This window comes from Somniosus microcephalus, chromosome 13 (genome assembly GCF_052327205.1).
Source record: "Somniosus microcephalus isolate GS21.2 chromosome 13, FLI_Smic_1.0, whole genome shotgun sequence".
In the NCBI taxonomy this organism is placed as follows: Eukaryota; Metazoa; Chordata; class Chondrichthyes; order Squaliformes; family Somniosidae; genus Somniosus; species Somniosus microcephalus.
In genome coordinates, this window is record NC_140999.1 from 2,149,851 (window position 1) to 2,293,031 (window position 143,181).

General features: G+C 52.0%; 3 protein-coding genes across 4 annotated transcripts in view; 1 reads left to right on the top strand and 2 right to left on the bottom strand.

Annotated features, from left to right (window-relative positions):
• Nucleotides 1-258: 258 nt before the first annotated feature.
• On the bottom strand, nucleotides 259-4,647 carry LOC147107962 (tubulin polyglutamylase complex subunit 1-like). The gene is made up of 2 exons (XM_086004329.1): nucleotides 4,438-4,647; nucleotides 259-2,017 (listed from the first exon to the last, which is right to left on the bottom strand). The coding sequence occupies exons 1-2, from the start codon at nucleotides 4,630-4,632 to the stop codon at nucleotides 1,448-1,450; spliced, it is 765 nt and encodes a 254-aa protein (XP_085860455.1). The 5' UTR covers nucleotides 4,633-4,647; the 3' UTR covers nucleotides 259-1,447.
• A 10,635-nt stretch (nucleotides 4,648-15,282) lies between these two features.
• shc2 (SHC (Src homology 2 domain containing) transforming protein 2) lies at nucleotides 15,283-67,833 on the bottom strand. Of its 2 annotated transcripts, none has more exons than XM_086004331.1 (13): nucleotides 67,360-67,833; nucleotides 52,528-52,598; nucleotides 42,508-42,568; nucleotides 41,397-41,516; nucleotides 34,613-34,666; nucleotides 33,442-33,493; nucleotides 32,648-32,774; nucleotides 27,167-27,335; nucleotides 22,874-22,961; nucleotides 19,053-19,229; nucleotides 17,611-17,903; nucleotides 16,849-16,985; nucleotides 15,283-15,925 (listed from the first exon to the last, which is right to left on the bottom strand). In XM_086004331.1, exons 1-12 carry the CDS (start codon nucleotides 67,831-67,833, stop codon nucleotides 16,857-16,859), a joined length of 1,815 nt encoding a protein of 604 aa, XP_085860457.1. In that variant the 3' UTR covers nucleotides 15,283-15,925; nucleotides 16,849-16,856. The 2 variants fall into 2 exon arrangements, with proteins under 2 accessions (XP_085860457.1, XP_085860458.1); XM_086004332.1 differs by lacking the exon at nucleotides 67,360-67,833 and adding an exon at nucleotides 56,385-56,628.
• Nucleotides 67,834-130,968: 63,135 nt separating this feature from the next.
• lsm4 (LSM4 homolog, U6 small nuclear RNA and mRNA degradation associated) overlaps nucleotides 130,969-143,181 on the top strand; it is a 19,775-nt gene continuing 7,562 nt past the window's right edge. Inside the window, exons 1-3 of the mRNA XM_086004333.1 lie at nucleotides 130,969-131,138; nucleotides 133,867-133,908; nucleotides 138,301-138,399. Coding sequence (XP_085860459.1) covers nucleotides 131,136-131,138; nucleotides 133,867-133,908; nucleotides 138,301-138,399 — 144 coding nt within the window. The 5' untranslated portion in view covers nucleotides 130,969-131,135. The remainder of the gene's footprint in view (nucleotides 131,139-133,866; nucleotides 133,909-138,300; nucleotides 138,400-143,181) is intronic.

The window sequence follows — 143,181 nt, forward strand, 5'->3', positions numbered from 1 at the left end:
CTCTATCCAGTGCCCCGGGTTAGGGAGGGTTCCTGGTCTCTATCCAGTGCCCCGGGTTAGGGAGGGTTCCTGGTCTCTATCCAGTGCCCCGGGTTAGGGAGGGTTCCTGGTCTCTATCCAGTGCCCCGGGTTAGGGAGAGTTCCTGGTCTCTATCCAGTGCCCCGGGTTAGGGAGGGTTCCTGGTCTCTATCCAGTGCCCCGGGTTAGGGAGAGTTCCTGGTCTCTATCCAGTGCCCCAGGTTAGGGAGGGTTCCTGGTCTCTGTCCAGTGCCCCGGGTTAGGGAGGGTTCCTGGTCTCTATCCAGTGTCCCGGGTTAGGGAGGGTTCCTGCTCCTGGTCTCTATCCAGTGCCCCGGGTTAGGGAGGGTTCCTGGTCTCTATCCAGTGCCCCGGGTTAGGGAGGGTTCCTGGTCTCTATCCAGTGCCCCGGGTTAGGGAGGGTTCCTGGTCTCTATCCAGTGTCCCGGGTTAGGGAGGGTTCCTGCTCCTGGTCTCTATCCAGTGCCCCGGGTTAGGGAGGGTTCCTGGTCTCTATCCAGTGCCCCGGGTTAGGGAGGGTTCCTGGTCTCTTATCCAGTGCCCCAGGTTAGGGAGGGTTCCTGGTCTCTATCCAGTGTCCCGGGTTAGGGAGGGTTCCTGCTCCTGGTCTCTATCCAGTGCCCCGGGTTAGGGAGGGTTCCTGGTCTCTTATCCAGTGCCCCAGGTTAGGGAGGGTTCCTGGTCTCTATCCAGTGCCCCGGGTTAGGGAGTTTGTGCAGCAGAGGATTCCCACGGTTGAATATGCTGCCGATTCTTGCTGCTTGCACTCACACAGAAAGACGGGCCACTCAGGTGCGGGTTCGGGCAGGAGCCTGGGGAACTCATCCTAAAGAATTAACAGGGAGATTGCAGAATAATAAGCTGTCAAATTGGAGACTTGGACGAGAAACTGTCACATGGGCCAAGAAGGGAAATAATGTCTAAACTGGTGCCGGGATATGAGGGGCAGGGAGAGAGTGGAGCATTAACACTGAGACTCTGACCGGAGTTCCGGCTGGTGGGGGAAGAGACACCAAGTAACACAGACAGAGCATGAACCCTGAATAAACTCTCCACCTCCCCCACCCCTGTATAAAAAGCACATTGGCAAAGCTAAACAAAGTTAAAACAGGCCGGGGGATGGGAAGGGGGCTGAGGGAGAGGGAGACACAGCCCGAGGTCAGGGACTGAGAACAGAGCCCGGGGGACAGGGCCGCCGCACAGGGACAGAGGGTGGTGGAGAGGTGGAGCTCGCCTCAGTGCAGCAAGCAGCACGGACACAGCGTGACAATGTGCTGAGTCGAGCCAGGCAATGATGAGCCAGCACCATGCAACACGGTTGAACAGGGTGAACATGCAGCAACCCAGTCAGGTCGGGTCTGGAGCGGCATGTGCTCAGGGCGTCACTGTCTCCTTATCTATATTCAGTCAACAGATGGACTTCACTTTCTGAATGAAGAGAGGAGCAGTGAGCTGGATGAACTCCTCCTGTGTCATCGACGTGGTGGATTGGTTTTTCCGGAGCCTCACCGCTTGTTCCATTGCCCGTGCGAGCTGGTCAGGGCCCAGCTTGGAGCCGGCGTCCAGGTACCCGGAGGCGCTGCCGACGCTCACCGCATCTTTCAGAGCCTCGAGCAGAGCCTGGCATACCGGCCGATCGGCCTCGCCGGACTGGGCCACCGCCTCAAACAGCCTCCTGGAAACCTTCACAAACTCCAGGTAGACGAAGCAGGTCAACACGCCGTGCCTGAAGACGCTGAAAGGAACGGCCTCGTGGTCCCAGCACTGCAGTTTGTGGACCAGCGAGCAGGACGAGAGGTCGGCTGCTCCACAGATCTGTCTCAGCAGCTCGGTGTAGGCTCGGCCTTTGAGGCCAGGTTTCTTCCTCTTGCCGGTGGGGCAGCCGAGGATCTGGAAGGCTGAAGCCATGTTCCTGCTGAAGGCCGGTCGGCTGTAGTGACAGAGCAGAAGCTGCTTCAGGGCAACCGGAACCAGCTCCTGCAGAAGGACCAAAGAAAGCCCGGTTACTGTCCCGTCAGATCCCCAACACCCCCCACAAACATAAGAAACAGGAGCAGGAGTCGGCCATTCAGCGCCTCGAGCCTGTTCTGCCATTCAATGAGATCATGGCTGATCATCGACCTCATCTCCACTTTCCTGCACTAAGAAAGAAAAACTTGCATTTCTATAGCGCCTTTCACAACCACCGCACGTCCCAAAGCGCTTTACAGCCAATGAAGTACTATTTGAAGTGCAGTCACTGTTGTATTGTGGGAAACGCAGCAGCCAATTTGCGCACAGCAAGCTCCCACAAACAGCAATGTGATAATGACCAGATCATCTGTTTTTGTTATGTTGGTTGAGGGATAAATATTGGCCAGGACACTATCCCCATATCCCTCGATTCCCTTAATATTCAAAAATCTATCAATCTCAGTCTTGAATATACTCAACGACTGAGCCTCCACAGCCCTCTGGGGTAGAGAATTCCAAAGATTCACCGCCCTCTGTGTGAAGAAATTTCATCTCATCTCAGTCCTAAATGGCGACCCCTTATTCTGAGACTGTGACTCCTGGTTCCAGACTCCCCAGCCAGGGGAAACATCCTCCCTGCATCTACCCTATCAAGCCCCGTAAGAATTTTTAATGTTTGAATCAGATCACCTCTCGTTCTTCTAAACTCTAGAGAATATTTAGACGAGCACTTGAAACGCCATAGCATACAAGGCTACGGACCAAGTGCTGGAAAATGGGATTAGAATAGACAGGGCTTCATGGCCGGCGCAGACACGATGGGCCGAAGGGCCTCTTTCTGTGATGTATAGCTCTATGACTCTATGACTAATATAGGCCTAGTCTACTCAATCTGTCCTCATAGGACAATCCCCCATCCCAGGAATCAGTCTGGTAAACCTTTGTTGCACTCCCTCTATGGCAAGTATATCCTTCCTTAGATAAGGAGACCAAAACTGTACACAATACTCCAGGTGTGGTCTCACCAGGGCCCTATATAATTGCAGTAAGACGTCTTTACTCTTATACTCAAATCCTCTTGTAATAAAGGCCAACATACCATTTGCTTGCTGTTCCTGCATGTTAACTTTCAGTGATTCGTGTACAAGGACACCCAGGTCCCTCTGAACACCAGCATTTCCCAATCTCTCACCATTTAAAATATCCTTAGGTAAGGAGACCAAAATTGTACACAATCGTCTAGGTGCCCCCTCACCAGGTGTCTCTCACCAGGTGCCCCCTCACCAGGTGTCTCTCACCAGGTGCCCCCTCACCAGGTGTCTCTCACCAGGTGCCCCCTCACCAGGTGTCTCTCACCAGGTGCCCCCTCACCAGGTGTCTCTCACCAGGTGCCCCCTCACCAGGTGCCCCCTCACCAGGTGCCCCCTCACCAGGTGTCTCTCACCAGGTGCCCCCTCACCAGGTGTCTCTCACCAGGTGCCCCCTCACCAGGTGTCTCTCACCAGGTGTCCCTTCACCAGGTGTGTCCCCTCACCAGGCGTCTCTCACCAGGTGTCCCCTCACCAGGTGTCTCTCACCAGGTGCCCCCTCACCAGGTGTCTCTCACCAGGTGTGTCCCCTCACCAGGTGCCCCTTCACCAGGTGCCCCCTCACCAGGTGTCTCTCACCAGGTGCCCCCTCACCAGGTGTCTCTCATCAGGTGTGTCCCCTCACCAGGTGTCCCTTCACCAGGTGCGTCCCCTCACCAGGTGTCTCTCACCAGGTGCCCCCTCACCAGGTGTCTCTCACCAGGTGCCCCCTCACCAGGTGTCCCTTCACCAGGTGTGTCCCCTCACCAGGTGTCTCTCACCAGGTGCCCCCTCACCAGGTGTCTCTCACCAGGTGCCCCTTCACCAGGTGTCTCTCACCAGGTGCCCCCTCACCAGGTGTCTCTCACCAGGTGCCCCTTCACCAGGTGTCTCTCACCAGGTGCCCCCTCACCAGGTGTCCCTTCACCAGGTGCCCCCTCACCAGGTGTCTCTCACCAGGTGCCCCCTCACCAGGTGTCCCTTCACCAGGTGTGTCCCCTCACCAGGTGTCTCTCACCAGGTGCCCCCTCACCAGGTGTCTCTCACCAGGTGCCCCTTCACCAGGTGTCTCTCACCAGGTGCCCCCTCACCAGGTGTCTCTCACCAGGTGTGCCCCCTCACCAGGTGTCTCTCACCAGGTGTGCCCCCTCACCAGGTGTCTCTCACCAGGTGCCCCCTCACCAGGTGTCCCTTCACCAGGTGCCCCCTCACCAGGTGTCTCTCACCAGGTGCCCCTTCACCAGGTGTCTCTCACCAGGTGCCCCCTCACCAGGTGTCTCTCACCAGGTGTGCCCCCTCACCAGGTGTCTCTCACCAGGTGCCCCTTCACCAGGTGTCTCTCACCAGGTGCCCCCTCTATATTTGTCCCTCCCCCACCTGCTGCGGCCTCGGTTTCTCCGCCGCTCCCTCGGATTCCGCCGCCAGGCTCTCGAAGTATTCGCCCAGGAAGGAGACGGGATCCTCGGGCCGGTTCTCCAGCACTTTGAGCAGCGCCTCCCGGAGAGCGAGCGACAGGCCGGGCGGGCCGGAGAGCGGGGCGCACACACCGGAAGCCGCCGCCGCCGCCGCCATCTTTGTGCGGGGCAGCACCCGGCGCCGCCTCCAAACCCGCCCCCGGAAACCCGCCCGCGCAACATTGGTTCCGGGGGTCCGCGGACCAAAGCTGCAGCGGGAAACATTCAAGGAGGAAAGATTAGGGCGTTTTATTTCAAAACCGTGTCCACAAACCTGTTTAATCTCCTTTAGCTTTTGGTTCCAAATCAATTATTTATAAAGGGTAGAGTTGGGGCGGTCAGAGTTGGGGATCTGGGCAAGGCTGGGCCCCCCATGGGATCAGACTGTCCTGCAGCTTCACCACCAGTGTCCCACCCTCGCCTCTGAGTCACAATCACACAATCACAGAAAGTTACAGCAGAGAAGGAGGCCATTCGGCCCATCGTGTCCGTGCCGGCCGACAAAGAGCTCTCCAGCCTAATCCCACTTCCCAGCTCTTGGTCCGTAGCCCTGTAGGTTCCGGCACTTCAAGTGCATATCCAAGTACTTTTTCAATGTGATGAGGGCCTCTGCCTCTCCCACCCTTTCAGTCAGTGAGTTCCAGACCCCCACCACCCTCTGGGTGAAAAAAGTTCTCCTCAACTCCCCTCTAAACCTCCGACCAATTACTTTAAATCTGTGCCCCTTGGTTATTGACCTCTCTGCTAAGGGAAATAGGTCCCTCCTATCCACTCTATCTAGGCCCCTCATAATTGTATACACCTCAATAAGGTCTCCCCTCAGCCTTCTCTGTTCCAAAGAAAACAACCCCAGCCTATCCAACCTTTCCTCATAGCTAAAATTCCCCAGCCCAGGCAACATCCTTGTAAATCTCCTCTGCACCCTCTCTAGTGCAATCACATCCTTCCTGTAATGTGGTGACCAGAACTGCACGCTAGCTGCGGCCTAACTAGTGTTTTATACAGTTCAAACATAACCTCCCTGCTCTTATATTCTATGCCTTGGCTAATAAAGGCAAGTATCCTGTATGCCTTCTTATCCACCTTATCTACCTGTCCTGCTACCTTCAGGGATCTGTGGGCATGCACTCCAAGGTCCCTCTGATCATCTGAACATCTCAATGTCCTACCATTTATTGTGTATTCCCTTGCCTTGTTACCCCCACCCCCCACCAAATGCATTACCTCACACTTCTCCAGATTGAATTCCATTTGCCACTGTTCTGCCCACCTGACCAGTCCATTGATATCTTCCTGCAGTCTGCAGCTTTCTTCTTCATTATCAACCACACGGCCAATTTTTGTATCATCTGCAAACTTCTTAATCATACTTCCTACATTCAAGTCCAAATGATTGATATATACCACAAAAAGCAAAGGACCCAGTACTGAGCCCTGCGAAACCCCACTGGAAACAGCCTTCCAGTCACAAAAACCCCCTTCGACCATTACCCTCTGTTTCCTGCCTCTGAGCCACTTTTGGATCCAACTTGTCACTTTGCCTTGGATCCCATGGGCTTTTACTTTCATGACCAGTCTGCCATATGGGACCTTATCAAAAGCCTTGCTATCATCCATATAGACTACATCAAACGCACTACCCTCATCGACCCTTCTTGTTACCTCCTCAAAAAATTCAATCAAGTTTGTCAGACACGACCTTCCCTTAACAAATCCATGCTGACTGCCCCTGATTAATCCATGTCTTTCTAAATGAAGATTTATCCTGTCCCTCAGAATTTTTTCCAATAATTTTCCTACCATTGAGGTTAGGCTAACTTGCCTGTAATTACTCGGTCTATCATTTTCTCCCTTTTTAAACAACGGTACCACGTTAGCAGTCCTCCAGTCCTCCGGCACCACACCTGTAGCCAGAGAGGATTGGAAAATGATGGTCAGAGCCTCTGCTATTTCCTCTCTTACTTCTCTTAACAGTCTGGGATACATTTCATCCGGGCCTGGGGATTTATCCACTTTCAAAGATGCTAAACCCCTTAATACTTCCTCTAATATGTCACACTCCTTCTCCCTGATTGCAATGTCTGCATCGTTCCTCTTGTTTGTAAAAACAGACGCAAAGTATTCATTGAGAACCATGCCCATGTCTTCAGCTTCCACTCACAGGTTACCTGTAAGGTCCCCAATAGGTCGAACTCTTACTTTAGTTATCCTCTTGCTCTTAATGTATTTATAAAATATCTTTGGGTTTTCCTTGATTTTACTTGCCAATATTTGTTCATGACCTCTCTTTGCTTTCCTAATTTCCTTTTTAATTTCACCCCTGCACTTTCTATACTCTTCTAGGGTTTCTGCAGTATTGAGCCCTCGGTATCTGTCATAAGCTTCCCTTTTTTTCTTTATCCTACCCTGTATGCCCCTTGACATCCAGGGAGCTCTAGATTTGTTAGTCCCACCCATTTTCTTTAAGGGGACATACTTGCTCTGAACCCTCACTATTTCCTCTTTGAATGCCTCCCACTGCTCTGACACTGATTTACCTTCAAGTTTCTGTCTCCAGTCCACTTTGGCTAAATCACCTCTCAGCTTAGTAAAATTAGCTTTTCCCCAATTGGGAACTTTTATTTTTGGTCTGTCCTTGTCCTTTTCCCTAACTACCTTAAATCTAACTGAATTATGATCACTACCACCAATATGCTCTCCCACTGATACCCTTTCCACCTGCCCAGCTTCATTCCCTAAAACTAGGTCCAGAACCGCCCCCTCTCTTGTTGGGCTTGCTACGTACTGGCTTAAAAAGCTCTCCTGAATGCATTTTAAGAATTCTGCTCCCTCTATATCTTTCACACTAATTTTATCCCAGTTAATATTAGGGAAGTTGAAATCCCCGACTATTACTGCCCTATTTTTGCACATCTCAGAAATTTGCCTAAATATTTGCTCTTCTATCTCCCTCTGACTGTTTGGGGGTCTATCGTACACTCCCAGCAGTGTGACTGCCCCTTTTTTGTTTTTCAGTTCAACCCATAGGGCCTCATTTGATCTTTCTAAGATACCATCCCTCCTCACAGCTGTAATTTTTTCTTTAATCAATATTGTGACCTGTAATGAAATCTGTTGTCTTGATCCTGTATTCGTTTTGCACTCATGTATATTACCCTCCCCCACTGTGTATAGTTTCACTTCCTCTTTCCCGACTAACCTGGGAGGTTCCAGGTCTTGGCTCTTGGCTCCGCCCCTGACTTCTCTTACATAAAGATCCCAGGATCTGTATGACTCATTCCTGTGAACCAGTCGGCGTGTTGAGATGTTGCTCTGATCTTAGTGATTAAAAGCCAACTTGTTTAAGTCTATAACTTCTAGTTTTGTGGTTATTGAAGGCCCATCAATTTTAATCACTAAAGAATACTAGGATGGATCGACTGCTAAAACCAAAGCGTCTGGACTTGGATCCACATTCTGCTGAAGCATCAAATCAATTTGGACACTGGCTCAAATGCTTCGAACTCTTCGCGGGGGCCTCATCCGCTAGCGAGGTAGATAAACTGAGTCTACTGACTACTCGCGTAAGTCATCGGATTTATTCGTTCATCCGGGACGCCACCTCTTACACGGAGGCCATCACTATCCTGAAGGCCCAATACCAGAGGCCGGTAAACGAAGTGTACGCCAGACATCTGCTGGCTACACGCAGGCAGCGACCAGAGGAATCAATGGACGATTTCTTACAGGGCCTAAAGGACCTGGTCCGGGACTGTAATTGCAAGGCCGTGACGGCCAACGCGTACTCTGATGAATTGGTCCGCGATTCCTTCATCACGGGCCTCAAATCGAATTATATCCGACAGAGACTGCTGGAGAAGGAGGTCCTGGACTTAAAAAAGGCAGTGGCCACTGCGCGATCGCTGGACGTGGCCCAGAAAAACTCTGACTCTTATTCTTCCGGCCATGCGGCCCTCACCGCCTCGTGCGCGCTGAGGGGGCCGCCATCTTGGAATCAGCCATCTTCCCCATCCAGGTCTCAGACCAGCTCTACGCCGCCGGAGTCCCCACACAGAAGTTCACCCAGGAGTCCTACTACAGCGGCAATGTCTCGAGGCCCGAAATGCTACTTCTGCGGCCAGGCCAAGCACCCCAGACAACGATGCCCAGCGAAGGACGCTACATGCTTCAAATGTAAGAAAAAGGGGCATTTTAGCAAAGTCTGCAGGGGGAATCCGATTTCCAACTCCGTCACCGCCTCGTGCGTGCCGTGCAGGCCGCCATCTTGGGATCCACCATCTTTTCCCGACTCAACGGCCGCCCAGGGCCCAACAGTGGCTTCGATCACGGTGGATCAATCCAGGCCACACCCGTTGACAAAATCCATGATGGACATACAGGTAAACGGGAATTTAACGAAATGTTTAATTGACTGTGGGAGTACCGAGAGTTTTATCCACCCTAGCCTGGTATGGCGGCACTCATTAACGGTAACCCCTACACGGAGCAGAATTGCTATGGCTGCTAAGCCCCACACTTCGGACATTTTGGGCTACTGCGTGGTAACACTGACTGTAAAAGGCACGGACTACAAGGATTTTAAACTCCTCGTGATGCCAGAACTCTGTGTTAATGTAATCTTGGGCCTGGACTTCCAGTGCCACCACGAAAGTGTCACGCTAGCATATGGCGGGTCCCAGCCGCCACTCACAGTCTGTGGCCTATCAACCTTAAAAATCAGCCTGCCCTCTTTATTCACTAATCTCGCGCCGAACTGTAGGCCCATAGCGACCAAAAGTAGACGGTACAGTCTGGAAGACAGACACTTTATCAAGGCGGAAGTGGACAGACTCCTGCGGGAAGGCATTATTGAATGCAGTACCAGCCCGTGGCGTGCCCAAGTAGTCATAGTTAAAAATAGTGAAAAGAAACGGATGGTAATTGACTACAGCCAGACTGTTAATATTTATACCCAGCTGGATGCCTACCCTTTACCCCGCATATCAGAAATGGTCAACCAGATTGCGCAATACCGAGTCTTCTCGACTATCGACCTCAAATCCACGTATCACCAGCTCCCCATTAGAACGGAGGACCGCCCATACACCGCCTTCGAGGCGAACGGGCGCCTCTACCATTTTCTCAGAGTGCCCTTCGGAGTAACAAATGGGGTCTCGGTCTTCCAATGTGAGATGGACCGCATGGTTGACGAGAATAAACTACAAGCTACCTACCCCTATCTGGACAATGTCACTATCTGCGGGCACAACCAGCAAGACCACGATCTAAATCTTGCGAGATTTTTAAAAACTGCCCTAAAGCTGAATCTAACCTACAACGAAGACAAATGTGTCTTCAACACAACCCGTCTCTGTATCCTCAGCTGTGTGGTGGAAGATGGGGTAATTGGACCGGACCCTGACCGATTACGCCCCCTAAAGGGACTGCCCCTGCCACACAATCCCAAAGCTTTAAAAAGGTGCCTGGGATTTTTTTCGTATTATGCCCAATGGGTGCCCAATTACTCTGATAAGGCCCGACCCCTCATTAAATCGACGTCCTTCCCACTATCAGCTGAAGCTCGGGAGGCTTTCACCAGTACTAAACAGGACATTGAAAGGGCTGCAGTGTGTGCAGTGGACGAATGCATTCCCTTTCAAGTCGAAAGCGATGCGTCAGACTTTGCCTTAGCTGCGACCCTCAATCAGGCTGGGAGACCTGTGGCCTTCTTCTCCCGAACCCTTCAGGGACCTGAAATCAGGCACTCTTCTGTCGAGAAGGAGGCACAGGCTATAGTGGAGGCAGTGCGGCACTGGAGACACTACCTAGCCGGCAAACGTTTCACCCTGCTCACCGACCAGCGGTCGGTGGCTTTCATGTTTAATAACAAAGGGGGAAAATCAAGAATGACAAAACACTCAGGTGGAGGATCGAACTATCCACGTTCGACTATGATATTATGTACAGGCCGGGAGCCCTTAATGAACCCCCAGACGCCCTATCGCAGGGAATGTGTGCCAGCATTCATACGGACAAATTACAGGGTCTCCACAACGACCTCTGTCACCCAGGGGTCACTCGACTATACCATTTTACAAAGTCCCGCAATCTGCCCCACTCCATCGCGGAGGTCAGGGAAATGACCAGAGCCTGCCGCATCTGTGCGGAATGCAAGCCTCATTTCTACAGGCCTGACCGTGCACACCTTATCAAAGCCACACGGCCATTCGAGTGCCTAAGTCTGGACTTCAAGGGACCCCTTCCCTCTGCCGACCGTAACGTATACTTCCTCAATATCATTGATGAATATTCCCGCTTCCCCTTCGCCATTCCCTGCCCAGACATGACCAGTGCCACGGTCATCAAGTGTCTCTGTAATCTATTCTGCATGTTTGGCATGCCGAACTACATACACAGCGATAGGGGGACGTCATTCATGAGTGACGAGCTGCGCCAGTTCTTGCTCTCGAAGTGGATAGCCACTAGCAGAACCACTAGCTACAACCCCCGGGGTAATGGGCAAGTGGAAAGGGAGAATGCTACTGTTTGGAAGGCTGTCACGTTAGCCTTAAAGTCAAAAGGCCTTCCGACTTCCCACTGGCAGGAAGTCCTACCAGACGTGCTCCACTCCATAAGGTCTCTGTTATGTACTGCCACTAACGCTACCCCTCACGAAAAGATGTTCGTTTTCCCCCGGAAATCCACCTCGGGCATATCTCTACCCGCGTGGCTGACGTCTCTGGGGACAGTACTATAGTGGAAGCACGTGAGAGGCCATAAAACGGACCCCCTTGTGGAAAAGGTACAGCTCCTCCATGCAAACCCTCAGTACGCCTATATCGAATACTCTGACGGGCGAGAGGACACTGTTTCCATAAAAGACCTCGCTCCCTCGGGGAGCGGAGAGAACGATGAGAGACTACCCGATGAAGACCTACACTACAAAGAGACAGGACGCCCAGAGGTATCAATACCCAACTTTAACCTGGAGGACACTGCAGATAACCTGGAAGACACTGCGGAGGCCCGGACAGCGGAGGAACCAGAATCCACTCCCCTAGAGGCACCCCAACCGGCTTTGCGCCGATCACTGAGAACTGCAAAACCTCCTGACAGACTCACTTATACCAACTTTTAAGAAACATCACCCCGATGGACTAAATCTAAAGAAGGGGTGAATGTAATGAAATCTGTTGTCTTGATCCTGTATTCGTTTTGCACTCATGTATATTACCCTCCCCCACTGTGTATAGTTTCACTTCCTCTTTCCCGACTAACCTGGGAGGTTCCAGGTCTTGGCTCTTGGCTCCGCCCCTGACTTCTCTTACATAAAGATGCCAGGATCTGTATGACTCATTCCTGTGAACCAGTCGGCATGTTGAGATGTTAGCTCTGATCTTAGTGATTAAAAGCCAACTTGTTCAAGTCTATAACTTCTAGTTTTGTGGTTATTGAAGGCCCATCACGACCCCCCTCCTTTTTTATCCCCTTCTCTCTCTCGTCTGAAAACCCTGTAACCAGGAATGTTGAACTGCCATACCTGCCCTTCTTTCAGCCATGTCTCAGTAATAGCTATAATATCATACTCCCACATGTCTATCTGTGCCCTCAGCTCATCTGCTTTATTCCCTAGACTCCTTGTGTTGAAGTATATACCATTTAGCACTGCCAAACTCCCTCGTTGTCTATTTCCTAGCCCTCATTTCCTCTGCCTTCCAAACTCGCTTACTAATTTTCTGCCTTCCATTTCCAGCTTTGCTTCTCACCTTTCTGAATCCACTCTCAGGTTGTGGGTTCAAGTCCCACTCCAGAGACTTGAGCACAAAATCCAGGTTGACACTCCAGTGCAGTACTGAGGGAGCGCCGCACTGTCGGAGGGGCAGTACTGAGGGAGCGCCGCACTGTTGAAGGGGCAGTACTGAGGGAGCGCTGCACTGTCGGAGGGGCAGTACTGAGGGAGCGCCGCACTGTCGGAGGGGCAGGGCTGAGGAAGCCCTGTACTGGCGGAGGGGCAGTACTGAGGGAGCGCCGCACTGTCGGAGGGGCAGTACTGAGGGAGCGCTGCACTGTCGGAGGGGCAGTACTGAGGGAGCGCCGCACTGTCGGAGGGGCAGTGCTGAGGGAGCCCTGTACTGGCGGAGGGGCAGTACTGAGGGAGCCCTGTACTGGCGGAGGGGCAGTACTGAGGGAGCGCCGCACTGTCGGAGGGGCAGTACTGAGGGAGTGCTGCACTGTCGGAGGGGCAGTACTGAGGGAGCACTGCACTGTCGGAGGGGCAGTACTGAGGGAGCGTCGCACTGTCGGAGGAGCAGTACTGAGGGAGTGCCACACTGTCAGAGGGGCAGTACTGAGGGAGCCCTGCACTGTTGGAGGGGCAGTACTGAGGGAGCATCGCACTGTCGGAGGAGCAGTACTGAGGGAGCGTCGCACTGTCGGAGGAGCAGTACTGAGGGAGTGCCACACTGTCGGAGGGTCAGTACTGAGGGAATGCCGCACTGTCGGAGGGGCAGTACCGAGGGAGCGCCGCAGTGTCGGAGGGACATTACTGAGGGAGCGCTGCACTGTCAGAGGGGCAGTACTGAGGCAGCCCTGCACTTTTGAGGGGCAGTACTGAGGGAGCGCTGCACTGTCGGAGGGGCAGTACTGAAGCAGCCCTGCACTGTCGGAGGGGCAGTACTGAGGCAGCCCTGCACTGTCGGAGGGGCCATCTTTCGGTTGAGACATTAAACTGATGCCCAGTCTGCTCTCTCAGGTGGATGTAAAAGTTCCCATGGCCCCTGTTTCAAAGAAGAGCAGCGGTGTTCTTTATCCCTCAATCAACTTTTCTGCTCATTATCACATTGCTGTGTGTGGGAGCTTGCTGTGCGCAAATTGGCTGCTGCATTTCCTACATTACAACAGTGACTACACTTCAAAAGTACTTTGTTGGCTGTAAAGCGCTTTGGGACGTCCTGAAGTAGTGAAAGGCGCTATAGAAATACAAGTTTGTGTGTCAGATATGGAGGCATGATAATTTCATCCACCAAATGGTCCTCGTGCCCCCAGTGCACGCACGCCTGCCGGGGATCTTCACCACCTGAAAGCAGCCATCCCCACGCGAGGCCTAAACTCCGTCGGGACGGCAATCACCTGCCAGGTCTTCCCCCGAGCTGCTGCTCCCCTCCCCCACCCTGCCGACGCCCCTGCAGTGCCGATACTGGCTAACTGTGGCTGGGTCAGGCACTGTCCTCTCCGACACATCCTCGTTACGTCAGTGGAGCCGGATCATGTCTATTTAAACCCGTAATTGTCAAATATTACAGAATATCTTGGCCTAGAGTGTCCGTGGAAGGGCCGAGCACTGCAGTTTAAAAAAAAATCATTCATGGGATGTGGGCGTTGCTGGCAAGGCCAGCATTTATTGCCCATCCCTAATCGCCCTCGAGAAGGTGGTGGTGAGCCGCCTTCTTGAACCGCTGCAGTCCGTGTGGTGAAGGTGCTCCCACAGTGCTGTTAGGGAGGGAGTTCCAGGAGTTTGACCCAGTGATGATGAAGGATCGGCGATATATTTCCAAGTCGGGATGGTGTGTGACTTGGAGGGGAACCTGGAGGTGGTGGTGTTCCCATGCGCCTGCTGCCCTTGTCCTTCTAGGTGGAAGAGGTCGCGGGTTTGGGAGGTGCTGCCGAAGAAGCCTTGGCGAGTTACTGCAGTGCATATTGTAGATGGTACACACTGCAACCACGGTACGCTGGCGGTGGAGGGAGTGAATGTTTAAGGTGGTGGATGGGGTGCCAATCAAGCGGGGCTGCTTTGCCCAGGATGGTGTCGAGCTTCTTGAGTGTTGTTGGAGCTGCACTCATCCAGGCAAGTGGAGAGTATTCCATCACACTCCTGACTTGTGCCTTGTAGATGGTGGAAAGGCTTTGGGGGATTCAGGAGGTGAGACACGTGCCGCAGAATACCTAGCCTCTGACCTGCTCTTGTTGCCACAGTATTTATGTGGCTGGTCCAGTTAAGTTTCTGGTCAATGGTGACCCCCAGGATGTTGATGGTGGGGGATTCGGCGATGGTAATGCCATTGAATGTCAAGGGGCGGTGGTTAGACTCTCGTTTGTTGGAGATAGTCATTGCCTGGCACTCCTATGGCGCGAAGGTTACCTGCCACTTATCAGCCTGGATGGTGCCTACTGTGGACCCTCTGCTACTGACCCCTGACCCGGACCGGCACTGCAGGGACGACAGGACTGGCTCCCAAATGCACCAATCCAGCGCGGGAGGCTGTCCATTTGTGGTGGGGGGGGGGGATGGTGATCCTGCTCCCTGTGCCGGGGGGAGGGGGGCGTCTCTTGAATTAAAAGCATTCTCCCGCCGCCCCCCCCCCTTAAGATTCCAGCTGAATGCGAGATTTATTCTCCACCTCAGCACTCCGGGGAGTGTCTGGAGCTGGGGGGGGGACTTACGATGATTTTAACATAAAACAAACACGTTCCAAACATCACTTTTATTTCAAAGATTTGACAGAAGAATCATCACAGAAACCTCCCTCCCCTCCCCGGCCCCCCCCCCCTCGCTCCCCGCCCTCCTCGCTCCCCCGCTCCCCCACCCCGCCCACCCCCCCCCCAGCCCCACCCGGCCCCCCCCAGCCCCACCCCCCTCCCCGGCCCCCCCCAGCCCCACCCCCCTCCCCGGCCCCACCCCCCCCCCCGGCCCCCCCCAGCCCCACCCCCCTCCCCGGCCCCACCCCCCCCCCCCGGCCCCCCCCAGCCCCACCCCCCTCCCCGGCCCCCCCCCCCCCGGCCCCCCCCCAGCCCCACCCTCGCTCCCCGGCCCCTCCCCACAGGTGTTGGGTTCACTCTGTATGTAATTTAATGCACAGATATTTACAAAAACATGAGACATACACGGGCCGTACAGTCCCAGATGAAAAATTGTTTCCTTTTACCCGCTGTTTTTGGTCTGTTAATGCCCGTGAAGCGTCTCGGGACGTTTTACTATGTTAAAGGCGCTATATAAATACAAGTTGTTGTTGTTGTGTACTGTACAGGAGTTGACACGGAGACACACATGGGCCGTACAGTCCCAGACAGAGCTCATGATTCCCTTTTACTGTCCATCTCTTGTCATTTGATCACGAGCTATCCTGCACACTTCACCAATATTAAGAATTCGTTTCAAGTTCAGTCGATTCCTGTTTCTCGATTTCCGAGGGTGCGGTTATTTCTCTGACTGCGGTTAGCAACGTGCTGAGTAAAGCAGCAGGACTGGAGAGGTAATGAGGAAGCTGTCATTGTGAGGGAGAAATCCCACCCCTTCTGTAAACACCACTAATGCATTCCACAGTCAAAGCAACTGTGCTATTCCAGGACATCCACTCCGGATCGAAGCCTCCAGATCGAAGCCTCCGGATCTCTGCGGCATTCAGGATGATGTTCAAAATTATATCGACTGTCACCTGTGAACAGGAGAAATGTGCAATGCTTACTAGCAATAGGACTAGTGTTACTAGTGATAGTAATAATAGTGATACGAGTAATGCTGATAGCATCCTCGTGTTCAAATCCCTCCATGGCCTCCTCGCCCCTCCCTATCTCTGTAACCTCCTCCAGCCCCACAACCCCCCGAGATCTCTGCGCTCCTCCAATTCTGGCCTCTTGCACATCCCCGATTTCCATCGCTCCACCATTGGTGGCCGTGCCTTCAGCCGCCGAGGCCCCGAGCTCCCGTGAATCGTCTCGGGGCGTTTTACGACATTAAAGGCGCTGCAGCAATGCAGGTTGTTGTTGATGTTGGTAATAGTGAAACATCCGACTCCCCATCGAACTCCTGCTCACTCGGACTGCCTGGCCCCCTGTGCTCGGTGACTCTGTAAACTGTTCCCGTCCCTCAGGCACTGCCCCATTCTCTTTCCGTTATCGACCACTTACCCGTGAAATCCCGCCCTCTGCCCATGCGTCCCCTCGATCCTCGTTCTCTACCCTCCCGCTCCTCTCGCAGGTCCCACACCGTGTTGTTGCCCCCCCAGCTCCCCTCGGCTGATCGCACTCTGCCCCTCTGTTGTCCCGCTCTGGGAGAGATTTGTGCATTTCCATTCCTCCCTTTCTGATGCGCCAGTCACAGAGGACATGGCGTCTATTGATCCTCCCCGCGTGCAATACTTTACGCTCTCCGGCACAGCTTTGCCCTGTATCCAGGGTGTGGGATTCCCCCAGCCTCTACTCGACGCCACATCATAAACCTCATCATTCGATTTCTAGCAAAATTCTAAAAAGAGACATCCTGGGTCCTCGCCCTCATTCTCAGCCTCGCTCTAACCCTCAGCACGTGCTCTATTCAATCAGCGCTCGACTACAGACAGGTAGCAGCACTGACACTTACAGCTGCACTTAGTGCTTCCTCTTGATGACCTGTTTCAGACACACTTCACTCTCAGCCGCCACAATAGGAACTTCACTCTCATAGTGGTAATTGATCAGGTGAGTGATGTTTTCAAACAGCAAATCCTTTGTCCGCACCTGGCAGGAAGGAAGGGGCAGAGTTAGAGAGGGAGCGAGAGAAAGACAGACAGAGAGACAGAGCGAGAGAGCGAGGGAAAGGGACAGGGAGGGGGAGGGAGAGGGACAGCGCGAGAGACAGAGAGAGAGAGAGAGACAGAGAGAGAGAGAGACAGAGAGAGAGAGAGACACAGAGACAGAGAGAGAGAGACAGAGAGAGAGAGAGAGAGAGAGAGACAGAGAGAGAGAGAGAGAGAGAGAGAGAGAGAGACACAGAGAGAGAGACAGACAGAGAGACAGACAGAGAGACAGACAGAGAGACAGACAGAGAGAGAGGGACAGAGAGAGAGGGACAGAGAGAGAGAGAGAGAGAGAGAGAGAGAGAGAGAGAGAGAGAGAGAGAGAGAGAGAGAGAGACAAATACAGACCTTGAATGGGAAGATGTTCTTTATGGGTGAGCTCGGAAGGGAGTGTCTGCAATCTATTTGACCACAGAGGCATCACCCTGGCCCCCTCGCACCTTCCAGCAGCAATCAGTGGACAGCCATCGGGAGCAGGAACCCTGGCTGGTCTGCCCCCTCCCTAACCCGCGGGCACTAATTGCAGCAACTCTGCCCCTTTCCCAGCAGCCCCCATGTTTGCTCACCACTCCTTCAGGGTCCACCAGCAGCAGGTGCTTGGGCTGTCCGCTGTGCATTCCCGTCAGGACGTACTGCCCCGGGTTTGTGATGCTGTCCCTCACCAGGAAATCCCCATCCAGCATCACCAGCTTCTCTGCCACCTTCCGACTAATCTTCCCGTGGTACCAGGATTCCCGCTTTAACTGCTCCTCCTCCATGGCCCGGGCTGTGCCAGGATTTGGCCGCGGGCTCCCAGTCCCTCGCCCTCTACACTTGCCGGATTTGGCATCGTGCAGTTTTAAGGCATCCTCGAACGGCCCTTTAGGAGAAAGATGACAAGCGAGTGAGGACAGGCTGAGATTGATCGCACTGGACCATCACACACTAAACCTCAGCGATTCTCCCGCTTTCCACACTCTCCTGGTAAGTGACACAGAGACAGTTTGTGCTACACTCACACGTGGACTCTCCGAGACATTCACACAACAACAACACCCATTTATACAGCACTTTGAACGTAGTAAAACTTCCCAAGGAGCTTCACAGGAGCGATTATCAAATAAAAATTGACACGGGGGACAGAGAAGATATTAGGACAGGTGGAGGTAGGTTTTAAGGAATGTCTTAAAGGAGGAGAGAGGTGTAGAAGGATTAGGGAGGGTATATTAGAGCTTAGGGCCCAGGTAGCTGAAGACACGGCAGCCAATGATGGAGCGATGGAAATCGGGGGATGCTCAAGAGGCCTGAATTGGAGGAGCGCAGAGATCTCGGGGGGGTTGTAGGGCTGGAGGAGGTTAGAGATAGGGAGGGACACACCCTCTGTACAGTCTCTCCGACAGTGCAGAGCTCCCTCAGTACTGCCCCTGTGACAGTGCAGCGCTCTCTTAGTACTGCCCCTCCGACAGTGCAGCGCTCCCTCAGTACTGCCCCTGCGACAGTGTGGCGCTCCCTCAGTACCGCCCCTCCGACAGTGCGGCGCTCAGTACTGCCCCCCTGACAGTGCGGCGCTCCCTCAGTACTGCCCCTCCGACAGTGCGGCGCTCCCTCAGTACTGCCCCTCCGACAGTGCTGCGCTCCCTCAGTACTGCCCCTCCGACAGGGCAGCGCTCCCTCAGTACTGCCCCTCCGACAGGGCAGCGCTCCCTCAGTACTGCACTGGGGGTGCTGGCCTGGATTATGGGCTCAAGTCTCTGGAGTGAGAGTAATCATTCTGAGAATCAGTAAATAGTGGCTCGGCCGCGCGTTCACAAGGGAATGCTGGGGTAGGGGTTTGAAGGAGCATAAAATGAGAAATAATTAACCAGATCTCTGAAACAGGAAGTGGAACGCGACCAGTGGTCTGAGCAACCATTTCTTGCCGTGTCTGGCTTCAGTCCCTGATTCTGGTCCTGGTTACCGTCAGTCAAAGGAGCTGAGCCAGCTGCCTGTACCTTGTTCCAGTACCGGGTGCGCGTGTATAAACACTTACTCATATCAAACACGTCCTTCTCGGGACTGTCCGTCATGTCCCCATACGCTCCGTTCAGCGTTACACTCGTTTCGCTGCTGGACCATCCGCGGAGATCGAGGGACTGGGTATTAACGTACATGTGCTCTTCACATGGTGCTTTCCCATACGGCCCGAGGTAGCCATTGCTCGACACACCTGCAATTTACAACCCCAGAATTGTTATCAGTACGCATGGGGATAACAGTGTGGAGGTTGATGTACAGGATGTGTACCGGTAGGGAAATGGTGTTAGGGAAATTGACGGGATTGAAGGCCGATAAATCCCCAGGGCCTGATAATCTACATCCTAGGGTACTTAAGGAAGTGGCCCTAGAAATAGTAGATGCATTGCTGGTCATCTTCCAAAATTTTGTAGACTCTGGAACAGTTCCCATGGATTGGAGGGTCATAGAGTCATAGAGTAATACAGCACGGATAGAGGCCCTTCGGCCCATCGTGTCCGCGCCGGCCATCAAGCCCTGTCTAATCTAATCCCATATTCCAGCATTTGGCCCGTAGCCTTGTATGCTATGGCATTTCAAGTGCACATCCAAATGCTTCTTAAATGTTGTGAGGGTTTCTGCCTCCACAACCCTTTCAGGCAGTGAGTTCCAGACTCCAACCACCCTCTGGGTGAAAAAGTTCTTTCTCAAATCCCCTCTAAACCTCCCGCCCTTTACCTTGAATCTATGCCCCCTAGTTATTGACCCCTCTACTAAGGGAAAAAGCTCCTCAGCATCCATCCTATCTATGCCCCTCATAATTTTGTACACCTCAATCATGTCCCCCCTCAGCCTCCTCAGCTCCAAGGAAAACAAACCCAACCTGCCCAGTCTCTCTTCATAGCTGAAGCGCTCCAGCCCTGGTAACATCCTGGTGAACCTCCTCTGCACCCTCTCTAACGCGATCACATCCTTCCTGTAGTGTGGCGACCAGAACTGCACACAATATTCCAGCTGTGGCCTAACCAGTGTTTTATACAGCTCCATCATAACCTCCTTGCTCTTATATTCAATGCCTCGGCTAATGAAGGCAAGTATCCCATATGCCTTTTTTACCACCTTATCCACCTGTTCCGCCGCCTTCAGGGATCTGTGTACTTGCACACCCAGATCCCTCTGACCCTCCGTCTTGCCTAAGGTCTTTCCATTCATTGTGTATTCCTTTGCCTTGTTAGTCCCCCCCAAAGTGCATCACCTCGCACTTTTCCGGGTTAAATTCCATTTGCCACTGTTCCGCCCATCTGACCAACCCATCTATATCGTCCTGCAGACTGAGGCTACCCTCCTCGCTATTTACCACCCTACCAATTTTTGTATCATCCGCGAACTTACTGATCATACCCTTTACATTCATATCCAAGTCATTAATGTAGACCACAAACAGCAAGGGACCCAGCACCGATCCCTGTGGTACCCCACTGGCCACAGGCTTCCAGTCACAAAAACAACCTTCGACCATCACCCTCTGCCTTCTGCCACTAAGCCAGTTTTGTATCCAATGTGCCAAGGCACCCTGGATTCCATGGGCTCTTACCTTCTTGACCAGTCTCCTGTGCGGGACTTTATCGAAGGCCTTACTGAAATCCATGTATACCACATCCACTGCGTTACCCTCATCCACACACCTAGTCACCCCCTCAAAAAATTCAATCAAATTAGTCAGTAGCTAATGTAACCCCACTATTCAAAAAAGGTGGTAGAGAGAAAACGGGGAATTACAGACCGGTAAACCTGACATCGGTAGTGGGGAAAATGCTAGAGTCCATTATAAAAGATGTAATCGCAGAGCACTTGGAAAACAGTGACAGGATCGGACAAAGTCAACATGGGTTTACAAAAGGTAAATCATGCTTGACTAATCTACTGGAATTTTTTGAGGATGTAACTGGTAGAATAGATAAGGGAGAACCAGTGGATGTGGTGTATTTGGACTTTCAGAAGGCTTTCGATAAGGTCCCGCATAAGAGATTAGCATGTAAAGTTAAGGCACATGGGATTGGGGGCAAGGTACTGACTTGGATAGAGAACTGGTTGGCAGACAGGAAGCAAAGAGTTGGAATAAACGGCTCTTTTTCCGAGTGGAAGGCAGTGACTAGTGGGGTACCGCAGGGATCGGTCCTAGGACCCCAGCTATTCACAATATATATTAATGATCTAGACGAGGGAACTAGATGTAATATCTCCAAGTTTGCAGACGACACAAAGCTGGGTGGGCGTGTGTGCTGTGAGGAGGATGCAGAGAAACTCCAGTATGATTTGGACAGGTTGGGTGATTGGGCAGAAGCATGGCAGAGGCAGTATAATGTGGATAAATGCAAGGTTATCCACTTTGGTGGCAAAAACAGGAAGGCAGATTATTATCTGAACGGCAATAGATTGGGAGAAGGGGAAGTGCAACGAGACCTGGGTGTCCTTGTGCACCAGTCGCTGAAGGTAAGCATGCAGGTGCAGCAGGCGGTTAAGAAGGCAAATGGTATGTTGGCCTTCGTAGCGAGAGGGTTTGAGTACAGGAACAAGGATGTCTTGCTACAGTTGTACAGGGCCTTGGTGAGACCACACCTTGAGTATTGTGTGCAGTTTTGGTCGCCTTATCTGAGGAAGGATGTTCTTGCCATGGAGGGAGTGCAGCGAAGATTCACCAGGCTGATACCTGGGATGGCAGGAATGACGTATGAGGAGAGATTGGGTCGATTGGGCTTATACTCGCTGGAGTTTAGAAGAATGAGAGAGGATCTCATTGAAACTTATAAAATTCTGACAGGACTAGACAGACTAGATGCAGGAAGGATGTTCCCGATGGCGGGGGAGTCCAGAACCAGGGGTCACAGTCTAAGGATAAGGGGTAAGCCATTTAGGACTGAGATGAGGAGGAATTTCTTCACCCAGAGAGTGGTGAACCTGTGGAATTCTCTACCACAGAAGGCAGTGGAGGCCAATTCATTAAATATATTCAAGAAGGAGTTAGATATATTTCTTAAGGCTAAAGGGATCAAGGGGTATGGGGAGAAAGCAGGGACAGGGTACTGAATTTGGATGATCAGCTATGATCTCATTGAATGGCGGAGCAGGCTCGAGGGGCCGAATGGCCTACTCCTGCTCCTATCTTCTATGTTTCTATGTTTCTATAACTCTGAGGTTGATGTACAGGATGTGTACCGGTATAACTCCCTGAGCTTGACGTACAGGATCTGTACCGGTATAACTCCCTGAGGTCAATGTACACTGGTGTAAGTGTGAGGGCGGTGTGCGATTCTGATTATAATCAAATTGAATGTTGCAGACATTGTTTAAAATGACTTGCTGCACCGTCGCTGGCTCAGGGCATACACGCAGCACCCAGTGCGGTTCTCAGCCTCACAGCTCCCGATCCCAGGATCGGCTCCCACTTTACTGCAGCAGATGAGGTGCAGGTTGGGATTCTACAATTGGCCTCAGAGCCCTGGTGTAGTGAGAGGGGAAAACAATCACCCTGGGCTCCCTCACTCGACACAACCCAGGGAGCCCTGCTGGGATGTGCGGGTGTCAGACCCTCCGAGGGAGTGCCGCGTGGGCAGCAATGGTCTCCACATTTAAATATCCCACCGACACAGTCTGGGCTCAACACGGGGAGAGTGGATGCTTGGATGAGGTGGTGGAGCGTGTCAGGGAGTCAGCGCCTTCAGGGGAGGAGAATGGGAAATCAGCGACAAAAGGAAGGCAAGTTCCTTGCGATCTGGTCACTTGGGTCTGTGCTTTCACTTGGACAGCGAGTCCCAATCAGGCAGCTCCCAAAGGTTGTGAGAATGGATTGTCTCTGACCTGCCGAGGATTGTCTTGGATCCTCACTGTGACTTTCCGTGTCCTGCTGTGGATTCTGGCTGGTCTCCCTCTGTGAGAAATTACTGAGCTGCAATGAGAAAAGTGTTTACATAAGAACATGAGGCCATTCGGCCCCTCGAGCCCGCTCCGCCATTCGGCCCCTCGAGCCCGCTCCGCCATTCGGCCCCTCGAGCCCGCTCCGCCATTCGGCCCCTCGAGCCCGCTCCGCCATTCGGCCCCTCGAGCCCGCTCCGCCATTCGGCCCCTCGAGCCCGCTCCGCCATTCGGCCCCTCGAGCCCGCTCCGCCATTCGGCCCCTCGAGCCCGCTCCGCCATTCGGCCCCTCGAGCCCGCTCCGCCATTCGGCCCCTCGAGCCTGCTCCGCCATTCAATAAGATCATGGCTGACCATCGACCTCAACACCATTTTCCCGCCCGATCTCCATATCCTTTGATTCCCCTAGAGTCCAAAAATCTATCGCTCTCAGCCTTGAATATACTCAAAGACTCAGCATTCACAGCCCTCTGGGGCAGAGAATTCCAAAGATTCACAACCCTCCGAGTGAAGAAATTCCTCCTCATCTCAGTCCTAAATGGCCGACCCCTTATCCCGAGACTGTGACCCCTAGTTCTAGACTCTCCAGCCAGGGGAAACAATCTCTCAGTGTCTACCCTGTCAACCCCCCTCAGAATCGTGTATCAATGAGATCACCTCTCATTCTTCTAAACTCCAGAGAGTATCGGCCCATTCTACACAATCTCTCCTCATAGGACAGCCCTCTCATCGCAGGAATCAATCTAGTGAACCTTCGTTGCACCGCCTCCAAGGCAAGTATATCCTTCCTTAGATAAGGAGACCAAAACTGTGCCCAGTACTCCAGGTGTGGTCTCACCAAGGCCCTGTACAATTGGAGCAAGACTTCCTCACTCTTATACTCCAACCCGCCTTGCAATAAAGGCCAACATGCCATTTGCCTTGCTAATTGCTGGCTGTAACGCATTACTGAGACACACCGTAACTGAACAGAAATGGGGACTTTGGACCTCTAGTTCCCAAAGCTCTCCACCACTGGGGGTTTTCCTCGCCTCATGTCTGGGTCTGTTGTAGACTCATTGATAGAGATTGATCGCTGTGATTAGTGAACAACTCCATTATCGTGGGACTACCAGGATGGGTAGAAGGCAAACTAGATGGATCACCCAGTAATTCCTATGTTCCTAACACAATGTTCCTCGACCAATTGATTACTGAATACGTTATTACACAATATTACTGAACGCAATGGTGGAGATCGAGGAGTAGCTCGCCCGCCGGAAGCAATGGAACGGAAATCGGGCCGATTCTAGAACAGGCAGACATTCTACCCAACACAACACTGTCCAGAGAGAAATAAAAAATCTACCCCAATATCACTGGACCACATTACTGAACACAGTATCACTGGACCACATTACTGAACACAGTATCTCTGGACCACATTACTGAACACCGTATCACTGGACCACATTACTGAACACAGTATCTCTGGACCACATTACTGAACACAGTATCACTGGACCACATTACTGAACACAGTATCACTGGACCACATTACTGAACACAGTATCACTGGACCACATTACTGAACACAGTATCACTGGACCACATTACTGAACACAGTATCTCTGGACCACATTACTGAACACAGTATCACTGGACCACATTACTGAACACAGTATCACTGGACCACATTACTGAACACAGTATCACTGGACCACATTACTGAACACAGTATCACTGGACCACATTACTGAACACAGTATCACTGGACCACATTACTGAACACAGTATCTCTGGACCACATTACTGAACACAGTATCTCTGGACCACATTACTGAACACAGTATCTCTGGACCACATTACTGAACACAGTATCTCTGGACCACATTACTGAACACAGTATCACTGGACCACATGACTGAACACAGTATCAGTGGACCACATTACTGAACACAGTATCTCTGGACCACATTACTGAACACAGTATCTCTGGACCACATTACTGAACACAGTATCTCTGGACCACATTACTGAACACAGTAACACTGGACCACATTCAGAATCACAGAAACCTCACAGTACAGATAGAGGCCATTTCAGCCCATCGAGCCTGCACCGACACATATCCCACCCGATCCCCATAACCCCTACACCAACACATATCCCACCCTATCCCCGTAACCCCACATATTTAATCCCCCTAACACTAAGGGTCAATTTTTATCATAGCCAATCAACCTAGCCCGCACATCTTTGGACTGTGGGAGGAAACCGGAGCACCCGGAGAAAACCCACGCAAACACGGGGAGAATGTCACACAGTCACCCGAGGCCGGATTCGAACCCGGGTCCCTGGCGCTGTGAGGCAACAGTGCTAACCACTATGCCACCGTCTCTGGACCACATTACTGAACACAGTATCACTGGACCACATTACTGAACACAGTATCTCTGGACCACATTACTGAACACAGTATCACTGGACCACATTACTGAACACAGTATCACTGGACCACATTACTGAACACAGTATCACTGGACCACATTACTGAACACAGTATCTCTGGACCACATTACTGAACACAGTGTAACTGGACCACATTACTGAACACAGTATCTCTGGACCACATTACTGAACACAGTATCACTGGACCACATTACTGAACACAGTACCTCTGGACCACATTACTGAACACAGTATCTCTGGACCACATTACTGAACACAGTATCTCTGGACCACATTACTGAACACAGTATCACTGGACCACATTACTGAACACAGTATCTCTGGACCACATTACTGAACACAGTATCTCTGGACCACATTACTGAACACAGTGTCACTGAACCACATTACTGAACACAGTATCTCTGGACCACATTACTGAACACAGTATCACTGGACCACATTACTGAACACAGTATCTCTGGACCACATTACTGAACACAGTATCACTGGACCACATTACTGAACACAGTATCTCTGGACCACATTACTGAACACAGTATCTCTGGACCACATTACTGAACACAGTATCACTGGACCACATTACTGAACACAGTATCTCTGGACCACATTACTGAACACAGTATCTCTGGACCACATTACTGAACACAGTATCTCTGGACCACATTACTGAACACAGTATCTCTGGACCACATTACTGAACACAGTATCACTGGACCACATTACTGAACACAGTATCTCTGGACCACATTACTGAACACAGTATCACTGGACCACATTACTGAACACAGTATCTCTGGACCACATTACTGAACACAGTATTGCTGGACCAGGTTATTACTGAAACTGAACGCACTGGGGGAGAGTTTCAGTTTTGGGCGTGATCGGTGATCTGGGCTCAAACTGCACTCGTTTTGAGAAGTGTTTTTTTTCTCAAGTTCCCACACAAACTCCTCTGTGTATTGGCAAACATAAAATCTGCCCGGAACCCGCGCTGTTGGGCTGCGCTTTAGAACACGATTTTTTAAAAAACAACTTAAAAAAAAAATTCCTTGATATATTTAAGAGTGGTGATGATGCAATTTGATTAATGCAGCTGAAGATAAAGTTTATCACCAAAAATAAGCATCTTAATCAGAGCGTGCAGTCCAGCACCTGCGAGGAACCCGATTTTTAAATCACTGAAAATGACTTTAAAAAACTATAAAGAACCATTTATTCATTATATTGATGTAAAGACGTAAATTCAAATATATTATATTCAAAAGCTTTTAAACGTGCCTGTTAGTGTCCTTGCACCCGAAACAAACCGCTTCATTTTTGGAGCCTCTTGGAAGGGCCGCAAACGAGCGCAATTAGCGGAAAGTCGCCGTGGTGATTAATTCGATCTGGGGGCGTGGCCAGTTTTGTGGCCGATGTTTTTTAAACCAGCGCAAAAGATCACGGAAACTCGACTTGTGCTGAACGTAAGTTACGCTTAAAATTCATTTGAATTAGTCACAAACATCCCTCGGCTGAACTGCTCGCAGTTAACCGGCCTGTTACCACAAGATACAATTCCACCCGCGTGGAGAGCGGGCGAGGGGAAGGACTGGGCACTGACTGACTGGCTGTCTCGGCACCATTGATGGTATCAGAGGCCAGTGAGGGCTCACGGAACCGCCGATGGAATCAATGCCTTCAGAACAGGGAAGAAAACAAAAACGATGGAGGTAATTGCATCAGTATGGGGTTAGAAGCCTGTAGTACACAGAACTGTGAGCTATACGGTCAGGGCAGGTCACTGACCTGCACGGTGCCCGCGGGGCAGGGCGGCTGGGTCTGGACATGCCACTGCCTGCTCCTGGTGTCCACAACACCCCCCAGGGGAGGCTCCTTTCCTGGGATGCTGTTGTAATAATTGTGCTCCGATGTCTCCTCCTCTTCACCCCAGGCAGACTCCTCACTGCTGGTCATCCTACAATCAACCCAGGCAAGAAACAACCATCAGCTCAGGCACGGAATATTCAGCCGACATTTTTATGGCACGAATTTCCAATATCCTCGTACACGACAGTGACTGAGCTCCAAGATTAGGCTCAATCCCAGCCAGTGCTTTCTTCACAGAATATTCTCAGGAGTACTGCACCACACGGTGGGTCTGTGTCTGTGATTCCCCCACACGGTGATAGGACGGGGGTCTGTGTCTGTGATTCCCTACACGGTGATGGGACGGGGGTCTGTGCCCGTGATTCCCCCACAGGGTGACGGGACGGGGGTCTGTGTCTGTGATTCCCTACACGGTGATGGGACGGGGGTCTGTGCCTGTGATTCCCCCACACGGTGATGGGACGGGGTCTGTGTCTGTGATTCCCCCACAGGGTGATGGGACGGGGTCTGTGCCCGTGATTCCCCCACACGGTGACGGGACGGGGGTCTGTGTCTGTGATTCCCTACACGGTGATGGGACGGGGTCTGTGCCCGTGATTCCCCCACACGGTGACGGGACGGGGGTCTGTGTCTGTGATTTCCCCACACGGTGACGGGACGGGGGTCTGTGCCCGTGATTCCCCCACAGGGTGATGGGACGGGGTCTGTGCCCGTGATTCCCCCACACGGTGACGGGACGGGGGTCTGTGTCTGTGATTCCCCACAGGGTGATGGGACGGGGTCTGTGCCCGTGATTCCCCCACACGGTGACGGGACGGGGGTCTGTGTCTGTGATTTCCCCACACGGTGACGGGATGGGGGTCTGTGCCCGTGATTCCCCCACAGGGTGATGGGACGGGGTCTGTGCCCGTGATTCCCCCACACGGTGATGGGACGGGGGTCTGTGTCTGTGATTCCCCCACACGGTGATGGGACGGGGTCTGTGCCCGTGATTCCCCCACACGGTGACGGGACGGGGGTCTGTGCCTGTGATTTCCCCTGCACGGTGACGGGACGGGGGTTTGTGCCTGTGATTCCCCCCACACGGTGACGGGACGGGGGTCTGTGCCTGTGATTCCCCCCGCACAGTGATGGGATGGGGGTCTGTGCCTGTGATTCCCCCACACGGTGACGGGACGGGGGTCTGTGCCTGTGATTTCCCCTGCACGGTGACGGGACGCGGGTCTGTGCCTGTGATTCCCCTGCACGGTGACGGGACGGGGGTCTGTGCCTGTGATTCCCCCCCCACGGTGACGGGACGGGGGTCTGTGCCTGTGATTCCCCCGCACAGTGATGGGATGGGGGTCTGTGTTTGTGATTCCCCCACACGGTGACGGGACGGGGGTCTGTGCCTGTGATTTACCCTGCACGGTGACGGGACGGGGGTCTGTGCCTGTGATTCCCCCGCACAGTGATGGGATGGGGGTCTGTGTTTGTGATTCCCCCACACGGTGACGGGACGGGGGTCTGTGCCTGTGATTTCCCCTGCACGGTGACGGGACGCGGGTCTGTGCCTGTGATTCCCCCACACGGTGACGGGACGGGGGTCTGTGCCTGTGATTTCCCCTGCACGGTGACGGGACGGGGGTCTGTGTCTGTGATTCCCCCGCACGGTGACGGGACGGGGGTCTGTGCCTGTGATTCCCCCGCACGGTGACGGGACGGGGGTCTGTGCCTGTGATTTCCCCTGCACGGTGACGGGACGGGGGTCTGTGTCTGTGATTCCCCCGCACGGTGACGGGACGGGGGTCTGTGCCTGTGATTCCCCCACACGGTGATAGGACGGGGGTCTGTGTCTACAATTCCCCCGCACGGTGACGGGACGGGGGTCTGTGTCTGTGATTCCCCTGCACAGTGATAGGACGGGGGTCTGTGTCTGTGATTCCCCCACACGGTGATAGGACGGGGGTCTGTGTCTGCGATTCCCCCGCACAGTGACGGGACGGGGGTCTGTGTCTGTGATTCCCCCGCACGGTGACGGGACGGGGGTCTGTGCCTGTGATTCCCCCACACGGTGATAGGACGGGGGTCTGTGTCTGCGATTCCCCCGCACGGTGACGGGACGGGGGTCTGTGTCTGTGATTCCCCTGCACAGTGATAGGACGGGGGTCTGTGTCTGTGATTTCCCCACACGGTGATAGGACGGGGGTCTGTGTCTGTGATTCCCTTGCACAGTGATAGGACGGGGGTCTGTGTCTGTGATTTCCCCACACGGTGATAGGACGGGGGTCTGTGTCTGTGATTTCCCCACACGGTGACGGGACGGGTGTCTGTGTCTGTGATTCCCTTGCACAGTGATAGGATGGGGGTCTGTGTCTGTGATTCCCCCTGCACGGTGACGGGACGGGGGTCTGTGCCTGTGATTCCCCCACACGGTGATAGGACGGGGGTCTGTGTCTGTGATTCCCCCGCACGGTGACGGGACGGGGGTCTGTGTCTGTGATTCCCCTGCACAGTGATAGGACGGGGGTCTGTGTCTGTGATTTCCCCACACGGTGACGGGACGGGGGTCTGTGTCTGTGATTCCCCCGCACAGTGACGGGACGCGGGTCTGTGTCTGTGATTCCCCCGCACGGTGACGGGACGCGGGTCTGTGCCTGTGATTCCCCCCGCACAGTGATGGGATGGGGGTCTGTGTTTGTGATTCCCCCGCACGGTGACGGGACGCGGGTCTGTGTCTGTGATTCCCCCGCACGGTGACGGGACGCGGGTCTGTGCCTGTGATTCCCCCCGCACAGTGATGGGATGGGGGTCTGTGCCTGTGATTCCCCCCGCACAGTGATGGGATGGGGGTCTGTGCCTGTGATTCCCCCGCACAGTGATGGGATGGGGGTCTGTGTTTGTGATTCCCCCGCACGGTGACGGGACGCGGGTCTGTGTCTGTGATTCCCCCGCACAGTGATGGGATGGGGGTGTGCCTGTGATTCCCCCGCACGGTGACGGGACGGGGGTCTGTGTCTGTGATTCCCCCGCACGGTGACGGGACGGGGGTCTGTGTCTGCGATTCCCCCGCACGGTGACGGGACGCGGGTCTGTGTCTGTGATTCCCCCGCACGGTGACGGGACGCGGGTCTGTGCCTGTGATTCCCCCCGCACAGTGATGGGATGGGGGTCTGTGCCTGTGATTCCCCCCGCACAGTGACGGGACGCGGGTCTGTGCCTGTGATTCCCCCCGCACAGTGATGGGATGGGGGTTTGTGCCTGTGATTCCCCCGCACGGTGACGGGACGCGGGTCTGTGCCTGTGATTCCCCCCGCACAGTGATGGGATGGGGGTCTGTGTTTGTGATTCCCCCGCACGGTGACGGGACGCGGGTCTGTGTCTGTGATTCCCCCGCACGGTGACGGGACGCGGGTCTGTGTCTGTGATTCCCCCGCACGGTGACGGGACGCGGGTCTGTGTCTGTGATTCCCCCGCACGGTGACGGGACGCGGGTCTGTGTCTGTGATTCCCCCGCATGGTGACGGGACGGGGGTCTGTGTCTGTGATTCCCCCGCACGGTGACGGGACGGGGGTCTGTGTCTGCGATTCCCCCGCACGGTGACGGGATGGGGGTCTGTGCCTGTGATTCCCCCGCACGGTGATGGGATGGGGGTCTGTGTCTGCGATTCCCCCGCACGGTGATGGGATGGGGGTCTGTGTCTGTGATTCCCCCGCACAGTGATGGGATGGGGGTCTGTGTCTGTGATTCCCCCGCACGGTGATGGGATGGGGGTCTGTGTCTGCGATTCCCCCGCACGGTGATGGGATGGGGGTCTGTGTCTGTGATTCCCCTGCACGGTGATGGGATGGGGGTCTGTGTCTGTGATTCCCCCGCACGGTGACGGGACGGGGGTCTGTGTCTGTGATTCCCCCGCACGGTGACGGGACGGGGGTCTGTGTCTGTGATTCCCCTATACGGTGAGCTCCTTATTTCAAGCATGTTGCTTTGGGCTGTGACTAACTGGAGCCAGTCAATGTCTCAAATGCAGAGAGAAAGACAACAGCCTCTTAATTCCATGTGCACTTGCCACATGGGAGCTCAGTAACTCTGTCTCCTAATAGCGACCCCCTGCCTTCCTTTGTTGGAGAGTGAGAAAAGCAGAGGAAACAAACCCGAACCATCTCAGTCAACACCTCCCAGGCCGGCCGGTCATGGACAGAGGGCAAGAGATGTGGATCAAAGAAGGTGGGGGTTCGATAAATATCACTGCTCAAAATCGTCTTTCTCATTGCAATATGACCAATCCCGATCATACAGCTTTAGTTGGTGGATGTGATTTATTACCAACCAGATGGAACCGGTACCCCGCTGAGAGTCGGCAACTTCAGGAGAGGAGGGGACCCGTACCCCAGTGAGAGTCGGCACCTTCAGGAGGGGAGGGGACCCGTACCCCAGTGAGAGTCGGCACCTTCAGGAGGGGAGGGGACCCGTACCCCAGTGAGAGTCGGCACCTTCAGGAGGGGAGGGGACCCGTACCCCAGTGAGAGTCGGCACCTTCAGGAGAGGAGGGGACCCGTACCCCAGTGAGAGTCAGCACCTTCAGGAGAGGAGGGGACCCATACCCCAGTGAGAGTCAGCACCTTCAGGAGAGGAGGGGACCCGTACCCCAGTGAGAGTCAGCACCTTCAGGAGAGGAGGGGAACCGTACCCCGCTGAGAGTCGGCACCTTCAGGAGAGGAGGGGACCCGTACCCCAGTGAGAGTCAGCACCTTCAGGAGAGGAGGGGACCCGTACCCCAGTGAGAGTCAGCACCTTCAGGAGAGGAGGGGACCCGTACCCCAGTGAGAGTCAGCACCTTCAGGAGAGGAGGGGACCCGTACCCCAGTGAGAGTCAGCACCTTCAGGAGAGGAGGGGACCCGTACCCCAGTGAGAGTCAGCACCTTCAGGAGAGGAGGGGACCCGTACCCCAGTGAGAGTCAGCACCTTCAGGAGAGGAGGGGACCCGTACCCCAGTGAGAGTCAGCACCTTCAGGAGAGGAGGTGAGCCGTACACCAGTGAGAGTCAGCACCTTCAGGAGAGGAGGGGACCCGTACCCCAGTGAGAGTCAGCAGTTTCAGGAGAGGAAGGGACCCGTACCCCAGTGAGAATCAACAGCATCAGGAGAGGAGGGGGACCCGTACCCCAGTGAGAGTCAGCACCTTCAGGAGAGATGGGGACCCGTACCCCAGAGAGAGTCAGCGCCTTCAGGAGGGGAGGGGACCCGTACCCCAGTGAGAGTCAGCACCTTCAGGAGAGGAGGGGACCCGTACCCCAGTGAGAGTCAGGAGAGAAATACAGCAACTGGGGACAAAACTGGCAGCTTTAAGTATAACGATCGGGTTGATTTGTTTGGTTCACTGCTCGCGACTGAATCACACAGGCTCAGAGCGACTTTACCTGTCGAGCGGGGTGACCAGCTTCGGCGGGCTGTGGAGATATTGTTTGAACCTCAGTTCGAAGGCCTGTCCAATCGTGCTGATGACAGTCTGTGCTAAGCCCTCACAGCACTCCAGAATGTGACAGGCTGCAGGACATTAAGACAAGGCTCAGTTAGTCTGCGTGCATTACACTGTCCAGCTAAACATCCTCATTAACACACAATCGCAGTGTCATTTATTAAATCTCATGCTCGTGGCGTGCTCTTCATTTCCCACTTCCTGATGTATGATTTTCGGCAACCTTGTATCAATATCTAGATTCGAAACAGAGCTGTCGGGCTGCAGTCGCACTGCCGAAGTCGCTGTGGCACTTCCCCATCGTGTCTCCCGACTGCCTCCTCCGTCTCTGGGCCCATAACTTGCCCCATTGCCTGATTCTCTGACCGGCTCCTCGTGTCCCTATCCAACTCTTCCAGACCCGCCTCGCCCCTCCCTATCTCAGTAAACCCTCCCAGATCTCTACACTCCTCCAATTCCGGCCTCTTGAGCATCCCCGATTTCCATCGCTCCACCACTGGCGGCCGTGCCTTCAGCTGCCTGGAATTCCCTCCCTAAACCTCTCCGCCTCTCTCCTCCTGTGAGACGCTCCTTAAAACCCACCTCTTGGACTGAGCTTTTGGTCACCAGTCCCAATATCTCCTGTGGCTCGGTGTCACACTTTGTTTGATAATCGCTCCTGTGAAGCGCCTTGGGGCGTTTTACTATGCTAAAGGCGCTATATAAATGCAAGTTGTTGTTGTTGTAAACACTCACCTCTCTGGTTTACGGGATCCTTTGCTACATAGGCAACGTAATCCGTGGTATCCTGCACGGGAAGAGGTCCAATTAGCAACTGGTTTCTAGCGACGCTCAAAATTCAGGAGGAACATCCAACCGGATCGGGCATTTCATGCTGCGAGAGTTTGGTAAATGTGTCGCGGTTCAGAACCGAGGCGGTGGGTCGAGGGAAGTCAGCGACTCTCACATTTCAGTGACATTCCTTCCACTGGTATTTCGATGAAGGAACAAACCCGCTTAAAACTGCAGGTCAACGGGTTAACGGACGGGTCAACGGGTCAATGGGTCAACGGGTCAACTCCTCCATTAAATTAGCAGCCTGAGGAATTTCATGCCAACACGGTAAGTATTCCCGGACCAACGTTTGCAGAATAGGGGTCGTTCCGTAATCCGGGGTTCGGGAGATTGGGGTACCCAGTCTATTCTGACTCCTCCCCTGGCCAGCGCAGAGTTCACTGATCTCACCCAGTGTGGCACGAATTCAGGAATCCTCCTGGGCTGCAGATCAACCAGCGTTGCTGCTGCTGATCTCAATCCAGCGAGAGTGAACACACGGGCGTCAGAGCAAGGCTGGGTCCGGCTCAGCTGCGATGCCCCCCATGATCAACCAACCTGCCGTCGCTCACTGCCTCCAACAGGAGGAATAGCCGCATGTGCAAGGTTGGGGATGGGGGGGATCACTGAGCACAGGCATTAGACTCTGTCTACAGAGGGGAGAAAAATCAGAGACCAGAGCCAGCGGCCTCGACACACAGACCCCGACCCCCGGGCCCCCCGACGCACGGGCACACCGACCCCCCGACGCACCGACCCCCCTGACACCCCCGACGTACGGGCCCCCCGACGCACCGACCCCCCCGACACCCCGACCCCCGGCACACGGATCCCGCGACACCCCGACCCCCCGCGACACACCGACCCCCACCCGACCCCCCCGACACACCGACCCCCGCCCGACACACCGACCCCCGCCCGACATGACACACCGGGCCCCCCGACACACCGACCAGTGACTGAGCTAGGTTACTCCGCTCCCCAGAGAGGGGTTTGACTAATAGAATGGGTCGATTTAAACGGAGGGCTCTGTAACGATGAGCAGCTATGGGGGGGAGAGTCGCAGACGGTGTCAGGTCGAGGGGCTCCTTACCGTGTCCCCACCTGATGCGAAGGAGATGGACTGCATGTGATGGTTCGCGATGACCTGTGATTGAAACACACAAAACATTTCACTGAACAGACAGCCTGAAACTCTCAGCCCTATGGGAAGAACAAACGCATCAACACATGGACACTGGCTTCCCCGACCCCTCGCTCCCACACACACCCAGCGCAAAGCAAGGCTCCTTCGTACTGTGCAACAATGTTCAGGTTTCTGGAGGAGTTCTCTCTGGGAAGCTGAAACTCAGGTTCAATTCAGACCGAGACTATAATTCATTCTATTCCTTCCCTTATGTCTGCGTGTGCAGGAGGCCCTTTGGCTCTCTGTGCCTGTCTGCCTATGTCTGAGTGTCTGAGTGTGTGAGTGAGTAAATAGTGAGTGAATGAGTGAATAGTGAGTGAGTGTGTGAAGAGTGAGTGTGAGTGCGTGTCTCCGTCTTCTCTGTTTTTTCCCTTTTTTAATGCAGCTCGTCTGTAATTTTATCCAGTTCTGACGAAGAGTCTCCACTTGAAACATCGGCCCCTCTGTGTATTGATTTCTTTGTGGGTTCAATGATGAGACATTTATGAAAGAGAATGTCTTTTAATCTAAAGCTTGTTCAACTCTTTATACAGCTTTACAGGAGACACGATGCTAGTGATGCATCTAGAATGAAACCGAAACTAAACTAAACTGCCTTGCTTGTCTCGGTCACATGCCCTCTGCTGGTCAGGCACAAGCAATCAATACATGCAATTATGCTGGTAAGGCATGATAATCAAACAGGCAAATAACATCACTATTTGCGGATATCATTACATCTCTCTTTCTTAAAACAAAAGTATTTTACTTTTAACTAACAACATGTTTTCTTTGTATTAATCTGCATTTTAACTGTAACACTTAATGAACTTACATTATCATTATCATGATCAAGGTTTTTTAACCTTGCTTTGTGTGTTCACATGAAATATGTAAATGCACTAGAACTTGAAGAAAGAATAAGATAACATTACTTCCTTCTATAACAATAGTCCTTAAATTTGCTCAATGAGTCTCTCAGGAGGCTTCACGTGTCTTGAGGATTTTCTGATTGATTGTCCTTGAATCTGAGTTGTTGCCTCAGATGATTGGTTCTCAGCTGTGTGATCAGGTTGTTCACCAGTATCAGTCTCTTGACCTGCTGTGGCTGGTCCCAGGAGAAGATCTCGACGATTTCTTCTCAGAACAGCACCCTCATCTGTCTGAATGGTGTATGATCTTGGTTGAACTTCACTCAGGACAGTTCCCTTCTGAGTCCATGTGTTTGTTTTGTCTTTGAACCTTACTTGGTCACCAGTGTGGAGTTCAGGTAGGTTTTGTGTTCCTCTGTCATAGTAGTACTTTTGCTTTTCTTTCTGTTGTTCTTTGAACTTCCTCACTTTCTCCCCCTCTTTTGTTTTCAGGAGGTTCTCCGGGATGGGTAGGTTTGACCTTAGCCGACGTCCCATCAGGAGCTGGGCTGGTGACATACCACACTCGAGCGGCGTTGTGCGGTATACAAGCATGCTTTGGTAGAAGTCAGTTCCACTGTCTTTTGCCTTGTACATCAGTCTTTTCACTGTCTGGACCGATTTTTCCACTAGTCCATTGGACTGTGGATAGTGAGGACTTGACGTTGTGTGGACAAAGTCCCACTCTTTGGCAAAGTGTCGGAAACTTGCATTGTAAAACTGAGGTCCGTTGTCTGTGAAGACCTCGCTTGCCACGCCATGTCTGGAGAATATGGCTTTCATACATGTTATCACAGCATCTGCAGTGGTGGTGTGCAGTCTACAAACCTCTGGATACAGGGAGTAATAGTCTGTGACTACAAGATAGTCCTTCCCTTGACATACGAATAGGTCAGCGCCTACCTTCTGGTAAGGTCTGTCTGGCGCTGGGTGTGGCTTTAGTGGTTCGACCGGATTGCTTGCTCGATATTTCAGGCATATTGTGCAGTTTGACACCTCATTTGTCACATCTTGGTTGATTCGTGGCCAGTACATCACCTCTCGTGCTCTTTTCTTACACTTCTCGATTCCCAGATGTCCTCCATGGATCTTTTTTTAACATCTCTTTTCTCAGACTCTTTGGGATAACTATTTTACTTCCTTTGTAGATGATGTCTTCGACCACTGATAGTTCTGCCCTGCAGTTCCAGTACTCTGCCATGTCAGGTGAGCAGTCTTGCTTCATGTTGGGCCATCCATCCAAGATGCTTTTCCTCAGTCGTCTCATTGTTTCATCTTTGTTTGTCTCATTCTTTATGAGCTCCATTTTTGCATCTGCTATGGGCAGTGCACTTGTGATCATGTCCACGTAGGCGTTCACTTTTTCATCCATTGTGGTGTTTGCGGGCTCACTTGGGTCTATAGCTCTGGACAACGTGTCTGCTGTATACATCAGCTTACCCGGTGTGTACGCAACATTCAGTGTATAGCATTGCAGCCTGATCATCATTCTTTGTATTCTAAGCGGACAGCTATTTAGTGGCTTTTGGAACAATGCAATCAAGGGCTTATGGTCAGTCTCTACACTGATTGCTTGTCCTGACACAAACTGGTGAAATCTTTCACAGGCGTATGTGATGCTGAGCAGCTCCTTTTCTATTTGAGCATATCACGTCTCCGCGTCGGTCATTGAGCGCGATGCATATGCAACAGGTTGCCAGTAGCCATATTGTTGCAGAAGAACGGCACCGAGCCCACTCTGTGATGCATCTGATGATATCTTGATGGGTCTCGCTGGGTCATAAAACCTCAGAACTGGTTCCTCTGTGAGCAGTTTCTTTAGATCGCTCCATGACTTCTCATGCTCGTGATTCCATTCCCATTCTATGTTCTTTTCAGTTAGTCTTCTCAGTGGCGCCATCTTTTCTGAGAGGTTGGATATGAATTTCCCCATGTAGTTGATCATTCCATTAAACCTCTGCACGTCCTTTTTGCATTGTGGCTTTGGCATATTCTCAATGGCGGACACCTTTCTGGGATCTGGTCTGATGCCCTCACTGCTAAGGATATCTCCCACGAATGTCAGTTCTGTCACCCCGAGCTGGCATTTCTCTCTATTCAGCTTCAGGTTTGTTTTCCTTGTTGCTTCCAGCACTTTTTTCAGTCTCTCGTCATGCTCAGTTCTTGTGGTTCCCCATACTATGATGTCATCCATTGATGTATCAACTCCCTCCAGGTGCTCATAGATCATATGGATAGTTTTGTGATACACTTCAGGAGCTGAGGCAATGCCAAATGGTAACCTTAGGAATCTGTATCTGCCAAATGGACTGTTGAACGTGCACAGTCTTGAGCTTGCTTCGTCCAATTTCATCTGCCAAAATCCTGATGATGCATCTAACTTGCTGAAATACTTTGCATTTGCAAACTGTGCCATGATTTCCTCACGTGTAGGAAGCTTGAAGTGCTCTCTCTTTATTGCTCTGTTTAGATCTCTTGGATCCAGGCAAATTCTGAGCTTTCCATTCTTTTTGTCCACTACGACGAGGGAACTCACCTACTCAGTTGGCTCATCTATCTTCTGAATCACGTTCAGGCTTTCCATCCTGTCCAACTCTGCCTTCAGTTGCTTTTGAAGAGCAAACGGGACTTTTCTGCATGGATGTATGACCGGTGTCATACTTTTATCTACTCTGATCGTGTGTTCTCCTGGAATGCAGCCTTAAATAGGTCATTGTACTCTTTCATGAGTTCATCATAGACTGTCTCTCCTTCGCTTTCCACAACGAGGACTCTCTTTACCAGGTTCAGTCTCTCACAGGCTTTTAAATCTAGTATGGCTTGCACATCCTTTGGCACCACGATTAATGCTAGCGTGTGCTCTCTGTCCTTGTGTGTTACTTTGACAATGCATCTTCCTTTCACTGGTATATCAGTACCTGAGTATCCTGTCACTTTCACTTTTATTCCATGTATCTTTGGTCTGGGTCTAATTTTCTTAAAATCAGTCTCTGATATCACATTAACTTGTGCTCCAGTATCCAATTTAAATGGAATGTGTATGTCATTCACTTTTAGTGTCAACATCCAGTCTCTTTCTTCTTTTTTGTTTTCAGACACAACATCTACATTGAACTCCTCTATCTCGCTTTCATCTACTGCATGGACCTTGCTTTGTTGCGCTTGGTTCTTGCAGCAATGGGCATAATGGTTGTTTTTGTTGCATCTATTGCATGTTTTACCATATGCTGGACACTTTCTTGGTGTATGCTGTGTACCGCATCGACTACATGTCTTTCGATTGTCCCTTTCATTTTCGTTCGCTGGCCACGCCTCTTTTTTCACGTTGGCGCTCGTTTTGTTAAACGGTTTGTATCCGTTCTTTCTCACTGCATCCACGTTGCAGCTATTGTCACTGAACAGCTCCTTTGCCTGCAACTTCACAGTCTCTGTAGCCCTACACAGTGCTATGGCTTTTCCCAGGTCTAGATCTTGCTCTCTTAGCAGTCTTTCCCTTCGACCCTTATTTGGAATACCACACACCAGTCTGTCTTTTATCAGCGAGTCTGTCAGTCCCCCAAATTCACACGATTTGCTTCGGTTTCTCAGTTCAGTCACATACTGATCAATAGTCTCACCCGTTTTCTGTACACGTGAAAAATCTGTGCCTCTCAAATGTCACGTTACGTTTAGGTATGCAGTAGGCCTCAAACTGTTCCATTATTTTATCTAGCTTCATTTTGTCTCCATCAGCAGCGAATGTGAAGTTATTATACACCTCCAGCGCTTCATCACCCACGACATGTAAGAACAGTGACGATTTCTTTTTATTACTTTTCTCATCAGCTCCGATTGCTGATAAATACAAACCCACACGTTGTTTGAACCTTCTCCAATTTTCAGCCACATTACCTGTCATCTGAAGCATCGCCGGTGGGAGTAAACCTTCCATTTTTCACTTCGTTAGCTATTCTCTAATGGTAAGTAACGATGTTCTCTTTTGGCTTGCTAATCTGTGGAGAGCTGATTTAACTTCAGATTTTTTCTTTTCATCTCTTTCAATCACTTCTGACACCATGTATTGATTTCTTTGTGGGTTCAATGACGAGACATTTATGAAAGAGAATGTCTTTTAATCTAAAGCTTGTTCAACTCTTTATACAGCTTTACAGGAGACACGATGCTAGTGATGCATCTAGAACGAAACCGAAACTAAACTAAACTGCCTTGCTTGTCTCGGTCACATGCCCTCTGCTGGTCAGGCACAAGCAATCAATACATGCAATTATGCTGGTAAGGCATGATAATCAAACAGGCAAATAACATCACTATTTGCAGATATCATTACACTCTGCTCGCTCCACGGACACTGACTGACCCGGCTGGGCGTTACCAGCATTTCCTGTTTTTATTTATGGACAGATTCAGTCTGCACTCCCTCATCTCCCACTCCCCCTCCTTCCACCCATTACCTGCCCCCTCCCTCATGGCACATGGGATTGGGGGCAAGGTATTGACTTGGATAGAGAACTGGTTGGCAGACAGCAAGCAAAGAGTTGGAATAAATGGCTCTTTTTCCGAGTGGCAGGCAGTGACTAGTGGGGTACCGCAGGGATTGGTCCTTGGACCCCAGCTATTCACAATATATATTAATGATCTGGACGATAGAGCTAGATGTAATATCTCCAAGTTTGCAGACGACACAAAGCTGGGTGGGCGTGTGTGCTGTGAGGAGGATGCCGAGAAACTCCAGTATGATTTGGACAGGTTGGGTGATTGGGCGGAAGCATGGCAGATGCAATATAACGTGGATAAATGCGAGGTTATCCACTTTGGTGTCAAAAACAGGAAGGCAGATTATTATCTGAACGGCAATAGATTGGGAGAAGGGGAAGTGCAACGAGACCTGGGCGTCCTTGTGCACCAGTCGCTGAAGGTAAGCATGCAGGTGCAGCAGGCGGTTAAGAAGGCAAATGGTATGTTGGCCTTCGTAGCGAAAGGGTTTGAGTACAGGAACAAGGATGTCTTGCTGCAGTTATACAGGGCCTTGGTGAGACCACACCTTGAGTATTGTGTGCAGTTTTGGTTGCCTTATCTGAGGAAGGATGTTCTTGCCATGGAAGGAGTTCAGCGAAGATTCACCAGACTGATACCTGGGATGGCAGGAATGACGTATGAGGAGAGATTGGGTCGATTGGGCTTGTACTCGCTGGAGTTTAGAAGAATGAGAGGGGATCTCATTGAAACTTATAAAATTCTAACAGGACTGGACAGACTAGATGCAGGAAGGATGTTCCCGATGGTGGGGAGTCCAGAACCAGTGGTCACAGTCTAAGGATAAGGGGTAAGCCATTTCGGACAGAGATGAGGAGGAATTTCTTCACCCAGAGAGTGGTGAACCTGTGGAATTCTCTACCACAGAAGGCAGTAGAGGTCAATTCATTAAATATATTCAAGAAGGAGTTGGATATATTTCTTAAAGCTAAAGGGATCAAGGGATATGGGGAGAAGGCAAGGACAGGGAACTGAATTTGGATGATCAGCCATGATCTCATTGAATGGCGGAGCAGGCTCGAGGGGCTGAATGGCCTACTCCTGCTCCTATCTTCTATGTTTCCCTCACAGCCCCCTCCCCCCACACCCCTTGCCTCACTCGCCTCCCCCGCTCTCTGCCCACTCCACCACCCCCTCCTTCGCCACCCCCCGCCCCCGCCCCTCTCCCCCCTCGTCCCGCTCCCGACCCCACCACCTCCCCCGCCCTCGTACCGCTCCTGCCCCCGCAACCTCCCCCTCCCCGCTCCCACCCCACGGTGCCTCTTTACCTGCCTGGTGGTGGGCAGTGCCAGGTTTAACCCTTCGATGGAGATGTTGACAGTGATGCTCATCCCAGCAAATCTCAGGTTGCTCCTCCCGAGGACCGATTGCAGGTATTGATTCGAAGGCTAAAAGACACGAGGAAATAAATATCTCAGTCCCAACAGTCGGGAGATAACTAGCGGCTACCCAGGATAACTAGCTGCTTGCCAGACAGCAAGCACTCAGTGTCTGTGGAACCCGTACCCCAGTGAGAGTCAGTGTCTGTGGAACCCGTACCCCAGTGAGAGTCAGTGTCTGTGGAACCCGTACCCCAGTGAGAGTCAGTGTCCGTGGGATCCGTACCCCAGTGAGAGTCAGTGTCTGTGGAACCCGTACCCCAGTGAGAGTCAGTGTCTGTGGAACCCGTACCCCAGTGAGAGTCAGTGTGTGTGGAACCCGTACCCCAGTGAGAGTCAGTGTGTGTGGAACCCGTACCCCAGTGAGAGTCAGTGCCTGTGGAACCCGTACCCCAGTGAGAGTCAGTGTCTGTGGAACCCGTACCCCAGTGAGAGTCACTGCCTGTGGAACCCGTACCCCAGTGAGAGTCAGTGTGTGTGGAACCCATACCCCAGTGAGAGTCAGTGTGTGTGGAACCCGTACCCCAGTGAGTCAGTGTCTGTGGAACCCGTACCCCAGTGAGAGTCAGTGTCTGTGGAACCTGTACCCCAGTGAGAGTCAGTGTCTGTGGAACCCGTACCCCAGTGAGAGTCAGTGTGTGTGGAAACTGTGCCCCAGTGAGAGTCAGTGTCTGTGGAACCTGTACCCCAGTGAGAGTCAGTGTCTGTGGAACCCGTACCCCAGTGAGAGTCAGACCCCCTCGCTTGTAGCAATGGGAATCATGGATCACCAGCATCCAATGGGAGTATTGGTCATCGGGTAAAATAAACAGGAGAACATCGCGCGGAGTGTGAGCACCAATCCCGGGACCCCCAGCACCAATCCCGGGACCCCCAGCAGGTATCAGATCCCCTCTTCACCTCGTCAATGTACTGAGGCGAAACAGGCCAGCCCTCCCGACCACCCAGAGTAAAGTGAATGAGACACTATTGCTTGCTCGCTCTCGGTGTAGTTTTGTACCTTCTTCTTCCAATCCGCTTTCACTCCAGGCACCGCTTCATGCAGCCGATTAATGGCTTCCCTACAGGGGAAAAATAATTCGGGTTATAAAATCCAGCTCAGAATAACAGAACCAGCTGGGCGATTTCCCCTCTGTAGCCCAGGCACTGAGCCCAGTGTGACCGAGCCCCAGTGTGACCGAGCCCCAGTGTGACCGAGCCCAGTGTGACCGAGCCCCAGCGTGACCGAGCCCCAGCGTGACCGAGCCCCAGCGTGACCGAGCCCAGTGTGACCGAGCCCAGTGTGACCGAGCCCCAGTGTGACCGAGCCCAGTGTGACCGAGCCCCAGTGTGACCGAGCCCCAGTGTGACCGAGCCCCAGTGTGACCGAGCCCCAGTGTGACCGAGCCCCAGTGTGACCGAGCCCAGTGTGACCGAGCCCAGTGTGACCGAGCCCAGTGTGACCGAGCCCAGTGTGACCGAGCCCCAGCGTGACCGAGCCCAGTGTGACCGAGCCCCAGCGTGACCGAGCCCCAGTGTGACCGAGCCCAGTGTGACCGAGCCCAGTGTGACCGAGCCCCAGTGTGACCGAGCCCCAGTGTGACCGAGCCCAGTGTGACCGAGCCCCAGTGTGACCGAGCCCAGTGTGACCGAGCCCAGTGTGACCGAGCCCCAGTGTGACCGAGCCCCAGTGTGACCGAGCCCCAGCGTGACCGAGCCCCAGCGTGACCGAGCCCAGTGTGACCGAGCCCAGTGTGACCGAGCCCAGTGTGACCGAGCCCAGTGTGACCGAGCCCCAGTGTGACCGAGCCCAGTGTGACCGAGCCCCAGTGTGACCGAGCCCAGTGTGACCGAGCCCAGTGTGACCGAGCCCCAGCGTGACCGAGCCCAGTGTGACCGAGCCCCAGCGTGACCGAGCCCAGTGTGACCGAGCCCCAGTGTGACCGAGCCCCAGTGTGACCGAGCCCAGTGTGACCGAGCCCCAGCGTGACCGAGCCCCAGTGTGACCGAGCCCAGTGTGACCGAGCCCAGTGTGACCGAGCCCAGTGTGACCGAGCCCCAGTGTGACCGAGCCCAGTGTGACCGAGCCCAGTGTGACCGAGCCCAGTGTGACCGAGCCCCAGTGTGACCGAGCCCCAGTGTGACCGAGCCCAGTGTGACCGAGCCCCAGTGTGACCGAGCCCAGTGTGACCGAGCCCAGTGTGACCGAGCCCCAGCGTGACCGAGCCCAGTGTGACCGAGCCCCAGTGTGACCGAGCCCAGTGTGACCGAGCCCAGTGTGACCGAGCCCCAGTGTGACCGAGCCCAGTGTGACCGAGCCCCAGTGTGACCGAGCCCAGTGTGACCGAGCCCCAGTGTGACCGAGCCCAGTGTGACCGAGCCCCAGTGTGATTGAACCCCAGCGTGACCGAGCCCCAGCGTGACCGAGCCCCAGCGTGACCGAGCCCCAGTGTGACCGAGCCCAGTGTGACCGAGCCCCAGCGTGACCGAGCCCAGTGTGACCGAGCCCAGTGTGACCGAGCCCAGTGTGACCGAGCCCCAGCGTGACCGAGCCCCAGTGTGACCGAGCCCAGTGTGACCGAGCCCAGTGTGACCGAGCCCCAGTGTGACCGAGCCCCAGCGTGATTGAACCCCAGTGTGACCGAGCCCCAGTGTGACCGAGCCCAGTGTGACCGAGCCCCAGTGTGACCGAGCCCAGTGTGACCGAGCCCCAGTGTGACCGAGCCCAGTGTGACCGAGCCCCAGTGTGATTGAACCCCAGCGTGACCGAGCCCCAGCGTGACCGAGCCCCAGCGTGACCGAGCCCCAGTGTGACCGAGCCCAGTGTGACCGAGCCCCAGCGTGACCGAGCCCAGTGTGACCGAGCCCAGTGTGACCGAGCCCAGTGTGACCGAGCCCCAGTGTGACCGAGCCCCAGTGTGATTGAACCCCAGCGTGACCGAGCCCCAGCGTGACCGAGCCCCAGCGTGACCGAGCCCCAGTGTGACCGAGCCCAGTGTGACCGAGCCCCAGCGTGACCGAGCCCAGTGTGACCGAGCCCAGTGTGACCGAGCCCAGTGTGACCGAGCCCCAGCGTGACCGAGCCCCAGTGTGACCGAGCCCAGTGTGACCGAGCCCAGTGTGACCGAGCCCCAGTGTGATTGAACCCCAACATGACCGAGCCCCAGCGTGACCGAGCCCAGCGTGACCGAGCCCCAGCGTGACCGAGCCCCAGTGTGATTGAACCCCAGTGTGACCGAGCCCCAGTGTGACCGAGCCCCAGCGTGACCGAGCCCCAGCGTGACCGAGCCCCAGTGTGACCGAGCCCAGTGTGACCGAGCCCAGTGTGACCGAGCCCCAGTGTGATTGAACCCCAACGTGACCGAGCCCCAGCGTGACCGAGCCCCAGTGTGACCGAGCCCAGTGTGACCGAGCCCCAGCGTGACCGAGCCCAGTGTGACCGAGCCCCAGTGTGACCGAGCCGTGTGACCGAGCCCCAGTGTGACCGAGCCCAGTGTGACCGAGCCCCAGTGTGACCGAGCCCCAGTGTGACCGAGCCCAGTGTGACCGAGCCCCAGCGTGACCGAGCCCCAGTGTGACCGAGCCCCAGCGTGACCGAGCCCCAGCGTGACCGAGCCCCAGTGTGACCGAGCCCAGTGTGACCGAGCCCAGTGTGACCGAGCCCCAGCGTGACCGAGCCCCAGCGTGACCGAGCCCCAGCGTGACCGAGCCCAGCGTGACCGAGCCCCAGCGTGACCGAGCCCCAGCGTGACCGAGCCCCAGCGTGACCGAGCCCCAGCGTGACCGAGCCCCAGCGTGACCGAGCCCAGCGTGACCGAGCCCCAGTGTGACCGAGCCCCAGTGTGACCGAGCCCAGCGTGACCGAGCCCAGCGTGACCGAGCCCCAGTGTGACCGAGCCCCAGTGTGACCGAGCCCAGTGTGACCGAGCCCAGTGTGACCGAGCCCAGTGTGACCGAGCCCCAGTGTGACCGAGCCCCAGCGTGACCGAGCCCAGTGTGACCGAGCCCAGTGTGACCGAGCCCAGGTGTGACCGAGCCCAGTGTGACCGAGCCCAGTGTGACCGAGCCCCAGTGTGACCGAGCCCAGTGTGACCGAGCCCAGTGTGACCGAGCCCCAGCGTGACCGAGCCCCAGCGTGACCGAGCCCCAGTGTGACCGAGCCCCAGTGTGACCGAGCCCAGTGTGACCGAGCCCCAGTGTGACCGAGCCCAGTGTGACCGAGCCCCAGCGTGACCGAGCCCCAGTGTGACCGAGCCCAGTGTGACCGAGCCCCAGTGTGACCGAGCCCAGTGTGACCGAGCCCAGCGTGACCGAGCCCCAGTGTGACCGAGCCCCGTGTGACCGAGCCCCAGTGTGACCGAGCCCCAGTGTGACCGAGCCCCAGTGTGACCGAGCCCCGTGTGACCGAGCCCCGTGTGACCGAGCCCCAGTGTGACCGAGCCCAGTGTGACCGAGCCCCAGCGTGACCGAGCCCCAGCGTGACCGAGCCCCAGCGTGACCGAGCCCAGTGTGACCGAGCCCAGTGTGACCGAGCCCCAGTGTGACCGAGCCCCAGTGTGACCGAGCCCCAGTGTGACCGAGCCCAGTGTGACCGAGCCCCAGTGTGACCGAGCCCCAGCGTGACCGAGCCCAGTGTGACCGAGCCCCAGCGTGACCGAGCCCAGTGTGACTGAGCCCCAGTGTGACCGAGCCCCAGTGTGACCGAGCCCCAGTGTGACCGAGCCCAGTGTGACCGAGCCCCAGCGTGACCGAGCCCCAGTGTGACCGAGCCCAGTGTGACCGAGCCCCAGCGTGACCGAGCCCAGTGTGACCGAGCCCAGTGTGACCGAGCCCAGTGTGACCGAGCCCCAGTGTGACCGAGCCCAGTGTGACCGAGCCCCAGCGTGACCGAGCCCAGTGTGACCGAGCCCCAGCGTGACCGAGCCCAGTGTGACCGAGCCCCAGTGTGACCGAGCCCCAGTGTGACCGAGCCCCAGTGTGACCGAGCCCAGTGTGACCGAGCCCCAGCGTGACCGAGCCCAGTGTGACTGAGCCCCAGTGTGACCGAGCCCAGTGTGACCGAGCCCCAGCGTGACCGAGCCCAGTGTGACCGAGCCCCAGCGTGACCGAGCCCAGTGTGACCGAGCCCCAGTGTGACCGAGCCCCAGTGTGACCGAGCCCAGCGTGACCGAGCCCAGTGTGACCGAGCCCCAGTGTGACCGAGCCCAGTGTGACCGAGCCCCAGTGTGACCGAGCCCAGTGTGACCGAGCCCAGTGTGACCGAGCCCCAGTGTGACCGAGCCCCAGTGTGACCGAGCCCCAGCGTGACCGAGCCCAGTGTGACCGAGCCCCAGCGTGACCGAGCCCCAGTGTGACCGAGCCCCAGTGTGACTGCTCCTAACACCTTTCATGACTTGAGGAAATCCCAAAGCGCTTCACAGCCAATTAACTACTTTTGAAGTGTGGTCACCGTTGCGATGTAAGAAACACGGCAGCCCATGTGCGCAAAGCAAGATCCCACAAACAGCAATGAGATAAATGAGCAGATAATCTGTTTCAGTGATGTGAGTTAAGGGATCAATATTTCTAGGACACAGGGGCGAACTCCCCTGCTCTTCAAATAGTGGCCGTGTAATCTTCCCTCCATCAGTGCCGTGCACCCTCAGTACTACCCCTCCGACAGTGCGGCGCTCCCTCAATACTGCCCCTCCGACAGTGCGGCGCTCCCTCAGTACTGCCCCTCCGACAGGGTGGCGCTCCCTCAGTACTGCCCCTCCGACAGTGCAGCACTCCCTCAGTACTGCCCCTCCGACAGTGCGGCGCTCCCTCAGTACTGCCCCTCCGACAGGGTGGCGCTCCCTCAGTACTGCCCCTCCGACAGTGCGGCGCTCCCTCAGTACTGCCCCTCCGACAGTGCGGCGCTCCCTCAGTACTGCCCCTCCGACAGTACGGCGCTCCCTCAGTACTGCCCCTCCGACAGTGCAGCGCTCCCTCAGTACTGCCCCTCCGACAGTACGGCGTTCCCTCAGTACTACCCCTCCGACAGTGCGGCGCTCCCTCAGTACTGCCCCTCCGACAGTGCAGTGCTCCCTCAGTACTGCCCCTCCGACAGTGCGGCGCTCCCTCAGTACTGCCCCTCCGACAGTACGGCGTTCCCAGTACTGCCCCTCCGACAGTGCAGTGCTCCCTCATAGAAACATAGATGATAGGAGCAGGAGTAGGCCATTCGGCCCCTCGAGCCTGCTCCGCCATTCAATGCGATCATGGCTGATCATCCAAATTCAGTACCCTGTCCCTGCCTTCTCCCCATACCCCTTGATCCGATTAGCCTTAAGAAATATATCCAACTCCTTCTTGAATATATTTAATGAATTGGCCTCTACTGCCTTCTGTGGTAGAGAATTCCACAGGTTCACCACTCTCTAGGTGAAGAAATTCCTCCTCATTTCTGTCCTAAATGGCTTACCCCTTATCCTTAGACTGTGACCCCTGGTTCTGGACTCCCCGACCATCGGGAACATCCTTCCTGCATCTCGTCTGTCTAGTCCTGTTAAAATTTTATAAGTTTCAATGAGATCCCCTCTCATTCTTCTAAACTCCAGCAAGTATAATCCCAATCGACCCAATCTCTCCTCATACGTCATTCCTGCCATCCCAGGTATCAGCCTGGTGAATCTTCACTGAACTCCCTCCATGGCAAGAACATCCTTCCTCAGATAAGGCGACCAAAACTGCACACAATACTCAAGATGTGGTCTCACCAAGGCCCTGTATAACTGCAGTAAGACATCCTTGTTCCTGTACTCGAACCCTCTTGCTACGAAGGCCAACATACCATTTGCCTTCTTAACCGCCTGCTGCACCTGCATGCTTACCTTCAGCGACTGGTGCACAAGGACACCCAGGTCACGTTGCACTTCCCCTTCTCCCAATCTATTGCCATTCAGATAATAATCTGCCTTCCTGTTTTCAATTCAATTTTATTTGCCATATGTAACTAGTACAATGGAATGCTTAGTCCCCGTAGGGACACGTCAGCTATGCCACCAAACTGGATAACCTCACATTTATCCACATTATACTGCGTCTGCCATATCGCCCAACCTGTCCAAATCATCCTGGAGTTTCTCTGCATCCTCCTCACAGCACACACGCCCACCCAGCTTTGTGTCGTCTGCAAACTTGGAGATATTACATCTAGTTCCCTTGTCTAGATCATTAATATATATTGTGAATAGCTGGGGTCCAAGGACCGATCCCTACGGTACCCCACTAGTCACAGCCTGCCACTCGGAAAAAGACCCGTTTATTCCAACTCTTTGCTTTCTGTCTGCCAACCAGTTCTCTATCCAAGTCAATACCTTGCCCCCAATCCCATGCGCCTTAACTTTACATGCTAACCTCTTATGTGGGACCTTATCGAAAGCCTTTTGAAAGTCCAAATACACCACATCCACTGGTTCTCCTTTATCTATTTTACCAGTTACATCCTCAAAAAATTTCCTCAGTAGTGCCCCTCCGACAGTGCAGCGCTCCCTCAGTACTGCCACTCCGACAGTGCGGCAATCCCTCAGTACTGCCCCTCCGACAGTGCAGCTCTCCCTCAGTACTGCCACTCCGACAGTGCGGCAATCCCTCAGTACTGCCCCTCTGACAGTGCGGCGCTCCCTCAGTACTGCCCCTCTGACAGTGCAGCGTTCCCTCAGTACTGCCCCTCTGACAGTGCAGCGTTCCCTCAGTACCACACTGGGAGTGTCAGCCTGGATTATGTGCTCAAGTCTCTGGAGTGGGGCTCGAACCCATGACCTTGTGACTCAGAGGCCAGAGTGCGAACACCGAGTCTCGTGTCTGGTCTAAGTTTTTGTTTCGCTCATTGGTATTTCTCACCGCTGACCCCACTATTCTAACTGCATTTTAGAGCAATGCTCAGGATTTGTTTTGTCGGTTGAATATTTTATTTGAGAACAATCCTCTGTCTGGGCTGGAATCTGACAATCTCACACGTGAGGAATGCCCCCCGAGCGGGAGTCAGTGGTTTGGGGAGAAGTGGGGTGAAAACCGAGGATAAAAGGCACCAAGGGCCGTGAAACTAGTTAAACTAGCAGAACATGCGCGGTAACAGGTTACCAGTTACCGAGCCTGGCGGCGGGAGTCACGCTCTCCCAATCCCAGCATACACTCACCCAGACATCCGGAGCTCGTGATGCACGGCTGCAAACTCAGGATCACCTGAATCGTGCAGGACAAGGGGAATATTTCTAATCCTGGGAGGATCCGATTCCTTTACTTTGTTTTTACGACAATCCAGCAGCTTCGCTGATCCCAGCTTTACATTCCCGGATTTTAAACAAGTGAATTCAAATTCTCAAACTGCCCCTGGTGGGGTTTGAACTGCTGTTCTCAGGGTTATTAGTCTGACTGCGCTGCCGTACCCCGACCACTTCACCCAGCGAGTAGCTGAGCCACACACAACGGAAGGCGGCAAGCTGTACCCCTGGAGTGTGCGGACTTAACTCATCTCACTCGAGCCAGCAGAAAGGACACGAGAGCTGGCCTCACTAGGTTTCGGAGGAGAAACATCGGCCAGGTTATGACCCCTTGAGCAGTCCTGAAAAATGTGTCTGTGTGGATACTGAGTGAGGACGGGATTGGGCTGTGATGCCCTCAGGGTAGCATAGCCTGCGATCACCCACTGTCTCGGCTCAGAGGTGAAGAATGGGTCACTTGGGTGAGATACTGTGAGGCAGTCAGACCCCAGAGTCGGCACCTTCGGAGAGGAGGGGACCCGTACCCCAGTGAGAGTCAGCACCTTCAGGAGAGGAGGGGACCCGTACCCCAGCGAGAGTCAGCACCTTCAGGAGAGGAGGGGACCCGTACCCCAGTGAGAGTCAGCACCTTCAGGAGAGGAGGGGACCCGTACCCCAGTGAGAGTCAGCACCTTCAGGAGAGGAGGGGACCCGTACCCCAGCGAGAGTCAGCACCTTCAGGAGAGGAGGGGACACGTACCCCAGTGAGAGTCGGCACCTTCAGGAGAGGAGGGGACCCGTACCCCAGTGAGAGTCAGCACCTTCAGGAGAGGAGGGGACCCGTACCCCAGTGAGAGTCAGCACCTTCAGGACAGGAGGGGACCCATACCCCACTGAGAGTCAGCACCTTCAGGAGAGGAGGGGACCCGTACCCCAGTGAGAGTCAGCACCTTCAGGAGAGGAGGGGGCCCGTACCCTAGTGAGAGTCAGCACCTTCAGGAGAGGAGGGGACCCATACCCCAGTGAGAATCAGCACCTTCAGGAGAGGAGGGGACACGTACCCCAGTGAGAGTCAGCACCTTCAGGAGAGGAGGGGACCCGTACACCAGTGAGAGTCAGCACCTTCAGGAGAGGAGGGGACCCGTACCCCAGTGAGAGTCAGCACCTTCAGGAGAGGAGGGGACCCGTACAACCGGTGAGTGTCAGCACCTTCAGGAGAGGAGGGGACCAGTACCCCAGTGAGAGTCAGCACCTTCAGGAGAGGAGGGGACCCGTACCCCAATGAGAGTCAGCACCTTCAGGAGAGGAGGGGACCAGTACCCCAGTGAGAGTCACCACCTTCAGGAGAGGAGGGGACCAGTACCCCAGTGAGAGTCAGCGCCTTCAGGAGAGGAGGGGACCCGTACCCCAGTGAGAGTCAGCACCTTCAGGAGAGATGGGGACCCGTACCCCAGTGAGAGTCAGCACTTTCTGGAGAGGAGGGGACCCGCACCCCAGTGAGAGTTACCACCTTCAGGAGAGGAGGGGACCCGTACCCCAGTGAGAGTCCGCACCTTCAGGAGAGGAGGGGACCCGTACCCCAGTGAGAGTCAGCGCCTTCAGGAGAGGAGGGGAACCGTACCCCAGTGAGAGTCAGCACCTTCAGGAGAGGAGGGGACCCGTACCCCAGTGAGAGTCAGCACCTTCAGGAGAGGAGGGGACCCGTACCCCAGTGAGAGTCAGCACCTTCAGGAGAGGAGGGGCCCCGTACCCCAGTGAGAATCAGCACCTTCAGGAGAGGAGGGGACCCGTACCCCAGTGAGAGTCAGCACCTTCAGGAGAGGAGGGGACCCGTACCCCAGTGAGAGTCAGCGCCTTCAGGAGAGGGGGGGACGCGTACCCCAGCGAGAGTCAGCACCTTCAGGAGAGGAGGGAGTTACTCAGCAGTGAGAATGAATTGTTAACGAAGGTTACACTGCTCGATCAGTGAGCATAGTGAAAGTCTGTTGGATTACACCTTTCACTATTCTCTTCCCAATAAATAATTCTAACCTCAGCTCTGAATTCAGATTTTCAGAATGTTATTTATCATTCACGGGTTGGTCTGTGTTTTGTTTCCAGCCTGGACATTCTCGGTTATATAAGAACAAGTCTGGCTCTTTAAGGAGCTTCATCAATAATAGATTAGATCTGCAGTCAGCTCTCGCTTTGCCCTATCGATCGGTGCTGCTATTTCTACCCCCACTCCCATCACCGCACTGATTGCTGTGCACAGCACTGCGGAAGAGCAGTTCAACCAGTAAATACTGGCTGTCAGCACAGCGCGGCCTGCCTGCTCTGAAAACCACGGTGCGAAGTCATTTCACACACCACTCACTCACCATAAACTACTTATTGATGAGACAGAAGGAGAGAGAAATCAGGAAAGACAGAAAGGGAGGGAGAAGAGAGAGGGTAGTGAGGAAAGAGAGAGGAGAAAGAGAGAATGAAAGAGAGAGAGAGAGAGAGAGAGAGAGAGGGAGACTCCACACCCTCTCAGTGTCTATGTCGAGGGGGTGTTGGGAAAGTGTCGATATTTGCTGGGGATGATCAGGAGGCTGATTCCCCAAGTGAAAAAAAACAATTGAATAAGCAGACAATATCTCTGACAAGCACCATCTCTACGAGGGTGAAATTTGAATATTGATTATATTTACACGTCTACCAGTTTGGTTCTAAGCTTCTTTAGTCGAGGAACAGGCCAATGACCGTGAGCAGGTTCAGCCCCAGCTGTCGGCTCATCCTGTGCAAGGTCTAGAAGGAGCAGATACTGCCAGCAATGGAGGACATTGTCTTACCTTGTGACCTGTGTTCTTGTGTTGAAGTCAAGGGATCTCATCGATTTGACCACTTCGATACAGCCCATATACTGCAACAACACGATAGAGGGTCAAACATAGACACAAACAGGATAGGAACATAGAATCATAGAATGATGCAGCACAGGAGGCCATTCGGCCCATCGTGCCTGTGCCGGCTCTTTGAAAGAGCTCTCCAATTAGTCCCACTCCCCCAGCTCTTTCCCCAGAGCCCGGCACATTTTTCCCCTCCAATTCCCTTGTGAAAGTTATTATTGAATCTGCTTCCACCGCCCTTTCAGGCAGCGCATTCCAGATCACAACAACTCGCTGCATAAAAACATTCTCCTCATCTCCCCTCTGGTTCTTTTGCCGATTATCTCCAATCTGTGTCCTCTGGTTACCGACCCTCCTGCCACTGGAACAGTTTCTCCTTATTTATTCTATCAAAACCCTTCATGTTTTTGAACACCTCTAGCAAATCTCCTCTTGCCCACCTCTGCTCTAAGGAGAACAATCCCATCTCCTCCAGTCTCTCCACATAACTGAAGCCCCTCATCCCTGGGATCATTCTAGTAAATCTCCTCTGCACCCTCTGCAAGGCCTCGACGTCCTTCCTAAAGTGCGGTGCCCAGAATTGGACACAATACTCCAGCTGGGGCCTAACCAGTGTTGGATAGAGGTTTAGCATCACTTCCTTGCTTTTGTACAGTGTGGTTCAGTGGGCAGCACTCTCGCCCCTGAGTCAGAAGGTTGTGGGTTCAAGTCCCACTCCAGAGTCTTGAGTACAAAAATCTAAGCCGACACTCCCAGTGCAGTGCTGAGGGAGTGCCGCACTGTCGGAGGTGCCGTCTTTTGGATGAAACGTTAAACCGAGGCCTCGTCTGCTCTCTCAGGTGGATGTAAAAGATCCCAGGGCACTATTTCAAAGAAGAGCAGGGGGGAGTTCTCCCCGGTGTCCTGGGGCCAATATTTATCCCTCAAACAACATCACTAAAAACAGATTATCTGCTCATTATCACATTGCTGTTTATGGGAGCTTGCTGTGCGCAAATTGGCTGCCGTGTTTCCTACATTACAACAGTGACTCCACTTCAAAAAGTACTTCATTGGCTGTGAAGCACTTTCGGACGTCCCGAGGTGGTGAAAGGCGCTATAGAAATGTAAGTCTGTCTTTCTTTTCTCTCTTTCTACTCCATGCCTCTACTTACAAAGCCAAGGAGTCTATCGGCTTCATTTTAAGGCAGCTTTCACAGCTCGTCCTCCACCTCACAGAATCACAGAGAATCACAGAATCCCCACAGTGCAGATAGAGGCCATTTCAGCCCATCGAGCCTGCACCGACACATATCCCACCCAATCCCCGTAACCCCACGTATTTAATCCCCTAACACTAAGGGTCAATTTATCATAGCCAAATCAACCTAACCCACACATCTTTGGACTGTGGGAGGAAACCGGAGCACCCGGAGGAAACCCACGCAAACACGGGGAGAATGTGCAAACTCCACACAGACAGTCACCCAAGGCTGGATTCGAACCGGGGTCCCTGGCGCTGTGAGGCAACAGTGCTAACCACTATGCCACCGTGCCTCTCTCTGTATTCGCAAAGGCACCCACACAGAAAGAACTCATCTATGCCCCGCTCCTTTATCTCTTTATACATGTAGGCCTGGAGCGAGAGATTAGGGGCCTGGAGAGAGGAAATCAGCCAGGGTTCCTGCTCCTGATCACTGCCCAGTGACCCCTGGGTTAGAGAGAGGGGAAATCAGCCAGGGTTCCTGCTCCTGATCACTGCCCAGTGACCCCGGGGTTAGAGAGAGAGGAAATCAGCCAGGGTTCCTGCTCCTGATCACTGCCCAGTGACCCCGGGGTTAGAGAGAGAGGAAATCAGCCAGGATTCCTGCTCCTGATCACTGCCCAGTGACCCCTGGGTTAGAGAGAGGGGAAATCAGCCAGGGTTCCTGCTCCTGATCACTGCCCAGTGACCCCTGGGTTAGAGAGAGAGGGGAAATCAGCCAGGGTTCCTGCTCCTGATCACTGTCCAGTGACCCCTGGGTTAGAGAGAGGGGAAATCAGCCAGGGTTCCTGCTCCTGATCACTGCCCAGTGACCCCGGGGTTAGAGAGAGAGGAAATCAGCCAGGGTTCCTGCTCCTGATCACTGCCCAGTGACCCCGGGGTTAGAGAGAGAGGAAATCAGCCAGGATTCCTGCTCCTGATCACTGCCCAGTGACCCCTGGGTTAGAGAGAGGGGAAATCAGCCAGGGTTCCTGCTCCTGATCACTGCCCAGTGACCCCTGGGTTAGAGAGAGGGGAAATCAGCCAGGGTTCCTGCTCCTGATCACTGCCCAGTGACCCCTGGGTTAGAGAGAGGGGAAATCAGCCAGGGTACCTGCTCCTGATCACTGTCCAGTGACCCCTGGGCCCTGGGTTAGAGAGAGAGAGGAAATCAGCCAGGAAGTGATTGATCCATTTCAAACTACACGCCCCCCCCCCCCCGCCACACACAATACAATACAATACAATACAAATCGCTTTATTGGCATGATAAGGTACATCTTATGTTGCCAAAGCATCAAAATACATTTATGGTTGAACACATAAACACGGTTCCATTCATACAGTGTATAAACAGGTATATCCCTGAGTGTATAAATATACATTCGCGTTGTTTATATATATTCTTTTCTTAGTTTACTGGTTGTCCCTCTGTTCATGGCAAGCTGTAACATAGTGTGCCGCCAGTGTTATACAGCTTCTCTCCTCTCCCAGTAGGAATGGGAGTTTTTGGTTGTCATTCAGATTTCTGAAATCAGGGCATATTTGTGAGAATTTTTGGTAGAAATTCTCCCTGATGCCCTGATATTTTCCACAAGCTGTGAGGAAGTGCATCTCTGTCTCCACCACTCCCTGACTGCAGTGAGAGCATATCCTGTCCTCTCTTGGCAGCCTGGTCTGCCTGTGTCTGCCTTTTTCGATCGCTAGGCTATGTTCGCTAAGTCTGTACCTTGTCAAGGTTCTTCTCAGTTTGTTATCCTTTACCATGGTCAGGTAATCAGCTATGTTGTATTGTCTGTTTAGGGCCAAGTAGCAATTGAGTTTGCTTTGGGTTTTTGTTGTTTCTGCCCAATATGACAGATATTTTTCCTTTTGCTTAGCGACGATTGTGTTGGGTCGAATTCTTTGTGTTACCCTGTCACTGTCCTGGGGCTGGGTATTGTTAGTCGTTACTTCACTGAGTCCCAGGACTAGTTGACTGAGGGTATTCTTCTTTATGGTCAGCTCTTGGCATTTCAGGGCGTCGTAGTGATAGCATTGGGGATTGCTCATTTGTAGGTGATTCCAAAATTTGGTGGCTCTTTTTTGGATAGTGATTATTAATGGATATTGGCCTAGTTCCGCCCTGCATGCATTGTTTACTGTTTTCCTTTGAGTCCGGAGGATACTTTTACAGAATTCTGCATGTAGGATCTCAATTGGGTGTTTGTCCCATTTTGCAAATCACACACACACACACCGTACAGACAGGGGGGGAATCCTAGGAAGAGTTGACCGATTTCACACAGGGACTCGGTGGGGGGCGGGGGGCTGTGTCCGGGAGGTGATGTTTCTGTGTTAATGCGGTGAAGGGTTGATACACACTGATTGGGAGGCTGGCGGGACGCTGCTGGCTGGGGGAGGGTTGCATACAGAGTTTAGCAGCTGCTTAAATTACATTCTGGTCTCTTAAGTGGCTCCTCGCCGCTCCCACTGCATCACATGAGGAGGCAAGGTCACACAGGGCACGAATAATGCCGGGAAGGGGGGGAAGGGATAAAGTGCTGAATCATTTAGGCTGCTGCCCACTGTCTCTCACCTGCTCCCATCTCTCAATACATGGGAGATTGATCTCATCGCGTTTCACGGCGGGTACGAGAGCAGCACCATGTCCAGGGGGCACTCACGCTGAGCCAGCAACAGGTCAGTCTGTGACAGTGGGGAATATCTGGTTATATCGATCTCACAGCACGGTTATCGGAGGGGTGCATTGTGTAGCTCTGCTGCAACATGTGCTATTCTCTTGATGAATGACTTTCAGACCCAGCCAGCGCTGTGAGCTGATGAGAGAGTTCCTGCTCTGGATCACTGCCCAGAAAGTGCGAGCTGGGGGTGGGACATCGGGTCAGGACAGGATCAGGCGCAACTGTGCTGCTCCCCCCGGTCAAATAGGCTGCTGACGATCATCGTCTCGGCTCACACGGGAAGAATGGCCACTTGGGTGAGGACCCGTGGAGCCTAAACCAGCGAGAATCAGAGCTTCCGGCCGAGTGAGAATATCGACAAAAAAATAATTGAGTGAAGTGAATATCAAAAGGCTTCCCTGTTTAAGCAGCTCCAGCTCCGAGTATAGAAAGGACTAATTCCACCCTCGCCCAACACCCCCGTTAACCAGCCACCCTTTCCCCGTGCAACACCGTCCGTTTGGAACATAGAAACATAGAAGATAGGAGCAGGAGTCGGCCATTCGGCCCCTCGAGCCTGCTCCGCCATTCAATGCGATCATGGCTGATCATCCAAATTCAGTACCCTGTCCCTGCCTTCTCCCCATATCCCTTGATCCCTTTAGCCTCAAGAAATATATCCAACTCTTTCTTGAATATATTTAATGAACTGGCCTCCACCACCTTCTGTGGTAGAGAATTCCACAGGTTCACCACTCTCTGGGTGAAGAAATTCCTCCTCATCTCTGTCCTAAATGGCTTACCCCTTATCCTTAGACTGTGACCCCTGGTTCTGGACTCCCCGGCCATCAGAAACATCCTTCCTGCATCTAGTCTGTCCAGACCTGACAGAATTTTATACGTTTCGATGAGATCCCCTCTCAATCTTCTAAACTCCAGTGAGTATAAGCCCAATCGACACAATCTCTCCTCATACGTCATTCCTGCCATCCCAGGTATCAGCCTGGTGAATCTTCGCTGCACTCCCTCCATGGCAAGAACGTCCTTCCTCAGATAAGGTGACCAAAACTGCACACAATGCTCAAGGTGCGGTCTCACCAAGGCCCTGTACAACTGTAGCAAGACATCCTTGTTCCTGTACTCGAACCCTCTTGCTACGAAGGCCAACATACCATTTGCCTTCTTAACCGCCTGCTGCACCTGCATGCTTACCTTCAGCGACTGGTGCACAATAACACCCAGGTCTCTTTGCACTTCCCCTTCTCCCAATCTATTGCCATTCAAATAATAATCTGCCTTCCTGTTTTTGCCACCAAAGTGGATAACCTCACATTTATCCACATTATAGTGCATTTGCCATGTTTCTGCCCAATCACCCAACCTGTCCAAATCGTACTGGAGTTTCACGACATCCTCCTCACAGCTTACCCTCCCACCCAGCTTTGTGTCGTCTGCAAATTTGGAGATATTACATCCAATTCCCTCGTCCAGATCATTAATACATATTGTGAACAGCTGGGGTCCAAGGACCGATCCCTGCGGTACCCCACTAGTCACTGCCTGCCACTCGGAAAATGACCCGTTTATTCCAACTCTTTGCTTTCTGTCCGCCAACCAGTTCTCTATCCAAGTCAATACCTTGCCCCCAATCCCATGTGCCTTAACTTTACACGCTAATCTCTTATGTGGGACCTTATCGAAAGCCTTCTGAAAATCCAAATACACCACATCCACTGGTTCTCCCTTATCTATTCTACCAGTTACATCCTCAAAAAATTCCAGTAGATTAGTCAAGCATGATTTACCTTTTGTAAATCCATATTGACTTTGTCCGATCCTGTCACTGTTTTCCAAGTGCTCTGCTATTACATCTTTTATAATGGACTCTAGCATTTTCCCCACTACCGATGTCAGGCTTACCGGTCTATAATTCCCCGCTTTTTCTCTACCACCTTTTTTGAATAGTGGGGTAACATTAGCTACCCTCCAATCCATGGGTACTGTTCCAGAGTCTAGCAAGAACAGGAGGAGGCCATTCAGCCCCTCGAGCCTGTTCCCCCATTCAGTGAGATCGTGACTGGTCTGTATCTCAACTCCATCCACCTGCCTTGGCTCCATATCCTTTTAAACCCTGTCTAGCAAAAATCCATCGATCTCAGGTTTAAAACGATTAATTGAGCCCCAGCATTTACGGCTTTTTGTGGGCGAGAGTTCCACGCTTCGACCACCCTTTGTGGGGAGAAGTGTTTCCCAACTTCTCTCCTGAACGGCCTGGCTCGGATTTTAGGGTTTTGTCCCCTTGTCCTCGACTCCCCCACCAGCGGAACAAGGTTCTCTATCTACCTTATCAATTCCTTTCAAAATCCTAAAAACAATCAAATTGTGCCGTAAAACAATCAATCAATCAAACCGCCCCTTAACCTTCTACATTCCAGGGAACACAAGCCTAGTTTCTGTAATCTCTCCTCATAATCTAACCCTGGGAGCCCTGGTGACATTCTGGTCAATCTGCACTCCTTCCAAGGCCAGTGTATCCTTTCTAAACAGAACAGGTGGACGTGACATCGGATGATGAGATTAGAAATGAGATAATTGCATTTAAAATAAAAAGAGGAGAAATATTAATCAAACTTAAAGAGGATAAAACCCCTGGTCCGGATGGATTGCATCCACGCATTTTAAAAGAATCTAAGGAAGAGATAGCAGAGGCATTACTACACATATTTAATAATTCGTTCGAAAAAGGTGTTGTGCCAGAGGACTGGCGGATAGCGAACGTAATACCGATATTTAAGAAGGGGGAGAGAACATGTCCAGGGAATTCTGGACCAGTCATCTTAACATAGGAGGTAGGAAAAATAATCTCTGGATTATTGCCCGAGCCAGGTGCAAATCGTCAGATCAGGAGAATTCTTCCCTTCTTAGGCAGTCCCTCGGAGCCGAGGATGACTTGCTTCCATGCTAAAAATGAGATCTCAGGTGACTGATGAGTCCAATGCGGGACCTACAGTCTCTGTCACAGGTGGGGCAGGCGGTGGTTGAAGGGGTGGGTGGGTGGGGTGCTTGGGTTGACGTGCGCTCCTTCCGCTGCCTGCGCTTGGCTTCCGCTTGCTCCCAGCGAAGAGACTCGAGGTGTTTGGCGCCTTCCCGGATGCTTCTCCTCCACTTTGTGCGGTCTTGGGCCAGGGATTCCCAGGTGTCGGTGGGGATGTTGCACTTTTTTCAAGGAGGCTTTGAGGGTGTCCTTGAAGCGTTTCCTCTGCCCACCTGGGGCTCTCTTGCCGTGCCGGAGCTCCGAGTAGAGCGCTTGTTTTGGGAGTCTCGTATCGGGCATGTGGACAATGTGGCCCGTCCATCAGAGCTGATCGAGCGTGGTCAAAGCTTCGATGCTGGGGATGTTGGCCTGAGCAAGAACACTGACGTTGGTGCGCCTATCCTGCCAATGGATTTGCAGGATCTTGCGGAGGCAGCATTGGTGGTACCTCTCCAGTGCTTTGAGGTGCCTGCTGTACATGGTCCATGTCTCTGAGGCATACAGCAGGGCAGGTATCACTGCTGCTCTGTAGACCATGAGCTTGTTGCTGGGTTTGAGGTCCTGGTCTTCAAACACTCTCTTCCTCAGGCGACCGAAGGCTGCACTGGCACACTGAAGGCGGTGTTGGACTTCGTCATCGACGTCTGCCCTTGTTGACAGTAGGCTCCCGAGGTATGGAAAGTGGTCCACGTTGTTCAAGGCCTTGTCATGGATTTTGATAATCGGGGGGCAGTACTGTGTGGCGGGGGCAGGTTGGTAGAGGACCTTTGTCTTACGATGTTTAGTGCAAGGCCCATGCTCTCGTACGCTTTGGTGAAGGTGTTGATGATGGTTTGGAGTTCGGCCTCAAGCGTACGCAGACGCAAGCGTCGTCTGCTTTCTGTAATTCGATGACAGAGGATGGGATGAGCTTGGGTCTGGACTGGAGGCGACGGAGGTTGAACAGTTTCCCATTTGTTCTGTAGATTAGCTCCACTCCAGCGGGAAGCTTCCTGAGGGCGAAATGGAGCATTGCAGCCAGGAAGATCGAGAAGAGCGTTGGTGCGATGACACAGCCTTGCTTGACCCCGGTCCGTACGTGAATTGGGTCTGTGGTGGAACCGTTGGTCAGGATCATGGCTTGCATGTCGTCGTGAAGCAGGCGGAGGATGGTGACAAACTTTTGAGGGCAGCCAAATTTGAGGAGGACACTCCATAATCCCTCACGGTTGATGGTGTCGAAGGCCTTTGTGAGGTCAAAGGCGGCCATGTACAGCGGTTGGTGCTGTTCCCTGCATTTCTCTTGTAGTTGACGTGCGGTGAAGATCATGTCCATTCTGCCCATTAGTGGGCGGAATCTGCATTGCGACTCAGAGGAGCTCTTCAGCCACTGGGAGAAGGCGATTCAGGAGGATTCTTGCGATGAGCAGTGTTGGGGCGTATGCATTGATAACCGTAGCACACTGGTTCCAGGCTAGGGTGAGCCGTCGAGTCATGAGGCGTTTGTTTATTCCAAAAGGGGAGTCTCTGAGATGTTCAACTAGCTCATTTTTTAATGGCGAAGCCTACCCCATGGAGGCGGCGTTCTTCTTCAGGTTTGCCTTTCCAGAAGAAGGTGTAGCCACCGCCTTGCTCCTTGAGCTGGCCTTCCCCTGCCCGCCGGGTCTTGCTTAGGGCGGCGATGTCAATGTCGAAACGCCTGAGCTCCCGGGCAACGATAGCAGTACGGTGTTCCGGTCTGTCACTGTTGGGGTTGTCCACGAGGGTCCTGACATTCCAGGTCCCGAACTTCATTTTAAAGGGTGGAAGATGCCTGTGCGTGAATTCTTTTAACGTGGGGTGGCCGTTGCACACCAGCTACCACGCGGGCTTGTCAGAGCAAGGTTTTGGTCCAATGGCAAGGGGAACCAAGATGATTGGAGACCAGGCTCTGCTACAACGGCCTAGCACACACACACTCCTACTGTCCTCCTCCCTCCTTCCCGCAGGCCCTCTCTGCCTGGGTTTCATAGGCTGCAGTGTGGTCCTCCCGACCCCGCTGCTGGTCCACGCTGCGCCACTCCTGGGCTTTGTCCTCGCTCCTGGGCCGCAGGAGAATTAACACGTGACTAAAGGGCTGGTGTGGGGAAGAGGTGTTCCTTTTCATGGGACACTGGCACCAGTACTGGGACAAGAAGGAGCTGCACCGATGGGACGGGTTCTACCTGAACCGGGATGGGACCCGTGTCCTAGCGGAAAGGGTAAATAGGGAGGTGGCAAAGGCTTTAAACTAGTAAGACCGGGGAGGGATCTACAAGAAACACACATAAATGTGACGTATTACATTTTGGTAAGAAAAATCAAGGGGGGGGGGCGGGTGGAGGTTACATATTACTTTGAAAATACAAATCTAAATAGGGTAGAGGAGCAAATGGATCTCGGAGTACAAATACACAAATCACTAAAAGTAGCGACACAGGTTAGCAAGGCCATAAAAAAAGCAAACCAAGCACTAGGGTTTATTTCTAGAGGGATAGAATTGAAAAGTAGGGAAGTTATGCTAAACCTGTATCGAACCTTGGTTGGACCACACTTGGAGCACTGTGTACAGTTCTGGTCGCCATATTATAAAAAGGATATAGAGGCACTGGAGAGGGTGCAGAGAAGATTTACAAGGATGATACCAGAAATGTGAGGGTATACATATCAGGAAAGGATGAACAGGCTGAGTCTCTTTTCTCTTGAAAAAAGAAGGCTGAGGGGTGACCGAATAGAGGTCTTTAAAATTATGGATAGAGTGGATACAGAGAGAATGTTTCCACTTGTGGGGAAGAGCATAACTAGAGGCCATCAATATAAGATAGTCACCAGGAAATCCAATAGGGAATTCAGGAGAAATGTCCTTACCCAGAGAGTGGTGAGAATGTGGAACTCGCTCCCACAGGGAGTGGCTGAAGCGAATAGTATCGATGCATTTAAGGGGAAGCTAGATAAGCACATGAGGGAGAAGGGAATAGAGGGTTATGCTGATAGATTTAGATGAGGAAAGACGGGAGGAGGCTCGAGTGGAGCATAAACGCCGGCATGGACTGGTTGGGCCGAATGGCCTGTTTCTGTGCCGTATATCCGATGTAATCCTATGAAAGGTGTGATGCCCAGAACTGCTCACCGTGCTCCAGATGTGATCTAACCAGGGCTCTGTACAGCTGCAGCAAAACTTTATATTCCAGCCCTCTCGTTATAAAGGCTAACATTCCATTAGCCTTTTTAATTATTTTTTGGGCCTGGCTACTGCATTTCAGTGACCTGCGTACACGGACCCCTCAATCTCTTTGGACCACCACTGTTCCCAGCTTTACACCATTTTAAATAATACTCAGATCGATCTTTCATTTTTTGGTCCAAAACAGATGACCTCACACTTACCTGTGTTGAAATCCATTGGCCACAGTTTAGTCCCCTCACTGAACCTACCAACAACAACTACTTATATTTATACAGCACCTTTAACATAGTGAAATGTCCCAAGGCGCTTCACAGGAGCGTTATTAAAACAAAACATGACACCGAGCCACATAAGGAGCTATTCGGGCGGATAACGAAAAGCTTGGTCAAAGAAGTAGGTTTTAAGGAGTGTCCTAAAGGAGAAAAGAGAGGTGGAGAGGTTTAGGGAGGGAAGTCCAGAAATTAGGGCCTTAGCAGTTGATGGCACGGCCACCAATGGTGGAGCGATTAAAATCGAGGATGTTCAACAGGCCAGAATTAGAGGAGCGCAGAGATCTCGAAGGGCTGTGGGACTTGGTGCAAGTTAGGACACGGGCAGCAGAGTTTTGGATGATCTCAAGTTTATGGAGGGTAGAACGTGGGAGGCCGACCAGGAGTGCGTTGGAATAGTCAAGTCTCGGGGTAACAAAGGCCTGGAGGAGGGTTTCAGCAGCAGATGGGCTGAGGCAGGGGCGGAGACGGGCGATGTTCCGGAGGTGGAAATAGATGGTCTTACTGATGTGTGGTCGGACAAATACGACACCAAGATTATGAACAATCTTGTTCAGCCTCAGACAGTTGCCGGGGAGAGGGATGGAGTCAGTGGCTAGGGAACAGAGTTTGTGGTGGGGACCAAAAACAATGGCTTCGGTCATCCCAATATTTAGTTGGAGAAAATTTCAAAAATACAAGGGGGTAGAAGTTATGCTGCAGCTGTACAAAGCCCTGGTTAGACCACACCTGGAGCACTGGGAGCAGTTCTGGGCACCACACCTTAGGAAGGATATATTGGCCTTGGAGGGAGTGCAGCGTAGGTTTACCAGAATGATACCCGGACTTCAAGGGTTAAGTTACGAGGAGTGGTTACACAAATTAGGGATGTATTCCCTAGAATTTAGAAGGTTAATGGGTGATCTGATCGAAGTTTTCAGGATATTAAGGGGAACAGATAGGGTAGCGAGAGAGAAACTGTTTCCGCTGGTTGGGGATTCTAGGACTAGGGGCAGAGTCTAAAAATTAGAGTCAGACCTTTCAGGAGTGAAGTTAGGAAACACTTCTACACACAAAGGATTGTAGAAGTTTGGAACTCTCTTCCGCAAAAGGCAATTGATGCTCGATCAATTGTTAATTTTAAATCGGAGATTGATCGCTTTCTGTTAATCAAAGGTATTAAGGGATATGGGCCAAAGGCGGGTATATGGAGTTAGGTCGCAGATCAGCCATGATCTCATTGAATGGTGGAACAGACCCAAGGGGCTGAATGGCCTCCTCCTGTTCCTATGTTCTGCTCATCCAGTACTGGATGTCAGACAAGCAGGCTGACAATTTTAGAAACAGTGGAGGGGTGGAAACTGACGCTGTGTTTTCGGATGATGTCGCCGAGGGGCAGTATGTAGATGAGAAATAGGAGGGGCCAAGGATAGATCCTTGGGGAACACCAGAGGTAATGGTGCGGGAGCGGGAAGAGAAGACATTGCAGGTGATTTTCTGGCTGCGATTCGATAGATAAAAATGCCTCTTTGTAATTTTATGCTCCCGTCTACATTACTTATTATACCACCAATTTTGTGTCATCGGCAAACTTGGATATATGGCACTCTATTGCTATTATCTAAGTCATTAATAAATACAGTGAATAATTGAGGCCCCAGCACAGATCCTGTGGGACACTACCAGTCACTTCCTTCCAATTCGAGTACATACCCATTGTACCTACTCTCTGTCTTAGGCCGTCTAACCAATCTCCTAATCAAGTCAAGAATTTGCCTTCAATTCCACGAGCTTTAATTTTAGCTAACAGTCTCTTCTGTGGAACCTTATCGAAGGCCTTCTGGAAGCCCATATACACTACATCCATAGACATTCCCCTGTCAACTAATTTAGTTACTGCCTCAAAAAATTCAATTAGGTTCGTTAGACATGACCGACCCTTTCCAAATCCATGTTGTCTCTCTCTGATCAGCTCAAAGTTTTCTAAGTGCTCAGTCACTCTGTCCTTGATTCTAGATTCCAATAACTTCCCCACAACAGATGTTAGACTAACAGGTCTAATATTTCTGAGTTAATAATGATACAACACTGCATCCCACTCCTCACTGTAATAGTGTGTCGCTCACTCCTCTCTGTAATAGTGTGTCGCACACTCCTCTCTGTAATAGTGTGTGTCGCTCACCCCTCACTGTAATAGTGTGTCGCTCACTCCTCTCTGTAATAGTGTGTGTCGCTCACCCCTCACTGTAATAGTGTGTCGCTCACTCCTCTCTCTAATAGTGTGTGTCGCTCACCCCTCACTGTAATAGTGTGTCGCTCACTCCTCTCTGTAATAGTGTGTCGCTCACCCCTCACTGTAATAGTGTGTCGCTCACTCCTCTCTGTAATAGTGTGTGTCGCTCACCCCTCACTGTAATAGTGTGTCGCTCACTCCTCTCTGTAATAGAGTGTGTCGCTCACCCCTCACTGTAATAGTGTGTCGCTCACTCCTCTCTGTAATAGTGTGTGTCGCTCACTCCCCTCTGTAATAGTGTGTGTCGCTCACCCCTCACTGTAATAGTGTGTCGCTCACTCCTCTCTGTAATAGTGTGTGTCGCTCACCCCTCACTGTAATAGTGTGTCGCTCACTCCTCTCTGTAATAGTGTGTCGCTCACCCCTCACTGTAATAGTGTGTCGCTCACTCCTCTCTGTAATAGTGTGTGTCGCTCACCCCTCACTGTAATAGTGTGTCGCTCACTCCTCTCTGTAATAGTGTGTGTCGCTCACCCCTCACTGTAATAGTGTGTGTCGCTCACCCCTCACTGTAATAGTGTGTCGCTCACTCCTCTCTGTAAGTGTGTCGCTCACCCCTCACTGTAATAGTGTGTCGCTCACTCCTCTCTGTAATAGTGTGTGTCGCTCACTCCTCACTGTAATAGTGTGTCGCTCACTCCTCACTGTAATAGTGTGTGTCGCTCACCCCTCACTGTAATAGTGTGTGTCGCACATCCCTCACTGTAATAGTGTGTCGCTCACCCCTCTCTGTAATAGTGTCACACACTACTCACTGTAATAGTGTGTCGCTCACTCCTCTCTGTAATAGTGTGTCGCACATCCCTCACTGTAATAGTGTGTGTCGCACATCCCTCACTGTAATAGTGTGTGTCGCTCACTGCTCACTGTAATAGTGTGTCGCTCACTCCTCACTGTACTAGTGTGTCGCACACTCCTCACTGTAATAGTGTGTCGCACACCCCTCACTGTAATAGTGTGTTGCACACCCCTCACTGTAATAGTGTGTTGCACACCCCTCACTGTAGGTGTGTTGCACACCCCTCACTGTAATAGTGTATGTCGCACACCCCTCACTGTAATAGTGTGTGTCGCACATCCCTCACTGTAATAGTGTGTGTCGCACATCCCTCACTGTAATAGTGTGTCGCTCACTCCTCACTGTAGTGTCGCACACTCCTCACTGTAATAGTGTGTTGCACACCCCTCACTGTAAGTGTATGTCGCACACCCCTCACTGTAATAGTGTATGTCGCACACCCCTCACTGTAATAGTGTGTCGCACACCCCTCACTGTAATAGTGTGTCGCACACCCCTCACTGTAATAGTGTATGTCGCACACCCCTCACTGTAATAGTGTGTGTCGCACACCCCTCACTGTAATAGTGTGTGTCGCTCACTCCTCACTGTAATAGTGTGTGTCGCTCACTCCTCTCTGTAATAGTGTGTGTCGCACACCCCTCACTGTAATAGTGTGTGTCGCACACCCCTCACTGTAATAGTGTGTCGCACACTCCTCACTGTAATAGTGTGTCGCACACCCCTCCAAACAACTGTCCTTTCAACAATACAATCTTGTTTAAAAACTTTCCTCTAAACCTTTTACTACAGAATATGAGTTGGGATGATAATCCCAGCTTTCAATATAACGCAGCTAGTGTGTAACAGTGAATGGAGGGAGTGTGTAAAGTGTGCGAGGCTGCAAATTGTGGGGACAGGTGATGTTGTGGATCCACACTTTATACCAGCTGGGTACTGAGTCTCAGTCCCCCCCAATCACACTCCCCCCTCCCCCACTGTGTTCACAGTCACCCCATTTACGCTGAGCCCCCCTGTTCACACTCATCCCGTGTTCACACTCACCCCCCGTGTTCACACTCAAACCCCCAGTGTTCACCCCCCCGCGTTCACTCACCCCATTTACGCTGATCCCCCATGTTCACACTCAACCCCCAGTATTCACACTCACTCCCCCCACCCTAGTGCTCACACTCACTCCCCCTCCCACCCTAGTGCTCACACTCACTCCCCCTCCCACCCTAGTGCTCACACTCACTCCCCCTCCCACCCTAGTGCTCACACTCACTCCCCCTCCCACCCCTGTGCTCACACTCACGCCCCTGGTGAAGGGTTAAGGAGCTCTGTACTCACTCTGACGATGTAGGAGACTCCGGATCCCAGGATTTTGCTCTCCGGGTGCAGCCAGCCCTGGGAGGGTTTGTTGATGAAACTGCCCTTGCGGGTCCACTCCTGGCCGGCCAGCTTGACCCCTTCCACCCGGACCCTCCTGCCGGCCCCTCCGCGCTGCCTGTCGGCGGGCTGCAGGGAGCAGGGAGCGGGGCACAGCGAGTCACAGGATCCCAGGACCGCGGCCAGCCCGGGCGGCGGGGCAGCGCCTGGGGGGCACAGCTCTTTGGCCGGGCTCCGGCCGCCCAGGAAGCCGGAGGAGGAGGGCGAGAATTTCCAGTGCGGGATTTTGGGGATGAGCGTGCAGAAGGTGGTGGAGTCCTCCGGCTCTTCGGCCACGGGAGCCGCACCCAGCTTGCCGCTCATGGCCAGGCTCTGCAGCAAGCCGCCCGCTGCTGTCACCGAGTCGCTCCTGAACCGATCATACTTGGGCTTCATCAGCAAAGCCCTCCTGCCCGGGCTGCCTAAGTGCTTCGATTGATCCTCCCGGCACTCCTGAGCTCAGGCAGCTCTCCCACAGCCGCTGATGTCATTTGGGGAATTGCTCGTCCATTAACCAGCACACAGGGTCGGGGGAGGGAGAGAGAGAGAGTAGGAATGGAGAGAGAGAGAGAGTAGGAATGGAGAGAGAGAGAGAGAGAGAGAAGGAATGGAGAGAGAGAGAGAAAGAAGGAATGGAGAGAGAGAGAGAGTAGGAATGGAGAGAGAAAGAGAAAGAAGGAATGGAGAGAGAGAGTAGGAATGGAGAGAGAGAAAGAAGGAATGGAGAGAGAGAGAGAGTAGGAATGGAGAGAGAAAGAAGGAATGGAGAGAGAGAGAGAAAGAAGGAATGGAGAGAGAGAGAGTAGGAATGGAGAGAGAGAGAGAAGGAATGGAGAGAGAGAGAGAAAGAAGGAATAGAGAGAGAAAGAAGGAATAGAGAGAGAAAGAAGGAATAGAGAGAGAAAGAAGGAATGGAGAGAGAGAAAGAAGGAATAGAGAGAGAAAGAAGGAATAGAGAGAGAAAGAAGGAATGGAGAGAGAGAGAGAAGGAATGGAGAGAGAGAGAGAAAGAAGGAATAGAGAGAGAAAGAAGGAATGGAGAGAGAGAAAGAAGGAATAGAGAAAGAAGGAATGGAGAGAGAGAGAAAGAAGGAATAGAGAGAGAAAGAAGGAATGGAGAGAGAGAGAAAGAAGGAATAGAGAGAGAGAAGGAAGGAATAGAGAGAGAGAAGGAAGGAATGGAGAGAGAGAGAGAAAGAAGGAATGGAGAGAGAGAAGGAAGGAATGGAGAGAGAGAAGGAAGGAATGGAGAGAGAGAGAAGGAAGGAATGGAGAGAGAGAAAGAAGGAATGGGGAGAGAGAAGGAAGGAATGGAGAGAGAGAGAAAGAAGGAATGGAGAGAGAGAGAAAGAAGGAATGGAGAGAGAGAAAGAAGGAATGGAGAGAGAGAAGGAAGGAATGGAGAGAGAGAAGGAAGGAATGGAGAGAGAAGGAAGGAATGGAGAGAGAGAAAGAAGGAATGGAGAGAGAGAAAGAAGGAATGGAGAGAGAGAAAGAAGGAATGGAGAGAGAGAAGGAAGGAATGGAGAGAGAGAAAGAAGGAATGGAGAGAGAGAAAGAAGGAAGGAATGGAGAGAGAGAGAAAGAAGGAATGGAGAGAGAGAGAGAGAGAGAAGGAATGGAGAGAGAGAGGGAATAGAGAGAGGGAGGCGGGACAGCTGCAGATGAGCGGGAGCAGAGACTGAAGGTGTGTTTTCCTGGGGCACTGAAAAGGAATTCAAGGCACAATGTCATTATTTGTCTCTGATTTCATTTGCTTGCGCTGATTCAGCACTTGCTATAACTGAACATCAGCGAACTATCACCCCCCCCAACGGAACTAGGAGCGGGAGGAGGCCATTCGGCCCCTCGAGCCTGTTCCACATACTATCAGATCTTAACTCCATCTACCTGACTTGGTTCCGTAACCCTTAATACCCTCGCCTAACAAAAATCCATCCATCTCAGTTTTTGTAAGTGACCCACAGCCTCAACAGCTTTTGAGGGAGAGAGTTCCAGATTTGCACTGATGAAAGATCATCGACCTGAAACGTTAACTCTGTTTCTCTCTCTACAGATGCTGCCTGACCTGCTGAGTATTTCCAGCATTTTCTGTTTTTATTCCAGATTTCTGTTGTGTATGTACCTTTAAGAGAATAACTGGTCTCAGACTGCAGTACCGGCAGTGACCACCCCTGTATAAAAGGCGCTAGAGAGCCTCTGTTATTTAGTTTCGTTATTGCCTTTGACCAGTAAAGATCTGTGATGTGCCTCAATAAATCCGAGACTCGATGTTAGCGAAACAAAACAAGGCTTTTATTGACTTAGAAGGTAACACACAGAGGAGAATGTATCTTCCATCCAGAGGTCTGCCGCACTGGATGTGCTGCAGGCTGGGCCAGCTTACATAGGAGCCAGGTGTGGGCGAAGCTCTACACACAGTACAATACAATGGAAATGAAACTGAAACCAACCACAGTCACAGGCAGAGAAATACTGATGAGTGATGAATGGAATATTTCATCACATTCTGTTTGTTTTCACTCCTGCTAGTTCGTGTTTCAATCATTCACGGACTTAACACTGGCGACGAGTAAGAAACAAACGTACCTGCAACTCAGCAGCAGCTCCGACGACGTTGTTGAAGGTCGGAGCCAGAAGAAAAAAAAAAAATAGAGGCCATTGAAACTCGAGAAACGGGCGTCGACCGTCAATCATCGGGTAAAAAAAACTTGCAGGAGAGACTGTCCAGAGCCAGGCTGGGTTCCTCGGTCCGTGGTTTCCCAGCTAATCGGGCTGGTGGCGGGTAGTGCTCTGATCCTTCCTGGGCTGCGGCGGGCTGAAGCTCGATCGGGTGGCTTTTCAACGGGGCCGGGCAGCGAGTCGGGAAGCAAAGAGAGAGAGAGAGGGTGGAGCACACAGGGCGCGGCCGGTGTTTCGAAGCCGGGCAGCGTTCGGACCTATTTTAGATTTGCAAGATGCCGAAGACTGGCTGTATCACTGCTTTTGATAACACATTAGAGGACTGGACCACGTATGTGGAAAGAGTCGAGGTATATTTCGAGGCAAACGATATAGCGGAGGGGAAAAAGGCATCGATATTGTTAAACTTAACGGCCTATTGCGGGACCTGATTACTCCAGCCAAACCGAAGGCGAAGAGTTTTAACGAGTTTGTAGGTCTGGGAAGAAGACCAGCGACAACAAAAAGGCTACTAAGGAACCGTACAAGAAAGTACAAAAGATGACGGACAGTAGTTCCAAAGACCAGATGAGCGATAGTGAATCCGGAAACAGGAGACTAAGCTGTCTCAAACTTCACAATGTAATCGCAAAAGAGGATCACCGAACCATTTGGGTCACTCTCACGATAGCAGGGTCCCAAGTTTAAATGGAATTGGATACAGGATCAGCGCTAACCGTCATGAATCGACGAGACTACGAGCGGCTATTTTCACACATACCCTTGAGAGAGACATCCATCGTCTTGACGACGTATACGGGGCAAAAAGTATACCCCAGAGGAAAAATAAGGGTGCCTGTCGAATACAATGGCAAGAAAATACGGAAATTGTATCTCTACATACTGCCAAATGGTGGACCACCGTTATTGGGACGGGAATGGATCAGGAAGATAAACTTAGATTGGCATTCCATTCATGCAATGACGGTGGATGGTAAAAAAGATGAAGACGTCACTCCTGGACGATTGTCAACAATCTTAGCTAACGCCAAAGAGGTATTTCAACAAGAACTGGGCACGCTTAAAGGCATAACCGCCTCGATAAAAATAGAAGAGAATGCAGTTCCCAAGTTTTTCAAAGCGAGACCGGTACCATATGCAATTCGCCCAGCCGTCAAGGCAGAGCTGGAGAATCTGGAGAAGGCGGGCGTGTTGTCTAAGGTCGACTGGAGCGAGTGGGCGACACCCACCATTCCTGTCATGAAGAAAACGTTAAGCAATAAGTCCGGAGAGCCAAGGAAGATTCGCATCTGTGGGGATTTCAAGGTGACGGTGAACCCTGTCCTTCGCACAGTACAATATCCTCTTCCAAGGATGGAAGACATCTTCGCCTCGCTGTCTGGAGGGAAGCGTTTTACAAAAATTGACCTAGCACAAGCATATTTGCAGATGGCGGTTGAAGAGTCCTCTAGGAAGTATCTTACGATAAACACTCACAAAGGTCTTTACCAGTATCATCGATTGGTATTCGGAGTAGCATCGGCTCCGGCGATATGGCAAAGAGCGATGGAACAAGTCCTGCAAGGGATTCCGGGGACTCAGTGTTACTTGGACGACATCCTTGTAACAGGTGAAGATGACAGTGAACACCTTAACAACCTAGAACAGGTGCTCACTAGACTACGGGAACATGGGCTGCGAGCCAACCGCCCCAAGTGCGAATTTTTTAAGAAACAGATATCGTATTGTGGCCACGTGATTGATGAAGAGGGGTTACATAAGTCCCCTGACAAAATTGAAGCGGCTGTTAAGGCCCCAGCGCCTGAAAATGTGTCGCAACTGAGGTCATTCCTCGGGTTGGTGAATTACTATCATAAGTTTTTGCCGAATTTGTCGACAATTCTGCACCCGCTGAACGCCCTGCTACAAACGGGAGTAGCATGGAAATGGAGCGATGATTGTAAGCGTGCTTTTCAGAAGAGTAAGGACTTAATCACTTCAAAGGAAGTATTGGCTCACTACAACCCAGCACTGCCACTCAGGCTGGCGTGTGACGCGTCTCCCTACGGCATTGGGGCGGTACTGTCACATAAATTCCTTGATGGTTTGGAGGGGCCGATAGCTTTTGCGTCACGCTCGTTAACTTCTGCCGAGCGTAACTACGCCCAGATTGACAGAGAGGCCCTCAGCCTAGTGTGGGGGGTGAAGAAGTTCAATCACTATCTGCACGGTCAAAAATTTACTCTACTAACCGATCATCAACCTCTTGTCTCCATTTTCAACCCTCAGAAGGGCGTACCGATAATGACAGCACAACGGCTGCAGAGATGGTCCCTTTTCCTAGGGGCACACCAATATGACATCGAGTACAAAGGAACTAAACAGCATGGAAATGCTGATGGATTGTCACGTCTACCGTTGCCGACGGTGGAAGAAGAAGACCTTGCAGTAGATCCAATGGAGTTATTCCACTCAACCATAGTCGAATGTCTCCCTGTGACGAATGCAAACATAGAAAAGGAAACGCGGAATGACCCGACACTATCATGGGTCTATGATTTAACGGTGAAGGGATGGCCAGCACATGGCGAACCACTGCTGCCAGCATTCTCGCCGAGAAGAGAACAGCTGTCAGTGTGCAGAGGAACCTTGATGTGTGGATCCAGAGTAGTAATTCCACCTAAGTTGACGGATAGAGTGCTCAATGAGCTTCATGAGGGTCATCTGGGTGGGATAAAAATGAAGAACTTAGCCAGAGCGTTTGTGTGGTGGCCGGGAATTGATAGAGAAATCGAAGAGATGACCAAGAGCTGTGCAGGATGCCAGAAGGTCCAAAACGCCCCACCACAAGCTCCTCTGCATCCATGGGAGTGGCCCTCATCTCCATGGCAAAGGGTGCACATTGATTTTGCTGGTCCCTTCATGGACTCGATGTTTTTAATTGCGGTGGATGCACATTCAAAGTGGCCAGAGGTAATAAAAATGTCCTCAACCACCATGGAAAAAACTATCACAGTTTTACGAACCATATTCGCCAGGAATGGGCTGCCTGAACAGATTTGCTCTGACAATGGACCACAGTTTGTGTCTGAAGAGTTCCGGAGGTTCTTAAAGAACAATGGTGTTAAGCATTACACATCTGCCCCATATCATCCAGCCACCAATGGACTGGCCGAGAGGTTTGTCCAAACATTCAAGAAGGCTATCAAGGCAATGTGTAATGAAGATATACCCCTACAACACAAGGTGGACAACTTATTGTTTGCCTACCGGAATGCAACACATGCGGTTACCAACCAAACTCCAGCCATGATGTTCTTCAATCGAAGACTACGATGCCGCTTGGATTTGGTTAAGCCAGACGTCCGAAGAGATGTGGAGAACAGGCAGTTTCAGAATATGAATGAAAGGCCGACCAGGAGTTTTAAGATAGGTCAACCAGTTTTGGCCCGGGACTACCGCACTGAGAAATGGCAACCAGGAACGATTTGTACACGACAAGGACCTCTCATGTATACCGTGGACATTGGGGAGAGCATTGTAAGGCGCCATGCTGACCAGATTCTAGAGTCACTGGAAAACGTCAACTCCACACCACGATCTGATACACCTGGTAATGAAATCGACGTTCCAATTGCAGCTACCGCAGAACCGGTAATATTGGAAGCAGATGAACCAAACAACGACATTGATCCCTACTCAACATTGCCAGAAGAACCTGATACCCCAAAGAGGCGTTATCCAGACAGAATCAGGAAGCCTCCTCAAAGACTGAACTTATAATTGCTTAAACTTAACCAATGTATCTAGCAACAGTAATTGTGAGTGTAATTCGTTATCATTTAGTTGTTAAATGAATGTTATGTACTGTTTATCTAAAAGGGGAGGAATTGTTGTGTATGTACCTTTAAGAGAATAACTGGTCTCAGACTGCAGTACCGGCAGTGACCACCCCTGTATAAAAGGCGCTAGAGAGCCTCTGTTGTTTAGTTTCGTTAATGCCTTTGACCAGTAAAGATCTGTTTGTTTTCACTCCTGCTAGTTCGTGTTTCAATCATTCACGGACTTAACAATTTCCACCACCCTTTGTGTGAAGAAGTGCTTCCTGACATCACCCCTGAACGGCCTGGCTCTAATTTTAAGGTTCTGCCCCCTTGTTCTGGACTCCCCCCACCAGAGGAAATAGTTTCTCTCTCTCGACCCGATCAACTCCTTTAATCATCTTAAACTTGTGCCTTGGTACAGTCACAGTGCTGGCTCTCCAACACTCTACATCGAGTCTCAGGAGTGTTCTGGAAACATATTTCCTCTCGCTCCCGCTGCTCGCTCCGCAAATGGAATTTCACATCTGCTGTGTTCAGGACAGCTGCAGCATCAAGACGCTCATTTCTGGTCTTTGAAATCGCCCCGCACTGAATGGGCAACTCCTGCCCACCCGTCACTGAAAGACATTCAGCAAGAACGCTCACAGTCTGCCCGCCTTCGCTGCTTTCGCTGGCCTTTGGCTGTGGTAGCGGGCAGTCAAGATTTACGTAAATGGTGCGAGCAGTTTGGGTGGGATATTCTGCGGCAAGTGGGGAGTTAGTGTGTGAAGTTGCACCTCCCACCTCCCCACCCTCGATAGCCCTGCAACAGCTGGGCACAGTACCGTGTCGAGCTGCTGATCTATAGCTAACCATCTGTACAGCTGTGTGCGTGCATCTGTCAGCACTCAACAGCCTCCCATCTACTTCACTCACATTGGTTTGGAACTCTGCAGAACGAGGATTTTAAGAACTAGGGTTTTACGTGGCAGCCGTGGCTCGGTGGGTGGCACTCTCGCTTCTGAGTCAGAAGGTTGTGAGTTCAAGCCCCACTCCAGAGACTTGAGCACAAAAATCGAGGCTGACACTCCAGTGCAGTACTGAGGGAGTGCTACACTGTCGGAGGGGCAGTACTGAGGGAGCGCCGCACTGTCGGAGGGGCGGTACTGAGGGAGCGCCGCACTGTCGGAGGGGCAGTACTGAGGGAGCACCGCACTGTCGGAGGGGCGGTACTGAGGGAGCACCGCACTGTCGGAGGGGCGGTACTGAGGGAGCGCCGCACTGTCGGAGGGGCAGTACTGAGGGAGCACCGCACTGTCGGAGGGGCGGTACTGAGGGAGCACCGCACTGTCGGAGGGGCGGTACTGAGGGAGCGCCGCACTGTCGGAGGGGCAGTACTGAGGGAGCACCGCACTGTCGGAGGGGCAGTACTGAGGGAGTGCTGCACTGTCGGAGGGGCAGTACTGAGGGAGTGCCGCACTGTCGGAGGGGCAGTACTGAGGGAGCACCGCACTGTCGGAGGGGCAGTACTGAGGGAGCACCGCACTGTCGGAGGGGCAGTACTGAGGGAGCACCGCACTGTCGGAGGGGCGGTACTGAGGGAGCGCCGCACTGTCGGAGGGGCGGTACTGAGGGAGCGCCGCACTGTCGGAGGGGCGGCACTGAGGGAGCGCCGCACTGTCGGCGGGGCAGTACTGAGGGAGCGCCGCACTGTCGGAGAGGCAGTACTGAGGGAGCGCTGCACTGTCGGGAGGGGCAGTACTGAGGGAGCGCTGCACTGTCGGAGAGGCAGTACTGAGGGAGCGCCACACTGTCGGGAGGGGCAGTACTGAGGGAGTGCTGCACTGTCGGAGGGGCAGTACTGAGGGAGCACCGCACTGTCGGAGGGGCAGTACTGAGGGAGCGCCGCACTGTCGGGAGGGGCAGTACTGAGGGAGTGCTGCACTGTCGGAGGGGCAGTACTGAGGGAGCGCCGCAGTGTCGGAGGGGCAGTACTGAGGGAGCGCTGCACTGTCAGAGGGGCAGTACTGAGGGAGTGCTGCACTGTCGGAGGGGCAGTACTGAGGGAGTGCTGCACTGTCGGAGGGGCAGTACTGAGGGAGTGCTGCACTGTCGGAGGGGCAGTACTGAGGGAGCGCCGCACTGTCGGAGGTGCCGACTTTTGGATGAGACGTTAAACCGAGGCCCCATCTGCCCTCTCAGGTGGACATAAAAGATTCCACAGCCACTATTCAAAGAGCTGGGGAGTTCTCCCCGGTGTCCTGGGGCCAATATATATCCCTCAGCCAACATCACTAAAACAGATTCCCTCATTGCTGGTTGTGGGATCTTGCTGTGTACATTGAGGCTGCTGCATTTCATACTTTACAATAGTGACTACACTTCAAATTCATTGGCTGCACTCCCTGCATGTACAGGCAATCGCTGCACAGACCCTGCTTGAGGTGAGTTACCCCCTGCCTAAAACACAATCCCTGTCTAAAGCCTCAGGCTCTGACAGATCCACCTCTGTTTATCGTACAAATACAGAGTCAGCCGGCTGAGAGTGAGTGGAAACAGGTTACCAGCAAGCACCCCATAATAATCACATTAAATGATACTCGAAAACCATCACTGCTTCCGTATCCTGAAGAATTATTCGCTAACAATGTTTTCTGTGGGTATTTTATTGAGTTAATGGTTAACGGTTTCCTTCAGTTAAAATGTTGACAACTCGACACCAATTTGATTGATATCTGCTTTAATTTCCGACTGCATTTCAGACTCCCGACTCCCACCTCGGTAACATCGCCCGCCTCCGCCCCCATCTCAGTCCTATCACTGTTGTTGAAATCCTCATCCCTGCCTTTGTTACCTCCAGACTCGACTATTCCAGCGTTCTCCGGGCTGGCCACCCACCTTCCACCCTCCGTAAACTTCACCTCCTCCAAAACTCTGCTGCCCCGTGTCCTAACTCACACCCAGTCCCGTTCACCCATCACCCCCTGTGCTCACTGCCCCGTGTCCTAACTCACACCCAGTCCCGTTCACCCATCACCCTCTGTGCTCACTGCCCCGTGTCCTAACTCACACCCAGTCCCGTTCACCCATCACCCCCTGTGCTCACTGCCCCGTGTCCTAACTCACACCCAGTCCCGTTCACCCATCAACCCCTGTGCTCACTGCCCCGTGTCCTAACTCACACCCAGTCCCGTTCACCCATCACCCCCTGTGCTCACTGCCCCGTGTCCGAATTCACTCCCAGTCCCGTTCACCCATCACCCCCTGTGCTCACTGCCCCGTGTCCTAACTCACACCCAGTCCCGTTCACCCATCACCCCCTGTGCTCACTGCCCCGTGTCCTAACTCACACCCAGTCCCGTTCAGCCATCACCCCCTGTGCTCACTGCCCCGTGTCCTAACTCACACCCAGTCCCCTTCACCCAACACCCCCTGTGCTCACTGCCCCGTGACCTAACTAGCACCGAGTCCCGTTCACCCATCACCCCGTGCTCACTGCCCCGTGTCCTAACTCACACCCAGTCTCGTTCACCCATCACACACTGTGCTCACTGCACCGTGTCCTAACTCACACCCAGTCCCGTTCACCCGTCACCCCCTGTGCTCACTGCCCCGTGTCCTAACTCACACCCAGTCTCGTTCACCCATCACACACTGTGCTCACTGCACCGTGTCCTAACTCACACCCAGTCCCGTTCACCCATCACCCCCTGTGCTCACTGCCCCGTGTCCTAACTCACACCCAGTCCCGTTCACCCATCACCCCCTGTGCTCACTGCCCCGTGTCCTAACTCACACCCAGTCCCATTCACCCATCACCCCCTGTGCTCACTGCCCGGTGTCCTAATTCACACCCAGTCCCGTTCACCCATCACCCCCTGTGCTCACTGCCCCGTGTCCTAACTCGCACCCAGTCCCGTTCACACATCACCCCCTGTGCTCACTGCCCCGTGTCCTAACTCACACCCAGTCCCGTTCACCCATCACCCCCTGTGCTCACTGCCCCGTGTCCTAACTCACACCCAGTCCCTTTCACCCATCACCCCCTGTGCTCACTGCCCCGTGTCCTAACTCACACCCAGTCCCGTTCACCCATCACCCCCTGTGCTCACTGCCCCGTGTCCTAACTCACACCCAGTCCCATTCACCCATCACCCCCTGTGCTCACTGCCCCGTGTCCTAACTCACACCCAGTCCCATTCACCCATCACCCCCTGTGCTCACTGCCCCGTGTCCTAACTCACACCCAGTCCCTTTCACCCATCACCCCCTGTGCTCACTGCCCCGTGTCCTAACTCACACCCAGTCCCGTTCACCCATCACCCCCTGTGCTCACTGCCCCGTGTCCTAACTCACACCCAGTCCCGTTCACCCATCACCCCCTGTGCTCACTGCCCCGTGTCCTAACTCACACCCAGTCCCGTTCACCCATCACCTCCTGTGCTCACTGCCCTGTGTCCTAACTCGCACCCAGTCCCGTTCACCCATCGCCCCCTGTGCTCACTGCCCCGTGTCCTAACTCACACCCAGTCCCGTTCACCCATCACCCCCTGTGCTCACTGCCCCGTGTCCTAACTCGCACCCAGTCCCGTTCACCCATCACCCCCTGTGCTCACTGCCCCGTGTCCTAACTCACACCGAGTCCCGTTCACCCATCACCCCCTGTGCTCACTGCCCCATGTCCTAACTCACACCCAGTCCCGTTCACCCATCACCCCAGTCCCGTTCACCCATCACCCCCTGTGCTCACTGCCCCGTGTCCTAACTCGCACCGAGTCCCGTTTCACCCATCCCCCCCTGTGCTCACTGCCCCCGCTCTCCTAACTCACACCCAGTCCCGTTCACCCCTCACCCTTCGCTGACCTACACTGACTCCCAGGTGGTGAGAGGGGGGCGTGCATTGGGGGGAGGGGGGATTGGGGGAGGGAATTGGGGGGAGGGGTGGTTTGGAGGTGGGGGGATTGGGCGGAGGGGTGGATTGGGGGGAGGGGGATTGGGGGAGGGGGATGAGGGGGGATTGGGGGGAGGGGGATGAGGGGGGATTGGGGGGGTGGGGGGATTTGGGGGGGAGGGGATTGGGGGAGGGGGTATTTGGGGGGAGGGGGGATTTGGGGGAGGGGGATTGGGGGGGGGAGGGGGGAAGGGGAGGGGGAGGGGGATTGGGGGTGGGGGATTAGGGGGGGGGGAGGGGGATTGGGGGGAGGGGGATTAGGGGGATTGGGGGAGGGGGGATTGGGGGGAGGGGGAAGGGGGAGTGATCGGGGGGGTGGATCGAGAGGGGGGATGTGAATCGAGGCAGGGAGCGGTGAGGGGGCGGATCGGAGATTGCACAACAGAATAATCCGTTGTCCCTCAGTGAGGTTACCTGGACCCAAGCAATCTCTCTGAAGAGAGGTTGCAGAGCTCAGAGTGTAAAGGTGGTGAGTTACTGACCAATCTCGGGCCTGTGCGGAGTTTGTTAATCTGAGACGTTGTGGAGCTGCAGTTGGCCTCAGTGCCGCTCCAGGAGCTCCCATTGGACCAGTGCGGCAGTCAGGCCTGCCTCTGACACTCCTTCTATAATATCCTGCCAATGCTCACTGTCCAGGCCACTGGGCACAATAGTGGAGGGAAACCAAGCACCCATGGGACCCCGCCCCCCCCCAGTCAGAGTCGGCACCCCATGGGACCCGCCCCCCCCAGTGAGAGTCAGCACCCATGGGACCCGCCCCCCCCAGTCAGAGTCAGCCCCCCCCCCAGTCAGAGTCGGCACCCATGGGACCTGCCCCCCCCCCAGTGAGAGTCAGCACCCATGGGACCCGCCCCCCCAGTGAGAGTCAGCACCCATGGGACCCGCTCCCCCCCCAGTGAGAGTCAGCACCCATGGGACCCCCCCAGTGAGAGTCAGCACCATGGGACCCGCCCCCCCCAGTCAGAGTCAGCACCCATGGACCCCCCCCAGTGAGAGTCAGCACCCATGGGACCCGCCCCCCCAGTCAGAGTCGGCACCCATGGGACCCTGCCCCCCCCCCCAGTGAGAGTCAGCACCCATGGGACCCGCCCCCCCAGTGAGAGTCAGCACCCATGGGACCCGCTCCCCCCCCAGTGAGAGTCAGCACCCATGGGACCCCCCCCCCCCCCAGTGAGAGTCAGCACCCATGGGACCCCGCCCCCCAGTCAGAGTCAGCACCCATGGGACCCCCCCCCCAGTGAGAGTCGGCACCCATGGGACCCCGCTCCCCCAGTGAGAGTCAGCACCCATGGGACCCGCCCCCCCAGTCAGAGTCAGCACCCATGGACCCCCCCCCAGTGAGAGTCAGCACCCATGGGACCCCCCCCCAGTGAGAGTCAGCACCCATGGGACCCGCCGCCCCCGTCAGAGTCAGCACCCATGGGACCCCCCCCCCCAGTGAGAGTCGGCACCCATGGGACCCCGCTCCCCCAGTGAGAGTCAGCACCCATGGGACCTGCCAGTGAGAGTCAGCACCCATGGGACCCCCCCCCAGTGAGAGTCAGCACCCATGGGACCCGCTCCCCCAGTGAGAGTCAGCACCCATGGGACCCCCCCCCAGTGAGAGTCAGCACCCATGGGACCCGCCGCCCCCCCAGTCAGAGTCAGCCCCCCCCCCAGTCAGAGTCAGCACCCATGGGACCCGCTCCCCCAGTGAGAGTCAGCACCCATGGGACCCGCTCCCCCAGTGAGAGTCAGCACCCATGGGACCCGCCCCCCCCAGTCAGAGTCAGCTCCCATGGGTCCCCCCCCCCAGTGAGAGTCAGCACCCATGGGACCCCCCCCCAGTGAGAGTCAGCACCCATGGGACCCCGCCCCCCCAGTCAGAGTCAGCACCCATGGGACCCCCCCCCAGTGAGAGTCGGCACCCATGGGACCCCCCCCCCCAGCGAGAGTCAGCACCCATGGGACCCGCTCCCCCAGTGAGAGTCAGCACCCATGGGACCCGCTCCCCCAGTGAGAGTCAGCACCCATGGGACCCCGCCCCCCCAGTCAGAGTCAGCACCCATGGGACCCCCCCCCCAGTGAGAGTCAGCACCCATGGGACCCCGCTCCCCCAGTGAGAGTCAGCCCCCATGGGACCCCCCCCAGTGAGAGTCAGCACCCATGGGACCCCCCCCCAGTGAGAGTCAGCACCCATGGGACCCACTCCCCCAGTGAGAGTCAGCACCCATGGGACCCCGCTCCCCCAGTGAGAGTCAGCACCCATGGGACCCGCCCCCCCCAGTCAGAGTCAGCACCCATGGGACCCCCCCCCAGTGAGAGTCAGCACCCATGGGACCTGCCCCCCCCAGTGAGAGTTCGCAGTTCTAGGGAGGAAGGGAGTAAACTAAAGGGGAGGGAAGAAATTGTCGTGATCTGGAACGCGCTGCCTGAAAGGGCGGTGGAAGCAGATTCAATGATAACTTTCCAAAGTGCCGTGACCTGGGGCTCTCCCAAGGGTTGTTATCGGGGACACAGTCACTATAATCAGAGACTGGTAGCTGGGAGCACAGCTGTCCCTGACCCCAAGGAACGTCCTAAAGTGCTTCACAGCTGGGAAATCTGAAGTGTAGTCACTGTTGTAATGTAGGAAACGCCACAATGCGCACAGCAAGATCTCAGAAACAGCAATGAGAACCTTCCGACGTGTGTTTGACTCCAGTCTCACCCCCACCCACCCTCACTGAGGGCACTGGGCTTCTAGTCCCTCACCCAAGGGGCCGTTCTTCATGTGTGAATCTTATCGGGCTATTTGACTGAGGGGAGCCTCACAGTCGAGCCTGATTCTGTCCTCAGCCAATGTCCAAACACACCGAGGGATCAAGGCTTCTCACCATAACTTCGAAAGGAACAAACTTGCAATTCTGCAGCAGCTTTCACAGCCTCAGGACGTTCTAAAGTCCTTCACAGCCAATGTATTTAAAGTGTACTCACTGTTGTAATGTAGGAAACACAGCAGCCACAATGTACACAGCAAGCTCCCACAAATAGCAATGAGAGCATCTGTCTTTTAGTGATGTTGGTTGAGGGATAAATATTGGCCAGGACACCGGGGAGAACTCCCCAGCTCGTCTTCCAATAGTGGCCGTGGGATCTTTTACATCCACGTGAGAGGGCAGAGCGTGCCGGTCACCTGAGGGAGTGTCAGAACTCCAAGTGCCTGTTGCAGCGGGTGGTCGGGTTAGGCTCACTCACACTTACCTCACTCCACTGCAGGTGTCGGCCCCGCAGGAGAGTCCTTTCAGCAAGTGTTTCCTGAAAACAACAGAAGGCAACTCATCTTTGCACAATGATGTCACGCAGCACTGAAACAAATGAAGCCTCGGAATGTTGTCCGAAGCGACCAAAGTGTCGGCCTGACCTCCCGCTCGGGGATCAGCGCTCACATACCTGTCGCACTGGTTGCTCGATCCTGAATCTCTTTGTGATTCTCTCACACAGAGTAAGGAAACTGCTGCAGGGACAGTGAGCAGCAGTGGGCGGCAATTTCTGATTACTGTAAACAGGGCAGGCACACACGAGCCCAGTTACCGGCACCAGACAGCAAACAGTGGGAGTGCTTAAACTGTGCCGCTGGCCATAGAATCATAGAATGATGCAGCACAGAAGGGAGGCCATTCGGCCCATCGTGCCCATGCCGGCTCTTTGAAAGAGCTCTCCAATTAATCCCACTCCCCTGCACTTTCCCCAGAGCCCCACACATGAGTCCCCTTCAAGTATTTCTCCAATTCTCTTTTGAAAGTTATTATTGAAGCTGCTTCCACCGCCCTTTCAGGCAGCGCATTCCAGATCACAACAACTCGCTGCGCAAAAAAATGTTTCCTCATTTCACCTGTTTTTTTGCCAATTACCTTCAATCTGTGTCCTCTGGTTACCGACCCTCCCGCCACTGGAAACAGTTTCTCCTTATTTACTCGATCAAAACCCCTCATAATTCTGAACACCTCTATTAAATCTCCTCTTAGCCTTCTCTGCTCTAAGGAGAACAATCTCCAGTCTCTCCACGTAACTGAAGTCCCTCATCCCTGGAACCATTCTAGTAAATCTCCTCCGCACCCTCTCCAAGGCCTTGACATCCTTCCTAAAGCGCGGGGCCCAGAATTGGCCACAATTTCCAATCACCAATGGAATGTGTTTCAGAGGGGATGAGATGGGAGTGTAATACTGGTCACTATTACAGACCTCTCTCCGTTAGAAGGGACGCTGTAAGGTGACCTGGGACCCTCGCTGCTGCACTTGGACAGTGGGGTGGGCTCCCATTCCAGGTGCTCCAAAGTCAAGTCAATGATTCTGCCAGTCTGGAGGAGGCCGGCACAAACCAGCCATTCCCACAGTGCCTCCCTGGCCCCGAGGGTTGCCAGCCCTTCAGGAGTGTCCTGGAGTCTCCTGGAATTGAAGCTTAATCACTGGGACACCCGGGAGAAAAATCACTGGGGCAATAAAAAAAAATCTTTTACTTTCAACACTTTTGTTCATTTATTAAAAATAGGCTCAAGAATCATCCAATCGGACAACAAGGAGCCTGTTCGCTTTCCAATTGGTTGTGGGAAGGCGGGGTGCCATGAGGATGGGCGTGTCATGTGCCCGATAACGGGAATGTGGGGCAGGCACAGCGATGATTGGCGTGTCGTGCGACCAATGGCGGGAGTGTGGGGTGGGGCACAGCGATGATTGGCATGTCGTGCGACCAATGGCGGGAGTGTGGGCGGGGCACTGTGAGGATTGGCGTGTCGTGCGACCAATGGCGGGAGTGTGGGGTGGGGCACAGCGATGATTGGCGTGTCGTGCGACCAATGGCGGGAGTGTAGGCGGGGCACTGTGGGGATTGGCAAGTTGTGCGACCAATGGTGGGAGTGTGGGGCGGGGCACTGCGAGGATGGGTGAGTTGTGCGACCAATGGCGGGAGTGTGGGGCGGGGCACTGCGAGGATGGGCGAGTTGTGCGACCAATGGCGGGAGTGTGGGGCGGGGCACTGCGAGGATTGGCATGCCGGGTGACCAATGGCGGGAGTGTGGGGCGGGGCACTGCGAGGATGGGCGAGTTGTGCGACCAATGGCGGGAGTGTGGGGCGGGGCACTGCGAGGATGGGCGAGTTGTGCGACCAATGGCGGGAGTGTGGGGCGGGGCACTGCGAGGATGGGCATGCCGGGTGACCAATGGCGGGAGTGTGGGGCGGGGCAATTGGAGGGAGGAGGTCATGTGATGAAAGCTCCAGGAATATGCCAGCCAGAGTTGGGAACCCCTGCCTGGGGCAGCACGCCCCGTGCCCAGCCCCCTATTGAGAGTCGCCAGTGTTGGCTCCCCCAGGAGCTTGCTGCCTCCGAGGCCCCCAGTGCCCTCTGTTTACAGGGTTACCTTCCTCCAAAAGTGCTCTCGCCTTATGAGACAATCCTGGGAGTAACTGGGCTCTGAGGTACTCTGGGCTCCAGTCCAATTGCTCCATTAGTCCGAGAGAGCAGCCATAAACCATGGTTTGTCGGAGAGTGTATTTCACTGAATCACCATACACTCCAATCTCTGCTCCAGGGAAACTCCTCCTGCCCTCGGTTCCTCGTTCTGACTTCACTTTTCTCAGTGATGAGTACGACAGAAGCAGGAATTGTTCTGCTGAATAAACAGTGACTCTGTACAGTTACATTGAGTGACCCTTACCCTGAATAAACAGTGACTCTGTACAGTTACACAGTGAGTGACCCTCACCCTGAATAAACAGTGACTCTGTACAGTTACAGTGAGTGACCGTTACCCTGAATAAATAGTGATTCTGTACAGTTACAGTGAGTGACCCTTACCCTGAATAAACAGTGTCTCTGTACAATTACACAGTGAGTGACCCTTACCCTGAATAAACAGTGACTCTGTACAGTTACACAGTAGGTGACTCTTACCCTGAATAAACAGTGAGTGACCGTTACCCTGAATAAACAGTGATTCTGTACAGTTACACAGTGAGTGACCCTTAACCTGAATAAACAGACTCTGTACAGTTACAGTGAGTGACCCTTACCCTGAATAAACAGTGACACTGTACAGTTACAGTGAGTGACCCTTACCCTGAATAAACAGTGACTCTGTACAGTTACAGTGAGTGACCCTTACCCTGAATAAACAGTGACTCCGTACAGTTACAGTGAGAGACCCTTACCCTGAATAAACAGTGACTCCATACAGTTACAGTGAGAGACCCTTACCCTGAATAAACAGTGACACTGTACAGTTACAGTGAGTGACCCTTACCCTGAATAAACAGTGACTCTGTACAGTTACACAGTGAGTGACCCTTACCCTGAATAAACAGTGACTCTGTACAGTTACACAGTGAGTGACCCTTACTCTGAATAAACAGTGACTCTGTACAGTTACAGTGAGTGACCCTTACTCTGAATAAACAGTGACTCTGTACAGTTACAGTGAGTGACCCTTACCCTGAATAAACAGTGACTCTGTACAGTTACACAGTGAGTGACCCTTACCCTGAATAAACAGTGACTCTGTACAGTTACAGTGAGTGACCCTTACCCTGAATAAACAGTGACTCTGTACAGTTACACTGTGAGTGACCCTTACCGTGAATAAACAGTGACTCTGTACAGTTACAGTGAGTGACCCTTACCCTGAATAAACAGTGACTCTGTACAGTTACATTGAGTGACCCTTACCCTGAATAAACAGTGACTCTGTACAGTTACAGTGAGTGACCCTTACCCTGAATAAACAGTGACTCTGTACAGTTACACAGTGAGTGACCCTTACCCTGAATAAACAGTGACCCTGTACAGTTACAGTGAGTGACCCTTACCCTGAATAAACAGTGACTCTGTACAGTTACAGTGAGTGACCCTTACCCTGAATAAACAGTGACTCTGTACAGTTACACAGTGAGTGACACTTACCCTGAATAAACAGATTCTGTACAGTTACAGTGAGTGACCCTTACCCTGAATAAACAGTGACTCTGTACAGTTACAGTGAGTGACCCTTACCCTGAATAAACAGTGACTCTGTACAGTTACACAGTGAGTGACACTTACCCTGAATAAACAGATTCTGTACAGTTACAGTGAGTGACCCTTACCCTGAATAAACAGTGACTCTGTACAGTTACAGTGAGTGACCCTTACCCTGAATAAACAGTGATTCTGTACAGTTACACAGTGAGTGACCCTTGCCCTGAATAAACAGTGACTCTGTACAGTTACACAGTGAGTGACCCTTACCCTGAATAAACAGTGACTCTGTACAGTTACACAGTGAGTGACCCTTACCCTGAATAAACAGTGACTCTGTACAGTTACAGTGAGTGACCCTTACTCTGAATTAACAGTGACTCTGTACAGTTACAGTGAGTGACCCTTACCCTGAATAAACAGTGACTCTGTACAGTTACACAGTGAGTGACCCTTGCCCTGAATAAACAGTGACTCTGTACAGTTACAGTGAGTGACCCTTACCCTGAATAAACAGTGACTCTGTACAGTTACACTGTGAGTGACCCTTACCGTGAATAAACAGTGACTCTGTACAGTTACAGTGAGTGACCCTTACCCTGAATAAACAGTGACTCTGTACAGTTACACAGTGAGTGACCCTCCCTCTGAATAAACAGTGACTCAGTACAGTTACAGTGAGTGACCCTTACCCTGAATAAACAGTGACTCTGTACAGTTACAGTGAGTGACCCTTACCCTGAATAAACAGTGACTCTGCACAGTTAGTGAGTGACCCTTACCCTGAATAAACAGTGACTCTGTACAGTTACACAGTGAGTGACCCTTACCCTGAATAAACAGTGACTCTGTACAGTTACAGTGAGTGACCCTTACTCTGAATTAACAGTGACTCTGTACAGTTACAGTGAGTGACCCTTACCCTGAATAAACAGTGACTCTGTACAGTTACACAGTGAGTGACCCTTACCCTGAATAAACAGTGACTCTGTACAGTTAGTGAGTGACCCTTACCCTGAATAAACAGTGACTCTGCACAGTTAGTGAGTGACCCTTACCCTGAATAAACAGTGACTCTGTACAGTTAGTGACCCTTACCCTGAATAAACAGTGATTCTGTACAGTTACACAGTGAGTGACCCTTGCCCTGAATAAACAGTGACTCTGTACAGTTAGTGAGTGACCCTTACCCTGAATAAACAGTGACTCTGCACAGTTAGTGAGTGACCCTTACCCTGAATAAACAGTGACTCTGTACAGTTACAGTGAGTGACCCTTACTCTGAATAAACAGTGACTCTGTACAGTTACAGTGAGTGACCGTTACTCTGACTAAACAGTGACTCTGTACAGTTACAGTGAGTGACCCTTACCCTGAATAAACAGTGACTCTGTACAGTTACAGTGAGTGACCCTTACTCTGAATAAACAGTGACTCTGTACAGTTACAGTGAGTGACCGTTACTCTGACTAAACAGTGACTCTGTACAGTTACAGTGAGTGACCGTTACTCTGACTAAACAGTGACTCTGTACAGTTACATTGAGTGACCCTTACCCTGAATAAACAGTGACTCTGTACAGTTACAGTGAGTGACCCTTACCCTGAATAAACAGTGACTCTGTACAGTTACAGTGAGTGACCCTTACTCTGAATAAACAGTGACTCTGTACAGTTGCAGTGAGTGACTCTTACCCTGAATAAACAGTGACTCTGTACAGATACACAGTGAGTGACCGTTACTCTGACTAAACAGTGACTCTGTACAGTTACAGTGAGTGACCGTTACTCTGACTAAACAGTGACTCTGTACAGTTACAGTGAGTGACCGTTACTCTGACTAAACAGTGACTCTGTACAGTTACAGTGAGTGACCCTTACCCTGAATAAACAGTGACTCTGTACAGTTACAGTGAGTGACCCTTACCCTGAATAAACAGTGACTCTGTACAGTTACAGTGAGTGACCCTTACCCTGAATAAACAGTGACTCTGTACAGTTACACAGGGAGTGACCCTTACCCTGAATAAACAGTGACTCTGTACAGTTACAGTGAGTGACCCTTACCCTGAATAAACAGTGACTCTGTACAGTTACAGTGAGTGACCCTTACCCTGAATAAACAGTGACTCTGTACAGTTACACAGTGAGTGACCCTTACCCTGAATAAACAGTGACTCTGTACAGTTACAGTGAGTGACCCTTACCCTGAATAAACAGTGACTCTGTAGTTACAGTGAGCGACCCTTACCCTGAATAAACAGTGACTCTGTACAGATACACAGTGAGTGACCCTTACTCTGAATAAACAGTGACTCTGTACAGTTACAGTGAGTGACCCTTGCTCTGAATAAACAGTGACTCTGTACAGTTACAGTGAGTGACCCTTACCCTGAATAAACAGTGACTGTGTACAGTTACACAGTGAGTGACCCTTACCCTGAATAAACAGTGACTCTGTACAGTTACACAGTGAGTGACCCTTACCCTGAATAAACAGTGACTCTGTACAGTTACAGTGAGTGACCCTTACCCTGAATAAACAGTGACTCTGTACAGTTACACCGTGAGAGACCCTTACCCTGAATAAACAGTGACTCTGTACAGTTACAGTGAGTGACCCTTACCCTGAATAAACAGTGACTCTGTACAGTTACAGTGAGTGACCCTTACCCTGAATAAACAGTGACTCTGTACAGTTACAGTGAGTGACCCTTACCCTGAATAAACAGTGACTCTGTACAGTTACACAGTGAGTGACCCTTACCCTGAATAAACAGTGACTCTGTACAGTTACATAGTGAGTGACCCTTACCCTGAATAAACAGTGACTCTGTACAGTTACACAGTGAGTGACCCTTACCCTGAATAAACAGTGACTCTGTACAGTTACAGTGAGTGACCCTTACCCTGAATAAACAGTGACTTTGTACAGTTACAGTGAGTGACCCTTACTCTGAATAAACAGTGACTCTGTACAGTTACAGTGAGTGACCCTTACCCTGAATAAACAGTGACTGTGTACAGTTACAGTGAGTGACACTTACCCTGAATAAACAGTGACTTTGTACAGTTACAGTGAGTGACCCTTACTCTGAATAAACAGTGACTCTGTACAGTTACAGTGAGTGACCCTCACCCTGAATAAACAGTGACTGTGTACAGTTACACAGTGAGTGACCCTTACCCTGAATAAACAGTGACTCTGTACAGTTACACAGTGAGTGACCCTTACCCTGAATAAACAGTGACTCTGTACAGTTACAGTGAGTGACCCTTACCCTGAATAAACAGTGACTCTGTACAGTTACACAGCGAGTGACCCTTACCCTGAATAAACAGTGACTCTGTACAGTTACAGTGAGTGACCCTTACCCTGAATAAACAGTGACTCTGTACAGTTACAGTGAGTGACCCTTACCCTGAATAAACAGTGACTCTGTACAGTTACAGTGAGTGACCCTTACCCTGAATAAACAGTGACTCTGTACAGTTACACCGTGAGAGACCCTTACCCTGAATAAACAGTGACTCTGTACAGTTACAGTGAGTGACCCTTACCCTGAATAAACAGTGACTCTGTACAGTTACACAGTGAGTGACCCTTACCCTGAATAAACAGTGACTCTGTACAGTTACAGTGAGTGACCCTTACCCTGAATAAACAGTGACTCTGTACAGTTACACAGTGAGTGACCCTTACCCTGAATAAACAGTGACTCTGTACAGTTACAGTGAGTGACCCTTACCCTGAATAAACAGTGACTCTGTACAGTTACAGTGAGTGACCCTCACCCTGAATAAACAGTGACTCTGTACAGTTAAACAGTGAGTGACCCTTACCCTGAATAAACAGTGACTCTGTACAGTTACACAGTGAGTGACCCTTACCCTGAATGAACAGTGACTGTGTACAGTTACAGTGAGTGACCCTTACCCTGAATAAACAGTGACTCTGTAGAGTTACACCGTGAGAGACCCTTACCCTGAATAAACAGTGACTCTGTACAGTTACAGTGAGTGACCCTTACCCTGAATAAACAGTGACTCTGTACAGTTACACAGTGAGTGACTCTTACCCTGAATAAACAGTGACTCTGTACAGTTACAGTGAGTGACCCTTACCCTGAATAAACAGTGACTCTGTACAGTTACAGTGAGTGACCCTCACCCTGAATAAACAGTGACTCTGTACAGTTAAACAGTGAGTGACCCTTACCCTGAATAAACAGTGACTCTGTACAGTTACACAGTGAGTGACCCTCACCCTGAATAAACAGTGACTCTGTACAGTTACAGTGAGTGACCCTTACCCTGAATAAACAGTGACTCTGTACAGTTACAGTGAGTGACCCTTACAATACAATACAATACAATACAAATCGCTTTTTTGGCATGATAAGGTACATCTTATGTTGCCAAAGCATCAAGATACATTTATGGTTGAACACATAAACGCGGTTCCATTCATACAGTGTATAAACAGGTATATCCCTGAGTTTAAAAATATACAATATACTCTTGTCTTAGTTTACTGGTTGTCCCTCTGTTCATGGCAAGCTGCAACATAGTGTGCCGCCAGTGTTACACAGCTTCTCTCCTCCCCCAGTAGGAATGGGAGTTTTTGGTTGTCAGTCAGATTTCTGAATTCAGGGCATATTTGTGAGAATTTTTGGTAGAAATTCTCTCTGATGCCCTGATATTTTCCACAGGCTGTGAGGAAGTGCATCTCTGTCTCCACTACTCCCTGACTGCAGTGAGAGCATATCCTGTCTTCTCTTGGCAGCCTGGTCTGCCTGTGTCTGCCTTTTTCGATCGCTAGGCTATGTTCGCTAAGTCTGTACCTTGTCAAGGTTCTTCTCAGTTTATTATCCTTTACCATGGTCAGGTAATCAGCTATGCCTTACCCTGAATAAACAGTGACTCTGTACAGTTACAGTGAGTGACCCTTACCCTGAATAAACAGTGACTCTGTACAGTTACAGTGAGTGACCCTTACCCTGAATAAACAGTGACTCTGTTAACTGCAGTGACAGCACTTTAAGAGTTAACCTTCTTTCTCACAGTAAACTCTACTGGCTGTAATGTTGGTGGTGAGTCAGTCACAATAAAGGTTTCGATAAACACCTGCTACTTTGCTTCCAGCACAACAGGTAGAAGTGAGAGAGACACTTTGTTTGCATAAGAAGCCTCTCCCCATTGTTCCTTTCACAATTACACAGGACAGGAAATACCAACAGAAAACGCTGGAGACTGTTAAGTATGTGTATTGTATTGAACAATTAACACAAAGACTTAAACGTATAACTCAAACAGGTCTTTACTGGTTGGAGGTAGGGACTATACATAGGTCTTTACTTCATGCCCACAGGCGGGAACTGAGGGGGATCAGTACCCACAGTACTATTTATACCCCTATGGCCAGGAGTGGTACTGCGTATCACTACGCCCAACAAGTAGTGCAGTCCTGTCCATAGGTTCAAAGTAGCACACATATTACATACACAACATTCCTCCCTTCCTAGCTTTACAGTCACCTCCCCATTTAACATAGCGTAATAACATATATACATATATAACTTCAGGTTTACATAACAGAATAACATAGATACATAGATAACTTCATGTCAAAACAGATCACAGATTCAGTCTCTGCGGAAAACAGTTCACAGATTCAATCTCTGTGGTGTAGTCGGTTCACGTTGCTGGAGTGACTCATTCAATAGTCCTTCCATGGATTTAACAGTTTGAACTTCCGAACTGAATTGGCTCCGTTCGGAGGGACCACGTGTGTGATCTGGTAGAGGTGATAATGGTTCAGATGGGTCATCTTCTGTTTTTACTTTTCCTTTTCTGCTTCTTGGAGACTCTCTGGGCTCCATTGTCAGCTGCCACAGCTGCCAGCTGCATGCGCAGTTCCTCCTTCTCTTCCTCCTGTTTCCGTCGTAGAGCCAGCTTCTCCCGATGTTCCGTAGACTTTTGGTGCTCCTCCATGATTTCTGCACTTTGGGAGTCGAAGTTACAAGCTGGGCAGGACAGGACATCGTAATATTCGGTGTCGTCCTGAGCTAGACCAGTGAGAGGGTCGTCTATTTCCTCCATACCCAGCTGGACGTTAGCCAGCTCTTGTTCCAAATCCAGACATCTTTCCTGAAGAGACTTCTTCATGTGTACCTCTGCATCCAGCTTTTTCTGGGCTTTCAGCAAGTCGTTTACTAGTGACCTCATTTGTGATTTTAATACTTCAACTTCCTTTGGAGATTGATTGATCGGACTATGCAATCCCTCTACCGGAGCAGCTGTTTCAGCGGTCTGTTGTTCTACGTTGACGTGAGTCAGCGTACTTTTGGCATCCAAGGGCTGCTCTGTTGCAGTCATCTCAGTCTGTGTTGCCACCTCAGCTCTTCCAATAACCTTTGATAGCTCCGAACCCCTTTCCTTTGAATATTGAAGTTCGTGTTCAAGTTTTTCCCATTTCAGAGTCCTGTCCTTCAGCATATGCAGGAGTTGGCTGACCGTTAACTCCTCTGACATCAGACGTTTTGTGTGCTCCTGCTCCATTTTCTCCATCAGCTGCTTCTGTTGTCTTTCCAGATTCTCCAACTCTATATCAAAGAACTCTTTCGTTGCATTCAACTCTTGCTCACAACGGCGAAGCATTTGTTCTAATTGCTGTTGTAGTTTGAAATGGAGTTGAGTTCGAGCCCGGTGTCCCTCAGAAATGGGCACATCAGTAGACTTGCCAGACTCAGAATCCACAGTTAAACTATGTTGTTGTTGCTCAGTGGAATTCTGTGCTGAAACTTTGTCTTTTGCACCTGAGTTGGGCTTACCATCATCCGTTCCAGAGTCTGGGCCGACTATCTTCACCGAGTTCTCACTCGTTATTGTTTGTAGGAAATGCCAGTCCATATTCATTTTCCTAATCCACTCCCGTCCTAGTAGTGGAGAACCTCCTTCAGATATCACATATAAGTCCATTATTTGACTGTCTTCGCCCTTGTGGACCACTGCAACCTCTATTTTCCCGATGGGGTACACTCTTTGCCCCGTGTATGTTTTCAATATAATCCCCGTATCCTGTAGGGGAACATGTTGGAATAACTTTCCGTAATCTTTCTTATTTATGACCGTCAATGCCGATCCAGTGTCCAATTCCAGTTTTACTTGGACTCCTTCTATCTGAAGAGTGACCCAAATTGTCTGGAGGTCTGCACCCTTACCAGCATTGAGTACTCTTAAGCTAGCCAGTTCATTACTGCTAGCGTCTGAATCGGACTCCTGTTCGGTCACCTTGTGTACCTTTGCGTATTTTCCTTGCGGTGACTTCTTGTTGCTGGTCTTCTTCCCTGACCTGCATACTCTAGCTCTATGTCCAAGCCTACCACAAGTTCTACATTCTTGGTTTTTAAACCAACACTGGTTCTGATCATGCGTTGTCTTTCCACAACGATAACATTTGCCAGAACTCACACCCAATTTGTGTGCACTGAGCTCCGGTGACCGTAGCTGCATTACTGCCGTGCCTCTCGCTGCGGCTTCGTGTGCTGCTGCCATAGTGACCGCCTTCTCAAGCGTCAGCTCATTCTCCTCGAGCAGTCACTTTTGTGTATCCTGTTTAAATAAACCACACACAAATTTGTCTCGAAGTGCCTCTGTCAGTCCCGTTCCAAACTGGCAATATTTCGCTAATTTACGCAATTCCAGCAAATAATCAGCATTGCTTTCATGCTGTAGCTGCCTTCTGTCGTAAAATTTAAATCGTTCCGCTAGCATCAGCGGCGTGGGGTTTAGATGATCTTTCAGGACAGTAACAATCTCATCGAACGTCTTATCCGCCGGTTCATCTGGTGATAACAGGTGTTTCAATTGCCCGTATGTCTTCGCACCCATTAAATTTAATAATGTTAGAGCTTTATCTTGGTCATGAATTTTATTGGCCTTACAATAATTTTTTACTCTTTCAACATATATGGCCCAATCTTCGAGGTCACTATCAAAGGTGCTAATATTCCCGTGTTTAGGCATTGTAGATTTGCAATTTCTCAGATTTTATTTTGTTTACTTGTTATCAAAGATGGCGGCTTCCCGCTCTTGCCGTCGTCCTCCGCCCACAAAATGGCGGTTTTCCCGCTTCTGCCTTCTTCCCCAGCGGTTTTCCCGTGAAAAATGTCGGCTTTCCCGCGCTTCTCGCTCTCCCCGCCCACTTCAATGGCGGTTTTCCCGCGCTTCTCGTCGCTGACTTTCAGCCCGACTGCGGCTCTTATCTCCTGTGCGATCGCTGGTGCGCCGCCCGCCCGAAACGGTTCTCAGCCCTTATCACCGGTGCGATCGCTGGCCCGCTCAGCGCCTCCCGCTTGAAGTGGCTCCCGGCCTCTGGCTCACCCGCTCGGCGGCTCTTGCTCGCTCCCTCCCAGGCTCTGGCTTACCCGCTCGGCGGCTCTTGCTCGCTCCCTCCCGGGCTCTGGCTTACCCGCTCGCGCCCTCCCGGGCTCTGGCTTACCCACGAGGTTATGGAGGCTTCAGGGTCCTAATGCCTGTCGCTTCCAGTCGCTGGAAGCTGTCAGGATTTCTGCTGCCCTTCAGTTTTCAGTGGGGTGTTGAGGATTGGAACCTCTCTTCAACGTCCTGTCTTTGAACGAAGCCGCTGTGGAATAACTGCCGCAGGGTTCGAACCGACTCGTCGCCAGTGTTAAGTATGTGTATTGTATTGAACAATTAACACAAAGACTTAAACGTATAACTCAAACAGGTCTTTACTGGTTGGAGGTAGGGACTATACATAGGTCTTTACTTCATGCCCACAGGCGGGAACTGAGGGGGATCAGTACCCACAGTACTATTTATACCCCTATGGCCAGGAGTGGTACTGCGTATCACTACGCCCAACAAGTAGTGCAGTCCTGTCCATAGGTTCAAAGTAGCACACATATTACATACACAACATTCCTCCCTTCCTAGCTTTACAGTCACCTCCCCATTTAACATAGCGTAATAACATATATACATATATAACTTCAGGTTTACATAACAGAATAACATAGATACATAGATAACTTCATGTCAAAACAGATCACAGATTCAGTCTCTGCGGAAAACAGTTCACAGATTCAATCTCTGTGGTGTAGTCGGTTCACGTTGCTGGAGTGACTCATTCAATAGTCCTTCCATGGATTTAACAGTTTGAACTTCCGAACTGAATTGGCTCCGTTCGGAGGGACCACGTGTGTGATCTGGTAGAGGTGATAATGGTTCAGATGGGTCATCTTCTGTTTTTACTTTTCCTTTTCTGCTTCTTGGAGACTCTCTGGGCTCCATTGTCAGCTGCCACAGCTGCCAGCTGCATGCGCAGTTCCTCCTTCTCTTCCTCCTGTTTCCGTCGTAGAGCCAGCTTCTCCCGATGTTCCGTAGACTTTTGGTGCTCCTCCATGATTTCTGCACTTTGGGAGTCGAAGTTACAAGCTGGGCAGGACAGGACATCGTAATATTCGGTGTCGTCCTGAGCTAGACCAGTGAGAGGGTCGTCTATTTCCTCCATACCCAGCTGGACGTTAGCCAGCTCTTGTTCCAAATCCAGACATCTTTCCTGAAGAGACTTCTTCATGTGTACCTCTGCATCCAGCTTTTTCTGGGCTTTCAGCAAGTCGTTTACTAGTGACCTCATTTGTGATTTTAATACTTCAACTTCCTTTGGAGATTGATTGATCGGACTATGCAATCCCTCTACCGGAGCAGCTGTTTCAGCGGTCTGTTGTTCTACGTTGACGTGAGTCAGCGTACTTTTGGCATCCAAGGGCTGCTCTGTTGCAGTCATCTCAGTCTGTGTTGCCACCTCAGCTCTTCCAATAACCTTTGATAGCTCCGAACCCCTTTCCTTTGAATATTGAAGTTCGTGTTCAAGTTTTTCCCATTTCAGAGTCCTGTCCTTCAGCATATGCAGGAGTTGGCTGACCGTTAACTCCTCTGACATCAGACGTTTTGTGTGCTCCTGCTCCATTTTCTCCATCAGCTGCTTCTGTTGTCTTTCCAGATTCTCCAACTCTATATCAAAGAACTCTTTCGTTGCATTCAACTCTTGCTCACAACGGCGAAGCATTTGTTCTAATTGCTGTTGTAGTTTGAAATGGAGTTGAGTTCGAGCCCGGTGTCCCTCAGAAATGGGCACATCAGTAGACTTGCCAGACTCAGAATCCACAGTTAAACTATGTTGTTGTTGCTCAGTGGAATTCTGTGCTGAAACTTTGTCTTTTGCACCTGAGTTGGGCTTACCATCATCCGTTCCAGAGTCTGGGCCGACTATCTTCACCGAGTTCTCACTCGTTATTGTTTGTAGGAAATGCCAGTCCATATTCATTTTCCTAATCCACTCCCGTCCTAGTAGTGGAGAACCTCCTTCAGATATCACATATAAGTCCATTATTTGACTGTCTTCGCCCTTGTGGACCACTGCAACCTCTATTTTCCCGATGGGGTACACTCTTTGCCCCGTGTATGTTTTCAATATAATCCCCGTATCCTGTAGGGGAACATGTTGGAATAACTTTCCGTAATCTTTCTTATTTATGACCGTCAATGCCGATCCAGTGTCCAATTCCAGTTTTACTTGGACTCCTTCTATCTGAAGAGTGACCCAAATTGTCTGGAGGTCTGCACCCTTACCAGCATTGAGTACTCTTAAGCTAGCCAGTTCATTACTGCTAGCGTCTGAATCGGACTCCTGTTCGGTCACCTTGTGTACCTTTGCGTATTTTCCTTGCGGTGACTTCTTGTTGCTGGTCTTCTTCCCTGACCTGCATACTCTAGCTCTATGTCCAAGCCTACCACAAGTTCTACATTCTTGGTTTTTAAACCAACACTGGTTCTGATCATGCGTTGTCTTTCCACAACGATAACATTTGCCAGAACTCACACCCAATTTGTGTGCACTGAGCTCCGGTGACCGTAGCTGCATTACTGCCGTGCCTCTCGCTGCGGCTTCGTGTGCTGCTGCCATAGTGACCGCCTTCTCAAGCGTCAGCTCATTCTCCTCGAGCAGTCACTTTTGTGTATCCTGTTTAAATAAACCACACACAAATTTGTCTCGAAGTGCCTCTGTCAGTCCCGTTCCAAACTGGCAATATTTCGCTAATTTACGCAATTCCAGCAAATAATCAGCATTGCTTTCATGCTGTAGCTGCCTTCTGTCGTAAAATTTAAATCGTTCCGCTAGCATCAGCGGCGTGGGGTTTAGATGATCTTTCAGGACAGTAACAATCTCATCGAACGTCTTATCCGCCGGTTCATCTGGTGATAACAGGTGTTTCAATTGCCCGTATGTCTTCGCACCCATTAAATTTAATAATGTTAGAGCTTTATCTTGGTCATGAATTTTATTGGCCTTACAATAATTTTTTACTCTTTCAACATATATGGCCCAATCTTCGAGGTCACTATCAAAGGTGCTAATATTCCCGTGTTTAGGCATTGTAGATTTGCAATTTCTCAGATTTTATTTTGTTTACTTGTTATCAAAGATGGCGGCTTCCCGCTCTTGCCGTCGTCCTCCGCCCACAAAATGGCGGTTTTCCCGCTTCTGCCTTCTTCCCCAGCGGTTTTCCCGTGAAAAATGTCGGCTTTCCCGCGCTTCTCGCTCTCCCCGCCCACTTCAATGGCGGTTTTCCCGCGCTTCTCGTCGCTGACTTTCAGCCCGACTGCGGCTCTTATCTCCTGTGCGATCGCTGGTGCGCCGCCCGCCCGAAACGGTTCTCAGCCCTTATCACCGGTGCGATCGCTGGCCCGCTCAGCGCCTCCCGCTTGAAGTGGCTCCCGGCCTCTGGCTCACCCGCTCGGCGGCTCTTGCTCGCTCCCTCCCAGGCTCTGGCTTACCCGCTCGGCGGCTCTTGCTCGCTCCCTCCCGGGCTCTGGCTTACCCGCTCGCGCCCTCCCGGGCTCTGGCTTACCCACGAGGTTATGGAGGCTTCAGGGTCCTAATGCCTGTCGCTTCCAGTCGCTGGAAGCTGTCAGGATTTCTGCTGCCCTTCAGTTTTCAGTGGGGTGTTGAGGATTGGAACCTCTCTTCAACGTCCTGTCTTTGAACGAAGCCGCTGTGGAATAACTGCCGCAGGGTTCGAACCGACTCGTCGCCAGTGTTAAGTATGTGTATTGTATTGAACAATTAACACAAAGACTTAAACGTATAACTCAAACAGGTCTTTACTGGTTGGAGGTAGGGACTATACATAGGTCTTTACTTCATGCCCACAGGCGGGAACTGAGGGGGATCAGTACCCACAGTACTATTTATACCCCTATGGCCAGGAGTGGTACTGCGTATCACTACGCCCAACAAGTAGTGCAGTCCTGTCCATAGGTTCAAAGTAGCGCACATATTACATACACAACAGAGACGCTCAGCAGGCCAGGCAACATCCGTGGAGAGAGAAACAGAGTTAACGTTTCAGGTCGAAACCCTTCGTCAGAACTGAGAAAAAACAGGATATGAAACAGATTAAAAGGCCAGTTTGGGGGCTAGGAAATGAGGATGAAAGAACAAACCCAGTCTGTTTGTTCTCATTTCTGTCCTAAATGGCTTACCCCTTATCCTTAGACTGTGACCCCTGATTCTGGACTCCCCCGCCATCGGGAACATCCTTCCTGCATCTAGTCTGTCCAGTCCTGTTAGAATTTTATAAGTTTCGATGAGATCCCCTCTCATTCTTCTAAACTTCAGCGAGTACAAGCCCAATCGACCCAATCTCTCCTCATACGTCATTCCTGCCATCCCAGGTATCAGTCTGGTGAATCTTCGCTGCACTCCTTCCATGGCAAGAACATCCTTCCTCAGATAAGGCGACCAAAACTGCACACAATACTCAAGGTGTGGTCTCACCAAGGCCCTGTACAACTGCAGCAAGACATCCTTGTTCCTATACTCAAACCCTCTCGCTACGAAGGTCAACATACCATTTGCCTTCTTAACCGCCTGCTGCACCTGCATGCTCACTTTCAGCGACTGGTGCACAAGGACGCCCAGGTCTCATTGCACTTCCCCTTCTCCTAATCTATTGCCATTTAGATAATAATCTGCCTTCCTGTTTTTGACACCAAAGTGGATAACCTCGCATTTATCCACGTTATATTGCATCTGCCATGCTTCTGCCCAATCACCCAACCTGTCCAAATCATACTGGAGTTTCTCTGCATCCTCCTCACAGCACACACACCCAACCAGCTTTGTGTCGTCTGCAAACTTGGAGATATTACATCTAGTTCCCTCGTCCAGATCATTCATATATATTGTGAATAGCTGGGGTCCAAGGACCAATCCCGGCGGTACCCCACTAGTCACTGCCTGCCACTCGGAAAAAGAGCCGTTTATTCCAACTCTTTGCTTTCTGTCTGCCAACCAGTTCTCTATCCAAGTCAGTACCTTGCCCCCAATCCCATGTGCCTTAATTTTACACACTAATCTCTTATGCGGAACCTTATCGAAAGCCTTTTGAAAATCCAAATACACCACATCCACTGGTTCTCCCTTATCTATTTTACCAGTTACATCCTCAAAAAATTCCAGTAGATTAGTCAAGCATGATTTACCTTTTGTAAAGCCATGTTGACTTTGTCCGATCCGGTCACTTTTTTCCAAGTTCTCTGCTATTACATCCTTTATAATGGACTCTAGCATTTTCCTCACTACCGATGTCAGGCTTACCGGTCTGTAATTCCTCGTTTTTTCTCTACCACCCTTTTTGAATAGTGGGGTAACATTAGCTACCCGCCAATCCATGGGTACTGTTCCAGAGTCTATCGAGTTCTGGAAGATGATCAGCAATGCATCAACTATTTCTAGGGCCACTTCCTTAAGTACCCTAGGATGTAGATTATCAGGCCCTGGGGATTTACCGGCTCTCAATCCCATCAATTTCCCTAACACCATTTCCCTACAAATACTGATTTCTATCAGTTCCTCCCTTTCATCAGATCCTATGTTCCCCGACATCTCTGGGAGGTTATTTGTGTCCTCCTTTGTCAAAAATCAAATCAAAATCAAATCAACTTTATTGTCATTGTTAGTGCACAAGTGCAGTACAACGAAATGTAGGCTTGCGGCTCCCGAGAGTGTACATTTGGATTAAGACATTTAAACATTCAACATACATTTGGCTTGTAGTATATTAACATAAACATAACCATAATAAAGTGCATTGGCAGATGTGCAGGCTTTAGTGTTTATTTGTGGAGTTCAGCAGGATGACAGCCCTGGGAAAGAAGCTGTTCCTAAATCTGGTCGTTCGGGTGCGAATGCATCTGTAGCGTCTTCCAGATGGCAGGAGGGCGAACAGACTGTGGCTGGGGTGGGTAGGGTCTTTGATGATGGACCGTGCCCTCCGTAAACAGCGTTTCTGGTATATGTGCTCTATGGTCAGTAGCCGGGTGCCGGTAATGCGTTGGGCAGTTTTGACTACCCGCTGCAGGGCTTTCCGGTCATGGGAGCTACAGCTGCCATACCATACCGTGATATGTATTTAATTGGTCTGCCATTTCTTTGTTCCCCATGATAAATTCCCGATTCTGACTGCAAGGGGCCTACGCTTGACTTCACCAATCTTTTTCTCTTCACATATCTATAAAAGCTTTTACAGTCAGTTTTTATGTTCCCTGCAAGCAGACGTGTGTGTGTGCGTGCGTGCGTGCATGTGTGTGTGTACGTGCGCATGTGCTTGTTGAGGACAGGTTCGGGCTCAGCTGTGATGCCTCTTACAGTCAAATAACCACCGTCGTTCACTGTCTAGACACAATGTGAAGAACAGAAAATTGTCCGGAGCCTGTGCCACAGCAAGGAGCCAGCATCATCAGGAGAGGAAGAGCGAAAAGGAAATGGAAAATCCCAAAACACAATGAGAAATGGTGCTCACCCAAAGTGAGCTGTCCCCGGGATTGATCCGTCCCTGGGATTGATCCTTTCCTGGGGAGGTGTCTGGTCTCCCCACGGTGCTCAATCCCCGGGGGTCCGGCCCGGTTTGCTGCACTCAGAGTTGTTCCAGTTCCTGTACTGACATCTGGCACTGTGGAGTTGGACGATCGCACGTAGTCCACACTCTGCCAGGCAGCTGCTTAACTATTCGGTCCACTTTGCATAATAGTTCAGCCTGAGGACTTCCTGCACCCATGTAAAATTCCAAACAAACTGCTTGACAAGAAGGCACACCTGAAATAAAAACAGAACATGCTGGGACAATGCCTGCTGAGAAGGGATAAGGCAGGCGGGATTACAGCTCAGTGAAAGAGGGATTTGCATTTTCACAACACCTTCGACACCCTCAGATAGAGTCTCATAATCAGACCTTTGCAACAGTGAGTGGCAGCGGGTATCGGACAGGAGCCGTTGTAGCTGATCCTGACCCAATATCCACACACACGGGTCACTGGACAGGGGTCGGGAGTGGGGTCAGGGACAGGGGTCAGGAGTGGGGTCACTGGACAGGGGTCGGGAGTGGGGTCAGGGACAGGGGTCAGGAGTGGGGTCACTGGACTGGGGTCAGGAGTGGGGTCAGGGACGGGGTCGGGAGTGGGGTCACTGGACAGGGGCCGGGAGTGGGGTCAGGGACAGGGGTCAGGAGTGGGGTCACTGGACTGGGGTCAGGAGTGGGGTCAGGGACGGTGTCGGGAGTGGGGTCACTGGACAGGGGTCGGGAGTGGGGTCAGGGACAGGGGTCGGGAGTGGGGTCAGGGACAGGGGTCAGGAGTGGGGTCAGGGACAGGGGTCGGGAGTGGGGTCAGGGACGGGGTCGGGAGTGGGGTCACTGGACAGGGGTCGGGAGTGGGGTCACGGACAGAAGTCGGGAGTGGGGTCAGGGACAGGGGTCGGGAGTGGGGTCAGGGTCAGGGGTCGGGAGTGGGGTCAGGGTCAGGGGTCGGGAGTGGGGTCACTGGACAGGGGTCGGGAGTGGGGTCACTGGACTGGGGTCAGGAGTGGGGTCAGGGACAGGGGTCGGGAGTGGGGTCAGGGACAGGGGTCAGGAGTGGGGTCACTGGACTGGGGTCAGGAGTGGGGTCAGGGACAGGGGTCGGGAGTGGGGTCACTGGACAGGGGTCAGGGGTGGGGTCACTGGACTGGGGTCAGGAGTGGGGTCAGGGACAGGGATCGGGAGTGGGGTCAGGGACAGGGGTCAGGAGTGGGGTCACTGGACTGGGGTCAGGAGTGGGGTCAGGGACGGTGTCGGGAGTGGAGTCACTGGACAGGTGTCGGGAGTGGGGTCAGGGACAGGGGTCAGGAGTGGGGTCAGGGTCAGGGGTCGGGAGTGGGGTCAGGGACGGGGATCGGGAGTGGGGTCCCCGATTGAATGTTTCCCCATTTGCCAACCCGGAATTTTTCAGACCAAATGTAGCTTTCAGTGTTTAATACCACAACTCAGCAAAAATGAGGACTCGAGCCTGGGGCCACCATGATAAACAAGGCCCTTCCTGTCCGTGACCTTATTATGGATGATCCTGGCGTTGACTGATACTTGGCTCATGGTTGGTGACCCCTTGCCCCTCACTGAAGCCTCCCCACCTGGCTGTACAGTCCACCACCTGCCCTGTCTGACCTACAGCGGTGGCGGTGTGGTCCTTATCATCAATGGACCAGTGACCCCACTCCCGACCCCGTCCCTGACCCCACTCCCGATCCCCGTCCCTGACCCCACTCCCGATCCCCGTCCCTGACCCCACTCCCGATCCCCGTCCCTGACCCCACTCCCGACCCCGTCCCTGACCCCACTCCCGACCCCGTCCCTGACCCAACTCCCGACCCCGTCCCTGACCCCACTCCCGATCCCCGTCCCTGACCCCACTCCCGACCCCATCCCTGACCCCACTCCCGACCCCGTCCCTGACCCAACTCCCGACCCCGTCCCTGACCCCACTCCCGATCCCCGTCCCTGACCCCACTCCCGACCCGGCCCCTGACCCCACTCCCGATCCCCATCCCTGACCCCACTCCCGATCCCTGTCCAGTGACCCCACTCCCGACCCAGTCCCTGACCCCACTCCCGACCCCAGTCCAGTGACCCCACTCCCGACCCCCGTCCCTGACCCCACTCCCGACCCCTGTCCAGTGGCCCCACTCCCGATCCCCATGGTCTCTCCCCCTATTCCTCTGGCACCTTCTCCTCCTTTGAGCATCTCACCTTGTTCCACCCCTCTCGTCTCTACTTTCAAATTCTCCTCTTCTACTGCCCACCCAAGTACCACACCAAGTTTCTCACCGAGATATCTTCACTGCTTTCCTCCCTCACTGTCAGCTATGGCTCAATGGTCAGCACACTCATCTCTGCATCAGAAGGTTGTGGGTTCAAGTTCCACTCCAGAGACTTGAGCACATAAATCTGGGCTGACACTCCCAGTGCAGTGCTGAGGGAGTGCAGCACTGTCGGAGGTGCCGTCTTTCAGATGAGATGTCACAACTCACCGTTCTCTCTCTCTCTCTCTCTCTCTGTCACAACTCATCGTTCTCTCTCTCTCTCTCTCTGTCACAACTCACCGTTCTCTCTCTCTCTCTCTCTCTCTGTCACAACTCATCGTTCTCTCTCTCTCTCTCTGTCACAACTCATCGTTCTCTCTCTCTCTCTCTCTCTCCGTCAGAACTCATCGTTCTCTCTCTCTCTCTCTCTCTCTCTGTCACAACTCATCGTTCTCTCTCTCTCTCTCTCTCTCTCTGTCACAACTCATCGTTCTCTCTCTCTCTCTCTCTCTCTCTGTCACAACTCATCGTTCTCTCTCTCTCTCTCTCTCTCTGTCACAACTCATCGTTCTCTCTCTCTCTCTCTCTCTCCATCACAACTCATCGTTCTCTCTCTCTCTGTCACAATTCATCGTTCTCTCTCTCTCTCTCTCTCTGTCACAACTCATCGTTCTCTCTCTCTCTCTCTCTGTCACAACTCATCGTTCTCTCTCTCTCTCTCTCTCCGTCACAACTCATCGTTCTCTCTCTCTCTCTCTCTCTCTCTGTCACAACTCATCGTTCTCTCTCTCTCTGTCACAACTCATCGTTCTCTCTCTCTCTCTCTCTCTCTCTGTCACAACTCATCGTTCTCTCTCTCTCTCTCAAATTCAAATTCAAATTCAAATGCTTTATTGGCATGAAAGTTTACAGAGAACCATATTGCCAAAGCTTACATAGCAAAAAGGTACATTTTCAAACATTCTGCAGGTGTCAATCGATTTGACATTTGTTGGGTACATACAATATTACTTTTAAACAATATTAATTTTAAACAGTCTTTGTACTTCATTTGGTACGTTCAATATTAATTTTAAACAGTCTTAATTTTAAACAGTCCTCAGGTTGTGACATGTTGTTACATATTTGGCCCCAAGGTATGGTCTGTCTCCTTCTCCCAGGACTAATCTCAATTTTGACAGGTCATCCAATTCCTTGAAATCTGGGGTTGTTTGGCTTAGCTTGTTGAATAATATGTTTCTTGATGTGTTGAATTTTTCGCATTTTAGGAGGAAATGCATTTCTGTTTCAACCTCGCCGGCCAGACATTGATCGCATATTCTATTCTCTCTAGGCTGCCAGGATTTCTTGTATCTGCCTTTTTCAATTTCCAGTTGGTGGTCGCTTAGTCTGTACCTGGTGAGGGTCTGTCTCTGTTTTGTGTCTCTGATGGTCGTGAGGTAGTCTGCCAGTTTATATTCCCTTTTTAGGGCCCGGTAACATTCTAATCTGCTTTGGCTTTCGGTTATTTTGTTCCAATGTTCCAGGTAGGTTTCTTTGCATTGTTTAATGATTTGGTTCACTCGGATTGGTGTTTGGACGGCAGTGTTGGTCTGGGGCTGGTCAGGGTCCGGCTGAGTACTTAGTTTCAGTAGCAGCTGACTCAGGGGACTCTTTTCTGGGTTTAGCTCTTGGGTCTGAAAGGCTTTGAAATGAAGGGTGTCTGGGGAGCTAGATTTGAGGTGATTTAGGAAGTTTAGTGCTCGTTTTTGGATGTTTATTATCAGTGGGTATCTGCCTAGTTCGGCTCTGCATGCATTTGTTGGCGTTTTTCTTTGGATGCGAAGGATGCTTCGGCAGAATTCTGCATGTAGGGCTTCTATTGTGTGTTTTTCCCATTTAGTGTAGCTTTGGTGATTTAGCGGGCCCCATACTTCACTACCGTACAGTGCAATGGGCAGGATTATGCTGTCAAATATTTTGAGCCAGATTTTGACTGGGATTTGGATGTTGTAGAATTTTCTTTTTATTGCATATTGGGCTCTTCGGGCTTTTTCTTTTAGTGCATTCACTGCTATGCTGAAGCTCCCTGATGCTGTAATAGTTAGACCAAGGTAGGTGTAGCTCATAGTGTGTCCTATAGTGGTATCACTGAGGGTAAACTGGTATTTGTTTTCCTGACATCTGGGCCTTTTTTGAAAAATCATGATGTTGGTTTTTTTTAAATTTACTGTTAGAGCCCAATTTTGGCAGTATTTGTCGAGTAGGTCTAGTTGTTGCTGTAATCCCTGTTCTGTGGGAGACAGCAGAACCAGGTCGTCCGCATAGAACAGGGATTTCACTTCTCCATCCAGGAGACGGAGACCTGGTGACTCGCTTTGCTCCAGCATGTCTGCTAATTCATTTATGTATATGTTGAACAGGGTCGGGCTCAAATTGCAGCCCTGCCGGACGCCTCTTCTCTGGGTGAAGAAATCGGTGCGTTTGTCTCCAATTTTGACCCCGCATTTGTTTTTCAGATACATTGATTTAATAAGGTCATAGACTTTGCCCCCTATTCCACACTGAAGAAGTTTCTCTCTCTCTCTCTCTCTCTCTCTCTCTCTCCGTCACAACTCATCGTTCTCTCTCTCTCTCTCTCTCTCTCTGTCACAACTCATCGTTCTCTCTCTCTCTCTCTCTCTGTCACAACTCATCGTTCTCTCTCTCTCTCTCTCTCTCTGTCACAACTCACCGTTCTCTCTCTCTCTCTCTCTCTGTCACAGCTCATCGTTCTCTCTCTCTCTCTCTGTCACAACTCATCGTTCTCTCTCTCTCTCCGTCACAACTCATCGTTCTCTCTCTCTCTCTCTCTCTGTCACAACTCATCGTTCTCTCTCTCTCTCTCTCTGTCACAACTCATCGTTCTCTCTCTCTCTCTCTCTCTCTGTCACAACTCATCGTTCTCTCTCTCTCTCTCTCTCTCTGTCACAACTCATCGTTCTCTCTCTCTCTCTCCGTCACAACTCATCGTTCTCTCTCTCTCTCTCTGTCACAACTCATCGTTCTCTCTCTCTCTCTCTGTCACAACTCATCGTTCTCTCTCTCTCTCTCTCTCTCTGTCACAGCTCATCGTTCTCTCTCTCTCTCTCTCTGTCACAGCTCATCGTTCTCTCTCTCTCTCTCTCTCTCTGTCACAGCTCATCGTTCTCTCTCTCTCTCTCTCTCTCTCTGTCACAACTCATCGTTCTCTCTCTCTCTCTCTCTCTCTGTCACAACTCATCGTTCTCTCTCTCTCTCTCTCTCCGTCACAACTCATCGTTCTCTCTCTCTCTCTCTCTCTCTCTGTCACAGCTCATCGTTCTCTCTCTCTCAATTCAATTCAATTCAAATGCTTTATTGGCATGAAAGTTTACAGGGAACCATATTGCCAAAGCTTACATAACAAAAAGTACAGTTTTCCAACATTCTGTAGGTGTCAAACAATTTTGACCTTCGTTGGGTACAGACAATATTAATTTAAACAGTCGTTGACCCTCGTTGGGTACATTCAGTATTAATTTTTAAACAGTCGTTGGGTACATTCGGTATTGATTTAAACATTCTTAATGTTTATATATGCTATGGGTGTGCTCGTTAGTCCCTCACTGTTCCTCAGGTTGTGACATGTTGTTACATATTGGGCACCAAGGTATGGTCTGTCTCCTTCTCCCAGGGCTAATCTTAATTTTGACAGGTCATCCAATTCTTTGAAATCTGGGGTTGTTTGGCTGAGCTTGTCAAAATATATGTTTCGTGTTTTGTTGAATTTTTCGCATTTTAGGAGGAAGTGCATCTCTGTCTCAACCTCGCCGGCCAGACATTGATCACATATTCTATTCTCTCTAGGCTGCCAGGATTTCTTGTATCTTCCTTTTTCAATTGCCAGTTGGTGGTCGCTTAGTCTGTACCTGGTGAGGGTCTGTCTCTGTTTTGTGTCTCTGATGGTCGAGAGATAGTCTGCCAGTTTATATTCTCTTTTTAGGGCCCGATAACATTCTAATCTGCTTTGGCTTTTGGTTATTTTGTTCCAATGTTCCAGGTAGGTTTCTTTGCATTGTTTAATGATTTGGTTCACTTGGATTGGTGTTTGGACGGCAGTGTTGGTCTGGGACTGGTCAGGGTCCGGCTGAGTAGGAGTACTTAGTTTCAGTAGCAGCTGACTCAGGGGACTCTTTTCTGGGTTTAGCTCTTGGGTCTGGAGGGCTTTAAAATGAAGGGTGTCTGGGGAACTAGATTTGAGGTGATTTAGAAAGTTTAGTGCTCGTTTTTGGATGTTTATTATCAGTGGGTATCTGCCTAGTTCGGCTCTGCATGCATTTGTTGGTGTTTCTCTCTCTCTCTCTCTCTGTCACAACTCATCGTTCTCTCTCTCTCTCTCTCTCTGTCACAACTCATCGTTCTCTCTCTCCAATTCCAATTCCAATTCCAATTAAAATGCTTTATTGGCATGAAAGTTTACAGAGAACCATATTGCCAAAGCTTACATAGCAAAAAGGTACAGTTTTCCAACATTCTGTAGGTGTCAATCGATTTGACATTTGTTGGGTACATACAATATTACTTTTAAACAATATTAATTTTAAACAGTCTTTGTACTTCATTTGGTACGTTCAATATTAATTTTAAACAGTCTTAATTTTAAACAGTCCTCAGGTTGTGACATGTTGTTACATATTTGGCCCCAAGGTATGGTCTGTCTCCTTCTCCTAGGACTAATCTCAATTTTGACAGATCATCCAATTCCTTGAAATCTGGGGTTGTTTGGCTTAGCTTGTTGAGTAATATGTTTCTTGATGTGTTGAATTTTTCGCATTTTAGGAGGAAATGCATTTCTGTTTCAACCTCGCCAGCCAGACATTGATCGCATATTCTATTCTCTCTAGGCTGCCAGGATTTCTTGTATCTGCCTTTTTCAATTTCCAGTTGGTGGTCGCTTAGTCTGTACCTGGTGAGGGTCTGTCTCTGTTTTGTGTCTCTGATGGTCGTGAGGTAGTCTGCCAGTTTATATTCTCTTTTTAGGGCCCGGTAACATTCTAATCTGCTTTGGCTTTCGGTTATTTTGTTCCAATGTTCCAGGTAGGTTTCTTTGCATTTTTTAATGATTTGGTTCACTCGGATTGGTGTTTGGGCGGCTGTGTTGGTCTGGGGCTGGTCAGGGTCCGGCTGAGTACTTAGTTTCCGTAGCAGCTGACTCAGGGGACTCTTTTCTGGGTTTAGCTCTTGGGTCTGAAAGGCTTTGAAATGAAGGGTGTCTGGGGAGCTAGATTTGAGGTGATTTAGGAAGTTTAGTGCTCGTTTTTGGATGTTTATTATCAGTGGGTATCTGCCTAGTTCGGCTCTGCATGCATTTGTTGGCGTTTTCCTTTGGGTGCGAAGGATGCTTCGGCAGAATTCTGCATGTAGGGCTTCTATTGTATGTTTTTCCCATTTAGTGTAGCTTTGGTGATTTAGCGGGCCCCATACTTCACTACCGTACAGTGCAATGGGCAGGATTATGCTGTCAAATATTTTGAGCCAGATTTTGATTGGGATTTGGATGTTGTAGAATTTTCTTTTTATTGCATATAGGGCTCTTCGGGCTTTTTCTTTTAGTGCATTCACTGCTATGCTGAAGCTCCCTGATGCTGTAATAGTTAGACCAAGGTAGGTGTAGCTCATAGTGTGTCCTATAGTGATATCACTGAGGGTAAACTGGTATTTGTTTTCCTGACATCTGGGCCTTTTTTGAAAAATCATGATGTTGGTTTTCTTTAGATTTACTGTTAGAGCCCAATTTTGGCAGTATTTGTCGAGTAGGTCTAGTTGTTGCTGTAATCCCTGTTCTGTGGGAGACAGCAGAACCAGGTCGTCCGCATAGAACAGGGATTTCACTTCTCCATCTAGGAGACGGAGACCTGGTGACTCGCTTTGCTCCAGCATGTCTGCTAATTCATTTATGTATATGTTGAACAGGGTCGGGCTCAAATTGCAGCCCTGCCGGACGCCTCTTCTCTGGGTGAAGAAATCGGTGCGTTTGTCTCCAATTTTGACCCCGCATTTGTTTTTCAGATACATTGATTTAATAAGGTCATAGACTTTGCCCCCTATTCCACATTGAAGAAGTTTATAATAGAGCCCTTCGTGCCATATAGAGTCAAAGGCTTTCTTGAAGTCGATGAAACAGGCGAATATTTTCCCATTTTTTGTTTGGTGTATATGTTTTTCAATGAGGGTGTGAAGGGTATAGATATGGTCGGCGGTGCGGTGTTTTGGAAGAAAGCCTATTTGGTTTTTTCTGAGGATATTATGTTTGTTAAGAAAATCAAGTAATCTACTATTTAGAATACTGCAGAATAACTTCCCTAGACAACTGTTGACACAGATGCCGCGGTAGTTATTTGGGTCTGATTTGTTTCCGCTTTTATATATGGGGGAGATTAGTCCTTGGCACCAGATATCGGGAAAACAGCCTGAACGTAATATGATGTTGAATAATTTGAGTACCGCACCCTGCATCTCTCTCTCTCTCTCTGTCACAGCTCATCGTTCTCTCTCTCTCTCTCTCTCTCTGTCACAACTCATCGTTCTCTCTCTCTCTCTCTGTCACAACTCATCGTTCTCTCTCTCTCTCTCTCTCTGTCACAACTCATCGTTCTCTCTCTCTCTCTCTCTCTCTGTCACAACTCATCGTTCTCTCTCTCTCTCTCTCTCTCTGTCACAACTCATCGTTCTCTCTCTCTCTCTCTCTCCGTCACAACTCATCGTTCTCTCTCTCTCTCTCTCTCTGTCACAACTCATCGTTCTCTCTCTCTCTCTCTCTGTCACAACTCATCGTTCTCTCTCTCTCTCTCTCTCTCCGTCACAACTCATCGTTCTCTCTCTCTCTCTCTGTCACAACTCATCGTTCTCTCTCTCTCTCTCTCTCTCTCTGTCACAACTCATCGTTCTCTCTCTCTCTCTCTCTCCCCGTCACAACTCATCATTCTCTCTCTCTCTCTCTCTCCGTCACAACTCATCGTTCTCTCTCTCTCTCTCTCTCTCTCTGTCACAACTCATCGTTCTCTCTCTCTCTCTCTCTCTCTCCTCTGAGTTCACCGGCCTCCTATCCTACCCATATTCATGGTCGCCCCTTTGATCTTTACCATCTCTTGTGGACTCTCTATTCCCATAGTCTCAGTCACAGACAGGACCCTCTCTGATCACTTCCTGGTATCCCTCATCACCCACATGCCCCTCCATCTCCCATCCCCGCTACTTGCCCTCAAATCACTTACAATGACATTATCTGGACTTTGCCCCTCCAGTCGCCACGATAATTCTGCAGCTGTCGATCTGTTCAATCTTTGCCTCACCTCTGCCTTTGATGCTCTTGTCCCCAGTAAAACCGTTCCTCTCTCCAATCCGGGTCATTCCCCCGGTACGGTCCCATCTACACGCCCTCAATTAGAAGGACACAGACATCGGCGTGTCTTGCGCACAACTGGTTTAGCCACTCACCGTCCGATCCGGCCAGACCTCATCGAGCACAATCAAGCTTCACTCTCCCCGGCCAAACTCGCCCACTAGGAAAAACCAGCTACTTTCCTCCGCTTTGCTGAATGCAGTCCGTTACTTACCCATAGGTAGCAGCAAGTACGAGGCTCCCTCTGTGCATCAACTGATCTGTGGTAGAGTTGTGAGACCCCTTCGTTAGGGAGGGAAACCTCAGCCAGGAGTCCCAGTCCTGATCACTGATCTGTCCCCCACAGCTCAACATCCTGGTGCTACTCCTGGCTGATCGGCCACGTTCCTGAGGTATCTGTGGAACCCGTACCCCAGTGAGAGTCAGTGTGTGTGGAACCCCTACCCCAGTGAGAGTCAGTGCCCGGGGAACCCCTACCCCAGTGAGAGTCAGTGCCCGGGGAACCCCTACCCCAGTGAGAGTCAGTGCCCGGGGAACCCCTACCCCAGTGAGAGTCAGTGCCCGGGGAACCCCTACCCCAGTGAGAGTCAGTGCCCGGGGAACCCCTACCCCAGTGAGAGTCAGTGCCCATGGAACCCGTACCCCAGTGAGAGTCAGTGTGTGTGGAACCCTTACCCCAGTGAGAGTCAGTGTGTGTGGAACCCCTACCCCAGTGAGAGTCAGTGTGTGTGGAACCCGTACCCCAGTGAGAGTCAGTGTCTGTGGAACCCCTACCCCAGTGAGAGTCAGTGCCCGGGGAACCCGTACCCCAGTGAGAGTCAGTGCCCGGGGAACCCCTACCCCAGTGAGAGTCAGTGCCCGGGGAACCCCTACCCCAGTGAGAGTCAGTGTGTGTGGAACCCGTACCCCAGTGAGAGTCAGTGTGTGTGGAACCCGTACCCCAGTGAGAGTCAGTGCCCGGGGAACCCCTACCCCAGTGAGAGTCAGTGTCAGTGGAACCCCTACCCCAGTGAGAGTCAGTGCCCGGGGAACCCGTACCCCAGTGAGAGTCAGTGCCCGGGGAACCCCTACCCCAGTGAGAGTCAGTGCCCGGGGAACCCCTACCCCAGTGAGAGTCAGTGTGTGTGGAACCCCTACCCCAGTGAGAGTCAGTGCCCGGGGAACCCCTACCCCAGTGAGAGTCAGTGCCCGGGGAACCCCTACCCCAGTGAGAGTCAGTGTCTGTGGAACCCGTACCCCAGTGAGAGTCAGTGTGTGTGGAACCCGTACCCCAGTGAGAGTCAGTGTGTGTGGAACCCGTACCCCAGTGAGAGTCAGTGTGTGTGGAACCCGTACCCCAGTGAGAGTCAGTGTGTGTGGAACCCCTACCCCAGTGAGAGTCAGTGTCTGTGGAACCCGTACCCCAGTGAGAGTCAGTGTCTGTGGAACCCGTACCCCAGTGAGAGTCAGTGTCTGTGGAACCCGTACCCCAGTGAGAGTCAGTGTGTGTGGAACCCCTACCCCAGTGAGAGTCAGTGTGTGTGGAACCCGTACCCCAGTGAGAGTCAGTGTCTGTGGAACCCGTACCCCAGTGAGAGTCAGTGCCCGGGGAACCCCTACCCCAGTGAGAGTCAGTGCCCGGGGAACCCCTACCCCAGTGAGAGTCAGTGCCCGGGGAACCCCTACCCCAGTGAGAGTCAGTGCCCGGGGAACCCCTACCCCAGTGAGAGTCAGTGCCCGGGGAACCCCTACCCCAGTGAGAGTCAGTGCCCGGGGAACCCCTACCCCAGTGAGAGTCAGTGCCCGGGGAACCCGTACCCCAGTGAGAGTCAGTGCCCGGGGAACCCCTACCCCAGTGAGAGTCAGTGTCTGTGGAACCCGTACCCCAGTGAGAGTCAGTGTGTGTGGAACCTGTACCCCAGTGAGAGTCAGTGTGTGTGGAACCCGTACCCGAGTGAGAGTCAGTGCCCGGGGAACCCGTACCCCAGTGAGAGTCAGTGCCCGGGGAACCCCTACCCCAGTGAGAGTCAGTGCCCGGGGAACCCCTACCCCAGTGAGAGTCAGTGCCCGGGGAACCCCTACCCCAGTGAGAGTCAGTGTCTGTGGAACCCCTACCCCAGTGAGAGTCAGTGCCCGGGGAACCCCTACCCCAGTGAGAGTCAGTGTGTGTGGAACCCGTACCCCAGTGAGAGTCGGTGTCTGTGGAACCCATAACCCAGTGAGAGTCAGTGTCTGTGGAACCCATAACCCAGTGAGAGTCAGTGTGTGTGGAACCCCTACCCCAGTGAGAGTCAGTGCCCGGGGAACCCCTACCCCAGTGAGAGTCAGTGCCCGGGGAACCCCTACCCCAGTGAGAGTCAGTGCCCGGGGAACCCCTACCCCAGTGAGAGTCAGTGTGTGGAACCCGTACCCCAGTGAGAGTCAGTGCCCGGGGAACCCCTACCCCAGTGAGAGTCAGTGCCCGGGGAACCCCTACCCCAGTGAGAGTCAGTGCCCAGGGAACCCCTACCCCAGTGAGAGTCAGTGTGTGGAACCCGTACCCCAGTGAGAGTCAGTGCCCGGGGAACCCCTACCCCAGTGAGAGTCAGTGCCCGGGGAACCCCTACCCCAGTGAGAGTCAGTGTCTGTGGAACCCCTACCCCAGTGAGAGTCAGTGCCCGGGGAACCCCTACCCCAGTGAGAGTCAGTGCCCGGGGAACCCCTACCCCAGTGAGAGTCAGTGCCCGGGGAACCCGTACCCCAGTGAGAGTCAGTGCCCGGGGAACCCGTACCCCAGTGAGAGTCAGTGTGTGTGGAACCCATAACCCAGTGAGAGTCAGTGTGTGTGGAACCCGTACCCCAGTGAGAGTCAGTGCCCGGGGAACCCCTACCCCAGTGAGAGTCAGTGTGTGTGGAACCCATAACCCAGTGAGAGTCAGTGCCCGGGGAACCCCTACCCCAGTGAGAGTCAGTGTCTGTGGAACCCATAACCCAGTGAGAGTCAGTGCCCGGGGAACCCCTACCCCAGTGAGAGTCAGTGTCTGTGGAACCCATAACCCAGTGAGAGTCAGTGTCTGTGGAACCCCTACCCCAGTGAGAGTCAGTGTCTGTGGAACCCGTACCCCAGTGAGAGTCAGTGTCTGTGGAACCCATAACCCAGTGAGAGTCAGTGTCTGTGGAACCCGTACCCCAGTGAGAGTCAGTGTCTGTGGAACCCATAACCCAGTGAGAGTCAGTGTCTGTGGAACCCATAACCCAGTGAGAGTCAGTGCCCGGGGAACCCCTACCCCAGTGAGAGTCAGTGTCTGTGGAACCCGTACCCCAGTGAGAGTCAGTGTCTGTGGAACCCGTACCCCAGTGAGAGTCAGTGTCTGTGGAACCCGTACCCCAGTGAGAGTCAGTGCCCGGGGAACCCCTACCCCAGTGAGAGTCAGTGCCCGGGGAACCCCTACCCCAGTGAGAGTCAGTGCCCGGGGAACCCCTACCCCAGTGAGAGTCAGTGTCTGTGGAACCCATAACCCAGTGAGAGTCAGTGCCCGGGGAACCACTACCCCAGTGAGAGTCAGTGCCCGGGGAACCCCTACCCCAGTGAGAGTCAGTGTGTGTGGAACCCGTACCCCAGTGAGAGTCAGTGCCCGGGGAACCCCTACCCCAGTGAGAGTCAGTGTGTGTGGAACCCATAACCCAGTGAGAGTCAGTGCCCGGGGAACCCCTACCCCAGTGAGAGTCAGTGTCTGTGGAACCCATAACCCAGTGAGAGTCAGTGCCCGGGGAACCCCTACCCCAGTGAGAGTCAGTGTCTGTGGAACCCATAACCCAGTGAGAGTCAGTGTCTGTGGAACCCCTACCCCAGTGAGAGTCAGTGTGTGTGGAACCCGTACCCCAGTGAGAGTCAGTGTGAGTGGAACCCGTACCCCAGTGAGAGTCAGTGTCTGTGGAACCCGTACCCCAGTGAGAGTCAGTGTGTGTGGAACCCGTACCCCAGTGAGAGTCAGTGTGTGTGGAACCCGTACCCTAGTGAGAGTCAGTGTGAGTGGAACCCGTACCCCAGTGAGAGTCAGTGTGTGTGGAACCCGTACCCCAGTGAGAGTCAGTGTGTGTGGAACCCGTACCCCGGTGAGAGTCAGTGTGTGTGGAACCCGTACCCCAGTGAGAGTCAGTGTCTGTGGAACCCGTACCCCAGTGAGAGTCAGTGTCTGTGGAACACGTACCCCAGTGAGAGTCAGTGTGTGTGGAACCCGTACCCCAGTGAGAGTCAGTGTGTGTGGAACCCGGACCCCAGTGAGAGTCAGTGTGTGTGCAACCCGTACCCGAGTGAGAGTCAGTGTGTGTGGAACCCGTACCCCAGTGAGAGTCAGTGTGTGTGGAACCCGTACCCCAGTGAGAGTCAGTGTGTGTGGAACCCGTACCCCAGTGAGAGTCAGTGTCTGTAGAACCCGTACCCGAGTGAGAGTCAGTGTTTGTGGAACTCGTACCCCAGTGAGAGTCAGTGTGTGTGGAACCCGTACCCCAGTGAGAGTCAGTGTGTGTGGAACCCGTACCCCAGTGAGAGTCAGTGCCCGGGGAACCCGTACCCCAGTGAGAGTCAGTGCCCGGGGAACCCGTACCCCAGTGAGAGTCAGTGTCTGTGGAACCCGTACCCGAGTGAGAGTCAGCGTGTGTGGAACCCATACCCCAGTGAGAGTCAGTGTGTGTGGAACCCGTACCCCAGTGAGAGTCAGTGTCTGTGGAACCCGTACCCCAGTGAGAGTCAGTGTCTGTGGAACCCGTACCCAAGTGAGAGTCAGTGCCTGTGGAACCCGTACCCCATGAGAGTCAGTGTGTGTGGAACCCGTACCCCAGTGCGAGTCAGTGTCTGTGGAACCCGTACCCAAGTAAGAGTCAGATGTGTGGAACCACTACCCCAGTGAGAATCAGTGCCCGAGGAATCCGTACCCCAGTGAGAGTCAGTGTGTGTGGAACCCGTACCCCAGTGAGAGTCAATGACCGGGGAACCTGTACCCCAGTGAGAGTCAGTGTCTGTGGAACCCGTACCCCAGTGAGAGTCAGTGTGTGTGGAACCCGTACCCCAGTGAGAGTCAGTGTCTGTGGAACCCGTACCCCAATGAGAGTCAGTGTCTGTGGAACCCGTACCCCAGTGAGAGTCAGTGCCTGTGGAACCCATACCCCAGTGAGAGTCAGTGTCTGTGGAACCCGTACCCCAGTGAGAGTCTATGTCTGTGGAACCCGTACCCCAGTAAGAGTCAGTTTCTGTGGAACCCATACCCCATTGAGGGTCAGTGTCTGTGGATCCCGTACTCCAGTGACAGTCAGTGTCTGTGGAACTGTACCCCAGTGAGAGTCAGTGTCTGTGGAACCCGTACCCCAGTGAGAGTCAGTGCCTGTGGAACCCGTACACCAGCGTGAGTCAGTGTCTGTGGAACCCATAACCCAGTGAGTCAGTGTCTGTGGAACCCGTACCCCAGTGAAAGTCTATGTCTGTGGAACCCGTACCCCAGTGAGAGTCAGTGTGTGTGAAACCCATACCCCAGTGAGAGTCAGTGTGTGTGGAACCTGTACCCCAGTGAGAGTCAGTGTCCGTGGAACCCGTACCCGAGTGAAAGTCAGTGTGTGTGGAACCAGTACCCAAGTGAGAGTCAGTGTCTGTGGAATCCGTACCCAAGTGAGAGTCAGTGTGTGTGGAACCCGTACCCCACTGAGAGTCAGTGTGTGTGGAACCTGTACCCCAGTGAGAGACAGTGTGTGTGGAACCTGTACCCCAGTGAGAGTCAGTGTCCGTGGAACCCGTACCCCAGTGAGAGTCAGTGTGTGTGGAACCCGTACCCCAGTGAGAGTCAGTGTCTGTGGAACTGTACCCCAGTGAGAGTCAATGTGTGTGGAACCCGTAACCCAGTGAGAGTCAGTGTCTGTGGAACCCGTACCCGAGTGAGAGTCAGTGTGTGTGGAACCCGTACCCCAGTGAGAGTCAGTGCCCGGGGAACCCGTACCCCAGTGAGAGTCAGTGCCCGGGGAACCCGTACCCCAGTGAGAGTCAGTGTCTGTGGAACCCGTACCCCAGTGAGACTCAGTGTGTGTGGAACCCGTACCCCAGTGAGAGTCAGTGCCCGGGGAACCCGTACCCCAGTGAGAGTCAGTGCCCGGGGAACCCGTACCCCAGTGAGAGTCAGTGTCTGTGGAACCCGTACCCCAGTGAGAGTCAGTGCCCGGGGAACCCGTACCCCAGTGAGAGTCAGTGCCCGGGGAACCCGTACCCCAGTGAGAGTCAGTGCCCGGGGAATCCGTACCCCAGTGAGAGTTAGTGCCCGGGGAACCCACACCCCAGTGAGAGTCAGTGCCCGGGGAACCCGTACCCCAGTGAGAGTCAGTGTCTGTGGAACCCGTACCCCAGTGAGAATCAGTGCCTGTGGAACCCGTACCCCAGTGAGAGTCAGTGCCCGGGGAACCCGCACCCCAGTGAGAGTCAGTGCCTGTGAAACCCATAACACAGTGAGAGTCAGTGTCTGTGGAACCCGTACCCCAGTGAGAGTCAGTGTGTGTGGAACCCGTACCCCAGTGAGAGTCAGTGCCCGGGGAACCCGTACCCCAGTGAGAGTCAGTGTGTGTGGAACCCATACCCCAGTGAGAGTCAGTGTCTGTGGAACCTGTACCCCAGTGAGAGTCAGTGTGTGTGGAACCCGTACCCCAGTGAGAGTCAGTGTGTGTGGAACCCGTACCCCAGTGAGAGTCAGTGTGTGTGGAACCCGTACCCCAGTGAGTCAGTGTCTGTGGAACCCGTACTCCAGTGAGAGTCAGTGTCTGTGGAACCCGTACCCAAGTGAGAGTCAGTGCCTTTGGAACCCGTACCCCATGAGAGTCAGTGTGTGTGGAACCCGTACCCCAGTGCGAGTCAGTGTCTGTGGAACCCGTACCCCAGTGAGAGTCAGTGTGTGTGGAACCACTACCCCAGTGAGAATCAGTGCCCGGGGAATCCGTACCCCAGTGAGAGTCAGTGTGTGTGGAACCCGTACCCCAGTAAGAGTCAGTGCGTGTGTAACCCATACCCCAGTGAGAGTCAGTGCGTGTGGAACCCGTACCCCAGTGAGAGTCAGTGTGTGTGGAACCCGTACCCCAGTGAGAGTCAATGACCGGGGAATCCGTACCCCAGTGAGAGTCAGTGTGTGTGGAACCCGTACCCCAGTAAGAGTCAGTGCGTGTGTAACCCGTACCCCAGTGAGAGTCAGTGTCTGTGGAACCCGTACCCCAGTGAGAGTCAGTGTGTGTGGAACCTGTACCCCAGTGAGAGTCAGTGTCTGTGGAACCCGTACCCCAGTGAGAGTCAGTGTCTGTGGAACCCGTACCCCAGTGAGAGTCAGTGTGTGTGGAACCTGTACCCCAGTGAGAGTCAGTGTCTGTGGAACCCGTACCCCAGTGAGAGTCAGTGCCTGTGGAACCCGTACTCCAGTGACAGTCAGTGTCTGTGGAACTGTACCCCAGTGAGAGTCAGTGTCTGTGGAACCCGTACCCCAGTGAGAGTCAGTGCCTGTGGAACCCGTACCGCATCGTGAGTCAGTGTCTGTGGAACCCGTACCCCAGTGAGAGTCAGTGTCTGTGGAACCCATACCCCAGTGAGAGTCAGTGTGTGTGGAACCAGTACCCCAGTGAGAGTCAGTGCCCAGGGATCCCATACCCGAGTGAGAGTCAGTGTCTGTGGAACCTGTACCCCAGTGAGAGACAGTGTGTGTGGAACCTGTACCCCAGTGAGAGTCAGTGTCCGTGGAACCCGTACCCCAGTGAGAGTCAGTGTGTGTGGAACCCGTACCCCAGTGAGAGTCAGTGTCTGTGGAACTGTACCCCAGTGAGAGTCAATGTGTGTGGAACCCGTAACCCAGTGAGAGTCAGTGTCTGTGGAACCCGTACCCGAGTGAGAGTCAGTGTGTGTGGAACCCGTACCCCAGTGAGAGTCAGTGCCCGGGGAACCCGTACCCCAGTGAGAGTCAGTGTCTGTGGAACCTGTACCCCAGTGAGAGACAGTGTGTGTGGAACCCGTACCCCAGTGAGAGTCCGTGTCCGTGGAACCCGTACCCCAGTGAGAGTCAGTGTGTGTGGAACCCGTACCCCAGTGAGAGTCAGTGTGTGTGGAACCCGTACCCCAGTGAGAGTCAGTGTGTGTGGAACCCGTACCCCAGTGAGAGTCAGTGTCTGTGGAACCTGTACCCCAGTGAGAGTCAGTGTGTGTGGAACCCGTAACCCAGTGAGAGTCAGTGTGTGTGGAACCCGTACCCCAGTGAGAGTCAGTGTGTGTGGAACCCGTACCCCAGTGAGAGTCAGAGTGTGGGGAACCCGTACCCCAGTGAGAGTCAGTGTGTGTGGAACCCGTACCCCAGTGAGAGTCAGAGTGTGGGGAACCCGTACCCCAGTGAGAGTCAGTGTGTGTGGAACCCATACCCCAGTGAGAGTCAGTGTGTGTGGAACCCGTACCCCAGTGAGAGTCAGTGTGTGTGGAACCCGTACCCCAGTGAGAGTCAGTGTCTGTGGAACCCGTACCCCAGTGAGAGTCAGTGTGTGTGGAACCTGTACCCCAGTGAGAGTCAGTGTCTGTGGAACCCGTACCCCAGTGAGAGTCAGTGTGTGTGGAACCCGTACCCCAGTGAGAGTCAGTGTGTGTGGAACCCGTACCCCAGTGAGATTCAGAGTGTGTGGAACCCGTACCCCAGTGAGAGTCAGTGTCTGTGGAACCCGTACCCGTGAGAGTCAGTGTGTGTGGAACCCGTGCCCCAGTGAGAGTCAGTGTCTGTGGAACCCGTACCCCAGTGAGAGTCAGTGTGTGTGGAACCCGCACCCCAGTGAGAGTCAGTGTCTGTGGAACCCATACCCCAGTGAGAGTCAGTGTGTGTGGAACCCGTACCCCAGTGAGAGTCAGTGTCTGTGGAACCCATACCCCAGTGAGAGTCAGTGTGTGTGGAACCCGTACCCCAGTGAGAGTCAGTGTCTGTGGAACCCGTACCCCAGTGAGAGTCAGTGTGTGTGGAACCCGTGCCCCAGTGAGAGTCAGTGTGTGTGGAACCCGTACCCCAGTGAGAGTCAGTGTGTGTGGAACCCGCACCCCAGTGAGAGTCAGTGTCTGTGGAACCCATACCCCAGTGAGAGTCAGTGTGTGTGGAACCCGTACCCCAGTGAGAGTCAGTGTCTGTGGAACCCGTACCCCAGTGAGAGTCAGTGCCTGTGGAACCCGTACCCCAGTGAGAGTCAGTGTGTGTGGAACCCGTACCCCAGTGAGAGTCAGTGTGTGTGGAACCCGCACCCCAGTGAGAGTCAGTGTGTGTGGAAGCCGTACCCCAGTGAGAGTCAGTGTGTGGAACCCGTACCCCAGTGAGAGTCAGTGTCTGTGGAACCCGTACCGCAGTGAGAGTCAGTGTGTGTGGAACCCGTACCCCAGCGAGAGTCAGTGTCCGTGGAACCCGTACCCCAGTGAGAGTCAGTGTCTGTGGAACCCGTACCCCAGTGAGAGTCCGTGTCTGTGGAACCCGTACCCCAGTGAGAGTCAGTGTCTGTGGAACCCGTACCCCAGTGAGAGTCAGTGTCTGTGGAACCCGTACCCCAGTGAGAGTCAGTGTCTGTGGAACCCGTACCCCAGTGAGAGTCAGTGTGTGTGGAACCCGTACCCCAGTGAGAGTCAGTGTCTGTGGAACCCGTACCCCAGTGAGAGTCAGTGTCTGTGGAACCCGTACCCCAGTGAGAGTCAGTGTGTGTGGAACCCGTACCCCAGTGAGAGTCAGTGTCTGTGGAACCCGTACCCCAGTGAGAGTCAGTGCCTTCCGGAGAGGAGGGGGATAAATTTGAGGAAAAAAATTCACATAAACAAGTAGTAACTGCTGATTGAAGCACAGCGAGACTCCAGCCGTCAGTGCAGTGAGACTGCAGCAACATGAAGTGCAGTGAAGGCACCGAATGGCTGTTTGCTCACCCAGTGCCTCCGCATGCTGCTGGCCTGCGTTCCAGCGTTCGGCCTGGTTTAGCCAGGCTGCCAGGTTTGTGTTAGACTTGTTCACACAGCATTCCGTCACTGTTCAAACAACCAAAGGTGCCCTTTGTCTCTGAGTGAGAAATGTTGCAGACTAACCCCCAGCCCACTTCGATTTGGTCTTCCTTTAATAAACTCAGCTACTGAGATTAAAACATCTCCTGATGGCTCAGCTTGGACAAGTGGTTCATCTCCTCCTGTGTCCTAGCAAAACTGTCACCTCCAAGTCACATACCATCCTGACTTGGACATATATCGCCGTTCCTTCATCGTCACTGAATCAAAATCTCAGAAGTTCTTCCCTAACTTCATTGTGGGATCGTCACGACAGCAGTTGGAGAGGTGCAGAAGAAATTTACTGGAATATTACCAGGAGCTTGAGCGGAGATTTCATAGAGGTGTTCAAAATCATGAAGGGTTTTGATAGAGTGTGTGATAAATCCATTTAGTGGAACACGGACTCAAAGAGGCTAGATGTTAGAATTAACACGAGTACTTTATTAACACTGAGGAAACACGTTTACAGACAGCCTGCATCAGCATCCTGGCATTCCACCTTGTGCTGACCTATGCAGGAAGCAAACCTCTGACCTTAACAGGAAGCAAACCTCTTACCTTAGTAGCAGCATTGGCTACAGCACCACCTGGTGGATAACCTTAATCATAACATCCCAGATTACTATATCCCTCCCCCCTTAAGATTTCAGTGTGAATTTCTTAACAAACAACCATTCCTGAGGGTCACATAAGAAGTCTCCATTCACCATGTTCCATACTTGACGAATCTAACAGTTCAGTATCAATCTCTCTGGTGGCTTGCGAGTCCTTTGTGAACGTCTAACAGTAAAGTCCCTGCTTGTTTGTGGTGAAGCCACCAGCTGCTCCTGAGCAGTGCTCGGAGTATCTGACTCTGCAACGATGGTTTCCTCTTGACGGATAGGTTCCTGTGGAATTATCACTGTCCCTGGTGGTGGCACCACAGATGCACTTGGATAACTGGGGGCAAACCTGTCCTCAGCCATTGCATCTGGAAACTTCATTTCAATTTCCCCTTGTCTGGGAAGTATCTGATCTACATGTCTGCGTACTACCCTACCATCTCCCAACATGACCTTGTGTGATACTGGACCTGTCATTGAGTCTATGAAGCCAGGAATCCACTTGGGTCCATAACTGAAGTTCCTGGTAAGGACCGCATCTCCTTCTCCAAAACTTCGGCTCTTTGTTCTTTTGTCATGGTTCTCTTTTTGTTTGTTTTGTCTGTTTTCTATTTTCCTTTTTAGGTCTGGGTGGACAAGGTCAAGAGTGGAGCGTAGTCTATGACCTAATAACATCTCAGCAGGCGAGAGTCCAGTGGTGGATTGAGGTGTTATTCTGTAGCTGAACAGAACCCGTGACACTTTGGCTGCTAAACTCCCTTCTGCACTTTTTTTCATCATCTCCTTAAATGTTTGTACGGCTCTCTCCGCAAGTCCATTCGAGGACGGATGATATGGAGCCGAGGTCACCTGCACTATGCCATTTTTTCCTCAAGAACTCTTTTGTCTCTGTACTCACAAAACAAGTGGCATTGTCACTCACCACGATCTCCGGTAGCCCTTGATTACTGAAGCTCCAACGCAGGCAGTCTATAGTAGTAGTGGCGGAAGCAGAATGTACAGGATAAACATCCATCCATTTGGAATGTGCATCAATGATTATGAGGAACATCGTCCCCATGAATGGACCTGCATAATCTAAGTGCAATCTTCTCCATGGTTTATCCGGCCGCTCCCAGGGGTGGAGAGGAGCCGCTGCTGGTGCCTTCCAGTGTTCCTGACAAGTGCTGCATGTCTTGACTAGATTTTCTATCTCCTCATCTAGCTTTGGCCACCACAAGTAACTCCTTGCCAAGGCTTTCATACGCGAGACCCCAGGATGACACTGATGTAGTTGCTCTAGGATAGACTGTCGTGCTGGCTGTGGAATAATCACTCGTGCTCCCCACAACACGCAACCATCCTGCACACTCAGCTCTGTTTTCCTGACACTGTAGGGTGTGAAGTCAGCCCCTTCCGGATGCTGTGGCCATCCCCTCACCACATATTCTCGAACTCTAGACAGTACTGGATCTTTACCTGTCCATGTTCTTACTTGCTCTGCAGTCACAAGTGCCGTGTCAGTGTCCTCCAACATCAAAACTCTGTCCTCTGGAGCTGCACGGATAGGTGTGCCTGGCAGTGGAAGACGGCTCAAGGCATCTGCGTTCCCATGGTACTTGCCCGCCTTGTAGACGATGACATACTCATATGCCCTCAACGACACTGCCCACCTCTGGATCCGGGGTGACGCCATCTGTGGAACTGCTTTCATTTCGTTGAAAAGAGAGAGAAGAGGTTTATGATCGGTGCATATGGTGAACTTCCTGCCATATATGTACTTGTGGAACCTCTGTAACCCAAACATCACTGCTAACCCCTCTTTGTCTAACTGGGAATAGTTTTTTTCCGCTGGTGTTAGAGTTCGGGACATAAACCCTATTGGTCTTTCAGTTCCATCTTCCATGCGGTGTGAAAGAACTGCCCCCACCCCATAAGGTGACGCATCACAAGAGAGAATGATGTCTTTCTCTGCATTGTAGTGAACCAGCACATCCGACGACAGCATCAGTTTCTTGGACTGTTCAAATGAAACCCCCTGCTCCTCTCCCCACTGCCACTGTGTCTCCTTGCGCAGTAGTTTGTGAAGAGGTGCTAACACAGTTGACAAGTTTGGTAAAAACCTGTTATAATAGTTCAGCAGTCCCAGGTAAGCTTTTAACTCAGCCACATTTGTAGGAGCAGGGGCCTCCTGCAGTGCTTGTACCTTCTCCTTGAGTGGATGGAGCCCAGTGGTGTCCACTCTGTGTCCCAGGAACACTGCCCCATTCCCCAGGAAAGTGCACTTACTCCTCTTGAGCCGGAACCCTGCCCTCCCCAATCTCTGTAATACCTCTCTCAGAGTGCTCAGATGCTCCTGGTCGGTTCTTCCCGTCTCCAGAATGTCATCCAGATAGATGGAAACATGTGGAATCCCTTGCAGTACACCTTCGATTGTCCTCTGGAAGATAGCTGGACTAGATGAGACACCAAACGGTAAGCGGTTATATGTAAACAAGCCCTTGTGTGTATTTATGGTGACATACTTCTTTGATTCGTCATCCAGTGTAATCTGCAAGTAGGCATGACTCATATCCAACTTTGTGAATTTCTTTCCTCCAGCCAGGTTTGCAAAGAGATCCTCTGTTTTGGGAATAGGATACTGCTCTAGTTTGGACACCCGATTGACAGTCCATTTATAGTCTCCACAGAGTCTTACCGAATTGTAGAAGTCTTTACAGTAGAAGACACTAAGAATATCCCAACACTGGACAAACAGGGGGCTATGGGGGGGAGGAGCTAAACACGATCAAAAATCACTAAGGAAGTGGTACTCGGTAAAATAATGGGACTCAAGGCGGATAAATCACCTGGACCTGATGGCTTACATCCTAGGGTCTTGAGGGAAGTGGCAGTAGGGATTGTGGATGCATTAGTAATAATTTTCCAAAACTCCCTGGACTCAGCAAAGGTCCCGGCAGACTGGAAAACTGCTAATGTAACACCCTTATTTAAAAAGGGCAGTAGACAGAAGGCTGGAAACTATAGACCGGTTAGCCTAACATCTGTGGTAGGTAAAATTTTGGAGTCCATTATTAAGGAGACAGTAACAGGACATTTGGATAATCATAATTTAATAGGACAAAGTCAGCATGGTTTTATGAAGGGGAAGTCATGTTTGACAAATTTGCTGGAGTTCTTTGAGGAAGTAACATATAGGGTGGATAAAGGGGAACCAGTGGACATAGTGTATTTAGACTTCCAAAAGGCATTTGACAAGGTGCCACACAAAAGATTATTGCTTAAGATAAAAAATCACAGGATTGGGGGTAATATTCTGGCATGGATAGAGGATTGGCTATCTAACAGAAGGCAGAGAGTTGGGATAAATGGTTCATTCTCAGACTGGCAATCAGTAACTAGTGGTGTTCCGCAGGGGTCAGTGCTGGGTCCCCAACTCTTTACAATCGATATTAACGATTTGGAGGAGGGGACCGAGTGTAACATATCAAAGTTTGCAGATGATACTAAGATGGGAGGGAAAGTAGTGAGTGAGGAGGACATAAAAAACCTGCAAGGGGACATAGGCAGGCTAAGTAAGTGGGCAGAGATTTGGCAGATGGAATACAATACTGGAAAGTGTGAGGTTATGCACTTTGGCAGGAAAAATCGTAGAGCAAGTTATTATCTTAATGGTAAGGAACTGGAAAGTACTGAAGTACAAAGGGATCTGGGGGTCCTGGTGCACGAAACTCAAAAGGTTAGTATGCAGGTGCAGCAAGTGATTAAGAAGGCCAATGGAATGTTGGCTTTCATTGCTAGGGAGATAGAATATAAAAATAGGGAGGTATTGCTTCAGTTGTACAAGGTATTGGTGAGACCGCACCTGGAATACTGCATACAGTTTTGGTGTCCATACTTAAGAAAAGACATACTTGCTCTCGAGTCAGTACAAAGAAGGTTCACTCGGTTAATCCCGGGGATGAGGGGATGGACATATGAGGAGAGGTTGAGTAGATTGGGACGCTACTCATTGGAGTTCAGAAGAATGAGAGGCGATCTTATTGAAACATATAAGATTGTGAAGGGGTTGGATCGGGTGGATGCGGGGAGGATGTTCCCGATAATGGGTGAAACTAGAACTAGGGGGCATAGTCTTAGAATAAGGGGCTGCTCTTTCAAAACTGAGATGAGGAGGAACTACTTCACTCAGAGGGTGGTAGGTCCATGGAATATGCTGCCCCAAAAAGCTGTAGAAGCTACATCATTACATAAATTTAAAACAGAAATAGACAGTTTCCTAGAAGTAAAGGGAATTAAGGGTTACGGGGAGCGGGCAGGAATTTGGACATGAGTCTAGGTTCGGATCGGACATGGCCCTGTGGGTAGCGGAGCGGGCCCAGGGGCCGTGTAGCCTGATCCTGCTCCTATTTCGTGTGTCTAATTCTGTTAGATTCAGGAGATGGTTCTGTGATAGTAGATTGGCGGTTAGGATCAGATCAGCCATGATCTTATTAAATGGCGGAGCAGGCTTGAGGGGCCGATTGGCCTACTCCTGCTCCTATTTCTTATGTTCTTATGTCCGGTTTTAACACAGGTACTATGGGAGCTGCCCATTCCGAACATTTCACTGGCTCCAGTATGTTCTCCCTCAATAGACGGTCAAGCTCAGCCTCTACCTTTGGCTTCACGGCATAAGGCACAGGTCGTTGTTTAAAAAACCTTGGCGGTGCCTCCTTGTCTACATAAATCTTAGCTGGGGGGCCATTAAATGTGCCAAGTTCCTCCTTGAACACACTCTCATGTTCACTCAATACTTCTTGCAAAGTCAACTGTTTGCCCGCATCTATTTGATGTACTGCTCCCCAGTCTAATTTAAGTTCTTTTATCCAGCCCCGACCTAACAGGTTTGGTCCGGTACCCGATACTATAACTACAGGTAGCTGTTCCACTGTGTCCCTGTGTTGCAGAGTTACATTAGCTGTACCTAATGTTGCTACTCGTTCACCTGTATACGTTTTAAGATGCAGGGAGCAAGGCTTTAACTCTGGAACTTTTGCACGGTTCCACAATTTTGAGTACTCTGCCTTGTTCATTATGGTCACGCCGCACCCTGTATCCACTTCAAAGTTCACCTTAGAGTCATTTACTGTCAGTTGCAATGTGATAGGAGCCACTTTTGGAATGTTCTCTAACATGCTATACATTATGAACATGTCCTCTTCTTCCTCAGCTTCCCCGCTGATGTGGTGTGCTCCATGTTTTTTCACTTCTCTCCCTTGGTTTTGCTGTCCTCCCCCTTTTGGTTTGGATTCCTCCACAGGTGATTTCGCCCTGCAAGCTCGTTTTATGTGTCCTTGTTTCCCACACTTGTAGCACTTTTCCTCCAGAAACCGGCATTCACTCGCCAGGTGATCGCCCTTGCATCTATAACACGCCTTCGCATGCTCACGTTGTGGTTTCTGGTTCACTATCTCTATGGCTTGAGCAAGTTCCAATGCTTTTTCATAAGTAAGCCCAGTCTCGGATAATAATCTACGCTGCATTCGGTTGTCCATAATTCCGCAAACTAGCCTATCTCGCAGCATTTCCTTCAGGTTGTTCCCATAATTGCAATCTTGTGCTAATTTACGCAACACCACTACATAGTCCATTATGCTCTCTTCCTCTTTCCTGTTCCTTGAATTAAACTTGAACCGCTGTACAATCTCACTAGGCTTAGGGTTGAAATGTTCTTTTAGCAAAGCCACTAATTCAACAAATGATTTGTCTCCAGGCTTTTCAGGACTGAGCAGATTCCTCATCAAACTGTAGGTTTGGCTTCCCACTGAACTAAGCAGAATGGCTTTTCTTTTTCCGGCATCATTTATTTCATTTGCTTCGAAAAAATAACCCAACACTTCACAGTATTCTTCCCAGGTTTGTGCTTGAATATCAAAAGCATAAACCGTTCCTACCGTGGCAGCCATGCTCTCTTCCAGCTTGTAGCTGACTGCAGCTCGTGATTTTGTTGTTTAAACGTCCCGGCAGACTTTTCTTCTTTATGCAGGGTCCTTAAGTTGCCTCGTCGCCAAATGTGATAAATTCATTCAGTGGAACACGGACTCAAAGAGGCGATATCGTAGAATTAACGCGAGTACTTTATCAACAACTGGGAAACACGGTTACAGACAGCCTGCATCAGCATCCTGGCATTCCACCTTGTGCTGACCTATGCAGGAAGCAAACCTCTGACTTTAACAGGAAGCAAACCTCTGACCTAAGTAGCAGCATTGGCTGCAGCACCACCTGGTGGATAACCTCAATCATAACATCCCAGATTACTATGGTGTGGAGATGCCGGAGTTGGACTGGGGTGGACAAATGTAAGAAGTCACACAACACCAGGTTATAGTCCAACAGCTTTATTTGAAATCACAAGCTTTCAGAGCGCTGCTCCTTCGTCAGGTGAAGTGGAGAAATGCATAAAGACACAGCTTATATAGTCAGAGAATAATGTCAGATGTTTACAGGTAATCTTTCCAACTACCATTTATCGCATCTGACATTATTCTCTGACTATATAAGCTGTGTCTTTATGCATTTCTCCACTTCACCTGACGAAGGAGCAGCGCTCCGAAAGCTTGTGATTTCAAATAAAGCTGTTGGACTATAACCTGGTGTTGTGTGACTTCTTACAGATTACTATAGAGTGAATAAGAAGAAACTGTTTCTGGTGGCAGGAGGGACGGTTATCAGAGGACTCAGAGTTAAGATAAAAGAACCAGAGGAGATGAGAATTTTTTTTTTTATGCAGCGAGTTGTTGTGATCTGGAACGCGCTGCCTGAAAGGGCGGTGGAAGCAGATTCAATAGTAACTTTCAAAAGGGGAATTGGTTGGATAAATAGTTGAAGGTGAAACATTTTCAAGCTTATGGGAAAAGAGCAGGCGGGGAGTAGGATTAATTGGAGAGGTCTTTCAAAGAGCCGCGCAGGCACGATGGGCAGAATAGCCTCCTTCTGAGCTGTAATAATAATAATAATAATCAACTTTATTGTCATTGTTAGTGCACAAGTGCAGTACAACGAAATGTAGGCTTGCGGCTCCCGAGAGTGTACATTTTGGTTAAGACATTTAACATTCATTTGGCTTGTAACATAAACATAACCATAATAAAGTGCATCGGCAGATGTGCAGGCTTTAGAGTTTATTTGTGGAGTTCAGTAGGATGACAGCCCTGGGAAAGAAGCTATTCCTAAATCTGGTCGTACGGGTGCGAATGCATCTGTAGCGTCTCCCAGATGGCAGGAGGGCGAACAGACTGTGGCTGGGGTGGGTAGGGTCTTTGATGATGGACCGTGACCTCCGTAAACAGCGTTTCTGGTATATGTGCTCTATGGTCGGATGCCGGGTGCCGGTAATGCGTTGGGCAGTTTTGACTACCCGCTGCAGGGCTTTCCGGTCATAGTAGCTACAGCTGCCATACCATACTGTGATACAGTTCGTCAGGATGCTCTCTATTGTGCAGCGGTAAAAGTTAGAGAGGATCAGGGGTGACAGGTTTCATCCCTTCAGCCTCCTTAGGAAATATAGGCGCTGCTGGGCCTTCTTCACCAAAGAGGTGGTATTGAGGGACCAGGAGAGGTCTTCCGTGATGTGGACTCCGAAGAACTTAAAGCTGTCCACCCTTTCCACCACAGCCCCTTGGATGTGGATGGGGGTGTGTCTTCCACCTTTAGACTTCCTGAAGTCCACAATGATTTCCTTGGTTTTCTTGATGTTAAGGGCCAGGTTGTTGTCGGCGCACCACTTCACGAGGTACTGGACCTCCTCCCTGTAGGCTGACTCATCGTTGTTGGTGATCTGGCCTACCACCGTGGTATCATCCGCAAACTTAATGATGGCGTTGGAACCATGAACAGCCACACAGTCGTGCGTGAAGAGCGAGTAGAGGAGGGGGCTCAGCACACAACCTTGTGGGGCCCCCGTGTTCAGGATCGGGGGGGGGGAGGTGTGGTTACCTAATTTGACAGACTGGGGTCTGTTTGTTAGGAAGTCCAGGGTCCAGTTGCAAAGGGAAGTGTTCAGGCCAAGAGTATGGAGTTTGGTGGCCAGATTCTATGGTTTAAGAAGACTGCTCACCACTCCCTTCTCAGGGTAACTAGGGATGGGCAATAAATGTGGTCTTGCCAGCGACGCCCACATCCCAAGAACAAAGAGAAAAACTAGGTTAAGGCAGTGAGTGACTGGGCCATGCAGACTAGGGGTCTGAGATTTGAGAACTGGTCTGTGCTGAGTGAGTTTATCTCCACCACTGCAGCAGTTAGGGGGCTAATATTGGCCTTAGGAGTTGGATCCCTGGGCTTGACACGGGGTGAGAGTCAGAATCCGCCAGGGTTCCTGCCCCTGAAAGTGCGTGGGCGAGGGATTTGAAAACACCACCTCAATTTTAAAATTCTCACCCTCGTGATCAAATCCCTCCATGGCTTTGCCCCTCCCTAACTGTGTAACCTGCTCCGGTCCTACCGGTCTCTGCACTCCTCCAATTCTGGCCTCTTGCACATCCTCAATTTCCATCGCTCCACCATTGGTGCCTGGGCCCCATAGCTCTGGAATTCCCTCCCTGAATCTCTCCGCCTCTCTCTCTCCTCCCTAAAAATGCTCCTATCACGGAAGACCTCTCCTGGTCCCTCAATACCTCCTCTCTGGTGAAGAAGGCCCAGCAGCGCCTATATTTCCTAAGGAGGCTGAAGGGATGTAACCTGTCACCCCTGATCCTCTCTAACTTTTACCGCTGCACAATAGAGAGCATCCTGACAAACTGTATCACAGTATGGTATAGCAGCTGTAGCTACTGTGACCGGAAAGCCCTGCAGCGGGTAGTCAAAACTGCCCAACGCATTACCGGCACCCGGCTACCGACCATAGCGCACATATACCAGAAACGCTGTTTACGGAGGTCACGGTCCATCATCAAAGACCCTACCCACCCCAGCCACAGTCTGTTCGCCCTCCTGCCATCTGGGAGATGCTACAGATGCATTCGCACCCGTACGACCAGATTTAGGAACAGCTTCTTTCCCAGGGCTGTCGTCCTACTGAACTCCACAAATAAACTCTAAAGCCTGCACATCTGCCAATGCACTTTATTATGGTTATGTTTATGTTAATGTATTACAAGCCAAATGTATGTTGAATGTCTAAATGTCTTAATCTAAATGTACACTCTCGGGAGCCGCAAGCCTACATTTCGTTGTACTGCACTTGTGCGCTAAGAATGACAATAAAAGTTGATTTGATTTGATTTGAAAGACGCTCCTTAAAACCTGCCTCTTTGACCAAACTTTAGGTCACCTGCCCTAATATTATCGTAAGTGGCTCGGTGTCAAATTTTTGATAAACTGTCCTGTGAAGCGCCTTGGGACGTTTAGGCACTATATAAATGCAGGTTGTTGTTGTTGGGTGGGAATCAGGATTGGGGTCTGTGGCGATGCCCCCCAGGGTTGAATGTCCCGCCCACACCTGAAGGTCGGGGGTGAGGTGTCGGAGGGTGGCCGGTGCCCAGGGGACCGGTCCCCCAGTCAGAGACAGCGCCTGTGGGGGAGAATCCCATCCCACATTGACAGGGGACAATCCCGCTCTTCCTAGAGTTTGTCCAGAAATCACACTGAAAATAAAAGCCTTGGAATTGGGGAGATTCCCAAAGCAGCAAAACCCAAGCCCCAAGGTATGGGGAGGGGCTGAACTCTGACCAGCAGCCCGCCTACAGCTGCCTGGGAAAAACCCTCAGGAAACCTCCAGGCTTCTCCCTGCCAGCAGGCCCCGCTTTACGGCGGCTCCCGGCTTTCCCGCCACTGAACCAGCCGCAAATACACTTTACGGCGAGCGAGCCTGCTCCGCGCGCTGATTGGCTGCTGGCGGGAGGGCGGCCGCTGATTGGCTGCTGGCGGGAGGGCGGCCGCTGATTGGCTGCTGGCGGGCGGGAGGACGGCTGCTAATTGGCTGCTGGCGGGAGGGCGGCCGCCGATTGGCTGCTGGCGGAAGGACGGCCGCTGATTGGCTGCTGGCGGGAGGGCGGCCGCTGATTGGCGGAGCCGGCTGTCACTCAGGCGGGAGGCGGGAGCAGCAGGTTTGGTTGCAGCGGCTCCGGAAGCAGAAAAAAAAGGCGGCGGAAAAAATGGTGAGAAAAACCCGAGAAAGAGAAAACAGAGAGACAGAGAGAGAGAGAGAGAGATGGGGGAATGGAGGAATGGAGCTGCTCTGGGGGCCTCAGCCAACAGGTTCCTCGTGTTTAAGGCCAGACAGTGAGGATATTGCACTGTGGGGGGCTGCACAGGTGGTCCCGGTCTGTCCCGGTCCGGCCCCTGCTCCGGGGACAGCCCCTGCACTAAAGTGTTCAAGTGCCAGCTTTTAGCCTCACTTTTACATTGCCGTTATAAATTCCGACGTCAACATTTCTAATGGAGAATGCCATGTAAACCTGTCACGCTGTAATTATACCCTCTGCCAGCGGGGGCGCTGTGTGGACAGGGGTTTTTTTGCTCAGTAAAGCGTCAGCAGTTCATTTGGTTCTGGGCTTGTAATATATTAGAGATAGATCTTTTATCTTCACATTTTTTAAATGGTTCCATTCTGGTTTGTGTGTAAATTGGTTTTCCATTTGATCAGGCTGCTGGGAGGGATCCCAAGATGAGGCTCCACTTAAACATAATCCCTGCGATTGATGGTTGCAGTTTATTTCCAAATTACTGTCATTGTTGCGTTACAGGATAGTTGAAGGGGTTTGCGACAGTAATCCTGAAGTGTAAAATCTCAAGAATCTTCAACTCTGCAGAGCGTGTCGAGAGGTCAGGGAATGGAGCCGGCGGGGGTGGGGGAGAACCGCCTTAATTCATATAAAGATATAATGTGTGTGTGTGTGTGCAGAATCTTTCATTATTGGTGCCAAACTACTGCAGCCACAATGCTTTGCAGTGTGGTGTTCACATTGAGATGTTGGTGAAATGACACACAACACAAACACTCTTCAAACACATTTCAAAGTTGTTTAATTTGCTGAGGTAAATAGATACAATTGTTTTTCTTAAAAAGGGAATCCTTGGTTTTGTAGCTAGAATTGTAAAATACCGTGATCTTGTACAGCGCGTTAGCTGGGCTGAAGTTGGGGGTATTGTGTCCAGGTCAGGGCACCCCCACACAGGACGGATATAAAAGCAGAGGGAATAGGTGCAGCTGAGATTCACTGGGAGGTTACCAGCGAAAAAGGAGTTACAGTGACAGAGAGCCTTGACGTTGGGACCTTTCATGAGCTGGGAAAGTGACTGGACGGATGTGTGCAAGATCACGACAGGTTATATGAGGAGAGATTGAGTAGACTAGGCCTATAGTCTCTGGAGTTTAGAAGAATGAGAGGTGATCTCATTGAAACATAAAATTCTTACAGGGCTTGACAGGGAGGATGTTCCCCCTGGCTGGGGAGTCTAGAACCAGGGGTCACAGTCTCAGGATAAGGGGCCGGCCATTTAGGACTGAGATGAGGAGAAATTTCTTCACTCAGAGGGTGGTGAATCTTTGGAATTCTCTGCCCCAGAGGGCTGTGGAGGCTCAGTCGTTGAGTATATTCAAGACAAAGAGCGAGAGATTGTTGGACTCTAGGGGAATCGAGGGTTATGGGGATCGGGCGGGAAAGTGGAGTTGAGGTCGAAGATCAGCCGTGATCTTATTGAATGGTGGAGCAGGCTCGAGGGGTCGAATGGCGGAGCAGGCTCGAGGGGTCGAATGGCGGAGCAGGCTCGAGGGGTCGAATGGCGGAGCAGGCTCGAGGGGTCGAATGGCGGAGCAGGCTCGAGGGGTCGAATGGCCGACTCCTGATCTTATTTCTGATATTCTTATGTTTCCCCCGGTTGACGCTGTAATGAGACAGCACCAATTTAAATTGATCGCAAAGAATCGCGAGGGGGGGTGGGAAAAGCTACCTTTACACTGAGGGCGGATGGAATGTGGAAATCTCTGCTACAGACCATTGCAGCAGAGATACTGTTAAAGGTGGACAAAGCTTGAAAAAGAGGAACATTAAAGGATCTGGGGAGAGTGGGATTGGACTGGGTGGGATATTAAAGGGCTCGGGGAGTGAGGGGGAGAGTGGGATTAGACTGGGTGGGATATTAAAGGGCTCGGGGAGTGAGGGGGGAGAGTGGGATTGGACTGGGTGGGATATTAAAGGGCTTGGGGAGTGAGGGGGAGAGTGGGATTAGACTGGGTGGGATATTAAAGGGCTTGGGGAGTGAGGGGGAGAGTGGGATTAGACTGGGTGGGATATTAAAGGGCTCGGGGAGTGAGGGGGAGAGTGGGATTAGACTGGGTGGGATATTAAAGGGTGCGGGGAGTGAGGGGGGAGAGTGGGATTGGACTGGGTGGGATATTAAAGGGTGCGGGGAGTGAGGGGGAGAGTGGGATTAGACTGGGTGGGATATTAAAGGGCTCGGGGAGTGAGGGGGGAGAGTGGGATTAGACTGGGTGGGATATTAAAGGGTGCGGGGAGTGGGATTAGACTGGGTGGGATATTAAAGGGTGCGGGGAGTGGGATTAGACTGGGTGGGTCGGTGCCATCGGGCGGGTATAAAACTATATATAAATACATGGGGTGTTGCGATGTCTGATATGAAATGTATAGTTTCAGGGTGGGGGTGGTTCTGGCTGTAGAGGGATTCCCCCCTCACCCCCACCCTGCGGTTAACTGGCCTTTAACTGTCAAGAAACTAGCAGTTAGCGGTCCGCCTGGACTTTCTGTGTTTTGCGGGTGGGGGGGAGCCTCGGTTCCGGAACTCTCCGTGACCCCGGCGTTGATTGTTTTTTGATGAGTGAAAATTTTCTTGCCCGATTTCATTTAAATGTTTTCTCTCTTTCAGCTTCCCCTCTCGTTACTGAAGACAGCACAGAATCATCCGATGGTGAGTCGGGTTAAAGGAGCGTCTGCATTAACGGGCTTTGATCGGTCCAGACGGAGCTTGGCCCGGCGTCTGCACTGGCAGACGGAGCTGGGTCCGGCGTCTGCACCGGCAGACGGAGCTGGGTCCGGCGTCTGCACCGGCAGACGGAGCTGGGCCCGGCGTCTGCACCGACAGACGGAGCTGGGCCCGGCGTCTGCACCGACAGACGGAGCTGGGCCCGGCGTCTGCACCGGCAGACGGAGCTGGGTCCGGCGTCTGCACCGGCAGACGGAGCTGGGCCCGGCGTCTGCACCGGCAGACGGAGCTGGGCCCGGCGTCTGCACCGACAGACGGAGCTGGGCCCGGCGTCTGCACCGGCAGACGGAGCTGGGTCCGGCGTCTGCACCGGCAGACGGAGCTGGGCCCGGCGTCTGCACCGGCAGACGGAGCTGGGCCCGGCGTCTGCACCGGCAGACGGAGCTGGGTCCGGCGTCTGCACCGGCAGACGGAGCTGGGCCCGGCGTCTGCACCGACAGACGGAGCTGGGCCCGGCGTCTGCACCGACAGACGGAGCTGGGCCCGGCGTCTGCACCGACAGACGGAGCTGGGCCCGGCGTCTGCACCGACAGACGGAGCTGGGCCCGGCGTCTGCACCGACAGACGGAGCTGGGCCCGGCGTCTGCACCGACAGACGGAGCTGGGCCCGGCGTCTGCACCGACAGACGGAGCTGGGCCCGGCGTCTGCACCGACAGACGGAGCTGGGTCTGCTCATACCTCTTTGACCGAGCTCTTGGTGGGTCAACTCCCCCAGTAACTCTCTCTCTGTGGCTCGGTGTCAGTTTTTATTTGATCATCGCCCCTGTGAAGCTCCTTGGGCCGTTTTACTGCGTTAAAGGAAAAAAAGACTCGCATTTCTCCCGCGCCCTTCACACCCTCAGGACGTCCCAAAGCAAAGAAATGGTAGACCAACTAAATTCATACTTTGGTTCTGTCTTCACAAAGGAGGACACAAATAACCTCCCAGAGAGGTCGGGGAACATAGGGTCTGATGAGAGGGAGGAACTGAAAGAAATCAGTATTTGTAGTGAAATGGTGTTCGGAAAATTGATGGGATTGAAGGCCGATAAATCCCCAGGGCCTGATAATCTACATCCCAGGGTACTTAAGGAAGTGGCCCTAGAAATAGTAGATGCATTGCTGGTCATCTTCCAGAACTCGATAGACTCTGGAACAGTTCCCATGGATTGGAGGGTAGCTGATGTTACCCCACTATTCAAAAAAGGTGTAGAGAAAAAACGGGGAATTATAGACCGGTAAGCCTGACATCGGTAGTGGGGAAAATGCTAGAGTCCATTATAAAAGATGTAATAGCAGAGCACTTGGAAAACAGTGACAGGATCGGACAAAGTCAACATGGATTTACAAAAGGTAAATCGTGCTTGACTAATCTACTGGAATTTTTTGAGGATGTAACTGGTAAAATAGATAAGGGAGAACCAGTGGATGCGGTGTATTTGGACTTTCAGAAGGCTTTCGATAAGGTCCCACATAAGAGGTTAGCGTGCAAAATTAAGGCACATGAGATTGGGGGCAAGGTATTGACTTGGATAGAGAACTGGTTGGCGGACAGAAAGCAAAGAGTTGGAATAAACAGGTCGTTTTCCGAGTGGCAGGCAGTGACTAGTGGGGTATCGCAAGGATTGGTCCTAGGACCCCAGCTGTTCACAATATATATTAATGATCTGGACGAGGGAATTGGATGTAATATCTCCAAATTTGCAGACGACACAAAGCTGGGTGGGAGGGTATGCTGTGAGGAGGATGTCGTGAAACTCCAGTACGATTTGGACAGGTTGGGTGATTGGGCAGAAACATGGCAAATGCAGTATAATGTGGATAAATGTGAGGTTATCCACTTTGGTGGCAAAAACAGGAAGGCAGATTATTATTTGAATGGCAATAGATTGGGAGAAGGGGAAGTGCAAAGAGACCTGGGTGTTCTTGTGCATCAGTTGCTGAAGGTAAGCATGCAGGTACAGCAGGCGGTTAAGAAGGCAAATGGTATGTTGGCCTTCCTAGCAAGAGGGTTCGAGTACAGGAACAAGGATGTCTTGCTACAGTTGTATAAGGCCTTGGTGAGACTGCACCTTGAGTATTGTGTGCAGTTTTGGTCGCCTTACCTGAGGAAGGACGTTCTTGCCATGGAAGGAGTGCAGCGAAGATTCACCAGGCTGATACCTGGGATGGCAGGAATGACGTATGAGGAGAGATTGTGTCGATTGGGCTTATACTCACTGGAGTTTAGAAGATTGAGAGGGGATCTCATCGAAACCTATAAAATTCTGTCAGGCCTGGACAGACTAGATGCAGGAAGGATGTTACCGATGGCCGGGGAGTCCAGAACCAGGGGTCATAGTCTAAGGATAAGGGGTAAGCCATTTAGGACTGAAATGAGGAGGAATTTCTTCACCCAGAGAGTGGTGAACCTGTGGAATTCTCTGCCACAGAGGGCAGTGGAGGCCAGTTCATTAAATATATTCAAGAAAGAGTTGGATATATTTCTTAAGGCTTAAGGGATCAAGGGATATGGGGAGAAGGCAGGGACAGGGTACTGAATTTGGATGATCAGCCATGATCTCATTGAATGGCGGAGCAGGCTCGAAGGGCCGAATGGCCTACTCCTCCTCCTATCTTCTATATGTTTCTATGTTTACAGCCAATAAAGTCATTTTGAAGTGTAGTCACTGTTGTAATGTAGGAAACGCGGCAGCCTATTTGCGCACAGCAAGCTCCCACATACAGCAACGTGATAATGAGCAGATAATCAGTTTTAGTGATGTTGATTGAGGGATAAATATTGGCCCCAGGACACCGGAGAAAACTCCTTCGAAATTTTGCCACAGGACCTTTTACATCCACCTGAGAGGGCAGACGGGGCCTCGGTTTAACGTCTCATCCGAAAGATGGCACCTCCGACAGTGCGGCGCTCCCTCAGTACTGCCCCTCCGACAGTGCGGCGCTCCCTCAGTACTGCCCCTCCGACAGTGCGGCGCTCCCTCAGTACTGCCCCTCCGACAGTGCGGCGCTCCCTCAGTACTGCCCCACCGACAGTGCGGCGCTCCCTCAGCACTGCCCCTCCGACAGTGCGGCGCTCCCTCAGTACTGCCCCTCCGACAGTGCGGCGCTCCCTCAGTACCGCCCCACCGACAGTGCGGCGCTCCCTCAGCACTGCCCCTCCGACAGTGCGGCGCTCCCTCAGTACTGCCCCTCCGACAGTGCGGCGTTCCCTCAGTACTGCCCCTCCGACAGTGCGGCGCTCCCTCAGTACCGCCCCTCCGACAGTGCGGCGCTCCCTCAGTACTGCCCCTCCGACAGTGCGGCGCTCCCTCAGTACCGCCCCTCCGACAGTGCGGCGCTCCCTCAGTACCGCCCCACCGACAGTGCGGCGCTCCCTCAGTACTGCACTGGGAGTGTCAGAAAATGAAAAAACACACACCATTATTTTTAATGCCCTGTGATTCTTTTCCCAGGTTTGCTCGCTGTAGTATCTGGGAGATTAATCTTTAATTCCCAGAGACTCCAGGGCAATCCTGGGCCATATGGTTCATTTACCCGGTGAGCCATTTGTGGAGCGAGGACTCAAGATAATTGAAGAATTAGCGTCAGCATCTGCACGGGTTATAAACAGGAGGAATATTAAACTGCCTCCTTTATGTAGCAGGTAGCCCCGGTCGAGGAATCGGTTGGATGTTGCTGGTTTGACCCCCGCTTTGAAACTCCTCCAGTCAATGACCAGCTCCTGTGTCTCTTTCACGCTGTGTGGCTCCATCACTCCACCCAGTCCGTCTCCCTCCCCCTCCGCCCCCCTCTCCCTCCCCCTCCCAGTCCCAGTCGGTTGGCAGTTGCTGGAGAGTTTCACCCTCCGGCACCTGACCATATAAACCCTGTACTTCTAGAGGTATCTGGGTCCCAAGAACAACCGTCGGGGGCAGTCAAAGTTCAGCACCCCCAATCCTCCTGCTGCTCCAGTGGGTTCCAGAATCAGATTGCAGATTGCCGGCCGGCTTCCGCCTGAGTGCCACTCTCCAGCGCCCCAGCATCGATACAGAACCTCCCTGATCGACACAATCGCTGCTCCCTGGCACGTTTCCAACACCGCACCGTCTCCGGGCCCACAGCAGAGAGCAGACTTCAGCAACAGTCGGTCCTGGGGCAGAGTCGGTCCCGGCGCGGAGTTCAGCTCAGGCCGTGAGGCTGAACTCCATACTGCCTCAGAATGGTCTTGCAGAATAGCCGATAAGGGGAATGCCTCCTGACCCTCTTCAGCAAGGTCCCAATGTTAAAGTGAACGCTACGAAAGCTCTCTTAGGGAAACTCCTCTCTTTAATAAAATGTGTGTTTGTGTTTGGCAGCTCGTGGAGTTGAAGAATGGAGAGACGTACAACGGTCATCTGGTCAGCTGTGACAACTGGATGAACATCAACCTGCGAGAGGTCATCTGTACGTCCAGGGTACGTGGCTGTTGTTCAGGGTCACAGTGTGACCACAAAGGTGGTGTAAACCATTCAGTAAATGTTTCTAATATAAAACCACACAAGGCACAGACAAGCCGAGTACGAGTACTTGATTCAAGAGTGAGGTTTTCGGGAGCAAGAATGTCTTGCTGCAGTTGTACAGGGCCATTCGGCCCCTCGAGCCTGCTCCGCCATTCAATGAGATCATGGCTGATCATCCAAACTCAGTACCCTGTCCCTGCCTTCTCCCCATATCCCTTGATCCCTTTAACCGTAAGAAATATATCCAACTCCTTCTTGAATATATTTACAGGAAACTTTCGTTTAAACGGAGGTTAAATCTCCAGAATGCTCTATCCACCGGCAAAATTCAGGAGTCGGTTCAGATAACTTTTTTTTACATTTCGTTGCTTTTTTTCTCCATTCCTGGCTCTGCAAGCGTCTAGCTGAAGCTGTTGCTTAGCTACAGAGACGCTTGCAAGCTGCGCCGACTGTTTTGAAGCTGTTAGGGTTTGTTGCTAGATACGGAGCTCAGAAGCTCCGTATGTTTTAACATTAGCGCTGGTTTCTCCGGCAGTGTTGATCGACCGGCACCAGCTCGGTCCCGTCAGTGCCGGATACCAGAAAGTTTCCTGTAATGAATTGGCCTCTACTGCCTTCTGTGGTAGAGAATTCCACAGATTCACTACTCTCTGGGTGAAGAAATTCCTCCTCATCTCTGTCCTAAATGGCTTACCCCTTATCCTTAGACTGTGACCCCTGGTTCTGGACTCCCCGCCATCGGGAACAGCCTTCCTGCATCTAGTCTGTCTAGTCCTGTCAGAATTTGATAAGTTTCAATGAGATCCCCTCTCATTCTTCTAAACTCTAGCGAATATAAGCCTAATCGACCCAATCTCTCCTCATACGTCATTCCTGCCATCCCAGGTATCAGTGGTGAATCTTCGCTGCACTCCCTCCATGGCAAGAACATCCTTCCTCAGATAAGGTGACCAAAACTGCACACAATACTCAAGGTGTGGTCTCACCAAGGCACTGTACAACTGCAGCAAGACATCCTTGCTCCTGTACTCGAATCCTCTCGCTATGAAGGCCAACATACCATTTGTCGCCTTAACCGCCTGCTGCACCTGCATGCTTACCTTCAGTGACTGGTGCACAAGGACACCCAGGTCTCGTTGCACCTCCCCTTTTCCCAATCTATTGCCGTTCAGATAATAATCTGCCTTCCTGTTTTTGCCACCAAAGTGGATAACCTCGCATTTATCCACATTATACTGCATCTGCCATACATCTGCCCAATCACCCAACCTGTCCAAATCATACTGGTGTTTCTCTGCATCCTCCTCACAGCACACACGCCCACCCAGCTTTGTGTCATCTGCAAACCTGGAGATATTACATCTAGTTCCCTCGTCTAAATCATTAATGTATATTGATATATTGAAGAATAAGACTACATAGAATATACAGCACAGAAACAGGCCATTCGTCCCGACTGCTCCGTGCCGGTGTTTCTGCTCCACATGAGCCTCCTCCCACCCCCTCTTCATCTCACCCCATCAACATATCCCTCTATTCCTTTCTCCCTCATGTGTTTATCCAGCTTCCCCTTAAATGTATCTCTGCGATTCGCATCAACCACTCCCTGTGGCAGCAAGTTCCACATTCTCACCACTCTCTGGGTGAAGAAGTTTCTCCTGAATTCCCCAGTGGATTTATTAGTGACGATCTTATATTTATGGCCCCTAGTTCTGGTCTCCCCCACAAGTGGAAACATCTTCTCTACGTCGACCCTATCGAACCCTTTCAGAATTTTAAAGATTTCCATCAGGTCGCCCTGCAGCCTTCCCAACTACAGTGCCTAGCCTGCTGGTCAGATCCGTTTCAAAATCGTGCCAAGTTTGTGCCTCTTCACTCTCTGGTAGGGACCCTGCGTTGTTCTGTGATCTGTCTCCCCCCCCCCCCCCCCCCCCGTGCTCTACATTCTGGAGATTGTGTTCTCAGTGTGGCGTGAAAGCGAAGCTGTTCAATGTTTTGTGGCTCACATCTTGCGTGCGGTGTTTTACTGGAACCTGCTTGTGCAGCCTGGCAGAGTGGGTTTGTCTCCCTCCTACACAAAACCTTCGATTTCTGTAAACTTCACACACGCAATCCTAGAAATTGCAGCGCAGGAGGAGGCCATTCGGCCCATCGTGCCTGTGCCGGCTCTTTGAAAGAGCTCTTAAATTAGTCCCACTCCCCCCTGCTCTTTCCCCACAGATCTACAAATTTTCCTTTTCAAGTATTTCGCCAATTCTCTTTTGAAAGTTATGATTGATTCTGCTTCCACCGCCCTTTCAGGCAGCGCGTTCCAGATCACAACAACTCACTGCGAGAAAAAAAAATCTCCATCTCCCCTCTGGTTCTTTTGGAATCTCTCTCTTCTCCCTGTGATTATTTAATCTCCTGTAAAATGCGATGATTGACTTGGCTGTGGTGATGTTTGGGGCAATTTAATAACCCACCGTGTGAGAAATCTCCCCTTTCTGCTCCGAATGCTGACATTTTTCTGCCTTGCTGACAATGCAAGAACATATGACCAGGTTCAGGACTCTGCAAGGCCCAATAAGCTCGCAACAAACGCACAGCGTTTCTGTGCTCGCCTCCCCCACCGTGGAGTGCGTACCCTCTCGCCCCATGGCAGCACGTCCCATCCAACCAAATAACAGGAGCCGGAGTCGCAAGTCACTACAAGCCAAGGCTTATAGACCTCGCGAGGCTTTAGACAAAGTGCGTCTGCACTTGTACAAGAGTTCATCCAGCAAAGACCTGCACCCCACCGGCCTCCTGTTCCTCGACCAGCCCATCCATGAGGGCATGGGGTTTGCAGGATTATCTGTAGCTGAGAGGGAAGAAACCCAGCCTGCAGCCCCCGGGTCTACCCCTCTGTCACTGACCCAGGCGAGTGTGTCCGTGGATTACAGCCTGCAGCCTCCGAGTCTACCCCTCTGTCACTGACCCAGGCGAGTGTGTCTGTGGATTACAGCCTGCAGCCTCCGGGTCTACCCCTCTGTCACTGACCCAGGCGAGTGTGTCAGTGGATTACAGCCTGCAGCCCCCGGGTCTAATTCTCAGCCACTGACCCAGGCGAGTGTGTCAGTGGATTACAGCCTGCAGCCTCCGGGTCTACCCCTCTGTCACTGACCCAGGCGAGTGTGTCCGTGGATTACAGCCTGCAGTCCCCGGGTCTACCCCTCTGTCACTGACCCAGGCGAGTGTGTCCGTGGATTACAGCCTGCAGCCCCCGGGTCTACCCCTCTGTCACTGACCCAGTCGAGCAGGTCAGTGTCTTGTATGGATTGTGAAGCGAGGCCACTTGGGTGAGATGCAAGAGGACTGCCACTGCTAGTAACTGAAACCATATCCCACCTAAAGCCAGTCAATGAGATTAACTCCCTGAGCCTCTAGTGAGTTGAATCGGGCTTTTTCAAGGAGTTGTTACTCCTGGTGTAGCCACTGGGTGGCAGCAGAGGCCCAGCTCAGGCCAAGGGAACCATTCAGAGACTTCCCTTTCTCCGCACCGTGTGTTCGATTCTTCCAGTGACTCTGCACTGATATCCTGCAGGAGTCACAGAGTCATAACGGCACAGAAGGAGGCCATTCGGCCCATCGAGTCCGTGCCGGCTCTCTGTAGAGCAATCCAGTCAGTCCCATTCCCCCGCTCTATCCCCGTAGCCCTGCAAGTTTATTTCCCTCAAGTGTCTATCCAGTCTCCCCTTGAAAATATTGAGTGTCTCCGCTTCCACCACTTCCGTCGGCAGCGAGTTCCAGGTCCTCACCACTCGCTGCGTAAAAAAGTTTTTCCTCACGTCCCCCCTGTATCTCTTGCCCAAAACCTTAAATCTGTGTCCCCTGGTCCTTGTACCATCAACTAGTGGGAACAGCCTTTCCCCGTCTAGCCTATCCAAACCCGTCATAATCTTGTACACCTCTATCAAATCACCCCTCAACCTCCCGGAACCATTCTGGTAAATCTCCTCTGCACCCTCTCAAGGGCCTTCACATCCTTCCTAAAGTGTGGTGACCAGAACTGGACACAATACTCCAGTTGTGGCCTAACCAGTGCTTTATAAAGGTTCAGCATAACTTCTCTACTTTTGTACTCAATACCTCTATTTATGAAGCCCAAGATCCCATATGCTTTGTTAACCACTCTCTCAATATGTCCTGCCACCTTCAGGGACCTATGCACATTAACTCCCAGGTCCCTCTGTCCCTGCACACTCTTTAAAACTGTGCCATTAAGTGTATATTGCCTCTCCCTGTTCCTTCTGCCAAAATGCATCACCTCACACTTCTCTGTTTTAAACTCCATCTGCCACTTGTCTGCCCATTCTGCTAGCCTTTCTATGTCCTGTTGCAGTCGATTGGCATCATCCTCACTGTTTGCCACACACCCAAGTTTGGTGTCATCGGCAAATTTAGAAATTCTACTCTGTATTCCAATATCCAGGTCATTTATATATATCAAAAAAAAGCAGTGGCCCCAGCACTGACCCTTGGGGAACACCACTGTCTACCATCCTCCAGTCTGAAAAACAGCCATTTACCACAACTCGCTGTTTTCTGTCCTTAAGCCAATTCCTTATCCAAGCTGCCACTGACCCAGCTATTCCATGAGCCTCAATTTTGTTACCCAGCCGTCTATGTGGTACTTTGTCAAACGCCTTCCGAAAATCCATTTAGACAACATCCATTGCATTCCCTTCATCGATCCTCCCTGTTACTTCATCAAAA

Bases quoted from the DNA above. Each gene is read 5' to 3' on its own strand.
- shc2 (XM_086004331.1), bottom strand. From the start codon at position 67,833: ATGAAGCCCAAGTATGATCGGTTCAGGAGCGACTCGGTGACAGCAGCG. The intron at 42,569-52,527 runs GTAAGACAATGT...TTTCCCCTGTAG, and splicing joins ACAAGAACACAGGTCACAAG to GGAAGCCATTAATCGGCTGC. The intron at 41,517-42,507 runs GTACAAAACTAC...CGTGTCTTTTAG, and splicing joins AAGCGGATTGGAAGAAGAAG to CCTTCGAATCAATACCTGCA.
- LOC147107962 (XM_086004329.1), bottom strand. From the start codon at position 4,632: ATGGCGGCGGCGGCGGCGGCTTCCGGTGTGTGCGCCCCGCTCTCCGGC. The intron at 2,018-4,437 runs GTGGGGGAGGGA...GTCCTTCTGCAG, and splicing joins AGAAACCGAGGCCGCAGCAG to GAGCTGGTTCCGGTTGCCCT.